We start from the raw sequence: 143,257 nt of genomic DNA on the forward strand, positions 1-143,257 counted from the left end.
GAATCTTTACACACGATGCTGTCATGTGTCAGATTGGAGTTTGGGTGAGATATTTCAGAAAGAAATCACCGGGGTGATATTACATACAACAGTCTCTAGACTGTTCTGCTTTCGAAAATGACTTGTTGACGAGTGAATCCAGAGACGGATGGCCAGACCGATTTGAGCTGACGAGAAGGCTACAGTACTGTAAGAAATTACAGACTGCCTCACAGCGTGTTACTGTGTTAGGATAAGCTTGTTCCTCAAAAAGGCATGATTATTAAAGGGACAGTTTATCTCAGTCTCAGAAATATGTGTATAATACCGGTTAAACAGTTATAGCATGGGAGTGGCAGTGGGACATCAAGAACCATCCCTGAACAGAGGGCTACGTGACCATAATTAGCATTCAGAAAGACTGTCTGTCTGTCTGTCTGGATAAACCCTATCACTTCACCATTGGGGGGACATACCTGTCACAACATCCGTACTGTGAGAACGGAAAGCGATCACATCAAATGCTATCCATAATTTACATTTGAAACTTCATTTACATTACATATGGAAACCTTGGTTTGAAACACAGTTTAAAATGTCTGTGCTGATATTATTCGGGGTTCACTTTGACTCCGACGAACAGGGGATTGCTTTGTGTACTTTGTCACCGCCATGCTGTGACATACTGCAAAGTTATTCTTCTTTGAGATTTTCGACGTCCTCTTCATTTTTTCTTACAGTACAGTAGTATAAGAAGTAAGGCTACAGTGGGCGCAGACTCGTCCAAACTGAACAGCTGGAATTTGTTATTGTTGTTGTTGTTGTTGTTGTTTTTAAAAAAAAAAAAAAAAAAAAAAAAACCTTGCCTGGTCTTTTTCCTTTTTTTTTTCTAGTAGCATTTTGTATGACCACAAACAGATTAACTAAAAATGCAGACATATGCTCTTGGTAAAGAGATAGAGGATGTCGATTACTTTTCTACAACAGCAGCTCTGACAATAGTGTGTTCATTGTAATACAGTAGTGCTCCTGTAGTAACTATAGTAACTTGTATGATGGATGCATCACATAACAGGGCAGTGGTGACTTGATGGTTAAGGCTCTGGGTTACTGATCGGAAGGTCGGGGGTTCAAGCCCCAGCGCTGCCAAGCTGGCACTGTTGGGCCCTTAAGCAAGGCCCTTAACTCTCTCTGCTCCAGGGGGCGCTGTATCATGGCTGACCCCAACCTCCTAACATGCTGGAATATGTGAAAAAATAAAAAGAATTTCACAGTGCTGTAATGTATATGTGACCAATAAAGACTCATTATCATAATAATCTAAGACAACCAATAAAAAGACTTATTATTTAAAAAAACTGCTATAACAGTGGATGAAGACCATGGTTTGGATGAAAGCTGCAGAATAATGATGCATTTAAACAATTCCATTTTATCTTTACAACCTTTTCTTCCGTTAGAAAGTGTGGATTTGTGTCTGCTGGTGACATGAAAAAAGTCCTGTCTCAATTCATTCGAGCCGAAGCTCTCCTGAAGGTGGTGGGGAAAAAAAGCGCAAAGAACAGCTCATTTAGCGCTGAGCTATGGCTTGGACCGTCCCACTTCTGTCTCATGGATGTGTCGTAAACACCGAGTCTGTTACCAAAAACTGTTTTAATGTTTCATTATTAACCAAGCAGTGAAAATTATTCTCAGTGAAGGTTTAAAGTGAGAATTTTCAAACATGGTATAAAAAAGATCTAGAGGTGATATTTGTTTAGACTGCTTGTGATTTCTGTAATTCAATATATATATATATTTATATATAAATACACACTCATTGTTTATTTTTATGATTTTGTCCCCACATTTTAGAATAATAATAAAGTCATCAAAACTCTGGAATAACAGATGGAACTATGGGAATTATGCTTTTTAAACAGTATTAAAGGAGTTCCCACCTACGCTGGACTCTTATCGGCTGCTTTTCAGAATATTTTCCTCCGAGTCGTCCGTTGAAATAAAGATTTTTTTGTAAATAAAATTGTAGTTTTCTAATGAAAGAAACGAATATGTTGGAACGATTATATTTTTGTCTACGACACTGATTTCAAACATTTAATCACACACCTTCAGATCAAAAGGTTTTTAACATCATGAGAAACGTTTCAGTCGAGTGTCCACAAACTGTTATATATATATATATATATATATATATATATATATATATATATATATATATATATATATATATATATATGAGAGAGAGAGAGAGAGAGAGACTCAGAGACTTCCTCAGTCAGCTAGACCTTTAATTATTCTCATATTTCATGGCGTTTTACAGTTACCCAGTGTTCTTCATGAACATATAGCGCTGGTTGATTTGTTTGCAAAATTCCATAATTGTGTGTGTGTGTGTGTGTGTGTGTAAATCCCCCATCCAGATGGATTTGGTTTTAAACCATGTTCAGTGGTAAGCAGAAGCCCATTTGTCATTGTTAGTCATTCTGTAGCAGCGCTGTCTCTTTTTATACACAGCATGATTCGAGAAATCTGCATTCTCATTTAGACTCATTACCCAGCTTTTCTTTTCTTTTCTCTTCAGTCTTTATATCGTAGCACATACAGGAGACTCAACACCAGGTGTTATGCCTTACGAGATGACAATGCTTTAAAAAAAAAACTTTAATAGAAGTTTTAAAACTGCGATTTAATGGAAATGCTATTACAGAATCACAGAAATTGAAAATGTATAAGTGAAGTGAAGATTACGCAGATCCTACAGTGTTCCAATAAATATACATGAATTTCTCAAACAGCTATAAGTGGTAAGTGCCCACTGAGAATAATTTTCACTGCTTTGCTTAATGAGGAAACATTAAAGCAGTTTTTGGTAGCAGAATCAGTGATTAGGAGGCAACTGTAAGTCCAGTCAGATGTGATGTGGGATGTTCAATCCATAGCTCAGCGCTAAATTAGCTGTTCTTTGAAGCAGAATTTGTTCTGACCTTTTCTCCACTACGTTCAGGAGACTTTCTGCTCGAGTAAATTGAGACGGGACTTTTTGCATGTTGCAGGCAGTCACAGATTCACATTTTCCAACAGAAGACCTCCTGTCTATGACTCCTTATCCAAATATATATTTTTACACTAAAAATGGTGTCGTTCAAATGCATCATTTTTCTGCAGCTTTCATCCAAACCAGGATTTGAAGATGCGCGGAAACTCTTTTCTTTATCCACTCGGCTATTTCTAGAAGATTATCACTTGGGAGTGTGCTGTTACAGGAAAACAATTCGTTGACAACGATTGTCAAGGATTAAATTTGTATTTTTTTTTTTAAACTGAGAATAACCTTTATAGGCTTAGGAAATAAAACGCATTTATGACAGTTCCAATGGAAATGCTTAAAATTACATGCTAATAGTGATAGAACAGAAATGAAATCTTACCTTATAAAGACAGATCTATTTAGAAATAAAGCATGATAATGATACTGGTGAATTCTGCTTCTCATCGTAGCAGCTGGTAGCCAATAAAATATGATTAAACAAAGTAAGGAAGGCATTTGTTTGACATTGACACTTTGTGAACATGAGTATTAAAAGATTACTGTGAAAATGTTATTTGACATGTATATAATCAGCTCTGGAGGGCATGGTGGCTTATCGGTTAGCACGTTCGCCTCACACCTAAAGGGGTTGGGGGTTTGAATCTTGTCTCCGCCCTGTGTGTGCGGAGTTTGCATGTTCTCCCTATGCTTTGGGGGTTTCCTCCGGGTACTCTGGTTTTCTCCCCCAGTCCAAAGGCATGCGATTTAGACTGATTGGCATTTCCAAATTGTCCGTAAGTGTGTGTGATTGTGCCCTGCGATGGATTAGCACCCCGTCCAGGATGTCCCCCGCCTTGTACCCCGAGTCCTCTGGGATAGGCTCCAGGCTCCCTGTGACCCTCTGTAGGATAAGCAGTACAGAACATGAATGCATGGATAATCAGCTGTGCTGTAGGTGTAGTATGTTAACCGCTCATGACTAAGCATTTAGAAATGGCATAAAGTGTTACAGGGTGGGGGTTGTTCAACCCCAAAACCCTCCCAGCTACACCTCACGCACCTCAACCCCAAACACCTCAAGGGCACCAATTGGGACAGGTATGGAGTGTCTGTATGTTTCTAATGACTCAGGACTCCTGAAGTTTAGTAAAAATGGCTACAACAAAAACGGTGTCTATAAAATGAATTCCTGCTGAAAAAATTAAACATCATCGAACATATCATTGTGGGCCTGATGAAACTTACGCAGGAAAATGAGAGAATACACGGATGTCCAAAGCTCTCTTCCCAATTACATCTAAAATTTCGGGTCCAGGGCAGACAGATATTTCTGTCAGAGATGACAAAATCAAGTGGGGACTTGCGAGGGATATAGTGCCACAGTGCTGGTGTAATGAGAGAACCATTTGTCTCTTTCTTGCATAAATTATACCAGACCTCTTGCATCTCAGTGTGTCAATATAATGTGTTTAATTTCGTTGCAGGAGATTGCTGCTAATCTTCTATAGGTACCTGCCTACAGTGGCCTGCATATAAAGAAACATTCTGCATGCAACATCCTTGATTGGGTTTAACCTTTTTACCATGACCCCGATACATATTTTGCAGTTCACATTATCTTTCAGCGCAGAGGTGAGAATGCAGCATCGGCGTGGAAATCCACATTTCTGTACTTTCTTTACGTTTTCTCATGTTGCTTCCGAAAGATTCAGGGCTGTTTACTGAATTGAGTTAAATGTGTGTAATGAGATTTTAATACGGAAGTTGTGGGCGCTCGTATTCAGATCTCAGCTGTAACTCTTACAGACTTGAGTGCTATTCAATTATCGGCTTGAGCATGTATTATGTCCAGCACAACTGTCTGAGAGTTTGTTCTAATCACAATATGTGACACTGAAAATGATATTTTGGGCTGTAAGTGTACTCAAACACGTTATGGAATGCCATTTGAAGCTAATATTAAATAAATAAGTATAACTTTATTCATTCATTAATAGTATTGTCCCTATATTGTCTGTGCATTGAGGACATCAGATGAGACAGCATCTTAATCAGAGACCATGCTTATCTTTAGGAGGACCAAATTATTTTATGGATAAAGTTCTGAATTAACTTAATTAACCCTCCTATTATGTTATGGGGGTCAATTTGACCCATGTCCACATTTGAGATGTCTGAAATATTGATTAATCTCAGGTCTTCTCTTTGAAAATTTTGGACTTTCTTCCTTTAGGGTCATGAACTTATATGCAAATATTTCTTCTTATGGCATGTGTCTGAATAATAAAGTCTTAGTAAAGCCATAATAAAGGTTTACTGTTTTAAGCTGCTTATTTTGCTGTTTTTGTGTGTATTTAAACTGTGGAAGTCATTTTGAACCATAATATAATCGATGTAACCTTTTTTTTCCAACATAATAAGAGGGTTAAAGTGAGCTGACCGCGTAGCAGATGAGTGCTTAGTCAGCTTTTCATTCAAACCATCAAACTTTGGCATTGTTTCATGAATTCGACAACTCAAAATATGATTTCATGACCTCGATTTAGCATCTTGTCGCTTCAAAAAGGTTTAAATTAACTGTCAGAACATACTTTTTTTTTAAAGATTTAATGTAAAATAACAGTGTCAAGTGGATTTTAAAAGCTGCTAAATAATAAGCATGGAAGGCATATTTATAAATTAAACCAAATTTGTAGTGTGATAAGTACTATTAGGACTATTCATATTGGCAATATAATAGACCCCTTATTTATTTCAATGCTCACCATCTTCTTATTCATACACTATACGGTCAAAAGTATGCGGACACATGACTATCACATGACCAATATGTCCTTGTTGAACATCCCATTTCAGATCTATTCTCCTTTGCTGTTATAATAACCTTCACTCTTCTGGGAAGGCTTTCCACTTGATTTTGGAGCTCTCAGTCTGCATTTTCTATCCCCTGTTTTTTTTTCTTCTGGCTTTTAGGGAAGTGCTGTGTTTACAGTTGGTGGTGTAGGTGCTATTGAAAAACCCCGTCTCGGATGTTTTTACTGAAGGAAAATCTGGCAACCTTTGAGCTTTGCTTAACTCGACTGTGATGAAGAACTTTCCCCATGTAAATACTGACAAAACTTTTAAACTTAAGTCACCATCTATGAATACGGTCCTCTGAGGTGTATCACTTCATTGTAACAATCACAATAATACATTCAGAGGGATATACACAAGTCAGCATAGATTAAAAAAAGACAACTTGTTAAAGCTAGGTCTAAGGGTATAGTAGTAGTCTAATCATCACTTACAACCTTAGTTATTTTCATGAAACCTGCTGAAATTGCATTTGTATTCAGATTGTAACAGTTTATAAATCTCAAAGAGCTCGCTTTCAAGTTTACTGAGAATAAACCAATACAGTCTTAAATTTTAAAAATAAATAAATAAATAAATAAAAAGGGCAATTCCACCACTCCGACCTACTGAGTATTGACATATTAAGTGTATAGTGGTAGGGAAGCCTGAGAAGTGCTCAGTGGGAGCACTGTGCAGAGGAGAAGAGAGGAAAGGTGGATAATCACGACAGCATGTGAGACGAATTACACGGGTTCTACAGTATGCTACTCTGAATTTTAATTTCACACCGCGCTGTAGGAGCACAGGATTGGAACTAGCATCTCACGCTGATGGCTTCACCACGAAGGTTCATGTTTCTTAATGTTTAATGCAATGATCCATATCTTCCCCGAATTTAACTTATCTGAAAGCTCAACTTACATGAAGGCTAATCCTCCTTCAACATGTAGCAATGATGCTCAGAGAAGCCACAATTCCACTGATACTGATTAACTGGCTATGAGATATTTGATCCTGTCTTTATTTCTATTATTATTATTATTATTATTATTATTATTATTATTCAGCCATCCACTCTGTGTACTGCTTATCCTACACAGGGTCAAGGGGAGCCTGGAGCCTATCCCAGTGGACTCGGGGCACATGGCAGGGGACATCCTGGATGAGGTGCCAACCCATCGCAGGGCACAATCACACACACATTCACACACTACGGACAATTTTAGACATGCCAATCAGCCTACAATGCATGTCTTTGTACTGGGGGAGGAACCCAGGGTACCCGGAGGAAACAACCGAAGCACAGGGAGAAAATGCAATGATCATGATGATGATGATGATGATGATGATGGTAATAATAATAATAATAATAATAATAATAATAGACACAACTCCACTTCATATGTTCATATTTTTAACTTATTTTTATTGTTTCTCTTTTAGTGAAAAATGGGTATTAAGAGATTATCCAACATTACTCCGTGAAAAGCAAAAGGTGTAGCAGCACAAAATTAAAGACTTCACCGCGAATGATCAGCAAGCCACCATGTTAATTATTCCATGCTCCAAAACTCCGGGACTAAACTGTGTGACGGGATAGAGTGACCTCCAACTCTTTCCACAACCAGACCTCATGCCAAATCCCAGGGAGAGCTAATAAACGAGAGTAATTCTGGGTCAATAAAATCAGAAGACGCTGAGCACTAACTCCACCAACTTCAACCATCTGTATCTCAATTCAAGTCGATTTTATTAGATTTTTTTAATAGAATATTTTAACAATCAGTGTTGTCACAAAGCAGCTTTACAGAACTCCAGATGTAGATTTAGACCTTAATGAACAAACCAGAAGTGTCAGTGAAATGGCTTCTGGGAAAATAATCAACTTTAGTGTGATAAATGCAAAGACATATGGGTCTGTGAGAGTTATTATAGATAGATACTGTAGACAGATAGATAGATAGATAGATAGATAGATAGACAGATAGACAGATAGATAGACAGATAGATAGATAGATAGATAGATAGATAGATTGATCCCCAAGGGGAAATTTAGAAATAATTTAACAGCATTAATGTACTGTACTTGTACTGAAACATAGTAAAACTTATATACTATGATTATATGATTGCCTCACCTGTTTCGCATCACCTTCTTATTTCAACTGGTCACATCGCTATTAGTCCTAAATTGCCCCTGTCCCAACTTTTTTGGAACGTGTTGCATGCATCAATTTCAAAATAAATGTTTATCTTCAAAAACAAACAAACAAAAAAAAAACTACACAGTTGATTAGGTAAAGCGTCAAATACCTTGTCTTTATACGTTTTCTGTTTAAATACAAGTCAAAGTACATTTACAAATCACTCCTCTATGTTTTTTATTAGCATTTTCCATGCTGTCCCAACATTTTCGGAATTGGGGTTGTAGAATGTTTTAGGACTTCCTGATTTTAGTGAGCTTTCATTCTTATTGTGTTATATTACTCCTGTCCCATGTTTATTACTGTTTTATTTAATACAGTGCCGGAGAAATTCAATCGTTTCAAGCTTTTGAACCGGATTTTAAAAAAACTTTTTTAAAAAAAGTTTTTCTTTTTTTCACTCTGAACCCCAACAATTGTGCTGCTCTCATAAAAATAAAAAAAAGAAAAAAGAAAAAGAAAAAAAAAAGGAACGATGCATCCTTCCGATAGTAAGGTGTGTGAATCATGAAGGAATACGGGACTTACTCTGAGCTTGTCTCTCTCTCACGTACACACACATATACACAGAGACACAATCACACACCGTCCATGTTTTATGAGCCAAACCTGAGATTTACTTGAATCCTGGCTTCTTCTTCTTCTTTTTTTTTGTTATGTAAAATAGAACCCTGAGGCTTGCATGCTTTATAACTTACTCTGGAAAAATGCCAGTGGGACAGATTGCATTCAGCCTGAGACGCAGAGACCATAAAGACACTGCATTTCTTCCTGACTGACAATTCTCTGGGAGAAGAGCAGAGTGGAAAAGAAGAGAGAGAGTTTGGCAGGAAGAGATTGACAGACAGACTGAGAGAAAGAGAAAGAGAGGGTGTGTGTGTGTGGGGGGGGGGGCAATATAACAAAAAATGTATATATATATATATATATATAGGAAAGTTCTCTGGTGAGAGGATTATGGGGTTCCAGTGAGGTCGTAAGAGAAGCTATGAACACTAACCCTGTTCCTGCTCCTACACAAACCTTTTATAGTTTTAAAATCAGAATATTTTGTTGCGTACTTCTGAGCTGCATAAATTTCCATCAGCTCTCACTGGTCAGAAGGTTATTGTGTAGTTTCTCCTGTAAGCATTATCAGTTCTCTCTTTCTGAAAGGCTTTAACGTTGTCAAAATATAATGTCTTTATCAAGAAGACATAGAAAGGGTGTATAACAATGTTCCCCGTAAGACCGAACCTACTCATGTCTGTCCTCTGTAGTGGACATTTTGATTTTGCATGTCCCCATGTACACAGGAAATGCTGGCAATTTCCTCTTCCTGTCTGTACAAAAAAGCTTCCGTTACACCAAAAGTTAAACAGTTAAATGTTGTCTATGTAATGCTATTTTTGCTACATGATATTTTCTTGTTTATTAGCATGTCAGGAACTAATATGTCTAATTGGCCTTTATAATGGACACCAAGATGATTGAATGTATTTTGTTTTCCACATTGCTGAAAGCTGAAAGTTTCCGAAGGACTTTGTGAGTTATAGAATAAACATTTATGTATAAATAAGTACATTTGTGCGTGGAGTGGAGTTTGGATGTTCTCTCTGTGCTTCAGGGGTTTCCTCTGGGTACTCTGGTTTCCTCCCCCAGTCCAAAGAGATGCGTTGTAGGCTGATTGCTATTTCAAAGTTGTTTGTAGTGTGTGAATGTGTGTGATTGTGCCCTGTGATGGGTTGGCACCTCGTCCAGGGTGTCCCCCGCCTTGTGCCCCGAGTTCCCTAGGATCGGTTCCAGGCTCCCTTTGACCCCGTGTAGGATAAGTGGTATGAATAATGGACGGATGGATAAAAATAAATAAGTAGATAGATAGATAAAAATAAAATGGTCAGGAATTTTGCCTAAAATGATGAAAAGTCAGATTGTTGTTTTTTACTGTCTTTCTGAAATGCAAATGTTTTTCTGTGTATAATATATTTTGACACCTCTACTTTAAAAACGCAAAACAATATTGAAATGCTTGTATTTCCTTACCTTAATGTTCTGCACTGATCAGGAGCAGTGGTGGCTTGACGGTTAAGGCTCTGGGTTACTGATCCCGGGGTTCAAGCCCAGCACTGAGGCTCTGGGTTACTGATCGAAAGGTCTGGGGGTTCAAGCCCCAGCACTGCCAGGCTCTGGGTTACTGATCAAAAGGTCTGGGGGTTCAAGCCCCAGCACTGCCAGGCTCTGGGTTACTGATCCCGGGGTTCAAACCCCAGCACTGCCAGGTTCTGGGTTACTGATCAAAAGGTCTGGGGGTTCAAGCCCCAGCACTGCCAGGCTCTGGGTTACTGATCAAAAGGTCTGGGGGTTCAAGCCCCAGCACTGCCAGGCTCTGGGTTACTGATCCCGGGGTTCAAGCCCCAGAACTGCCAGGCTCTGGGTTACTGATCGAAAGGTCTGGGGGTTGAAACCCCAGCACTGCCAGGCTCTGGGTTACTGATCAGAAGGTTCGGGCTCAAGCCCCAGAACTGCCAAGCTGCCACTGTTGGGACCTTGAGCAAGGCCTCTCTGCTCCAGGGGCACCATATCATGGCGGGGTATGCTAAGAAAAAAGAATTTCACTGTGCTGTAATGTATATGTGCCCAGTAAAGACTCATTATTATTATTATTATTCATCATTAGTTAAGAAAAGAACCAGTTTCACTAACACAACTAAAAACAATGCTTAAAGGTGTCTTAATTGCTAGCGTGCTACATAAACAAAGCTTTTCATGGTCACTATGTAAACCAGGGAACCATAAACAGAGCTAAATTAAATGTACCATGGCATCCCTGATTGATGAATACTAAGTAGGTTACTCATTTTGGTATCAGTATTGGTATCAGTACTGTTGACTAAGAGTACCAAAAAAGGTGTACTTATATTAAGTGTTTAAAAAAAAATGGTATCAATACATCCCTGTTTGAACACAAAAATATAAATTTTTTTTTCACTGGAAAATGCCCTACATGAGTTTTCTGATGTACTGCACATGGATAAATTTTGTAATGTGCTAGCGGAGCAGTTTTACTAGGAGCACACAAGCAGATTTCTGAACAGCGAATCAAAGCTGCAACTGAAAATCACCTAGATCACACACTGCTACTCTGAGAGCAATCAAAACCCTGACAGCATCACATGAGGTTCAGGACTTCCAAAAACGTGCAGCAATTACAAATGACAAAGTATTAATCGGAAAGATTCAAGATCAGTCTCAAACAGTTTCTTTTAAAAAAAAAAAAAAAAAGTTGGTGAGCATTTAAGAACTGCTGCTTGGTTTGCATCATTAGGCTGCTGTGCCGACGTTATGGCTTTATTAATGAGCTCCTGTGCCAAGTGTTTTGGTTTTAATGAGCTGCTGGGCCTTTATTCTGAGACATGTTATAATATTGACTGCTGGATGTGTGTGTGTGTGTGTGTGTGTGTGTGTGTGTGTGTGTGCGTGTGTGTGTGATGCTGCTTAGCCTATTTGCCACACTGGGTTTCCGAGAGCTCTGAGCACTGAAGTGCTGAGGTGAGAAATGATTTCCCATGTGTAAGATATACAGGGCTGCTGCAGATGTTTGTTTCACCATATGCACTTAACTGTAGGTTGTATGTAACTGAATGGGTGATTTCATTTAAACGTTTGTTTGTTCATGCATTTTGCAAACCAGAGACTCCTATCTCTATAAAAGCTTGGAGGCCAGCCCTTTACATTGAAGGTGCAGTATGTAATGTTTAGAAGTGTTTATAATGCTGTAACAATCATGCCATTTCAAATATTAATTAATTCATTCATTCATTTATCTTCAGCAAGCTCTTTATCCTGTTCAGGGTTGTGATGGACCTGGAGCCTATCTTGGGAATAGGTGGGAATACACACATACATTAATACACTCATTCGCACCTAAGGGTATATATTGTATTTATATACTGTATTTATATACAGTATATACTCACAACACATCTACTAATTGTCAGTTATTACAACACCGGCGGAATTTCTTAACATAATGAATTACATCAGTTCAATGCAATAGTCCTGTTAATTAAGCTAAAACTAGCGTTACATTTATGGCATTTGGCAGACGCTCTTAGCCAGGCCGACTTACAATTATCTCATTTATACAACTGAGCAGTTGAGGATTAAGGGCCTTGCCCAAGGGCCCAACAGTGGTAGCTTGGCAGAGCTGGGGCTTGAACTCCTGCCCTTCTGATCAGTAACCCAGAGCCTTTAACCATTGAGCCACCACTCCATCACAGCTGTGATTTGGCTGTACGCACGCAGCCGCAGGGTGAATGCAGTAGCTAATCCCATCCGTGCCCATATTCAGTATAACTGCCTGAATGTGCGTGTGATATTACGTTTATGCAACCGTTCTATAAACAAGAAATGAATATAGAGAAAGTGACACAATATTGCCAAATGTTCTGTTTATTCTTTCTCCGCTAGCAGAAATAGGTCCCAAAGACGTTACACTCGCTTTATAGCATGTTGGCTAGCTATAATCTACTGATTTGTACATTCGTGTTCGTCTGACGAGCTTTCCTGTTGTAAGTCAAAAGTTTTCCATGTCCGCTGAGGACGCTAACGCTACTGTAGGACTTGGAACTTTACACACAAAGATACACACAGTGAAATGTAACTGTGGAAGCAGGGGTGTGGTAGAAACACTGGTTTGTGAATGGAGGGCGGAGACGGAAAGAGAGTGAGTGGTAAGGATTACACACATGTGTGGAACTTTGCTAATGAATGTTGTGTTTCAGTGAGCGGTAGCAAGATACGTATGGGATAGACGAGATCTGAGAGAGAGAGATAAAGCTGAGCTGTGCAGAGCGGTGTGTGTGTGTGTGCTGTTTGATTCAAATACCACCAGTGAAAAGCGAGTAAAATAGTCACGTCCAATAACGAGCCTTTTTTTTTAGGTTGTCCCAAGCCTGCCTCCCATTTCCTCATTTCCTCATTACAGTCTCCGTGTGTTTCTAGGAAATATAGGCCCTCTTCGAACGCCGTTCAACCAATCAAATTAGTGGACAGGAACTAACTGTTAGTGTATAATGTAGCCTGAACACATTACATGAGTTAGTACTGTTGCTCATGGTTGTAAATTTCACACAAGCCAGATCTCACCCACACAATCTCATTAGCTGAACTGTGAATTTTGCATCAGACAGTGGTGTTAAGAAAAATAAGTAAGAGAAGTGCAGTACGTTTCAAGTGGAAAGCCTCTTTTCTGACTTACTGTAGTGCCTGTGTTTCAGCAGGAGGTGAGAGACATGTGGAGGCACAAAAATAGAAAGAGGAAACTAAAGGGAGAGACAAAATAGGCAGAAATCACACTCTCCTTTGTAAACAAGACTGGGAGATGTGGTCACTGATAAATAAATCATAGATTTAAAAAAAAAAAAAAGTGGCAACTGGCATGAAAGGTTAGTATTTGTTTAAATCAGTCATTATTTTTGTGCATCTGCATTTGTTCGAAATACGGCGAAATCACAGAAAGAAGAAGAGAAGCGGACTTGAAGTGGAGAGAGGTTTTTCATTATTTTACAGCAGGAGATGAAAGAGAGAAGAGGAGAGAGAAAATACTGAGAGAGATATAAAGGGAGATAAAAAAAGGAGAGAGAGAGAGAAGCAATAGATATAAAGGGAGACAGAAGAAAAGAAAGAAACAGACAGAGAGAACAAATCACAGAATGAAACTAGGACTGTGTGTGTGTGTGTGTGTGTGTGTGTGTGTGTGTGTGTGTGTGGTTTAGCTAGCTCCGGAAGGTTCTGAGGAAAACAAACCCATGAGAATTACAGGTAGCTTTAACTAATGTCTTATTTTGCCCCAGTTTATTTGGTATATTTAATAATAATAATAATAATAATAATAATAATAATAATAATAATAATAATGTTTAACATAGATAACATTGTGAACATTGTTTTTCACTTGAATTTTGTTAGCTGCTATATCACATTAAAGCTGAAAAAGATATGACACCAAGTCCTGCAATTTTAACAGGGGTGTGTAACTTTTTTTTTTTTTTATATCCACAGTATGGTGCATCTGAAAACAGGATTTTGTCACCAGTCCCAGGGACCAGACCTGAAAAATTAATACCTACTCTCTATGAGAGCTTTACAAGCACTTTGTTGCACAGTTCACAGTCCTGTGCTGATAAATTGTGTTAATTTAAAAAAAAAAAAAAAGAAAAGAAAAGATTTTGCAGTAATTCTCAGATTGCAGATATAATAATAAACTCTCTGTAGATGTCCAGTTTATGCTGTAGAGGTCAGGAATGCAGGCCATTACGTCACTTTGTACTGTTTCCATCTGTACTTTCTGCCCTGAGGTCTTGTGTTAAGGGGAAATGAACTTCATTCACAGGGGCAGTGGTGGCTTGATGGTTAAGGCTCTGGGTTACTGATCAGAAGGTCGGGGTTTCAGGCCCCAGTGCTGCCAAGCTGCCACTGTTGAGCCCTTGAGCAAGGCCCTTAACGCTCTATCATGTATCATGGCTGACCCTGTGCTCTGACCCCAACCTCCTAACATGCTGGGGTATGCGAAGAAAAGAATTTCACTGTGCTGTAATGTATATGTGACAAATAAACACTCATTATTATCATTATTTAGAAATGACATGAAAAATGAACCTCTACCTTCAGGGCAATAACAAATGACACCTTAAGGCCGGTGTGTGAAACAACGTTATACAACGGCTCTGGTCTGCTAATTTGATTGGACGAGCAGTGTTGCAAGAGTGCTTATATTTAGTGTAACCACACTGGGACATTTCACTCTATGTATCACTCCGCTCGTCTGTGTTCCCCACATAAAATTAGACTCTCTAGTTTGAAATAGTTACTACAATAGAGTTAGAGACATCATCAGCGGATGTGGCAAACGATAGTTTTCAGGAATCTAACTTTTGACGTACAAGGTGAAAGCTCATCAGATGAAGATGCAGGACAGGATGCGGATTTAACGGGAACGTTCCAATCAATGTTAGCTAGCTGTGAGTATCAGTGAGTGTGGCTTCTTCGGATCTATTTCCGCTAGCAGAGCAACAATAAACAAAACGTTGTTTGGCCATATTGTGTATGAAATGTCAGTTACTTGTTGATGTCGCTTACTTGTGACATGTTTGTATGTCTCCAATAAATTAACAATTGTAATTGTTGTCAAACTGTGGTAGTGAGATGGAGGTTATGTATACAGAACAAGCCACACATGACCCAGTCCACATGACCCAGCTGAATTATCTTGTTCATTGTAGATTGGATTGGAGACTAATTTCAGCCCTGGTAGCGCAACAAGACCTCTGATACCTCTGAGATGTAAAGCAATGCTGACGATGCACGCTGTTCACACGTACACTGGCCAGAAGCTCAAAGAGAGGCTGAAAATGGGGGGGGGGGGGGGGGGGGGGGGGGGGGGGACACAAATCAGTGCCTCAATTCAAAACAGCATGTATCAGGAAAACGCTGGAAGAGAATGAAAATGGAATCAATAAAGGCATCTCTGTATCTGTAAAAGTCCAACAGTGCACACACACAGCTCATTTTGTTATCGGTGGATTACTAGGAAACTTTATCACATACATTTCTTTTGGTACTGTGGGTTCCTCAATCACGCTCTATCTTACTCACACTTCAGATACATCTGTGCCTGTCAATCACATTGAAGGAGGTGTGGTCTCTACGTCTGCCAGTTCCAGTGAAGGAGGTGTGGTCTCTGTAGTGTCAGTCCCAGTAAAAATGGTGTGGCTTCTCTAGTGTCAGTCCCAGTGAAGGAGGTGTGGTCTCTGTAGTGTCAGTCCCAGTGAAAGAGGTGTGGTCTCTGTAGTGTCAGTCCCAGTGAAGGAGGTGTGGTCTCTGTAGTGTCAATCAGAGTGAAGGAGGCATGGTCTCTGTAGTGTCAGTCCCAGTGAAGGAGGTGTGGTCTCTGTAGCATCTGTCATAGTTAAGGAGGCATGGCCTCTGTAGTGTCAGTCCTAGTAAAAAAGGTGTGGCCTCTCTAGTGTCAGTACTAATGAATAAGGCGTGGCCTCCGTGTCTGTCAGCTCCAGTAAAGGAGGCATTGATCCCATAAAAAGACACATAAATTCATACTTATTTCGAGTAATTCTGTAGTCCTGTTTCTTAGCTGCCAAGATTTAAACATCTGTTAAATGTCCAGTTTATGACACCTAATGGAGATGATAACCAAAGAATTGTTTTTATGCTGTGTAAGAGAATTAGCCATTCAGTTCCTCTCCTTCCATCCAGAAACATCCACTGGAACAACAAACATAAACATTCTCACCTTCTTATCTGGAAATCTTACTTCAGCACACAGAAAGTCACAGATTACAAGGGAAAGATTTTTTCTTTTATTTTTTTCATAGATTTATTTACTCCAAACCAGATGGCAAGCTGATTTGGTTTTATCTCCCAAAACAAACTGCCTTGTCCCAGATCTGTGGTGTCGGCTAAAGCCTTAACAGTGACTCAGAGCAGGAAATTAAAAAAGCTCCCGATAATTTAAAATGACAGAAAGTGATTACTGTGTTATTGAAGAAGCACCCAAGAAAAGAACATCTGCTTCTGACACATGTGGAAAGAAAAGAGAATGAAGATTATGAATACTGGAAAAAAAAAAATCTTTTAAATACGATAATAATAAATTTAGTGGTTATTTTCCTTCCTTTCTTCATAAGCTGTAAGGTCTAAAAAGTGGTTTAATATTTGTACGTTTTTGACAGATAAATGTTCACATATTTTGGGCATAAACCAAACCACATTGCAGACTAGACTTGATTAGATTACATTAGATTAGATTAGATTCAACTGTATTGTCATTAAGCAGAGTACACGTACAGAGATAATGAAATGTAGTTAGCATCTAACAAGAAGTGCAAGAATATAGCGATATATATACAGTACATGCAGAAAGTGCAGGAGTAAGTATTGCAGCGTAAGTGCAATACAAGTAATATGTACAGTGGAGTTACAAAAATACAGTATCAGTGAATATATTAAAATATAGACAGTAGGGATTGCAGATGAGAGCTATGTACAGTATGAACATCAACGCATGTACAGTTGGATGATATATGTACAGAACATAGTTAAACAGTGAGGTTGTTCAGATAATGCAAATATGAATAGTGCAAGTAACATGTTATATATACAGAACATTGTTAAATATGTTATATATACAGAACATGTTATATGTTATATGTTATAAATACAGAACATTGTTAAATAGTGTGAATGTCCAGATAAGGCAAATATGAATAGTGCAAGTAACTATCTAATAAATAACTGTCCAATAAAGTACTGAGCAGTGCATTATAATGCAAGGTGAGGAATTTTAGAGTGGAAGGTTTGAGTTTACAGGGTCACAGCCTTGGGGAAGAAGCTCTTCCTTAGCCTACTTGTGCGGGAATGTAGACTCCTGTAGCACCTGCCAGAAGGGAGGTGGGTGAAAAGTCCATTGCAAGGGTGGGAGGCATCCTTAATGATGTTTTTTGCCCGTCTCTTGCGGTAGATGTTATCAATGGTGGGTAGCTGGGCGCTAGTTATTTGTTGGGCAGTTTTAACTATCCACTGGAGTGCTTTGCGGTCAGAAGCGGAGCAATTGCCATACCAGACTGAGATGCAGTTAGTGAGTATGCTCTCAATGGTACAGCAATAGAAGTCCACCAGGATCCTAGGACACAGGTGTGCTTTCTTGAGGCTCCTTAGGAAGTAAAGCCTTTTTGACTATGGTGGAGGTGTTAAGGGACCAGGTGAAATCATCTGAGATGTGGATGCCAAGGAACTTGAAACCAGGCACACGCTCCACCACAGCTCCGTTGATGTAGATGGGGGTGAGTGCTTGGCTTCCAGTCCGCCTGAAGTCCACGATGATCTCTTTCATCTTCTTGATGTTAAGTTCCAGGTTATTTGTGGCACACCACCTGGCCAAGTGCTGAACCGTATCTCTATAGGCCGTCTCATTGTTGTCCTTGATCAGGCCTATCACCATGGTGTCATCTGCGAACTTGATTATGGAGTTGGAGCCATAAAAAGTAACGCAGTCATGGGTGAACAGGGAGTACAGAAGCGGGATCAGCACGCAGCCTTGTGGCACGCTGGTGTTCAGGGTGATGATGGAGGAGTAGAGGTTGTCTAATTTAACAGACTGGGGCTTGTTAGTTAGAAAGTCCAGAGTCCAGTTGCAGACTGAAGTGCTGATACCAAGCTGTCTGAGCTTGGAGATCAACTTAGAGGGGATCTGTACAGTACAGTGTTAAATGCTGAACTGAAGTCAATGAACAACATTCTGACGTATGAGTTTCGACTGTCTAGATGGGTCAAAGCAGAGTGGAGTGCCTCTGTTGACCTATTGCAGCGATGGGCAAACTGATGTGGAGCCAATGTGGCAGGGAGACAGGATTTTAAGTGTTATTGGACCAGTTTCTCAAAGCATTTTGCAATGATGGGGGTGAGTGCAACCGGATGGAAGTCATTGAGGGCCAAGGCAGTGGAGTACTTTGGTACTGGCACAAAGGTGACAGTCTTCAAACTGGTGGGGACCGTTGCCTGAGCCAGGGACAGATTGAAAATGTCCGTAGAGACCCCAGCTAGCTGCACCGCACAGACTCTGAGCACTCGTCCAGGTTTTCCATCCAAGCCGGCTGCCTTCTGTGCATTCACCTTGCTCAGAGTAGAGCAAACATCTGTGATGGAGAGTGTGAGAGGCTGATCATCTGGTGGGAGAACCACTTTGAGGGGGGTCTCCTTGTTGTCTCTGTCGAAGTGAGCATAGAAGTGGTTGAGCTCGTCAGGGAGGCAGACAGAGTTCGCGGGAGGCACCATGCTGGGTGTTTTGAAGTCCGTCAGGGTCTGTATGCCTTGACACATATGCCGGGGAGCCGAGGCGTTGAAGAGCTCTTCAATCCTCAGTTTGTATGTATGTTTGGCCTGGCAGAGTCCCCTCCTCAGATTGGTCCTGGCAGAGCTGTAAGCCTCCCAATCTCCAGACCTGAAGGCTACATTTCTGGCTTTGAGCAGGAGGTGAACTGCTCTATTCAACCAGGGCTTCTGATTGGGGTAAATTTTTATTTTTTTGTGTGTTGTAACTCTGCCCACACACTCGTTGATGTGCTCCAGGACAGAGTTGATGTAAGTATCAGTGTTAATCTGTGTGTTTGTGGTGGCCTGGGCAGCAAACATGTTCCAGTCTGTATGTTGGAACTGGTGCTGTAGAGTGGATACAGCACCTTCCAGCCAGATCTTAATGGTCCTCATTGTGGGTTTCACACATTTGAGGACCTGGGTGTACTTGGGGAGCAGGAACAAAGAAAGATGGTCCAACTGCCCTAGGTGGGGGATGGATGTGACTTTGTAGGCATCAGTCACGCTTGTGTATACATGGTCCAATGTTTTATGCCTTCTTGTGGAACAGGCGACGTTCTGATGAAATTTCAGGAGAACAGATTTTAAGGTGCAGTGATTAAAGTCCCCAGTGACAATGAAGGCCCCATCCGGGTGCAAGGTTTGTAGCTTGCTAATAGTAGCCCAAAGTTCTTTCATGGCCACTTTTGCATTAGCATCCGGCGGAGCTTAGACTGCTGCAGCAATGATGCACGTAAACTCACGTGGTAGGTAGAATGGCCTGCATTTAATAATCAGGAACTCCAAATTAACAGAGCAGTGGGTACTAACAGTGACAGAGTCTGTGCACCATGTTTTGTTTACATAAATGCCTACTCCACTGCCCTTGCTTTTACCTGATGTAGCTGCCACTCTATCAGCCGTGAAGATAGAGTGCCCATCCAAGTCCACCATGCTGTTTGGCACATCGTTGTGTAGCCATGTTTCTGTGAAGAACATGAGATTACAGTCCATAAGCCATCTCTGTGCAAGGGTCCAGATCTTTAATTCGTCCAGTTTGTTCGTCAGAGACTGTACATTGGCGAGGAAAATGCTCAGAAGAGCTGGGCAATGTGGGTTTAGCGTTAGCTTAGCACGCAGCCCTCCGCACTTCCCCCACCTTTGTTTATGGTCTTTACGCCACTGACGTGCACTTCCGGCCGGTATGAGTGAAATGCTAGACCACGGTGTTCTCTGTAGGTCCAGAGGGAGATCACCAAAATCAAAAGGATAGTCAAAAGTTATGTTGGAACACCGATAGTTGATGTCCAAAAGTGTCTGTCTGTTGTAAATGTAGTTCGCAGAATTGAAACTAGCGAGCATGTGAGTAATAACCAGGTAAATTATCACCATTATCTGAAATCTGGTAAGACCATGAGCCTCGTGTTGTGTACGTGCCACCATCTTGTCAATAATCTTGATCCCTCAATACAAAGTCAACCAAATAATTAGTCATTTACTCATGAGAAATGATAACAAAACAAAATCACTTACACAATTTGTAACAAGCAAAGTCAATTTAATTAATTCAATTTAATTCAATTTCATACAACTGAAGTCATGAGAAAACCTATAACAGCTAGCGCAACTGTATCCCAAATCTTCTAAGCTTCAGGAGCGATCTTAGATTTCAACTTCATCACGGCAGACATACTGAACTGTATGAACAGCATGTGATCATTAATATTCAACAGAAGTCATCTTTTACTAGCTATATCTTTATCCAGTCTGATGGGATGTTAACCTTCTGTTCTTTCTAATTCTGTGCTACTTCACAAGGATTTTAGTAGAAGCTAAAGATGGCACCTCCACATTAGTAGTAATTTTGCTTTCAAAATGAGGCTTTTGTCAGCAGGAAACCACTTTTCTAGATTTCCAGCTCATTAATATGCAACACTAACTTCATTCATAGTCAGTCACACATCGAGAGCTTGTGTCTAGGGACAGATGGTGAAGTTAATGAAATTTTAAAGAAGGCATTAAAATTCCATATCACAAATAGAAGGATGTAAGAAACTCTTTGCTCTTTGAGGTGCATGTACGTGATGTTCGCATGAAATTAACATAAATGGATGATTCATATAGTGTAATAACATATATATAGTCAGTACAAAAAAACATTTTAGATTCCCAAACATTAGTTTTCTAGCACAAAATTAAATGTTAAAGAAAAATGTTTGTATGTCAGTAAAGAAAGCAGCATATTACATACTGTATGAGACCACTTTTCAGACAAAAAACACAATGAAGGCTGTTGGGTTTTGCTGCAAAATTAAAAAGCGAATGTGACAGTCAAAGTCTCCAGAAGAACCGTGTCTGGTTCTGCAAGATGCTCAATAAAACTCACAGCTCATTTCCTTATAAAACTGCAAAAATTTTACTCGAGACTACTATTTTAATTTTTATGTCACACCACATATTGACTTTGTTTCATTTACTACTGTTTACTGCATTTTATGGTATTTTTTTTTAATGTAGAAACATTTGAAGTCATCTTTGCTCTACAGCATTTCTTTGCATGTGCCTAAGACTATTGCACAGTACTGTGTGTGTGTATATATGTCCGACCCAATTTATTACAAGAAATTTAAACAAGTTAGAGAAATTCAGATTTTATACAAAATACGACAGTCTCTTCCATTACCCTTGTAGCCCAACCTTAACCATCTGTAGCTTTACACAAGAGTCCTGGTAATTCAACAAATGTGCTCAATACAATCATAGGACCAGGCTGCTATTTTTCAAGATATACATGCCCCAAGTGTCCCAAGATTTTCCAGTGCAACAACCCCATGTTTTAATCAGCACTTCAGTTTCCAGTGCATGTTCATTAGTGTATAATTGGAAAAAAAAGTACTATTTTATTAATAAACTAACAACATGTAATCATGAGACCTTGATTAGGATTCACTGTCGTTTACTATGAGAAAGGCTGAAGTTAAACATTCAGTGAGTTTATATTCAGATAGTTGCACAGGAGATGGGCATGCTGGTTGGAGTTTGACCAAAACAGAGGCTCAATTCTAACATCAAACACTGAACACCTATGTGAGATTTTGGAGTTGTGTGTTAGAAAGCACTCTTCACCACCATTATCAAAACACCAACAGAGTGAATGGACAGTGTTCATCACTCCAATACAGTTCCAGATTAATACAATATGTGCCAAGAGGCATTGAAGCTGTTCTAGTGGCTTGTGTTGGCCCTTACTAACACACTTTATGGGTTTTTTGTTTTGTTTTGTTTTTTGTCACCCATCATGGACTAAAGATCCTGAACCTGGGAAATGAACATGTATACTGTACATTCATATATAAACAGGTCCTCCAAAAGTTCAGATCCTGGGACAGCAACCAGAGCAGCATCACCATACTCATCAATCCAACCCAAAAGTTTTATCTCTACAACTACGTATATGCATTGGAATTTCATTCATGAGTTTACCACACAGACTGCTACCACATCAGCCAATCGTTGTCCATATTCATTTATAAAATTCTTTATCATCTTCACCCTTCCTCTTAACTTCTTAGGAATTCCTTTGTAAAAAGTTCCTCTTGGATGTTATGAATAGATTATAAGATGTGCGTACGTGTCCTGTTGCACAATGCAATGAAAACTCCCACACGACGTTAATAGTGTGATTAAGGTGTGTACATGTCTATAATGTACTTCGATAAAGCGACTAAAACAGTAATACTCCACATGTCTTAATTCGATTTGTGTTTACTACGAGTATGACTTTAGTCGGATTAAAGTGTAAGAAATCACTGTTTACATGGTAGTTTCTTAATCAGAATATTGTCTTAATCAGGTTAATATCAGATTATTGTTGTCCATGTAAACATATTGACTGTTACATGTCTCCCATATCTTACACATAGCACCACTATATTAGTTATTCCATCAAATGTATTTTCATCACATTTTGTTGCAATTCTTTTCATCCATTCATTCATTCATACACTGATCTTCAGTAAATGCTTTATCCTGATCAGGATAGCCATGGATCCAGAGCCATATGGAAACACTAGGCACAAGGTGGGAGACTACACCGTGGATGGGATGCCAGTTCATCACAGGGCACCATTCAAACAGGAGCAAGCCATTCCACCATTCCGCCATGTTTTTGGACAGTGAGAGTAACCCAGAGAAACCAGAGGAAACCCATGTGAACACAGGGAGATCATGCAAAACTCGGCACTGACAGTAACCTGAGATCAAATTCGAACTCCAGACCCTGGAGCTGTGAGGCATCAATTTCATTTTCCTTAAACAATTTTACTCACAACATAAAAACACATAATATTTTTTTTTCTGTTAATGAATAATGAATAGAATGATTAACTGACAAATAAAAGACTATCATTTGTTTAAACATGTGAAAAACATCTGCCCCATGGCATTTACTCACTCTATCTGGAATAAAGAAAGGAAAAGCTTATCTTTTGATCTGTTCCCATTTCCCTAAAGAAGAAAAAAAATGTTTGAACATGAAACAGATGATGGTGGGTTTATTCTCAGTATCGGGGGAGCGTAATCACAGAGAGACACTTGAGGGTCTCTTTATCTGATCAAAATGAAAGAATGGATTTTAGACAGGTTTTTGAAAAGGGTGAAAGTTCAAACAAAGTGGATTTCATGACATTTACCAAGTAGATCTGACACTGCCCAAGATGAAGGGTCTGAAACATTGTGCAGATTGTGTCACCTGAACTGAACACAGTAGAGGGACAAGATAATACTTCGACTATTTCAAACACCAACCTACAGCTTTATCGTAGTGAACTGTTACAGGACTGAGACCCGAGCGACTGCTAATAATATTTATAATTAATTAATCAGGCTCGTATAGCCGGAATTGCTCGTGAAGCCTCGTATTGTGTCAGAGACAACAGAGAAGCTCAGGTTCTAGCTTTTGCCTTTCAGAGCGGATTTAAAGTTGATGTGTCCAGCAGCCGTGAGCAAATCTTCATCAGTTTGGCAGACTCGTGAGAAGAGGTTAATGAGGATAGCAGCCTCCTGTGTATCAGAACAGTGTTTGAATATAAAGTAGCAGTGTAACACAATCCAGCTGTCTGCATCTGTTTATTGCTGTAAATATGCATATCTGTCATTTGTTTACTTGACACTACCACTATGCCACCAGAAACACCTGGAGAAAAAAACTCCAGAGGTAGAAAAGTTACTAATGATGAAGAACTGTGGTCTTTCTGTGTCCCATGAGCTGTTAGACTGCATTCGTGGTGCCTTGTATGAGGTAATTTGCATGGTTATAATGACGTCCTTTCCCAAAGTGGGGAAAAAAACATGGACGCATGTTTTTCGTTTGCGTTGTCAAAGCGTGTAAAACTCACAAAAAGCTACTTTAAGCACATTTTTACGGTTACAAGCCTGAGTGGCTATTGGTTCTGTTCTAGTGAAATTTCAAACATTCATGCAACATTTTGGACTGAAACTGCAGCGCAGCAACAACAGCAGACAACTGCGAGTAGCTTAGCACCAAGCCAGGCAGCAGACAATAGCAAGTCACATTAGCAACAAGCTATCCAGGATGCTCTAATGTTGATGTTGAGTAATGTCAAATCAACATGGCCGCTCACATGGTGAACAGTGTAAAGTTCCCCTTCACTACTTTTAAATTAGTTTATAGCAGTATTAGCTTTAGATCCCAGACATAGTACTTGGTTAAATCTATAACATTTACCATACTAACCGATGTTTTAAAAAGGTAATCATCAACATTAGCTTTATGGGTTATGACTACCTTCTCAAAAGGTTTTCTCCCCAGTCCAAAGGCATGTTTTGTCGGCTGATTGTCCAATGACATGTGTGATGGGTTGGCACCTGGTCCAGGGTGTGTGTCCCCTTGTGCCACAAGTTCCCTGGGATAAGCTCCAGGCTCCCCACAACCCATCTAGTTGATGATCAAGATGGCAGAATATCAAGCATGTCAAATTGTTTGTCTGTGAAGTGTTCTGTGATATCACACACACAAACACAGTGAGAGAGAGAGAGAGAGAGAGAGAGAGAGAGATGGTGGTGGTGGTGGTGGTGAATATAAGAAAATTGATGGAATTAGAAAGAAACAATATTAGTGCCCTCGCACGTGACCGGTATATGAAGCTTGTGTAACACCATGCCTGCCGTGATCAGGTGACGTAGCAATTAAGCCCGCCACGTGATATATAAACAGCACCTGTGAACTGCGCTGTCAGCCTTATTATCTTCAGCGAAACTGCATGTCGGTCATTTGTGTAACGCTCGCAAAAAGATGCTTCATTTTCTTTCTATCTTTAAAAAAATGAAATAAAAATCCCTTTAAAAAAAAGAGAAGAAAAAAGACACACACAAACTTTCTGTGGAAAGTGTTCAGAGGTGGAGCATGCCAGGGCAGCCCTCGAGGGGTCTGACGGTGTGCATTGTGAGCGCCTTACAGTTAGGCAGCTCTGCTCATGACTCGCTCTCTTCTCGGACAGAAGGGAGATGGGTTTCAGAGCCTCGCAGATCCTGGGGATCTCGTATTGATCTGGAAGAGGAACCGGAGACGAGCACTGCTCTATCTCTTGCTCTGTCTTCTGAGTCCAGCTCTCCATCAGACGTTGAAGCTCGTGTCACGACGACTCCTTCCAGTATGGAAAGCCAAAACACCCTCTATGACTCTGAGCCAGTAGGGGGTGCCATTGCACCAAAAACAGAGAGCAGCTCTCAAGCATATAAAGAGCTGCTTGAAGTGATTACTAGGGCAGTAGAAAAACTAAATCTGGACTTGGCCTGGGGAAGAGGAAGTGGCTCATTGCAGGCTGCATGAGTGCTTCCTCCCCAGTGAAAATAAATCTCCCTCACAATGCAGAAAAGAAGTTTTTTTTCCAGAAGTGTATGATGAAATATCATGCTTCTGGGGAAAACCATACACTAGCCATATTTACAGTTGCAGCCTGCTAATAAACCTGATCTGAGAATGACCATAAAGGCCAAGCAGGCAAGGAAGGAGCAGTCCTGATGGGCCACGGAGAGATGTCTCAGGGGACATGAGTTTGTTAGGGCAGATACTGTACTACTGCTACTGTAGCTACTGTACTATACAGTGCTACTGTAGCTACTGTACTGTACAGCTACTGTAGGGTCTCCCCTAACCAAGGTCGTCCCAAGTTTTCAGTTTTCTCTGGTCAGCAAGCTGTCACAGGGCAATGAAAATCTGATGCTTTGCTTCCAACACAATGTGGAAAAGTTAACGTCGCTAAAAGACCATCTGGCAGCGTGGAAACTGCTGCTAAATGTGTCTCCATGGGTTCTGTCTACCATAGAAAAGGGTTCCCGGGTCTAGTTCAGAGCTCGACCCCCCAGTTCAGAGGTGTGCTCACCACAGTAGTCATCACAGAACAGAGCCCGACGTTAGTGCAGAAAGTAAGATCTCTTGAAGAAAGGGGCTATATAGCATGTATCCCGTTCCCTGGGGGGGATGGGGGGGGATTTTAGATCTGTGTCATCTGAACCATACTCTTCAGACATACAGGTTCAAGATGCTGATGCTCAAACTTATCATGCCACAGATTCAGTTCGAGGACTGGTTTGTGATGATAGGTCTAAAAGACGCATATTTCCACATAGGAATATCGCCCAGTCACAGGAAGTTCCTGAGGTTCGTGTTTGGAGGTAACGCGTACCAATATCGGGTTCTTCCCTTCAGGCTAGCTTTATCCCCTTGCACCTTCACAAAGTGCATGGATGCTGCTCTGGCTCCCTTGCGACTCCAGGGCATCCATATACTAAACTACCTGGATGGACTGGTTAATTCTAGCATGATCCAGGGAACGGAACTGCCACTTCAACATCAAGATGTTGTTCTCGCCCACATGAGGAGCTTGGGGTTCAGGTTGAACCTTAAGAAAAGTATGCTTTCTCCAGTGCAGAGGACAAGTTTTCTAGGGCTTATACGGGATTCTTCTACAATGAGGGCGTTTCTATCCCCAACACACGTAGGGTCAATTCTCTCAACATTCAGCAAGATAAAGCTGGGTCTGGGCATCCCCTCCAGTCTCTAAGAGAGATTGTTGGGCCTTATGGCAGCAGCAGCCAATGTCATACCGTTGGGCCTATTGTACGTGACCATTTCAGTGGTGGCTGAAAAGTCGGGGGTTTCGTCCAAGGATGAAATCTCTGAGAAAAATTAGTTGCACCTGGCTGAATAGGGGGTGTGAACGTAACCCTCCCTGTTGGTTGATATATGAGACCACTGCTGTGTTGTCTGTCACAACTAACACGTGGTGACCTCTTAATTGAGGAAGAAAGACCTTCAGTGCTAGAAATATGGGCCGCATCTCTAGGCGATTTATATGCCACTCCAGATGAGGGCTACTCCAAAGACTGTAAGCTGGACAGCCATCTAAGACTGCGCCCCAGCCCATGAGGGAGGCGTCTGTCATAACCGTTTTTTGCAATAAGGAGACGCCCCTAGAGTGTGACCCGAGTCTAGAAACCGGGGACACCTCCAAATTCTCCAAACACGTAAGCATCGCCGCATGACACTGATTCTTCTGAAGTGCACGGAAGGAGCCTCCCCATACGGCGCAATTGAAGTATCCGACAACCCACATCGTCACAGTGCCTGGCGCACCCTGGGCAACGTTCAGTATCATACTGCTGAGCGGCCAATCCTTCCACCACGATGGTTCCACCAGTAATATGCGACACCAAACGGCACTTGTCAGAGCCAGCCCTGACCATCATCTCTATTAACATAGAGGGTTTCTCAGAAGACAAAGCGCTACTCCTTTCGGAAATGTGCCACGAAACGCAATATAATATCCTATGCATCCAAGAGACGCATTGTGACTCTGGCCAAACTAGGCCGCAGATACCCGGACTGACATTAGTAGTGGAAATTCCGCACCCAAAAACATGGAAGTGTGATCTACACCAAACCGGACATTACAGTTTCATCTTCTTCTTGTGCTCATCGGGACACTGTGGAGCTTATCACTGTGGACGTCGGTACCTGCACAATTTCATCCATCTACAAACCACCTGTCCAACCTTTCATATCCTGGGACATCAGCGATTCGGATGACCAACGGATTAGAATGATTGTTGGAGACTTCAATCAAGCCACAACACGATGTGGGGCAACCAACCCACCAACTCTGACAGTGAAGTGGTTGAAGCATGGGCGGAGGCCAACGGCCTCACTCTCCTCCACAACCTGAAGCTACCTGCATCCTTCAACAGCAGATGATGGCGGCGCGGCTACAACCCTGACCTCATCTTCGTCAGCGAGAACATCAGCCCACAGTGCTCGAAGTCCGTCTGCAAACCCACCCCGAAAACACAGCACAGGCCCATCATGTGTTGGGTGCAAGCTGTAGTACAACCCATTAAGGTTCCCTTCTGGCTGCGGATCAACTTTGGTAAAGCAGACTGGACTCGATTCGCAGAGGGTATCGATGAGAATCTCTGTACTCTTTCATCTGTGGCATCGATGATGACGCTCCGAACGTGTCATGTCAAACCATACTGAGAGGCTGCCGCACATACCAAGTCCCTAATCTTAACACAGATGCATCAGGACTTCTTAAAACGTACGAGGCTTTGTACGAGAGTCACCCCTTCTCTGAGGAAACCATACAGACCGGTGCCGAGCTGATGCAAGAGCTGTCCACGAGCTGTAGGAAAAAATGGGAAGACACAGTCGCGAACATCGACATGACACACAACAGCAAAAAAGCCTGGTCCACCCTCCATAGGCTAATGGGTGACCCCCCCCAGGCTCGAGTGTCTTGCAGTGACCCTTGGGCTTGGATCTTTTTGTACACGCTGTACCCTCGGTATGACGGAGTGGCTATTTTCGTTCCCACAGCATTGAGCTAATGCAACATGGAGTTCCCTTTGAAAGGGAACATCTTGGTTACGCATGTAACATTGATCCTTGAGAAGGGAATGAGACGTTGTGTAGAGACGTTTTCTTTTTCCTCTCCTTTCCTATTTATTTTACTTCATGCGTTTTTATTCATTGTTCTCCCTCTCTTTAAGAAGTGGCTCTAGTAGTCCTTAAAAAATGTTTATATATTTTTAAGATTTTATATATTGCTAACATTTTCAGAGTTGGTAATTTAGGTCCACAAGCTGTATCCAAAAAATATAGCTCACTTTGTATTCAGAGTTGAGTTACGCAGCTGCATCAGTCAATTTTCAGATTAATAAAATTACCCGTGTGAAGTTCACACACGCCGGGGTTGTCTGATTCTCCAGAAGCGCCCTGGGGGGGGCAGCTGGGGGGGGAGTAAATGTGGACTGAATACAGTGGGAGGGTTAAAAACAGAAAGTGAGAAAGAACACACACACAGAGAGAGAGAGAGAGAGAGAGAGAGAGAGAGAGAGAGAGAGAGAGAGAGAGAGAGAGGAATCTTTTGGTCAAATGGTCAAATAGGTAGCAGATTTTAATCAGCGGTAAGAGAAGCCTCAAATTCAGCCTCTATGATGAAACATTTGGGTAATACACAGACACAGACACAGACACACACACACACACATACACACATAAGTATCCTCTGCAGCTGTCTGCCTTAAGCCCCATACATACAGTAAGAAATTGGTGGGTCTGTGTGGGCTGAGTATCGGTTGGCCAAATGCATATTCTGGGCTCTCCTCTGGACACTATAGCTAGTCTGACCTTTCGCTCAGACCCAGTGCACTAAATAATGTGCTTACCCCCATTCTTCTCAGTCCTTAGTGTACTTTTCACTTCACTATTTCTTAGACTCCCACCATTCGTCTGTCGGTAAAATACTAAATAAAAAATGCTTGAGAAGAAAATACTAACCAAACTAACCTAAACCTAAACCATCCCCCTTGCCTGAATTAAGAAGGGAAACAGGAGTAGGAATAAATGAATATCTATTGCACTTTACAGGGGGGACTCTAAACCGGGAGCCAGAAGGTAGGATCTGAAACTCAGAGTGAAGGGGATGGGTACTGATTAGGATAGATTCAGCTTTCCGCACTGTGTGTTGTACAGATCAGTGAGATTCCTTTGCTGGACACCTAGGATTTTACTGCTGACCTTCACTATTTTGGACAGAGCAGTTTTTGCCTTGACACTGAGATTTCCATACCAGCATATTACAGAAAATGTTAATACAGACTCAATGTAAGATTTCCAAAAAAACAAAAAAAAAAAAACAAAGAAGAACCATTAAGGTCTTATCAACATGAAATACCTCTTAACATACCTCTGTAATTGATATTAAAATTCAGCACACCAGGGTGTGTGTGATATCAGCATGTCACGTACAGCCTTGGAAACACACCTCTCCAACCATGACGGATCTCCATCTCTGATGTCTAAATGAGGCTGTGTGTTGGCACAATCTGTACACATGCTGGTGCCAGAGGGCCTGACAAGCATTTTAATGCCACATTTCATCCACAGAGCAGATAAAGAAGTGGAGTCGAGACCTCGGTCCTTTCTAAAATGGGTCCTGTTCTCTTGATGGGATTGTCCACTTGTTCACTGCCTGCGGGAACTCGGAGAGAAATGAGCTACAGCCTGGGGCCATGAACTCTTTCCCTCATGCACTTCTTCTCTCGTTGCTATGTTCTCTCATCTGTTTTTCCATGCCTTTTATCCCCTTGAGGGACAGAGCCATGTCTCAAATGGCCCTTCTGAAATGTGAGATGGGGCAGAGGCGAATGTCCAGTCATGGACCTCATTTCAGTCCTATCTGCTAGTATCATCATGAAGTCCACACACCAAATCCAAAACATGTTCCCCTTTGTCTTCTTTGCCCTTCATCCCACGTTTCACAGGCAGACAGGCAGAGGTTAGGGCAGTCATGTGTGGTGATAGACCTTCGCTTATTGCTAGCAATAGCAGCTTGAGGAATAGCTAGACAACACAAACTTGTAATCCATAGAAATTCTAACAATTAAGAGCGATTTAGTTGGATTACATAATAATGAAAAGAATTGCAGCAAAAATCTGCTCAGAAAATGTTGATTAATTTTTAATGCACTCGTTCTAATATTTTATCATTTCTATAGTAACAGCTCATTCATGGGGACTTGTGTGTCAAACGCTCATCGTAACTTAAGCCTTACAACAGATTTAAAAAATGTGATATTTAATAAAGAATAATGTATAATGGTTGATGAGGTCGAGTTTCCTGTAAGGAGACGTTTATTTAACATTTATGGAGTTCTCCAGCGTCAGTGATCTGGAATAGTTTTCTGAAGTCTTCAGGACAGAGGAGTTTGCACTTTCCAGTTTCTTGGTAACATGACAGTTTAGGGTTTTTTCATCATATTCATTTCAAGAAAGAGGAAAAAAAGTGATGACCATGAGGGAACGATTGTTTATAGCTAATATAAAGTATATGATAATAGGAGATAGCTAATTGATGTTAAAAAAAAAAAAATTAATCCCAGATGTTTAATGTGGTCTCAGATTTTGGAGCCCACTGCATATATTCTTTCACAAAGGAGACAGTGGAGAGATTGGGTTGTAGAGATTGGGTTAAGCAGCGTTCATTGACATCAACGTTCATTTCTAATTTCTGCAGTTAGAGAGTGGATTGATCTCTGTCGCGGGAGAAGATGCTGGTCAGGCGTTTGCGGAAACTCCTGAAGCGCCTGGAGGCCTTTGAATCACGGCGTGAAGCTGGAAAATATAAGATGAAGCCGAGTTATAGCAAAACGACAAAACTGCTTTTTTAGATCGTTATCAGATCATTAAATGAAGGATTGGAATGGATCTTGTGAGAAAATAACATCTGATGAATAAAACCACGTGTCGCACGTGAAGAAAAAATGAATCATGCCGAAACAACACGTGAAAATACAACAACATGCCCTACATGTGAAAAAGGTGTTTAAACTACACGTGAATGAATTATGAAGTTATTATTTATGTGTGAATTTCATGCGACTTTTCTATAAAAGAAGTCATCAGGTATAAAGGAGGTCACTGAGGATTAGGAAAAATTTCAGTTCAGTGTTATTTTAAAGACTTACTCTTGGGAAGGTCTTCCTCGGTGGAACTGGTGGGCTGCTCACTGACTTTCAGAATATCTGCATCTACATCCGCACCATATTCTGCATCTGCACCATATTCTGCATCTGCACCATTGTTCTCTTTCTAGAAAAGATTTATCAAGATAAAAGGAGAAATCAAAAAACAGGAACTGGCCTCTGCAGTGATAAATGAACTGAGAAACCTAAATTATCAATGTTAGTTTATAATGTTACAATATTACTTTTTCATATTAAAAGACACAAATCCTTCATACCATAAAGCCACGGTTTATGGGTGAGTTTTTATCCGGAATAATGTCAAACCCATGTCTCTCCTCCTCCTTGACGGATGCAGGTGCTGGATCTGCAGAGCCGCGATGACTTAATGTCCCTGCTGTCTCACAAAGGGAATCTGCTTGCTCACCTACAGTGTCCTTTTCTCTTTTGAACAAAAACTCGTTTCCATCCATTATTACATGAGCACTGCCATTGTAGGTGTTATGAATCGGAATAACATCATCATCTTTCTCAGGACTTTCTTCAAGCAAAGGCGATGGGCGGCCAGCTGGTCTGTCCAAGATGTTTTTTTCTGCTTCATGTTCTGCACCTGAGCCTGAAATGACTTCAGAAGTACTGCATGAAGCACCTTCATCAGACCATGGCAGAGGTGGACGTTTAGAGCACCTGACGGACCTCTCTGCAAAAATGTAAAGTAGCTCGGAATAGCAGGGGATGTAATTTACGGTGTTGACCTCAGTCCCTGCAGCCTCAAGAAGGGAATCTTCATGTTCTGCACCTGAGCCTGAAATGACTTCAGAAGTACTGCATGAAGCACCTTCATCAGACCATGGCAGATGTGTATGTTTAGGGCTGGGCTTTAGCACATAGTCGTGCGAGCACCTGACGGACTCCTCCGCAAAAATGTAAAGTAGCTCGGAATAGCAAGGGATGTAATTTATGGTGTTGACCTCAGTCCCTGCAGTCTCAAGAAGGGAATCTGAGGAACAGATACTGCAACAACATCCTGCTCTGTTTGATTTGGGGAGACATTCAGCTGTTAGATTTGTTAAGTGCTCATATAACGCGCCTATTGGTTTATCCACATGTTCTGGGACTGCTTTTTCCAATAGAATGTCTGTAACTGCCACAGCGGCTTCGTCGAGGATAACGTCAGACCTGCTTGTGAAAAAGCTACTATCCTCAGATGCCGTTTCTGCATTTGAAACACTATATTTTTTTCCTTTATACCGTGGCTTTTGATAGAAGCTGGACTTGGCCTGCTGCTCCTCATCCAAATATAATTTTTCAAGCTGCCACATGACCTCCTCAGTGCAGCTGTCAACATCAGCCAGCAGTTTGGAAGGTTCCTCCTGATCATCAGGCACTGCTGGTGCTGCATCCTGCAGATCTGAGCAAGGCTTTTTGGAGGAGATCAAGGTCCCACTTCGACATGCATGATCATCTTTTTCCTCAGCAGCATTGACTAAACCATTGACCACTATTTCAGTAATATCCTTGGCCTCAGAAGACGTCACTATGTTGGGGTCCAAACCTGTCTGAGATAAAATATGTGAAAAAATTTTCACCAGCATATCACTCATATCCCGTGTAGCCTTGTTTTGGAGCTTCGCTGAATCGTCAGTTTCAGGCTTAACATCAAATTCATGAAAGATGTTTTTGAGTGATGTGTTTATCTCATCGGCTATGGCCTTTGACGTTTGCCCTGATGCGATCCTCCGGATTGTCTCCTGCATTGCACCTTTGATTTTAGTGATGGTTGTTTCAAAGGAGTTACATACCAAATCAGAGCCATCGTCTGTGATATGAATTGGAACGACACGATCATCTTTTACTGACTCTGCAGAGCAATTTGGTTTCTCAGGACTTTCCATAAACATACTGAAAAATTGCTTCAGCTTATACTTCACCTTAATGAAAAGAATCAAAGGAGAGAAGAAGCTCAGTGGCGTTTGGGAAGATGAGCCCCTTCTCAAAGCTAGCTGAGCACTTGCAAACTTCTGCAGTGTGTTGCTAACAGATCTCGAAATCTCAGAAGAGATGTCTTTGAGATGACCTTCTGAGAAACCTTCTGTTGGCATCAATGAAGGACAGGACTCCAGCTTCTGTAAGATGATCTCACTTACACGATGGGATAACTTGGTCTGAAATGGGGCTGATGTCAGGATATCGATATCTGTGAACGAAATCGGGTCTGTCAGTTCATTCCTGTACAAATGAACGGCTTGATTAATAACCTCTTCTGTGCACAGGTCAATAACCTGCTCGTCCTCCTCCCAGTCAATCTCTTCTGGACTAAATTTAGAAAGAAATTCTTGGAGATGACTGCGCACTGTTTTTAAGGTGGTACGTGCACTCTTCAACGATTCTTCTTTTCCAATATCAACAGCATCACCCACAAAACCAGCAAGAGCATCCAAGCTATTTGTCGCATCTCCCACTATGGATTGCATCAACTCATAAAACTGGTCCAAAATCATAACTACTGATCTGCCAGAATCCATAGCGGCATGTTTTAATGAAAATTGACTTCTAAAAGGCCCAGAGTCATATGACGTGCCTATTGGTTTATCCACATGTTCTGGGACTGCCTTTTCCAATAGAATGTCTGTAACTGCCATAGCGGCTTCGTTGAGGATAACGTCAGACCTGCTTGTGAAAAAGCTACTATCCTCAGATGCCGTCTCTGCATTTGAAACACTATATTTTTTTCCTTCATACCGTGGCTTTTGATAGAAGCTGGACTTGGCCTGCTGCTTCTCATCCAAATATAATTTTTCAAGCTGCCACATAACCTCCTCAGTGCAGCTGTCAACATCAGCCAGCTGTTTGGAAGGTTCCTCCTGATCATCAGGTACTGCTGTTGCACGATTTTTCACCAGCGTATCACTCACATCCCATGTAGCCTTGTTTTGGAGCTGCACTGAATCGTCAGTTTCAGGCTTAACATCAGATTCAGGAGAGATATTTTTGAGGGAAGTGTTTAAGTCATCAGCCACGGTCTTTAACGCTTGCACTGCAGCTTTCATTTTAGTGATGCCTGTTTCAACTGAGTTATATTTCAAATCAGAGGAGTCTTCTGGTAAACTGGGAATGAGAGAAAATTGATGCAAAATCATCCATCGAAATAAAAGGTACCACAATATTTATGGCAATAAAATAGAAGTATTTCTTAGACAATCACTTCAATTTTAGTCACTTAAACAGCAGAGTAAAGTTCATCACTGAATATTAACAGTGGACACTGACACTTGACTGTTAGAGTTCAAAGTTGTGGGTGTTTATACACAGGTTGTTATACGGTACATGGGTTTACCTTTGACCTGAGCAGATCAGTGTTGCAGAACGGCTCCTTGATTCACATTCATCCTTTTCCTTCAGCTTAGCTTCTGCACGGAGAACCGATTCAATCCCGAAACGTTCGATGAGATCCGGCAGCATCTTCCCAATGACGGACTCCGACACAGACATCACGATTTCGGTACAGATAGATGCAAACTTCAGTTTCGTGTGCTGTTTAAACAACACAGAAACAAAGAAAACAGCTTAGGAATACTAACCCACTGAGGCCATGTTCTTTATTTAACAAGTAAAAACTGTAACTGTCGGCAGGTTTCTGTTTTTTACGAGAAATGATCAAATCAGGACACGTTAGCTTCTTACCTGATTCGTCATGTCCTCAGTCAAAGTCGTCCATTCCCTTAAAAAGAATTCACAAAGTTAATGATTTATTCATTGTCTATTAATGTGTAAAAGAATTTTTTTTAAATTATGTAAGTTAGACATAAAAATTAGGAGGAAAAAAACATCAACCTACTCATCACTCAGATGAAGAACGGTGTCCAAAATGTCCCTAAAGGTCATCAGGCCCTGACAGCTCAGGAAGGCTGGAAAGGAAGATTCACGTGTTCCAGACTGATCCATTTCCTTCTTATCGCTAATCTGTTGAGAACAAAATAAGTTCAAATCAGTTTAGCTGGAGCAGTTTTAGTAGCTCGGTAACCAATGTACAATAATGTAAGTGGTTCAGTGGCGGCTTTGTTTAAGTGTCAAGAATTAGAATTTAGAACCAACTCCTGCTGTGATGTCACAGAAGCGCCCAGCAACATCAGAAATATTCCGTGCAGGAAAACAACAACAACAACATTTCCATTAAAGATGATAAAGGCACTGATTGAGGTACTGAGAGGTTAAATCCACATGGTGAATTTCTGCTTTTGTAGAGAATTTCGTGAGACACATACTGGAATATCAGAAAAAGGGCTTTTTAAATAGTTATTCAACATCTATTACCGAAAATCCTTCAGGAAATAAAGTCTACTCTTTTAAAAGATGTCCTTCCTAGTCACACAACTGGAAGCACAAACCTTTTAAACAAAATAGTTTTAAAAAATAAATAAAAAGACTTACCTAGAAAGACAACTTAGAATGACTTCAGCGTACCAAGGACTTTGACATAGTGGCGTAAACAATCCACGAACGCCTCCATGTTTATCTAACATTAACATTATCACATGGCTAAAACACTATCAGATGACCAGCATGCACTTCTATACATTTTAACTCTATGGGTTGTGTAAATTGGGACGTCTAATGTTAAAACCGTGCAACTGCATTAGACATAATTAACAGTAATTAATACATAATTAATAGTCAACCAGGACACAGTTAGAAAGTAGCAAATATTTCCTCATCATTTTGTTGAAATTTGATTCTGAAATCCCAGAGTTGACATGTCAGTATATGTTATTGGCAGAAAAATTTTTTTGTTTTTATTCATAATCCAGCCACAGGGACTTCTGATGGATTTCACACATATAGCACACATAAGATTTTAATAAATGCAAATTCATAATAATAATAGGTCACACGAGCATATATACAAAATATACAGTCGTGGGAAAAAGAAAGTACACCCTCCTTCAATTCTATGTGTTAATTATGTGTTCCTCACCAACTTCTGTAAACAAACAAATAACCTCAAGTGACAACAACAACAAAAAACAATAGATTTCAATATGTTGTAGGTTTTTCCCCCAAAAAAAGTAAACCAACATTCAGAAACCAGGTGGGGAAAAATAAGTACACTCTTCCTATTTTCACAACCATTAATGATAATTAGAGAGTCTTTATTAGCCACAGTGAAATTCTTTTCTTTGCATATGCCAGCATGTCAGGAAGCTGGGGACAGAGCGCAGGGTCAGCCATGATACAGATAACAGAAAGGGCTAAGGGCCTTGCTTAAGAGCCCAACAGTGGCAGTTTGACAGCACTGGGGCTTGAACCCCTGACCTTCTGATCAGTAACCCAGAGCCTTAACTGTCAAGCCACCACTGCCCTTAGCTGTTAGCAGCCAGGTGTTACTAATGAAATGTAGAAGATTTCTACATTTCTATATCTCTCACACACACATACGTGTGGCCACTGACTGCTACCCCGCTGTGGTATAAACGGCTGTGAATAAAACAGTCAGTGGACGACTGTTGGCCATTGCAGCTCATTAAACACACACACACACACACACAAACAGCAGGAGGACAGGAGCAGGAGTCTTTTCCTGAAGAAAAATTACTTTTAGTACTAGTTTACACTAGTGTGTTTTGTGTTTCCGCTGTGTTTCAGAAACGATCTCCGTTCACACTACACGACCGAAAACGCATGTCACATGACCATTCATGCGCATCGGGCATGTGCATACGAGTGTAAACAGGAAGTTGGTTGCTAGTCCAAACTGGCGTTCCATGTTGGGCTTTGTTTGTTGAGATTTGTTGCCGATTGCTCTAATCATAGCTTGCCTCTTGCGCTTGTAGGCAGCTGCAGTATTATAAAACACAGAATTTAACTGCACAATGGCTGCTAAGAATGATAACAAACCCAGCAAAGCTTGCGGTCCAGTCTCCATGTTGTTGTGTATATGATTAAAGTAGCGTTATGGTTATATGTTAGGGATTTGACGAATCAGGAACGGATATGCAATGATCCAGAAGACCCAATCAGGGGGCGAATGTGGGCGAAGCCACGCCTTCACTTTCAAAAGTCTTTGTTTTGGTCTGTTTACACTGAAACGACAGCCCAGTTTATTTGTCTGCCTGTCTCTCACATAATAAACCTCTTATCTGCATTTGCATCCGTCCTCAACTGCATTATGTGACTCGCAGACACATCCGATCTCTCTCGCGCACTTACGGACACACTCGGCCTCTCTCTCTCTCCCCATTCGCTTCACTTTTGTCCAGTTTGGCACCACATAGTCATTGGGGAAATAATCAACTTATTGGTAGTGTGCCAGCCAGTATCCAGTCACCTCGCCTCTTGTACAGTATTTTCCATTTAGTTATAATTTGTCATGTAATTAAACGTAATGGAGATTAGGATGGATGCAAATGCAGATAAGAGCTTTTATTAAAGAGAGGGAGGCAGACAAATCCAAAACGTGAAACAAAAGCGTGGGCGGAAACAGGCAATGGGTCAGGTGATCTGCAAACGGGCATTAAACAGGCAAGGCAAAAGCATGTAACGAGAAACAAGATCAAAGACTATCACAAAAAACGAGGAACAGGGCACAAGCGCTTGATACGGTGATAACACTCAATACTTCGCAAAGTGCAGACACGAGGGGTTTAAATGACAAACAAGAGTGAACACAAAACAGCTGAGATTAATGATGACACACATGGGGAAACAAGCAATGACAAGCATGAACATACCATGTTTTTATCATTTATCTTATGACTATTTTATTCATATTTATCATCTCAACATCAGCAAAATGGTAATTAGAGCACAAAGATCCCTAAAGCACTGTTGAAGTGGGTGGAGTGAGGTTTTTATAACATATTACGGCATTTAACAGACACTCTTATCCAGAGCGACTTTTCTACAACCCAGCAATTGAGGGTTAAAGAACTTGCTCAAGGGCCCAGCAGTGACCGTGTATACTAATGACATGGTAATAACATAGTAATAATATCCCAGAACGGCATATACCATAATAACATGGTAATAACACATGATGCTGGGATTTTAATTCAAGACCTTCCAATCAGACGTCCCATGTCTTAACCACTGAACTACAACCACCACTTACCAAACAAGCCATACCCATGGTCTTAGCACTTAATGTGTATAAAAATGAAACTCACTAACTTTGTATTAGATTCCTTTCTTTCTGTATGCCTGATTTTGTGTTTCACTCACTTTTCCTTCATCACACATCATCCTCCTCGCACAACACAAATCACTCCAGCAATGTTGAGAAAGACTGGACTACACTGCGCTCAGGAGGTGAAGTGAGGAAATTGCAGGTTGTTAGGGTTGTATTAGACTAATTTAAAAATCGTAAAATATGAGGGGTCACACTGAAAACCAGCACACCTGAAAGAGTTAATAAAACAAGTGTCATTCTGGATCTAACAAATTTCTAAAAACTATAGTTTAAGAACTAATAACTGCTGAATATTGTTTAATCACAGACTGAAACTTAACAGCAAATTAGCTCCATTGTTTAGAACAAATTTTTTTTAAAAAGGAGTTAATGAGACTTCACCACTGACTTCTGGGGCTTTATCAAGTTCTGCAAGCTCATGGAGAACCTTTTAAACCCCTCCAATAGCTAGACACTTTTTAGTCCAGAAATTGAAAACAGACCTGCACACATCTTTGTGCCGTTTCATTTCATCTTGGGAGAATATACATGTTTTTTAATTTGGCCATCGGTAAGAACAGACCGTCTGCTCAGGAAGCCTCTCATATCTAAATAAAACACCAACACACTGTAGTTTCTATAAACATTTATTAGATTAGCCGGGTGGACAGCTCAGACCAGAACACCGTACTGTTTCAGTACGTCCGTGTACTTCGCGATCTTGCTCTCTACGTTCTTCTCTGCCTGCTTGGTCAGCTTGATCTGCACTTTCTTCTTCTTGTAGTACATCTTGGCCTTCTCTTTGCGGCGCTCCTCGAGCGTGCCTGTGATGGCCTGGTACTTCCAGCCGACCTCGTGAGCCAGGCGTCCGAGCAGGGCAAACTGAGTGTGTGTGAGAGAGAGAAAAAAACATATCAGGAGATATTCATACCATTTCCTTCATCATGTTGTTTAAGGTTGCTCGTCTCAGATGGAAGTGCATGTGAAGTATTCTCATGGTAATTAAACTCAAACACTTCTGTGGAACAAAACATCACTGACAAGCAATTACACACACGCTTTATAAATAAGCCTCATGTGGCTTGTGGCCTTGAAACCACCAACACACTTGTGTGCAAAATTTCTGGAGTTTTTTTTTTTGTTTGTTTTTTTTTTTTTTAAGTTTTAAAGAAAATGGCCAGGGCTATAGCTCTCTTATGTACTAGGCTTTGTATCAGCAAAGCAAGCTGATCGTATTAGCTACGTACTCTCAGCAAAGGCACCAGCGATATTCCCAATATGTCATTTTTCTTCTTAACTTCTTTATACATAATCAGGAGGTTGCATAATACAATTGACAAGATGAACCCCCTGTTCTAAGTTCTTCCTTTTTTTTTATGGGAATTACCTGGAGGTAGGAATTAAAGCTGTGTGCGAACATACACCCCACACACAATAAGATTGTGGTCCGAGGAATCATTCCAACAAATTTTTATTAGTTATTCTTTTTTTTTTTGCTTGCCTCTAAAATCTATGTGGCAAGTTATCTTAATATAAATTACACACATGGAGAAAATGAACGGTCACCCATCACTTGGTTCTTTTTTTTTTTATTTAAATTCACAACTCATTATGCAAATTACCCAGTCGTTTTCTCATTGTTAAAAATAAATAAGAATTTTTTTTTTAAATTACGTTTAAGGCTCGGAGCGCTGAAATGATTTCGTACAACTTAATCTTTGAGAAGTCTGTTAACTCGACAGTATGAGGGTGTGTCGAACGAGAGAAACAGGACATTAAAACTGTAGTTGTAAAAGAGAAAAGTAAAAAATTACTAGTCCATCGCTCTCTAAACCCCTTTCTACCGCTACCGTAAATCTGACGCACTTATGACAGCCGTTCGCTATAAACAATACAAAAAAAAACCCTCACCAGAGTATTTTTATTTTTCTATCAATAAAACCCACACGTGTTTTGATTCTCATGCCGATTTGACAGATATGATTCCTAGTCACGCTGAACAGTAAAAGTAAAGAAAATTAAAAATGCGCCTTGAGCGGTCCTACCTTGCGAGTCGGCTTCAAGCGCACAATTTTCAACGCTGCTGGCACCACCACACGCTTCCTCTGCAGGAAAAAAAACAAACAAACGAATTTAAAATAAATAAAACCCTTACTAGGTCTAACACAATGACCCAACGTGTCTCAGTTAGATGTAATGTTCTCAGAGGAAACTCAAACAATGTAGGTAAAGAAATTAGCATCACAGACATGTTTGCATTAACAGCGAGTTCGGGGTGAAGAGCAGCATTACCTTGTCATAAGGAGGAGGAATACCGTCAAACACCTTCAGCCTCTCCAGTGCAGCCTGCCCACGCTTGGTTTTGTGGGGAAGCATACCTGTAAGATAAATAAAAACACAACTTTAAAGGTTAAAGTTCTGAACACACACCAAAAAAAAAAAAAAACCCCTGAAAAGATCAGCGTTTCGAGTCTGGTCGAACTCAGTAGTCAGATCCGTGAATTTGTCTCATCAAAAGACTCAGATTCGGGATAAAAAGGTGTTCATCACTGTTCGCCAGGTAGCCGTATTAACAAATAAACGAATATACAAGACGTATGAACGCTCACCTCTGACTGTCCTCCAGAAGATCCTGCTGGGAGCTCTGAAGTGGTACGGACCGCGGGACGGGTTCGTGTTCATCCTTTTACGCAGGAAAGCCAAATACTTCACTACAAACATAAGACATCAGGAGTGACGTTCAGGCCCATAACATTACAAGCACAATGTATACCCGTGTGTATGTGTCCAGAAGTAATTTCCTTTCACAGCTGATTAACTAGGGTCCTAGGTTTCCCTAGAAGTTGTGTTCCAAGAAACCCCCCAATCAACAATAATCCTCTTTAATACACTGCGATAACCAGAGGAATCTTCTCAACACTTAAAACTGATTGTTCCTTTGCATTCTGAAGTTTAAAGAAACAAGGGAATCCTTTCTTCTTTAAAATTCAAGTTCACTTACGTTTGTTACGGTAGAAGTTTCCGGAGATGTTGATGCCTTCACATCTCACGACAACGACTTTGTGGCCTGTAACAGATATTAACAGAGAGAAAAAAGATAACTTACTAGTTAAATGGCAGAATGATATCGGTAACTTGACTGCAATATGCCTTACCATTGAATTAATTTAAGGCTACGTTCACATTAAGTCGAAGGGAGACAAATCCAGTTCTGTCTTAATTTAACAACTGATTCCTCCTCACAAAAGAACGTGTGGATACAAAAATCTCATCTTTGCCAATCAGACCCGAGCCACTTTTGTATGCACACTACCGGTCAAAAGTTTGTGGACGCTCGACTGACATGTTTCTCATGATCTTGAAAACCTTTTGATCTGAAGGTGTATGATTGAAGGTTTGAAATCAGTGTTGACAAAAATAAGTGTCCCAAAATATTCATTTCTTTCATTAGAAAACATTTTATTTACAGAAAAAAAAAATCTCTTTTTTTAACGTTCGACTCTAAGGGAAATATTCTGAAAAGCAGCCGATAAGAGTCCATCGTAGGTGTGAACTCCTTTAATACCATTTAAAAAGCATCTCAGGGAAATTCCTCAAGAAATCAGATGAGAAAACGCCAAGAATACATTTCTGGAAATTCTAGGTGAAAAGCGAGTCTACTTTGAAGATTCCAAAATACTAAATTATTTTGATTTATTTTGGATTTCTTTATCACAACATAATTCCCATAGCACCATGTGTGTTACTCTAAAGTTTTGATAACTATTATTCTAAAATGTAGAAAAAATAATACCGAATGAGTGTGCCTAAACTTTTGAACAGTAGTGCAAGTCCTAGACCTGATGCACATCAGATAAGTGGCAAAAAGAGTCCGAAAACAACCAAAGACCACCACAGTGGTGATTATATTCCGTGAAAGGATTTGGAAACAAGCCATCTACTCCATGTCCGGCGATATTTGATTTAAGCAAAACTCGTATCGAACCTCCCAGAGCCGAGTAGTGCTCGAAATAGCTAAAAACAGCTAAAGCCAAGTTCAAGGCAGATATTGGGGGAGGAGGGCACAAATTCAAACCTTGTAATGTGATCATAGCCTTAAAACCTACAAATAAAATAAAAAAGGACTGATATTTACATGTCCATTCATCCCAACACTTACAATCTCACGTGGAAAGTCTGGGGTTAATCAGGATGATCACACAATGTTTAACACTATCAGTAACAATTAAACACTTCCTAGACCGTCTCAGATGGTAGTGCATGAGGTTTTCTCACAGTAGTTAAACTCAAGCAATGTAGGTAATCAGACATCACTGACGGTCAGTTTGACAAATTAAAATAAATAAACAAATCCTGCAAACGTGTCTTACCGAGCAGCACTTGCTTGGCCACGATAGCGGAAAGGCGACCGAGGAGATGGCCTCGGCCATCAATCACCAGAACCTGAACACACAAAGAACACAAGTTAGTAGGAAGCAACGACATCTTAAAGTACACACTGATCAAGCTCTTAACATTAACTAGTATCTCAACAAATAAGTAAGCATGATCATAATCATGACTACGGGAACACACACACAAGGTTACCTAATTAAGTTAAATGAACAGCAGAAGGGATATCCAAGCATGGTATTAAGCTGGACAAGAACACTCTAGGTGGTAAGACAAAAAAAATCTCAGGATCTTAAAATAATAAGCAACTACCTATGTAGAAAGATTAATCCCTCAAAATAAGCGTGATCAGTCATTACTACATAGGTTCACAGGCGAGTCATTCATAATAGACTGAGTAAACAAACGCACAAGATTAATTCAGCCTCAATCTTTAGTTCAAAAAAAATTTATAAACAAACCTAGACACTTTTAAGACTGGTGATTAAACGTGGACTGTGTCAGGACGCTACCGCATGGATGCTGGCCTGCTCGGGTTAGCTAGCACACCGAGCCCAGGTCCACTTCTGTACAAAAACTCTCTCCTACGTGCGATTTAACAGCGTGTACACTTTCAAATCCCGAGTTTAACTCATTTACTAAACACAACTGGAGCTCCAAGTCAAGAACAAACCATGAGGACGGACATCTTAAAACGAGTTTCCCCATGCACGAGGAAAACTAGCTAGTAATCTAGTACTGTTAGCATCGTGCTAATAACGAACATAGCGGAAAAGCCATATTAAAGCTTTGCTTTAAAACCGTATTTTCGTGCAAATTTCCCACTCAGACACTTTAGAGATACGATAACGTGTTTAATATTCTATTCGCGGCTCTTAAGGGATGTTTAAAGAAAGTATTTTTAGCCACTTTTCACAGCGCGGAGACACGCACCTTATGGAACCGGTCCGCCATGATGTGGAAAAGAAAGACACACGGGTTGACCCGCGGTAAAAGGCAGGGGCGTGGGCGTGGCAAGAGCGAATGAGGAAGTGACGGATTTGGAAAAGCAGGAAGTGAATTCTTTCGTTCAAAATTTTGCATGGTATAATTTTAATCACATACACACAAAAAACAAATTATGTTTAAAAAGGAAGTGTGTTAATGATTTTTTTGTATATTTAATTAATTAATTTTTAAAAAATGATAAATAAAATAAATACGGTCAAATTATAAGTTGTTGCTTTTTTTTGCATATGATCTTTAAAGTATTCCTACTTGTTAATGGCTTCAAAATAAGACCGTCTTTCACAAATAAGACATTTTTATGCCTTCTTTTTCATTTTTCCCTTAAGTATTTGAAACAGTCTTTTGTTCAGGTAGGGGATTGTAGTACAATCACAGTATTAAAAACTACACTTCCCATGAAAGCGCGCTCTCGAGCCTCTTGACTTGCTAACCACTAAATTAGCGCTTCGGTAGAAACAGCAGTTTGGTTCACTTTTTAGTCAGCATGGTTCGTTTTTTAATTAGCTAGATATTAAAAATGAGTATTTCGAGGACAGTGACACCAAATTTGCTGTTTATTAAACTCGTTACAGTTATCCTTAGCTTAGCTAGTTAGGTAGCTAGGTTTTGTACAGCCAGAATACCCGGATGAGAAGATGTGTTCTGATTCGTCGAGACATTTGCGTTTGTTTTAAGCGTTTACTTGGCGATAGTGGCCTGCTGGCTTTACATCTTCACTTGACAATATATGCTCAAGCACATTCCGTGGATAAATATACACCCACTGAGCACTTTATCACTATACTTTAACGCTATACTAATACCGGGTAGGGCCTCTCTTTGCTCTCAAAACAGCCTCAATACTTCATGGTATTGATTCAATTCCACAAGATGTTGGAAACATTGCTTTGAGATTCTGGTCCATGTTGACATGATCGCATTACATAATTCATACAGATCGTTCAGGTGCACTTTCATGCTGCAAATCTCCCGTTCTACCACATCCCAAAGTTGTACTATGGGATTCAGATCCAGTGACTGGGAAGGCTGCTGAAGAACACTGAACTCATTGTCATGTTCATGAAACCAGTTTGAGACGACTCTTGCTTGGTGACATGGTGTGTTATCATGAAGAAGCTGGGTAAATTGTACCCATGATGGGATGCACATGGTCAGCAACAATATTCAAATACACTGTGGCATTCAAGCGATGATCGATTGGTATTAACAGGTCCAAAGTGTGCCAAGAAAACATTCCCCACACCATTACACCACCTCCACCAGCCTGGACTGTTGACACAAATTCTGACCCTACCATCTGTGTGCCTCTGCAGAAATTGAGATTCATTAGTCCTGGCTATGCTTTTCCAGTCTTCCCCTAAACAGTTTTTATGAGTCTGTACCCACTGCAGCCTCAGCTTTCTTTTCTTGGCTGACAGAAGTGGAAACCAGTCCAGCCCTTCTCTAATGACACCTCTCAGCAACAAGGTAATTCCGTCTGCAGAACTACCCCTCTCTGGATGTTTTTTTCTTTAATGCGCCATTCTGAATCAACTCTAGAGAGTGTTGTGTGTGAAAATCCCAGATCATCAGCAGTTATGGAAATACTCAAATCAGTCTGTCTCAAACCAACAATTATGCTACAGTCAAAAACACAGAGGTCACATTTTTCCCCATTCTGATGTCTGATGTGAACACTACCCCAAGCTGCTGGCCCGTATCGGCATTATTTTATGCACTGCGCTTCTGCCATAAGATTAGATAATTGCATGAATGAGTAGGTGTACAGGTGCTCCTAATAAAGTGCTCGTGAGTGTATATGTGTATATAACATTATATTATGAGGCTTTAAAGACAGCTAAAACAAATTCTTTCAAGAAGACTATATGAACATCTTGGTGAATCAGTTTGCCTTCTTTTATTCTATTTTAACAATCATGCATAACTAATAAAACTTACAAAAACCCATCAAACTTGTAACACTGTTAGTTGAAAGAGCTGGCAAAGAGCTCTTATAATCGTACTCCTTTGCACTAGTCTCCATCATGCTTTTTTAATTGGCGAATTTTGCCCTCGTGGCGACTGATCTCTTCTTGAATACGCTCGATCTCCTTCTGGTGGTGATTGATTTCTTCCTGATGGTGTTGTCTCAGAGCAGCTATCTGTTCCTGCTCCTTCTTCCTACAACAAGCGAGAATGCAGACATGAATTCAGCTCAGAATAGTCTTTACAAAATCAATCCTGGATGCCAATGAAGATCACGTTAACGATGAAAGATTAATAGGGACAATGTTTAAGGTGGATCATTTGTGAAACTATGCAGTGTAGCACTGATGGTGTGGTATTTGAACAAAATAGCTTATTTTAGTATAGCAGTATTTGGTTTTTCATGGAACTTATGACTGTGTGTATTTGTCTGGGTTTTTTTTTTAAATATCATCTGAGCTATCATAGGGACAATCACTCTTTCCTTCTGTAAGTGTATCTCAAGTCTTGTTCAGTACATAGAAGCAGAAAATCACTGCAGATCAGTGCAACCTGCACTCACTTGAAGTACATCTCTTCCTCGACAGCCTGCCTCTTTCCAAACGCTCCTCCTGCCTCCCTGATTGCGCCGCCTCCTCCTCCTCCCTTCCCTGCGCCTTTCCCAAGCTCTCCCAGCTTTCACATGTTATGGGGAAAAAACAAAACAAAACAAAAAAACCAAAAACAAATCACAGACACTGTGGAAGCACATCAATATAAACCCGTGATTTACAATATAACCGGAACTACCGTCAGAGACGCTGTTACAGAATTCCACAGCGCTGTTGAATTCTCGATTCTGATTGGTCAGAAGGTGTTGATTCATTCCTTACAACAGCGGCTCACTAATTCTTGTAGGACTTGTGTGGCACACGGAGTAAAACAAAACAAACTTATTATTTAGCAAAGAAAATTATTGACATGGTGAAGCTTTCTATGAGGAGATTTTCGTTTAACATTTATGGAAGGAGTCTCCAGTGTCAGCTCAGCACAGTGTTACAGTGATGTAAATTTCCCACCATGGAAAAGTCTTCAAGGCAGTAGCTTCTGCATTGCAGTTTCTTTGTCTTATTAACTATTTAATAGGACGGCTGTTTACAACTGATATTATGTAAGCAAACTAACATGTCAAAGTGCAATATTTTCATATAACAGCACAGTCTGTTATTTTATTATTCCACTTATACCATAGCGATTTACCAATGATTAATGATTACATGGCGGTAGGGTGGGGAAACAGTGGCCTACTGGTCAGCACGTTTGCCTCATACCCCTGGCTTGGGGGCTCGATTCCCGCGTTCATTGTGTGTGTGCGGAGCTTGAATGTTCTCCCTGTGCATCAGGGGTTTCCTCCCCCAGTCCAAAGACATGCGTTATAGGCTGATCGACATCTCTAAATTGTCCATAGTGTGTGCAAGTGTGCCCTGCGGTGGGTTGGCACCCTGTCCTGTGTAGTCCCCCGCTCTGTGCCCCGAGTCCCCTGGGATAGACACCAGGCACCCCGCGACTCTGTGTAGGATAAGTGGTATGGAAGCCTAGACGTATAAAACGTTGCACATTTTGACGGTTTATAGTTAGATTTAATGTTATGGAACATCCGAGAGACAAGTTCCTTGTCTCACTTGTATGATAGCCGTGATAAACAGTCATTCTTCACCAGCCTTCCTCTCGCTCTCTCAGAATTCAAACGTGCTGGGGTAAACAGTTATCAACATGGCCAGTCATTCATTAATAATTTAAAAACTGTAACACTTCAGGACGTGCTGTTATAGGAAAATAATCCACATGGGCTAGTGGAGTTTCTGTTATCACGCTGAATTTGATTGTTTTCCTATTCATAGTTATCAGTCCCGTGACCGGCAAGGACACCTGGAAGGCAAAACATCGTTCCAAAAGGTTTGTTTTCAGCCTCATAAGAGTTAACGACAGATGTTGGAAGGGCGAGAGGTTTGTACCAGTCTGCAGAAATGACAAAAACGTTAAAACTACTTGTAACTTGGAATACGTGGGGATTTCAGTCATCTTCACCTTTTCTTCAAAAGCCCGTTCATCAAATATTCCTGATATAATTATGTCCTTCAGCCTATAATTTTCCTCTCGGAGGTCATTACATTCCTTTTCTAATCTCGTAAACTTTTCCATGCATGGTTTGTTGTCACACTGTTGTTCCTTCTCAGCAGGTGGCGCAAGTGCAGCATGTGACACAATTGATGACAATTTTAGGAGGACATCCATTGCATCTTGCTGGTTTTTCCTCTTGTTCTGCAATCTGCTGCGCTGCTTCTATCGTTCCATGTCTTTCTCCCTTTTTCTCTTCCTGGTGGATTTTGTGTGCGAGAAGATGGACGGAACCCAGTCAGGGGACAACGGGTCATCAGATTTGGCACCTATAATGATACAAGAGGATTTATGTCCAGCACATGCCAACAAGTTAGAAGTAACGTTAGTAACGTTTGTGACGTCATTCCTGCAGACTAGTAAAACCCTCTCTTAGATAACTTATTATTTAGCTAGCGTTAGTTAACGGTCAACGTAACCGTTTCCCGACTCAGGAAACAGCTACGCTAACTAGCGCAAGTCGTCTGAACGATTGTATAAAGATGTAATTACTAACAATACAACAATTAAAAATACTCAGGGTGGGCTGCACCAATAAGGATTAAGCTTAAATCTAGATTAAATCAAGGTTTATCTAAGAATTCTGTTGCACCATTCTTGTTTAAACCTTGTTTAAAATTAAGCAGGCTTACATTTAATGACGTGTGACGTTAATCGAATTATGTTCTATAACATGTAAACCAGGAACATAAAAGGAATATTCTAAAAGCACCTTAATCAGAATATTGTCTTATTCAGAATAAGGTCAATAATTAGATTACTGCTGTCCATGTAAACATAGTCACTGAATCTATTTCTTCAGTAGGGGCACCACCACCGGTGAGATGTGTCCCTTCCATACTGTGCTGCATCATTTCTCACGTTCAGGTTTTTTTTTTCCCAGCAAGCTTGAAGACTATTAACAACTTGCTTGTGTAATCCCAGCAGTAGCACTGAAATCAGCAGTTAGCTGGACCAGGGATCTTTTTTTTTTTTAAATTGTCATGTTATCTGTCCTTTTGTCTTCGTTTTTTTCTTCCATATTGCTCCATTAATTGAGTATACATATACATACATACACACACATATACATACATATTTTCATGGTTTGTCAAATTTGAGCTTCTAATAGGCTGCGCAAGTTTCTCAGCATGTATCGGTTATACATTTATGGCATTTGGCAGATGCCCTTATACAGAGCAACTTACATTTATCTCATTTATACAACTGAGCAGTTGAGGGTTAAGAGAATTGCCCAAGGGCCCAACAGCAGTAGCTTGGCAGAGCTGGGGCTTGAACTCCTGACCTTCTGATCAGTAACCCAGAGCCTTTTAACCACTGAGCCAGTTTAAATTTTTTTTTTTTATTCAAAAATATTAAATTCCTTTACGTGCATGAGCCCTTTGTAGTGACTCAGGCAGAAGTGAAAGAGTTACATTGTTGCTGTTTAGTTACGAAATCCGCACACGCTGCCGCAATGTTTTCATGTTCCTGCTTGATCAGTAAACGGTCTCTCTACGTAGCGTTTTTATAAAGACAGCCGACATTTTACAAGTCAGGAGCTACTTATGTCAAAGAGAGTTGGAGAGAGACAGAGAATATATTTATTTATATATATATATATATATATATATATATATATACATATATATATATATACATACATATATACACACACACACACACACACACACACACATATACACATCTATATATATATATATATATATATATATATATATATATATATATATATATATATATATATCTATATATATATATATATATATATATATATATATAGATAGATAGATAGATAGATAGAGAGAGAGAGAGAGAAAGCGTTAGAGAGAGAAAGAGACAGTTAGAGAGAGAGAGAGAGAGAGAAAGCGTTAGAGAGAGAAAGACAGTTAGAGAGAGAGAGAGAGAGACAGAGAGAGAGAGAGAGAGAAAGAGTTAGAGAAAGAAAGAGAGAGAGAAAGAAAGAGAGTTAGAGAGAGCGTTAGAGAGAGCGTTAGAGAGAGAGATAGAATTTCTGGTGGTCAATAAATAAAGAAGGAAATGGAATATTAGGTTAATATTGTTGCAGTCAATGGCGTGAGTCAATGATGGAGGAGAAAATGAATAGTAAAAGCAGGTTAGAATTCTAATCCCCGATTTGTTCATCCGAGTTTAAAATCAAGTGGTGCAACACAACTCGGTTTTAAAATAAAGCCCAGATCGACAAATCCTAATAAACTGGCTCTAAACTGTGCTTAACTGAATCCTTATTGGTGCAGTCCACCCTCAGTGTTTACTTGAGCTTACCTGTGATGAAATGTTCGCTGCAAAGACGCGTGGACTTTGATGGTCGCCATTTTTTATCCTCGCCAGGGACGGAGACACGTCCAGTGGCACAAATCCACAATCTCCTCCTCTCTGGGTTTTCTTTCTCGGACGGGATTCTGTAAAAGCACAACCCAGGCTTGCTTCCTCGTCGGTCAGTGCATATGACTGAACAACAAGTATCCGGCATTTTGGCTAAACAAATCTGGTAAAAATATAATTATAATAATAATAATAATAATAATAATAATAATAATAATAATAATGATGATGATGATGATGATGATAACTGGCGTGCGGAAGAAAGCAGCGTTTTGCCCTCCAGGTGGGCGTTCCTATAACGATGTGACGTCACGTGTCCCCACTTAAGCAACACCGTCCGACCAATCAGAATCGAGATTTCAGCAGCCGTACCCATAGCAGGGGGCGTGGCTGCAAAACAGCCCTCACCTCTAGTAACTCTGACATTGAGCGCACAAGTGTTCATTTATCAAATCAGCGCTAGCAGGTTATTATTATTATTATTATTATTTTAAAACATTTTGAAAATGTAGTGTTTTAACGCAGGGAGAAACCGCATGAGATAAATAAAAATAAAAATAAAAATAAAAAATACTGAAAGAGGTGTCAAGTGCGCACTGAGAAAAATGACCGTGCATACAAGACGTATACAATTTCACGAAAACGAATCAAAATGCTTACCTGTTCAGACGACATCCTGATGTTTGTGCTAAAGATGTTCCTCAGGCTCGGCTTGAAAAACCTCCACATTATAAATACGCCCTGACAAGTTCGCGCTCGCGCCCGTGTATATGTGTGTGCGCGCGCGTGTGCGTAAGTGTACACAAACTGGGAGAAACCATTCCACAGACCGCAGAGGGGGAGGGGGAGTGGGAGAGAGTGGTGCTGGTGTCTTCTCCGGTCGTACGTCATGAGCTGAATCAGACCATTTGAGCGATTTATTCATGTTTTGATTTACTGTGCCTGTTAATAATCGTTTGAACGAACAGACGGGTTTGATATGTATTGTATGGAGTTTTTTTAAAAAAATGGTATGGCCAAGTAAATTACTGGCATAAAGTTGGCTTGACGTTGGACGTTCGATATTGGCAGATATGTGGAAATTAAGGGACCGTCCCTAAAGTTACTACGACATCTATTTTTTTGAAGAAAACCATTCAATCCAGTACAGGTCATTTTGACCCCCTTTATGGATTCGTGAAGGTTTTTTTGGTTCATGCATTGTAGGGTTAAATATCAAAAATCTAAAAGGTGTGTGTCATACCTGACACCTAGTCGAACACTTTACAGTTGGTTTTGAGACTGTACATCACTCCCTTCAAATGCTATTGAGCTTTAAATAATGGTATATATTGTGTATGGGCCCATTCTGCAGTGAAATACATGGCAAGATTTATATATGATTTAATAGTTGATTTTATTAAATATCAAAAATCTAAGAGGTGTGCATTATAGCTGACACCTAGATGAACACTTTACAGTTGGTTATATGACTGTAAGTCATTCCCTTCAAATGCTGTTGAAGTTAGAAACGTGTATAACAATGTCGTATGTAACTTTAGAGACGGTCCCTTAATTTCCGCATATCCGCGAATATCGAACGCCCAATGTCAAGCCAACTTTATGCCAGTACCGCAATTGCACCGAAATGTGTCACGAGACGTGTTGAAACAGCAGTGCAACAGCACAGATATGCAGTACAAATCATATATATGATAATGCCCTTAAATGTGAAATTGGTCAATTTTTAAACATTTAATAGGTCATATACAATGTCTGTTATATTAAATGTATTTAGTAAATATTAGATGGGTTGCAAAGGAAGTTTTGGGGGACAAATTGTCACTATTAATTGAGAGGGAAGTCACAAACATGTTTCGTGTCATTGATCATCTTTTTGAGAAATAAAAAACAACTTTGCTGTCAAAGTGTCTATATAAGTATATAAGTCGATGGATGTACTCATGATGATCCTTTTATCCCAGTTAGGGTGAGGCAGGATGGGAAGGGATGGGACACCAGTCTGTCACAGGGCACTGTGCACACACGGACCCTGGAGCTGTGAGGCGGCAATGATACCCACTGTACCACCATGCTGCTTCTGGCTGTAATAGTTTTTTATAATATATCAATCTACCTTCTAAATAACAAAATCACATTACCATGCAGCCGATCCTGTCAAGTTGCCTCGTATGTACACACACACACACACACACACACACACACACACACACACACACAGAGAGAGAGCTGTGTCACCATTCACGAGCAAATACAGCTCAGATCTTGAATAGAGGATGAATTTTAATTCAATTGAACTGCAAGAGTAACATTGCCTACATAAAATAAATAAATAAATAAATAAATAAATAAATAAATAAAGCAAACCCAGCAGAATATATGCTCATATATATATAAATATGTGAGTCGGCTCAAAGATCTAACTGGTTTGCAAATGACACACATGGTTTCCTGGAAAGGACCATACACAGCACAGGTATTTATTCAGTTCAATTCGATTCGATTTTATTCGTATAGTGCTTTTAACAATGGACGTTGTCTCAAAGCAGCTTTACAGAAACATATAAACACAGGATAGAGATTTTAAGCGTGTGAATTTATCCCTATTGAGCGAGCCGGTGGTGGCGGTGGTGAGGAAAAACTCCCTAAGATGATATGAGTAAGAAACCTTGAGAGGAACCGGACTCAGAAGGGAACCCGTCCTCATCTGGGTAACGACGGATAGTGTGAACGTAAAAGAAAGTTCATTATGGTTTTTATATGTATGAAGTCTGTTTGTTGAACTAGTCCACTGTTCACTAAAGGAGACCTGAGTGCAAAACTGTATGTGGTAACTGCATTCCTAACTGTCCATGTGAAATTGAGGTCCAAAACCATTCCCATGGTACTTCCAGTAGCACCATCCTCAGCAATCTCCAGACTGCACTGCTTGGGGCTGTCCTCAGCAGCAGAATGTAGCCTCCAGTTGATGAGAACACCAACCAGAGGTAGGGCATCAGGATGGATCAGGCAGGTCCGGAGAGCAGAAAGGGTCAGGATCACTGAAGTCTCAGGAGTATATTGTGTAGCTCGACAGAAGGAGAGAGCAAGAGGGAGGTAAAGAGAGGGAGAGATTGTTAGGTATGCTTACTGTCCCATAAATGGATAAGACAGTGTATTAGTTGCATTAAAAAAAAGTCTATTCATGGAAAGCTTGAGTAAACAAATATGTTTTCAGCCTGCACTTAAACACACCTGATGCCTGATATTGATGCACTTGTGCAGACCAAAAGATGCCAAGTTTCAGGAGCATAGTAGTCTAGACATGACTAATTCCTTTAACATGCTGCTTCGGCACTGATTGCACTTAAAGAATACAGTTCTGTGAAAATGAATCCTTGCTGTAGTAATAGTTAAAAATGTGCAATTTAATGTTTCACAGCTTCACTACAAAAGAGTCTGGTTTGGTGGAATCCTATTGTTCATGCAATGCCATAAATTTTAAAGTACATTAATATATTTTTTAGTTCCAAACACCTGTGACTTAAAGAATTTTTTTGCATTTGTACAAACAATATAACCAGTTATGATGCACACATGTAAATGATAATCAGAAGCAAATTGCACGTTTGTCTTAAGAAATCTGATGTTGTTTGTGATATGCTTTGTAAAAAGGATATTTCATTAAATGTGAAGCTTTTCCTAATGTACTTGTACTTCTTTGCACGAAAACAAAGGGAAAAACATGGACTTATTGTTATTTATAGGTAGTTATGCTATGATTTTACTGGCCCGGCCCACTTGACATCTAATTAGGCTGTATGTGACCCCTGAACTAAAATGAGTTCGACACCCCTGATCTATAGTATCAAAAGCTGCACTAAGGTCAAATAACACAAGCAAGGAGACACAACCCTGATCAGAGGTCAGTAGTAGGTCATTTACTACTTTAACTAACGCTGTGTCTGTGCTATGATGAGGTCTAAATCCTGACTGATACATTTCATGAATGTTATTCCTATGCAAGTACGAGCATAGCTGCTGTGCTACAACCTTTTCTAATCTCTTGGAGATGAAGGGGAGGTTTGATATAGGTCTATGGCAGGACAGTTGATAGGGTTCGAGGTCAGTTTTTTTAATCAGGGGTTTAATAACCGCTAGTTTAAATGATTTAGGTACATATCCAGTGCTAAGGGAAGAATTGATTAATTTTAGAAGGGGTTTGATTACTTCCAGAATAATCTGATTGAAGAAACATGTAGGTAAGGGATCTAATATACAAGTTGATGATTTTGATGAAGAAATTAATGAAATTAGTTCAGTCTCTCTAAGGGGAGTCAAACCTTCTAATCATTGATCTGATATTGCTGTATTATTATCCAGAGGGTTAGTTATAAAAACCGTCTGGTTTTAAATAAATAGTCTGAATTTCATTATATAATGACTGTGCATGTTTCTGTGGTGGATTTATTCCTAGTTCATTTTGCTACTGTGCTGAAAAGAAATCTAGGATTGTTGTTTTTGTTATCTTCTATTAAGATGGAGAGATTGACCGATCTAGCAGCGCTGATATAGAGATTTTCTATAGTTCTCTCCTTCCGTGCTGTTTGAAATGCTACCAATTTAGGTCGACGCGATTTACGTTCTAATTGTCCAGCGGTCTGCTTTAAGGTGCGCGTGTGATCGTTCTACCAGGGTGCTAGCTTTTTCTGACTAATTATTTTCCTTTTAAGTGGAGCTACCTTTATCTAGCATGTAACAGAACTTTGACTCTAAGCATTCAGTCGCCTGATCCAAAGTTCTTTGGGATCAGACGGTGATCCGATTATAGTTGATAATTCTGGGTGGTTATTGATGAAACTCTGTGCAGTAGCTGACGTGAATGTACGTCTGACGCGGTAGCGTGGCAGGGTGCGATTATGACGATCAGTACGCAATTTAAATGAGACGAGGTAACGATCCGATATAGCTTCAGACTACGGAAGTGTAACTATACAGATGCATCTCAAAAAACTCGAATATTGTGGAAAATATTCCATATAAAACGTCAGGCTGCTGTTGGTGGTGTGGAGAAGGTTTTCTTGGTAAACTTGGTAATTTACCATAAACTTAATACCGACAGCATTGTTGGAACGTCACAGGCACAGTGAGTATTGTTGCTGACCACGTACATCCCTATTACCAATCTCACATCGGCTACGTCCAGCGCTTCCATGGTCTCCCTAGTCACCAAATCTGAATCCAATAGAGCGCTTTAAGGCTTGTGGTACAAAATCTTCATCTTACGTGATGTAATCATATCAAAACGGACCAGAACCTTGCAGATTCAAAGCCACAAAGAGCTGAGGTTTCTCCGAGAGTAAAACCGGTCCTACCCAGTATTAGTTTGGTGTGTTGGACACTTTGGCTCTAGGGTTCACATAGAAAATGTGTAGAAGAACAGTTCATTTCAGTAGAACTAATAACAGCAGGAAGACACCATGGCAAATTTGCTGAGTGAAGATTTTTTTATTCATGAGACTGTACGTTCACAAACATCACATCAAACACGGCAAACGATGATTTCCAAAGCGAGCTTTGCTTACAGGGTGGCCAAATCTGAAATCGCTTTGACATAGGGAAAACACAATACATAGTGCACTATATAGAGTATATACGGAACTCCTGAGATGCGCAAATCAATTGTTATCTTAATCCTGTGCTTAATCCTCGATTATGGCTTCGTCCCGCTCTTCTAATCCTTTCTGATTTCTTTATCCCGACACGTTCTGTTCTTTACGCGGGGAAGGAGTGGATTCTTAATTCTAGCATGCAAACCATAATCCACTGCAATGAAAGCCTTTTCTCAAGGCGGTGTCTGTGACGTGACACCGAAATACATTTAGAAACTATGGCTGGTTGAGGACAAGCAACGAGGCGTCCCTGTAAAGTTAACGCTTTGGGTTTCATCTAATGAAGACATGAAGGAGGAAAAAAAATAAAAGGGATTGGATAAGGTCATCGGGTCCCCCTCCGTCACATACACTCCTGCACACTCAGCCATACACTAGAGGCACTCAAATTAAAAAGAAACTAAACTGTAAAAAAAAAAAATTTCAACAGATTTCTACTACTACTGTCAACAGTTCTTAAATGTAGTTTTTTTTTTTTTTTTTTTTTTTTTTAAGTTGCCCTGAATTTAAAAGAAAAAAAAAAAAGAAAAAAAAAATTAAACACTGGAATTTACACATATGGTCAAGATAATTTTTTTCTAAAAGAAAAAAAGCAAATGACCCAGATTACTCTAGTGAAATAATTTTTACAAGAACCAGGCCAGGCATTATTGTAAGGTGGTGTTCCTCATTGCTGACAAGGTTAAATGAGGTGTTTTACCTCATGCTGTCTCTCTCCTGGGCAAAATCAAGGCTACAAAATTGAGGAAAATATAATTAATGTTTGGATGTAAACAAGTCCAATTAAAGGCAACTCATTAAAACAGGTACAAAATTTGTGAAACAAACCCTCAAAATTAAGGGAATACAAGACAAATATTAAGAGAGAGAGAGAGAGACTTTTTTCCTTTCTTCAGACAGCCACAAGTGACCACCTGAGGCCCTTCCTGTGAGGGGCGGATGATGAATGTGGCGCCCCCTGGTGGAACTGTCAGTCTTGCTTCTTCGTGTCCTTGATGGCCCTGAGTCGCTCCAGCAGTGGAGGGTGGGAATAGTGCCACATTGAGAAGAGCCAATCGGCCACGGGAAAGCCCAGGTTGTCTTTGTTTAGCTTGATGAGAGCCGAGCAGAGCTCAGTCGATCGGCCCATGGCTCGTGCGAACGCGTCTGCCTGGAACTCGAACCTGCGACTCAGCACAGTCAGGCAGAACGTCAGGAGCTGGAGAAGTGAAATATAATTGAGGAAAAGGGAAAGAGTGAAAACTTATGTCCGGTTATTCAGTCTGAAGGTGCTCAACTGTCCAAAATCCTGCACAGCTCTCAGTATTTCATACAAAAATGATAATTACACTACCCCCCCCCCCTTTAAGGAGGACTTTTATTAAAATGAAATAAACAACAACATAATACGCAATAAGCTACTAATAAATACGTAAGAAATAAAACGTGCGCTTTTATAAGAAAATAACTCGACGATAACGTGGTATTACTTGACGTGGCCTGACATTAACAGCATGGCTACAAATGTTTTATTCCTCTTATACCACAAATATCTGTGAATTATTACAATTATTTTGTTATTGCTGTTATTCGAAATAGCATGAAGTACATAAATGTGGTTCTTCTATATACAGCACACACGATCATAAACCACACAAATTTACCGACCAATTAATACACTAGTTGTGGCCCAATCACAAAAATGCTCAGACACATTCGGTGCACACACACACACACACACTGTAGACAGAACAGAACGAATCACTATACCTCGTTGTAGGGGGAAAAGATGAACTGGAAGATGATCAGCAGCCCAATGAGAGTCGGCTGGTTATCGTGGAAGCCGAAGGCCATGAAGAGCTCTTGCCGTCCAATCAGAACGGCGAACAGGAAAAAGCAGAGGAACGAATTCACCTGTGGAGGGAAACGGAGAAATAAACTCCAGACGGAAGATGGTTTATTCAGGATATACTCGAACTAGTTCCAAGGCTCAGTCTGTGTCTTGAATGCTAACGTTTCTTTGTCTAGCTGCTAACGTCTAGCCGCAGTGTCTGTTTCAAGCAGAAAAGGGAAATGAAGCATTAGAATAACTTAGCCAGATGTTTGCAAGGGAGGATGTGATCAGTGAACGTTATTGTACGAGTTTGCATCGTTATTATTACTTAGCATGAATTATTTTCACCATTCCAACCACAGGGTGGACTGAAGAAGAGACGTGAGCTCAGTTCAACGCTAGTTTAAAATCTCTGAACGTAATGGCTAGCTCACCTGGCTAATAATGATGTGCTTCACCGTGTGGCCCAGTTTCCAGTGTCCCAATTCGTGGCCGAGAACCGCCAGAACCTCTGGGTTACTGCAGCCTTGCTTCTTGTGCTAGAAAGTTTCAAAATAAAAAAAATAAAAAAATCACCTTTTTATGGAGTTTAATGTAGTATCATGCTTCTATAGAAATAACCAGCTATTTTAACTTAAATCATAGCATAATAAACAGTAGATCATACAGCCAGCCATTGACTTATCCAACACCAACTGGCCCTGTGTGGCAAAAGTAATTGCCCATTTACTTACTCGAGCAACCAGAAGCTGCTGGTATAGTAAATGAATCCAGTCATAGAAAAGCCCTCCTGACCAATCAGATCCAAGGATTCAACAGTGCTACGGTACAAATTATTTAGTTTATTCTTAATCGGTTAATCAGACCGGGATCTGTTAAATCAGTTCATGGGTACTGACCTTAGGTTGGAGCTTGGTCTCGTCTCCCGTCTCCTCGTTCTTGTCCGGTTCGCTGGCGGACTCTCCGTCGTTTTTCTTGTTCAGAGGCGAGTAATCTTCCAGCAGCGTGTCGAACAGCACAATGCGCTTGTTCTTGAAGAAACCGTAGAAGTAAGCGTTGCTGTGCGAGGATCTTTTAGAGCCTGGGAAGTGATGGTGGAAGACAAAATGGGACACGGTATCCAAAGATATCCAAATTTAAGAGCATTAAAAAAAAAAAAAAATTTAAATAAACTGCCTAAAGGAAATGCTGGATCATGTTTTATTTAAGATGATGATTTAATAAACAAATAAACAAACAAAGGTTCTCACATAGGCAAAGACGATAACTGCATAATACAGCACTAAATAGTAACACATCACGTTTTGTCTAAAATCTAACCGCCGTTGAGTAAAAACGCAGAGTGCTGATCGGTCCCAAACAACAAGTTTTCCACTGTACGTTTTAATATTCATGGCTGCGTAACGATTTCACAGTTCCAACGTGTTCTAGTACCTTCTACGACATAGATCTTGGTGAGCGGGAAGTCGATGGACTTGGCCATGCTTTCGATGTCAGTCTTCAGTTCTCCTTCTGGCAGCGGGGTGAACTTATCAAACAGCGGGGCGATGTAGTCGGCGTAGATGGTGACCAGAACCTGCGCGTTGTAGAGGGAGGAGGAGGAGGGGGAAAAAAAAATGACTGTCTGATCAGCATGTGTGTTTTAAGGCTGTTTTCACACGTTTAGTTTTTTCAACTGCCAAAACATGTTTACGTGCAATCCTGTGACGAGCGGACACTTTTATAAAGCTCCACCGTCACAGTGAAACTTTTCATAAAAGCAACGAAAGATATCTGGCGCTTTCTGGGGGATGAATAGCGAAAAGTGTGTGTTTGGGGGGGGTTGGGGGGGCGCTAAATAAGATAGTTATTATGTCTCCCAAAAGACAAAATACTAACAATTTACACCGATCATCCTGTTCAAAAATTTACCCTCCCCCGGCTCTTAATGCATCGTGTTGCCTTCATGAGCATCAGTGACAAAAAACAGTCGTGGATCATCCAGGTAACAACACAGAGTATTACAAATAAAGCATGTGTAAACATTTGAACGGGGTAATTTTTTTATAAATTCAGCCATTATCTTGTCTTGACTATATGTAAACATCTGTTGTGTAAGTGAAATAGCTTATTCAGGACAGGACTAAATAAAAAAAAAAACAACATGGGATTTTTATGATCCGTCTTTTTTTTTTTTCTTAACAGCATTAAGATTTAGCAGATTCTACAAGGGGTATGCGAACTTTTAGGCACAACTGTATTTAGGAATGGCAACTTAGGCATGCTTACAACAACCACGTATACAGGAATATTCCAGTTCCTGTACGCATATAAACGTCGTATTCCGAATACGGCTGCAACCCGAATACAGACCTTACACGCAATTTGATGTGCATGTAAACGTAGCCAGTATTCCACTACCGCAATAGTAAAGAATAACCAATTAAATTCATGATAGGACAGTGGTGGCTCAGCATTTAAGGCTCTGAATTCAGATTCTGGTAAAACCACGGTCTGAACTTTCAGCAGTACTCTTAGTCATTTTATGCCTTCGGAGCCTAGGCTAGTCGGCGAACTAACTAGCCTAGCATGCTCGCTAAATCAGATTTATGATGATCAATAATGTAGATGAAATAAAGATCGGTGTCACTCTGGTGATGAGGAGCTCATTTGCTTTTGTTGTAGCTTTTAGAGGCAGAAAATCACAAGATCTTGAGCTGCTAGTTTGACTTGACGGTATGTTCTCACAGTTAAAGTGGAACATCACACTAAGCGGGGGGGGGGACAAAACAGAGAGACATTTATATTTAGTTATACTGCAATGAAAAATATCATTTCAATTCAACATTTATTAACACAACTCTGCTCCCCATCTGTGACTTCTACAGGAAGCAAAAAAAAAGTGCTTGACGTTATTTGGCGCTTTTCGGACAGGTTTTGGAAGCTGCGCCGTGAGCCAAAAAAAAAGGTTTTGGAACCTGACTATGTTCCGGCCACCTTGCAGACACTTACTGTAGACCAAAAATAAATAAATAAATAAATAAATAAAGAAAGAAAGAAAGAAAGAAAGTAAAAGAGGAGTGAAAGCAGCCTTAATCTTCTTCTGCTCAGCTCTGCTCCAAGTTGCTTTGGATTTGTGTGGGGGGGGGGGTTATTTTTTTTTAATTAATAAATGGAAAATAAAATGCAAACAAACGCCAACGATTCATTGAAATCGCCTCAAGTAACCCCATTCAGCACAAATAACTGGGTTTAATTCTATCTGTTTCTACAATAATCGTGACGGCCACTAACCAGAGAGACGACGAGTGTGAAGAGCCAGGCGTAGATGAAGAAATAATCCCCGCCGATCTTTATGATGTACAGGAGCAGAGAGGTGACGGGCAGCAGAATGCACTGAGTCACCGCAAACTTCTTCAGAGCATCTTTCAGGAAGAAGCCTAACGTCTGAGGAGAAACAACAATGTAAAATAATGTGTTTATAGTCTATAGCTAATGTAATGTAAGAATTGCATAACTAACTTTAAATGCAACTAAAAAACAGATCAAATGCATGAAATGTTGCTCTTTTTAATGAATAAACAAGGTATCTGTTGGAATATTTCTGTGGTATAAAAGCAATAAAACACATCACATTTTGCTCCATAGTTCCAGCTTTTTTTTTCTCTATTAATCATCACACTGTAAAGCGTTCACCCCCGTCTGGTAATACAAGCCTGTAGTACCAGAATAATCGAATAAACGTTCTGATATTTTTCCTCACCTGCTGGTTAAAGCCATGCTTCTCCTCGATGACGAACGTGCTGTAGAGACTCCACGGCAGTCCCATGATGGCACTGAACAACGTTGCCAGCATCAGGAAAACCAACGACTGGGAGATCTGCAGCAGCCATTACATTACAAGTGCATAGGTTATATGTATATATATATAAAAATAAAAAAAATAAAAAGCCCAGTTTCACTACACTAGTGCTCAGGATTCGAGGGGGAAGTTTATTTCTAGATTTCACTGACGATTTGATCGATGCTAGTATAAAGTGAAACCTGATGAGCTCAGACGCACCTCGTACTCCGGGCCGAGGCCGAAGTGACCGGTCAGGCTTCCCGAGATCTTCCAGAGGAATGGGATGCCTCCAAACAGCAGGATGAGCTGGAGAGGAAAAAAACAACATAACCCATCCGAATCAAAACCTACTCCTGATACTGAACATATTCTACCTGCTCTATCACAGTCCTCAGACCAGACCACACGTTCCCCTGCTCTAGTACGCCTCATTCAACGCACAAAGAAGTGACCTAGGACAAATTATTCGTAAACATGGAATTAGCTTCCACTGTTATGCTGATGATACACAGTTGTATGTTTCAGCGAAGCCAGAGGACAGACAGAAGCTTAGTAAAGTTGAGGATTGTGTAAAGGACATTAGACGTTGGATGTTAACTAACTTCCTTTTACTTAATTCTGATAAAACAGAAATACTTTTATTAGGCCCACGTGTAGCTAGAAGTAATCTTTCTGATCACATGGTTACTCTGGATGGTCTTTCTGTTTCATCATGTACAGCAGTCAAAGAGCTTGGAGTGATTATTGACTCCAGCCTATCATTTGATGCTCATGTAGATAATATTACTAGGATAGCTTTCTTTCATCTCAGAAATAAGAAACATATTGTCACTACGTGATGCGGAAATACTAGTTCATGCTTTCGTCACCTCTAGATTAGATTACTGTAATGCCTTACTGTCTGGATGTTCCAGTAGGAATATAAATAAACTCCAGTTAGTCCAGAATGCAGCTGCTAGAGTCCTAACTAGAACTAGAAGATACGACCATATCACACCAATATTATCAGTACTGCATTGGCTCCCAGTGGAATCTCGCATTAACTATAAAATACTTTTATTAACCTATAAAGCACTAAACGGTCTTGCGCCACAATATCTAAGCGACCTTTTGGTTTTATATGATCCACCACGCCTACTTAGATCAAAAGATGCAGGCTATTTGATGGTACCTCGAATAGTGAAGGCTACAGCAGGGGGAAGAGCCTTCGCTTATAGAGCCCCACAGTTATGGAACAGTCTTCCTATTAGTGTTCGGGACTCAGACACAGTCTCAGTGTTTAAGTCTAGGCTTAAAACGTATTTGTTTACTCAAGCCTACCCTGACTAGATTCTGTTCTACTACTTCGCAGTCATAATAATCTTTTTTCTCCCTCTCTCCTTTTGCCGAGCCCCACACGAATTTATGGAGATACTAGAGATCCAGATCCTTTCTGCCTCTGGATGGAGCTCAAATCTTCTCTAATTCCAGACTGCTGAGACTACGGCTGCTCCTAAGGCCATACAGACTTCATATAAATCCATAATGAACTTTTTCACACTATCTGTTGTTACCCAGATGAGGATGGGTTCCCTTCTGAGTCGGGTTCCTCTCAAGGTTTCTTCCTCTTAAAACATCTTAGGGAGTTTTTCCTTGCCACCATCACCACTCAGTGGCTTGCTCAGTTGGGATAAATTCACACCTTTAATATCTGTATACCATGTTGATATTTCTGTAAAGCTGCTTTGAGACAATGTCTATTGTAAAAAGCGCTATACAAATAAAATTGAATTGAATTGAATTGAATTGAATAATAAGCTGGATTAAGTGTTCTGTAGCAGGAAACATCCAGAACATTATTCTCAAAACCGTGCACGAGCTTAAATTAAAACTCAAATAAATTAAAGCGCACCTATTATGGATTTGAAACGTGCCTAATTTTGTTTTAAAGCTCTCATACGATAGATTTACACGCATCCGAGATGAAAAAACACTTTAACGTGCTCGTAATTTAAACTGCAGCATTACATTTTCTCCCTCAGTGTCACAAACGATTCGTTAAATGATTCGTTCTAAATGATTCATTCTAAACTCCTCCTTTCAGAGCATACTCTGCTCTGATTGGTCAGATGTCCCAGTCTGTCGTGATTGGTCTACCGCTGTCAGCGAGCAGCCGATGAAGACCAGAGGCGGGGCTTTTTTGTTACAAACCTACGTAGGTTAGTACAGGAAGTAAAGTCTGGAACCACTAATGACTCGATTCAGCTGTTCAGAATCAGTTCCTTCTTTCGGGAGTCGATAACTCTGTTGTGCGCTTTGATTTTTGAAACTTTGCAGACTTTTTACATTCACAAACGGCTATATAACACACTACATGAAAAGGAATATTTGAAAAACCATAATAGGTGCAAGTTAAACAATAAGCAGTGCCCAACAGCACAGCTTTCTTTCTTTTTAGTTTTTTTTTTACATTATATCCGTCAGAACTAATTAACCCACTCTCTCATACATCATTCAGTCCATACTGGATTTCGCTGAGTTTTTTTTTCCCCCACCCAGAATGTCGCCACAAAAAATGCTTGTTTTTGCTATAGTTTTTTTCCTCTAAAACTTCTGATGTAACTTGCAGAGTTTTGTTGTGCGTATTTTTGCTCTTTCGCAGTGATGTTTGTTGGTAAATGAGACCTTTAAGCTGTGTTCATGTTCGATGCACATGAATCGAAGAGGGCTTTGGCTGAATGCGCGTCGCAATAACGTCACACGCCGCGTCTCGGCCCGAATCCGCCGAACATCTGCAGTCGTTTTTGAAAAATCGCAAGCTCCTCTGAATACTGCGGACTTTGCTCAATCGCAAAATCCTGGAGGGACAGATTAATGTTTCTGTAGTGACAACGTACACGACGACTTGTATTGCAGACGCTCTACAGAAACAGATTAAGAACCATCTTGTTATTTATTCAACAAAGAAAGAAACCCTTGATATGGTGAAGCTTTCTGGGAGGAGACTTTTTTGGGATTAAGGATTTATGGAAGGAGTCTCCAGTGTCAGCACGTTGTAGCGGGGCAGTGGTAGCTCAGCGGTTTAGATGTTGGACCTCTGACTGGAAGATTGTGAGTTTAAACCCCTCCCAAGTGTTTTATTCCTTCTATATTACTTTATATTTTTCTTCTCTATTTGGCGTGCTTTATTAATCATCTATTCATGCATCTGTGTAACTGATCACAGTATGGTTTTCTTCTCCAGATCATGCAGACTCGACGAACTAGTCACCTTATTACTGAAAGATAAAACTCTACCCACTCGGTGCATGGTGTTTAGCGCTCACACTCACCGTTCCCTCGGTCTCAGAGTAAAGTCCGGACCAGAACCCGAAGTTGCTCTTGTCCAGCTGGTAGAGGCGCGACTTCTCGAACGTCTCAGCGTCCATAATCTTCCCCAGCTCAGTGGGCACATGCGTGGCGGAGCTGTAGATCTTCCTCTGAGACAGTGAAACATAAATGTGAGCTATACACAGCTGAAAGAGTACTGCAGAATCACAACAATCTGTAAAAATGCAGCTGTGGCATTTGTACTACAAGCAGTGACCTGCAAAACAAGCGGCATCAACAAGATCCCAGACACATTAGTGGAACGATATGATATGATATGGAAATGGACTGGGAGGGAGCCTGGCTCAGGGATCTCAGGGCATGAGGCAAGGGAAATCCACAATCGCACACACGTCGGACAATTTGAAATGCCAATCAGCCTACAACACATTTAGTCTTTAGACTGGAGCACGGAGAGAACATGCAACTCCACGTACACAGGGCGGAGGAACAGTTCGAACCCCCAACCCTTTAGATCCAAGGCAAACATGCTACCACTAGCCGTTACATAGTAACCCATAACAGGAACTAACCTGATTCGTGGATGTTCTACAACATCAAATGTAACTATAAATGGATAAAAAAAAAAAAATGATGAAGCGATGAACGCTGTAAATAAATTTTACATCCTGTCGTTGACAAATTGCCATGGTACAAGAGGAATAGCACAGCTGGATGTGCTGTTTTAGGAAAATAATCAACTTCAGAGTGGAAAACCGAGGATATTTCCACTCTTTATATCTGGAACTAAAGGGTTATAGTTGGAATATTATTACATAATGCAAAAAAATAAATCTTCACACAAGTTAAAGTACATAACAAGCTCTACATGTATTTAAATATGATTTTTTTCCCCCCCAGCCATTTTATATGAGAGTCCATGCGTTAATAACAGATAGATAAGTTTACCTGTCTGTATGAGAGGTAGGCCTCCCAAAGATAAACCGTCCATGAGAACACCAGGACGGCGTGAAATATTTTATCCTCAGGAGGCAGGTCGAGGATTTCTTTCAACATTTTTCCCCCACCGTTTATTATTATTAGTTTTTGTATCAGTGACACAGCTGGACGGTGATATAGCGTTACCGCGGCTAGTCAAGGAAACGGTAGCTAGCTCTGCCTCGCTAAGTGAAGCTATAACCTGTGTCAGCTCCAGTGACTGCACCGCTCCACTCAGCAGCACTTACAAGTGGAAACACTTATGAAAAATGTAATTCAAGTGATTTTTTTAAAGGTCCTGAAATTCACGGACAATATCAAGTCATGCTCGTGTTGCTATTTCCCAGTTCCATTCATATGAAATGTAGTGAGCAACCCAAAAATTGCGTTCGGGTGGAAACAAGAACACGTGGGTTTTTTTTTTGTTCCGCCTTGTCTTCTGTACATTTGATGACGTTTTGGAATAAAAAATAAATACATAAATAAATAGATTATGATGATGATGATGATAATAATAATAATAATAATGTTTATACGTTTGTCTAACCCAGATTCATACATCAAGCTGTAGAAAGCTTTCTTTCCTGCACCATCTTTTTTTTTTTTTCTTCTAAATTCCTCTCCTACCTACCAGTTAGGTATAGTTCTTCCCATCCCTTTCTTCACTGCATTTTATACAGTGTACAACCGTAAGATGACATGTTCAACAGTATCTGCTACCCTACATGTAACGCATCCGCCATCAGGTGTAAATTTGAATTAATTAATAATATCCATCCATCCATCCATCCATCTTCTATACCGCTTATCCTTTTCAGGGTCACGGGGAAACCTGGAGCCTATCCCAGGGAGTATGGGGCACAAGGTGGGGTACACCCTGGATAGGGTGCCAATCCATCGCAAGGCGAAATCACATACACATTTACACACTCATTCATACACTACGGACACTTTGGACACGCCAATCCGCCTACCATGCATGTCTTTGGACTGGGGGAGGAAACCGGAGTACCTGGAGGAAACCCCGGCAGCACGGGGAGAACATGCAAACTCCGCACACACAGGGCCACGGTGGGAATCGAACCCTCGACCCTGGAGGTGTGAGGCGAACGTGCTAACCACTAAGCCACCGTGCGCCCCATAATAATAATAATAATAATAATAATAATAATAATAATAATAATAATAATAATAATAATAATAATAATAATAATAATAATAATAATAATAATGATGAGGCTTAATTAGTCACATATACATTACAGCACAGTGAAATTCTTTTTTCTTCACATATCCCAGCATGTTAGGAGGTTGGGGTCAGAGCGCAGGGTCAGCCATGATACAGCGCCCCTGGAGCAGAGAGGGTCCTACAGTGGCAGTTTGAACCCCCGACTTTCCAATCAGTAACACAGAGCCTTAACTGTCAAGCCACCACTGCCCCCCTGATTTAAGTCTGGTATGTCCCCATAAGTTATCTGGTGAGAAGATTAATGCTCCATCATCCATATTAAAATATCTCCATTTACACTATTTGGTCAAACGTTTGAAGACACATGAACATCACACCCATATGTGCTTTTTGAACATCCCATTCTAGATTTATTCCCCTTTTCCCGCTATAATAACCTGCACTCTTCTGGGAAGGCTTTCTACTAGATTTCAGAGCGTGGCTGTGGGGATTCGTATTCATTCAGTCACGAGAGCATTACTGAGGCCAGGTAGCATCATTCCAGTTCATCCCAAAAGTGCTCAGTGGGGTTGAGGTCAGGGCTCTGTGCAGGACACTCGAGTTCTTCACCCCAAACTTGACAAACCATGTCTTCATGGAGCTCACTTTGTGTACAGGGGTATTGTCATGCTGGAACAGGTTTGGGCCTCTCAGTTCCAGTGAAGGAAAACTGTAAAGCTACAGCATACAAAGAAGTTCTATACAGTTGTGTGCTTCAAACTTTGAAACAACAGTTTGGGGAGAAATCACGTATGAGTGGAATGGTCCGGTGTCCACATATTTTTGGCCAAATAGTGTATCTTGTACATATGGCAAGAAGTTTTACCATTTTGCCATTTTATGTGACATTTCTCCATAATCACTGAGTAGATAATAGATTTACTTTCTCCCTAACCCAGTTGTATTATTACAGCCACCTCTGTTCTCTGTATAGCAGTGTTTGCCGGTTTGTCTGCCATTTTGTTGCCCTTAAAACGCTATGAGCTGGCACCTAGCAGAAATCAAATGTTATTGCCATTGTTTGTATGTTCATCACAAGTGATTGGACATCAGTTATTAGATGGTGGTATCTTTAGTGATACCAAGCTACTTAGTGCTGATGCTGAATCCGAGCATATAAATACTCTATTCGGCCTAAACTCTTCTAATTATCTAAAGATAATTGCTATTACTTTACCTGAATAGGCTGACAAGTTATTTGTTATTCTTTTTTGAAAGACAGATTTTAAAGTTCGGTATGTATATTCCTGTGCACGTATATCCTGCATTGCAGGCTTTGGCTCTGTCAGTTTATATTTCTAAAAATGCATGTACAGTCTTTGATCCCTTAAACATGCTTTTCTATGTATCCATTCCTCTTTCTTTTGCAGTATGTTTAGATCTACTGTGGGTTGTGGAAGTAGGCATGGTGGTATGTCTCCTGCTGTACTGTCAGTTTCAGAGTTCCTGTTCAATAGCTCACTTTCCATTGCCAGATCTTTAACTACCCAGCCTAAGCCCTTCTCTTTTTTGACTATTCCCAACAGTCCTCAAGTACTTCCACAGCATCTCAACTTTAGTTGGTCCCATATAGACCATGATATACCAATGATAATGGCATTTCAGCAGCATCTACTAAAATGCTCTTACGGGAGTTGTTTTAAATGCACCTGAACACAGCCTTAGCTCCTTATATTGCAACCAGTCTGGTCAGATCAGAGATGTTTTCGCTGCATCGTCACGTTAAATAGGACAGGGCTGATAACGAAAAGTTAGAGAATTGTATCAAACTGCCTTCTCTCCACATTAGATGCTTTTTCAAGGTCAACATGCACTACCACCACGTTCTTCTTCATCACTAGGGCTTTTCTGTGTCATCGCTTGCTTTCAACACAGCATCATGGATAGATCTTTCTTTCTTTCTTTCTGTCTGTCTGTCTGTCTGTCTGTCTCTCTAGAAGTCACTCTGGCAATCAGTAAACAACCCTTCCTGCTCCAGGAACTAAGATAATCATCTGACTATCATTTTTTTCCCCTAACAGTTTACCCAAGTTAGAGGTCAGAACTATTAATCTATACCTTAATGCTAACGTTAAAGTCTATACCAGGTTTTGGAACTAGTTATACTATTACAGACTTCTTTCTCTCAGCTGGAACTACTCCCTCAGCCCAGACTTTATCAAACAACTCACATATATACAGTAGACAAAAGAGCGGCATCAGGCAGATGTTTAAATATGTGACATATTCGATCTTGTCCTGGAGCTGTGTTTTAGTTCAGACAGTGTAAATTATACCTCTTTTCTTTATTGGGTGTCCACACCATTTCATTCTGCTTTGTGTATTTGCTCAAACATAACTCCTAGTACATTCGCCTGCTCTGTATCAGATACTGCTACTGTTTCAAGTTCAAGTGGCTTTATTGTCATTTCAACCATACACAGCTGGTACAGTACACAGTGAACTGAAACAACGTTCCTCCAGGACCACGGTGCTACATAAAACAACACACTAACTACATGAGACGACACGGAACTAAATAAGACCTACACGTTTTTACATAAAGTGCACGTATAAATGTGTGCTAGCAACATAAGACAGTACAGTAACTACTAAACAGGACAATAGGCAGAGTAAGTGACAGTGTAGTGCCGACCAGTACACAGTTCTAATATCGAAGTGTCCGATATAACAGGTAGTGCAAATGATAGGTGCAAAAGAGTAACAATATAATTTAAAATGCTTTGAATGTAAACCTAACATGCTATGACATAGTATTCAGCAGATTAGATTATACCAAATATGGACATAGCAGTTACTTCAGGTAAAGTGTGTAATAGTGACAATAAATTAAATATGGTATTTTTTTTTTATAAATACAGTAGCAGCAAAAATGCAATAGAGTCAATGCAGGAATGTATTTTCTCCCACTTTCAGCAATAGGGTGATGTACATGTGTCTTTCTTCTTCCTCCAGTTCGCTTTAGCACATTCCATATTGTACTAATGTCTGTATCGCTGCTCAGACACAAGCTGCTTAATTATATATCTACCTCTTGCTCTTTGTTTTTTTAATATGGAATTGTGTTTTATTTGTCATATCTCATTTAAGATCTCTAACTGATCTATTTTGCTCCCTGATTGTGTCTGCACATTTTTCTTTGTGTTTTTAAAAGATGCTTTTTGATGCATCAATCACGCATGTTGCTTAAGGAGATGCCAATTCCTCAACAGAACCCTGCTGCTCGACCCTGTGTACAGTAGCTCAGCACTGTTCTGCAAATACCTTCCAAATTCTCCAAATATATGTTCTCTTTCTTGTTATGTGTTGGGTTATATGCCAAATGTACATGTAAGCGGATAATGATCACTTCGTACAGTAGTGTTAGTCTTTACATACCATTCTCAAGCTCCAGTCATTATTTAAGAAACTTAAGTCAGGTCTAATCTTGATGTTGTGACCTTCATCACATCCTCATGTCCTCATTCCTCGTCCCAGATTTAGACATAGCAGTAACAGTTCTTCTACAATACGCCCATTTGTGTCAGTGTTTGAGCTATCCCATAAGATATTGTGTGCATTAAAGGTGCATTAGATACAATTAGGGTTTTTTTTTCCTCTCCAGGATTAGGTCTCTAAGAGTTAGGTGGGTTTGACATTTGAATGATTCAAATGATGTTCACGAAGCTCTGTCTCCAGGGTCTAAGCTACATATATAAGATACGTTTAAATTAATCTGGATAAATTTGAAAACGCTTTTTTTTTCTCTCTATGTTTTGGCCTTCCGTCCACACTGAGCTGGCGTTTTTGTCCAACGAAAGCTGAGCTTTTATTTTAAAAACGCTCTCCCAAGTCTATAAATTTGAAAACTGCATTTTTGCGTTGTAATGCGGATTCAGAAAACGGACATATGATTACTAGTCATATTTTTAGTCAGGCGATGCAATCGTGTGACCCATTCGACTCAAAACAAACAAGACGGTTGACGATGTTCCACAGCAGTTGTTGTGCCTACTATCCAGTTTGATAGCATTGTTAAAGATTGTCACTTTGTACAACCTTTATACAGCGTTTTTTTATAAACGCCTGATGGAAATGGCTTCCTACGTTTTTTTCGCACACGAAGTATAGGGATGTAAGCGTTTTCAGATGTTTCAGGAGCAATTCTTGGAAAACATTAGAAAAAGCCAGTGTAGACAGAGAACGTTCTAAAATTAAAATGCAGTTTTCAGATCTATCCGGATTAATGTGGACATAGCCTTAGGTGGCACATACAGCGTCGATAAAATGACTGACAGGTAACACATCCGAACGCAAACAAGCATTCCGGACTGGAAATCAGTTTTCCAAATGGGTTTTCTCAGTGACTAAATAAACTTTTGCTAAGGTGATGGCTTAATGCATGCTTTATTAAAAAAAAACAAAAAAACAACAACAAAAAACAACCTTTTCATCATGTTCTACGTATCTTCCAGGTTATTTGTACCTTCGTAAGTAAGCAACAAAAAAATTGCCTATTGCACCTTTAAAGTCACCACACCAGATTTCCTTGACTTTCAAATCCATTTATATATAGTTGAAGACAAGAGGTATGGAAATGAAGCAGTTTATAGGAATACTGCCTTCCTGACTGTAAACATCAACAACTGCACATTCATCTTCCACTTGTACTTACGATTATCTATATGCTAAGGTTTATTTTATAAATATGGCAACACACGTGTCAGCTCCTAGTCCATGTTTCTCCAGAGACAGTGCAAGAGGTTTGTATGAAAGATAAAAAAAACTCTTAGCTGGAGGAAGATTTCAAAAGAGATATAATTTCATTTAAATGCACCCAATTTGATGGTTCTTGACCAAAGCAGTTACAAAAACCATCAAACCAAACAACAGTTAAAAGCTTTTTATTTAATTTGATAGGTTTATAAGCTTAAATACAAATACCAATTTTCTTCCACAAGGGTAAAAGAGAAACAGAACTGCTCCCCTTCCTGTAAAAAGTTTACTCTAACATATTAACATATATCTCCAAACCTTGCAAACGTTTCATTAACAAATCTTCTTCTTTTTGTTTTAATGGCGGTTGGCAAACCAGTTAAAGGTGCGTTACCGCCACCTACTGGGCTGGAGTGTGGGCAGTAGATCGGCAGAAAAAATAAAATAAAATAAAATGAAATAAATAAATAAATAAATAAATAAATAATACAAAAACAATACTATATAAATAAAATAAAATATTCATTAACAAATCCACCAACAGAGCCTTCATAACTCCCGTAATGCCACACAGACCCGCCCCTTTCCCGCGATTTCAGCCAATAACATTGCAGTCCAGGGTAATTGCGTACTCTGATTGGCTCACGGCTAGTGGAGCGCTACATTCAAAATCAGCTAACTGTTCGCTGTGGTTTGTTTCTGATCAGTGGAGAGAGTGGGTTTTGAGAGTCAGGAAGTGTTTTTATCCGCGAAGGAGTTCTTTAAAGGAAACATATTTAACTCTTCTTTAACCTCACCCCGTGTGAGACACCAGCGAGGAGCCATTGTTGGGTAAGTTAGGAGCTAATTTTAATAGCTAACTTCTATCTCGGCCATTTAAAAATAAGCCGTAGTGACTTAATGGGCGCATTAACCGGTTAGCTTTATTCATATATAAATATAATAGGTTATTTGTGTGACGTTAATTGGTTAATTAATTAGTTAAAAGTTTTCCCCTATTATTTCCTTAAGTGTAATTATTTGTGTAGTAATCAGGTTATTTCGATAACGCAAGCTAGCCAGGTCATTAAGGAGCAGCGGTGGAGTAGGTAACGTTAGTTAGCGTAACTAGCGCAAGTTCCCTGTCTAACGTAAAGACTCGGTTTTTATTTTATTTCAATTGTGACAGCAGGACTTTTAGTGAAGGGAAATCTCCGAGCTGGATCAATCCAGAAGACGCTCTCTGGCCATGTCTAATCTAATACCGACGACCAAAAAAGACGAAAAGGGCCGAAACATCCAAGTGGTTGTGAGATGCAGGTACACACTTACGCATTTTACGCAGTTCTGTTTACGCTTTTTCCGTTACTGTTTAGGATCATTACACAAGTGTTACTGGCTACTGAGCATGATGATTGTGGATATTTATTGTAAATGTTTCTTTTGTCCATGATTAGAATGAATATTTATTGTGAATATTTATTCAGAATATTTGTTGTGAAGGGTTTTTGTAGGTATTTATTGTGAGTTTATTGTGGATATTTATTGTTAATGTTTCTGTTGTCCATGACTATAATTAATTTGTTGTAGGTTTATTGTGAATGTTTCTATTTATTGTGAAGGGTTTTTGTGAAATAATAATAATAATAATAATAATAATAATATTATTATTATTATTTTTTTTTTTTTTTTTTTTTTGGACTAGGTATTTATTGAGGAGGTTTGTTGTGGATAGATTGAAATTTTTTGGTGAATATTTGTGAATATTTACTGTGGAGGTTTATTGTGAATTGTCATTAATTAATAGTATTAACACAATAAATATTATTGTGGATATTTATTGAGAATGCTTGCTGTGAATATTTGTTGTGAAGGGCTTTTGTGAAGTTTTTGTGTGAATATTTATCAAGAATATTTGTTGTGAAGGTTTATTGTGAATATTTTATTTGAAGGATTTTTGTAGGTATTTATTGAGGTGGGCTGTCGAGATTATTTTTTATTTATTTATTTTTTTCAAATTTGAATATAGTTTTGAGAATGTTTACTAGGAAGGTTTATTGTGCATGTTTGTTTATCGTGGGTATTAAATGATTTGGATATTTGTGAATATTTGAGGATGATTGTTGTGAATAATTAAGGATATTTACTGTAAGATTTGTTGTTGATATGCCCATGTTTATAACCGATATTGATTGTGAATGCTGTCCAGGCCTTTCAATGCAGTGGAGCGGAAGTCTAACGCGTACGGAGTGGTGGACTGTGACTCAAACAGGAAAGAGGTGACGGTCCGTACCGGGAGCGCCAATGACAAGACCGGCAGGAAAATGTACACCTTTGACATGGTGTGTGGTTTTATTTATTTATTTATTTTTTGTAGCGGATTTCTACCTCACTTATTTATTTTTTAAATCATATGTACGGCACTGATGCAAGGCTGCTGAAAAAATCCACTTTTACATGCATCCTAATGATCTGTTAATCTGACTGACAGCTTAAAGAGTTCACATATACACCTAGATCCGAATAGAGTAATTCCTATCCGATTGAACAAGATGTGTTACTGTCCTTTTTAATAATCTGATAATGGAGAAGTAAGTCATGTAAACATTTTGTGTGGCATTACTTTCACTGTCAGGATTTGTGGATATATGTATATAATAATAATAATAATAATAATAATAATAATAATAATAATAATAATAATAATAATAATAATAATAATAATAATCTGAATTCATTCACTCTGGTTTCAGATTCACAATGAGCTGTTTATATGTATCCTAAACTGGGCACTCTGTGCACAATCTCTATTTATACACGTTATGCGAGGTTTAGTCTCGGTTACTATAACCACGAGAACGACTACAAACCCCCTGGTATTTAAATTAAAAAATGTATTCCTTTTTTTTCTTTTCTTATATTAAGCGCTGAATTTTAACTGAAATCAGGACGCATCCTGCTTCTGCGTCTTGGTTAGATGACCATAACTCCTTCTATCCAACTTCCCAAGTATTTTTAAATAAAATCTGTAACACGAAGACTGTTTTTTGCAGAAGGCGCTCATCTTGAGTTTGACCCAAACACACACGCACAGATTCTGATAGTGAAAATAATCACACGAAGGTTTGCATGACTATATTATTTACTGTATGATTTTTACATGTTAAGGTTTATATTTTAGGTTATTAAAAGGATTACCCTACCTCATTTTAGTTAGTCCTTATTTTGGTGTTAAAAGAAAGTGAATTGTACGTGCATGATCTACTTTCTACTAGAACGATCTTGTATTGAGTGAATTTTGTATATAAAGCAGCTATGGGATTACAGCAAATACAACGAAACCATTTAACTCTCCTGCTCAGTACATTAGGTGTGATGGAGAAGGAAAGTTGTAATGCACATCGCAAACGTATACTGTAACGTGGCGGGGTTAATTTTGACCCTGTCTCGCCCGTGTGCAGGTGTTCGGTCCGTCTGCAAAGCAGATAGACGTGTACAGGAGTGTGGTGTACCCCATATTGGATGAAGTCATTATGGGATATAACTGCACCATCTTTGCGTGAGTGAAACTTCAAACCATAATATCTGTCAGAAAACCTACTTTTCATATTTAAGCACTGTTTTGAAGCTTTTTTTTTTTAAAAAACAAACTTTTTATTTGTTTTTTTTTATTTTATAAAGCTATGGGCAAACGGGCACAGGGAAAACCTTTACGATGGAGGGCGAGAGGTCACCTAATGAGGAATTCACCTGGGAGGAGGTAAAATGAGGCTTTTGTTGAAGAAGCAGTGAAAATGAATTAACTTGATAATGATGATGACGCATTATGCTTTTTGTCTTCCAGGATCCTCTGGCTGGCGTCATCCCTCGTACTCTTCACCAGATCTTCGAGAAGCTGACCAGTAACGGCACGGAGTTCTCAGTGAAGGTTTCCCTGCTGGAGATCTATAATGAAGAGCTGTTTGACCTGCTCAGCCCCTCAGCGGATGTCAGCGAGAGGCTGCAGCTGTTTGACGACCCCAGGAACAAGGTCCGTAACGAGACCGGTATTGATCAAAGATGTATGATTGTATACGTTCGAGTTTAAGCCTAGATGCTATTCCTTTCGTTATGTCTGACTTTCTTCTCTTGCGCTCTCTCTCCATCAGAGAGGTGTTATTGTTAAGGGACTGGAGGAGATAACTGTACATAACAAGAATGAGGTCTATCAGATCCTTGAGAGAGGAGCAGCGAAGAGGAAGACTGCATCCACATTGATGAACGCGTACTCCAGGTAAGAAAAACGAGCTGCATCAGCTATTATTATTATTATTATTATTATTATTATTATTATTATTATTATTATTATTTTGGTGGTATGGAGATGATTGGAAATTCTGGGAGGCTTTGGTTTCTTAGGGTGTCTATTTATTTATTTATTTATTTATTTATTTATTTATTTATTTATTTATTTATTTATTTATTTTAATTTAAAATGTATTTTTAACAGAGATAGTTTTGTTAAAATGAGGCATTATGTGTGTGAAGTATAGCGATTCTCTCATTGTGCCCTTTTGACCTTTCCCTCCAGTCGTTCCCACTCCGTGTTCTCCGTCACCATTCACATGAAGGAGATGACGATGGAAGGAGAGGAGCTGGTGAAGATCGGAAAACTGAACCTGGTGAGGCTTGCTGTGTATTCTCGATAACTAACAAACATCCCAAATCATCACTGTTTTATATCGAGAGTAAAGCGCACCTTTTGAGGACAAATGCCTTGCTGTCTGTATTAGTGTATATATGTATCTCGTTGTAAAGTAAATCACATTAAAGAAGCACATCTCTTTCGCGTAGGTGGATCTTGCGGGCAGCGAGAACATCGGCCGTTCCGGAGCAGTAGACAAGCGTGCACGTGAGGCAGGAAACATCAACCAGTCACTGCTGACACTGGGCCGCGTGATCACGGCTCTGGTAGAACGCGGGCCTCACGTGCCCTACCGCGAGTCCAAACTCACCCGTATCCTCCAGGACTCGCTGGGTGGACGCACCAAGACCTCAATCATTGCCACTGTCTCTCCAGCTTCAAACAACTTGGAGGTGAGGTTCACTTCCTGGTGCTCAGACATGCTGCTATATGAACACACATTTTTTTTTTTTCTTTAAGTTCCTATGTTATATATGGAATAAAACACTAGGGGACGTGCTGTTATAGGAAAATAATTAACGATATTTAAATAATTAACAACGGAGTGATGTGAAGCGGCCCACTGCAAAGCGTAGCTTACTGTTACCATCCTGAACTTAATTACTTTCTTATACAGCATGTACCAAAATGTCTTATTCCCCTTGTACTTCAGAAATTGGCCAATGCAACTTATTTATTTGTTTATTTATAATTAAAGAATGGCACATGGTGCGCTTAATCCGTTTATAGTTGTAGTTTATTTTGTGGTGCATCCACAGAACATGTTCCTGTTGCACTTTTTATATCTACAAACTGTTGTTGTTCACTTTCAGTAAAGTATTAGAGCGAGCACATTAATATAAATCTGTCGTTTGCTGCCGTATTATTATTATTATTATTATTATTATTATTATACTGCCGTTATAGAAAATGAGTCGATCGCTCATGACCAATCAGAATTTAGATTTCAACAACACTGTGTTTGTATAAAGAATAGAAATCAATATTTCAGCCCATCACGTTTGGCTGTTTTTGGAAAAATTCGATTGATTTTAATAGGTTTTCCTAAAGGGTTTGTTTTTATTATTATTTTTTATATTGGTGGAAAATGTTTGACGAAGATTTGTAAGATTCCAACCAGTCATATAGAAGTCGAAGGTCTTCTAAGCTTTTCAGCGAGCCTGAATGCCAGATCGCTTGCTTGTAACTGATCCTGAATGTTTTCTTGCTTGCCGAACGCAGGAGACTCTGAGTACACTGGATTACGCAAACAGGGCGAAGAGCATCATGAACAAGCCTGAAGTGAACCAGAAACTCACCAAGAGAACCCTAATCAAGGCAAGTCCTTTCATAAATGTCTGCTTTTTCGTGTCTCTCTTCACCATGGAAGGGAACCGAGGTTAATGTGAGTGCTCACACAGTAGATATTTAGATAATAAATAAGCCTATTGAAAAATGCTGCATTTGTGGTTTAATACAAGTTTTTTTTTTTTTCTCTGTGTACTTGAGATGTGATCAAGGGTTTAATGAAGTGTTTTTTTTTTTTTTTTTTTAATCCAGGAATACACTGAGGAGATTGAGCGTTTGAAGCGGGACTTGGCCGCCACCCGTGAGAAGCACGGCGTGTATCTCTCGGCTGAGAACTACGAGTGAGTTCAGTTTTCTGAATGCAATGGATCAGGAACTCGATGCCTTCGTCCCCAAATTCTGCTAGTACTCCTAGAATCCTTTTAAAGTGCACCTGTTATGGTTTTTCAAATATTCCCTTTCATGTAGTGTTAAAGAGCTGTTTGTGAATGTAAAAACCTCTGCAAAGTCTCAAAAATCAAAGTGCGCGACAAACGGAGTTATTGACTCCCAAAAGATGGAACCGATTCTGAACAGCTGAATCGAGTCGTTAGTGATTCCAGACTTTACTTCCTGTACTAACCTACGTAGGTTTGTAACAAAAAGCCCCACTTCTGGTGTTCATCAGCTGCTCGCTGACAGCGGTAGACCACGACAGACTGGGACATCTGACCAATCAGAGCAGAGTATGCTCTGAAAGGAGGAGTTTAGAATGAATCCTTTAGAACGAATCATTTAACGATTTGTTTGACACTGGGGGGAGGTAACGCTGCAGTTTAAATTACGAGAACTTTAAAGTGTTTTTTTTTTATGTTGGATGCGTTTAAATTTTTTTAATGAGACCTTTAAAACAAAATTAGGCACGTTTCAAAACCATAATAGGTGCTTTTTAAAGTACAGTGTACATAAGGATGTTTGGACTCTCAGCAACATGGAGTAAATCTCCTAATATTCACTCACTAACAAGACCAACGCATTTTTCATTCAGCATTCACACTTTATTTATTTTGTTAGAATGAATTTGAATGCTATTATAAATCTTATTCCTCGTGGCCTCGTTTTGTCATCTTGTTAAAATTTAATGCAATCCAAACTTCCTCTGCTGGTGTATCGAACACTGAACTTCAGCTGAGTGGTGTTGTTGTTTTGTGTGTTGTAGGAGTATGAACAGTAAACTGATGAGTCAGGAAGAACAGATCATCGAATACACAGAGAGGATTGCGGCGGCAGAGGAGGAACTCAAGCGGGTGAGACGTTCAAACTTCTGCTTTTTTTTGAATGATGGTCATGCGCACGTTTTTGGCGGGCCACTTTCAGCAAGTTAACGGCTGTGCGGTTTTATTTATTTATTTAAATAATCATTTGAATGTCTTGTTGTAGGTTCAACATAACTTTACCCATAATGTCTTGAAGGCCTGGATTTTCAAGATGCAATTTAAACACAATCAGAAAATTTACTCTGTTTAGATGAAAACATGAATGCGCCGTGTTCATTGGGACATGTAGTGTATGTTTCTAGAGCAGTGGTTCTCAAACGGCCCCCCTTGTGTAGGGTGCATCCCTTAGAGTCGTAATTTTCGCAGTTTCGTTTTTTTTCCACACGAAGATCTTCTGTATTAACTTTCTCAGCTAAGTGACTACGTCCTCTGTCTAAAAACGTATCCATTTTAAATAGTCTTAGGTTTTATCAGCGTGTGGCTAACCGTGCACTAATATCGCAATGGATGTCACTGTTTAGTGTGTCTTATTGTGCTGTGTATAACTGATTTAATTTATTAATATTCTAATTTTTATGTACAACATAGTTCAAATTTTGACAATCCCGACTTACATACAGGTAAAATGAATAAAAACAAAAAAAAGTTCTAGAATTTCTATGTGGCGCCATCTGGTGGCCACCAGTTGGAGAGCCACTGTTCTAGAGAGCATTTCACTGGATTAACTGTTGGATTAAAATAGAAACATAAAAAAAAAACCTTCCCCCCCCCCAAAAAAAAAAATTAAATGTAGACCGGTTTATTCGTATGTAATGTATAATGCTAAAAGACTTTATAAAAATCTCTAAGATTCTTATTTTGGAGACTTGCAAATAACTGCAGTGGCAGCCATCCGGAAGTCAGAATTAGTTTTGAAGCAGTTGAATGGTCTTCCTCTAGAGAAAACATTTATTACGAGAGCGTAAAGCGTTTAAATGTCTACCCTAGGTGATGGAGCTGTTCACGGACAGTAAACAGAAGCTGGAACAGTACAGCGAGGACCTGCAGGACAAGGGCCAGCAACTGGAGGAGGCTCACAAGGACCTGCAGGAGACCAAGCAGAAGCTCACGCAGGAGGTGTTCATCACCACGCAGCTGCAGACCACCGAGAGCCAGCTGTACAACGCTGCAGGACAGGTGCGACACCGTCAACACGATCCTAGCGAGTAAAGAGTTTTTCTTGTACGAGACGTCGCATGACGATGACCGATCGAATGTTCTGTAGCTGCTGAGTACGGCGGAGGTGAGCACGTCGGACGTGGGAGGCCTCCACGCTAAACTGCAGCGGGTGCAGGCCGTGGAGCAGCACAACGCCGCAGCGCAGGGTAACTTCGCCCAGAGCATGGAGCAGAACTGCAGCAGCATGCAAAGCGCACTGCAGGAGCACAACCTCAAACACGCTGCCATGCTAGATCACTACCGCCATTCCACGGGTGAGTATATCACACTCCTGGGGTTGAATAGAGGGTGCTGTTTGGAATCTCCAAAGAGCATACAAGGTACGCAAGACTATGCAAAATCGCACGATTAACAAAACGTTCAAAGTACAGTTCCATTTTAAACATGCCTGATGCTTTTAAATAAAGCCTGTTGGATTAAAATTGGTGCTCGACAGGTTGAGGAATCACAATGATCTTGTGTGTGTTTAGCGGAGCTGCTGGGAGGAACGGGACGTGTGTTTGAGGAGGCTGTGGGCTCCGTCCTGCGTTCCTACGGTGCTGTCCGGGAGGCGGTGGAGGAAGGAGTGGACGGCTGTAAGGCCAAGCTGCTGCAGCAGGAAGAGCTCACAAAAGAGAGCCGAGACGCCATGCTTCAAATGCTGGTGAGGATTTCCCAGGACGTGCCTGGAATCGGTCAGGATTTAGGTTGATGAAAAGGATTGTGGGTTAAAATCCCAAGGACTGTAAGAGAGCTGTTCTATGTGTAGCGGTTTTTTAAACTGGATTTAGAATTGGTACAAAAACAACCTGATTTTTATTTTTCTTTACCCCACAGGAGGAGCATAAGCTTCATCTAGAAGACGTTCTAATTGCAAAAGCGATGCCCGCTATCGGATCAATTATGGCTGTAAATGAAGGCTTGAAACAGACGCTGCAGAGATATAACGTGCTGGACGGACAGGTGCGTGTTCAAAACTTGCGTTCCTCGGTCATTACTTGAGAAATGGGATAAAAGCAGTACTGTAACAAATCCTCTGCAATTTAGTTTACTTTAATTAGACATGTGGATGAAACCAGTGTTCTCATTCTCCATTCTGATTGGTCAGAAGGTGCTGATTTTGTGTGGGAGTGAGGGGGTTTATATTAATGTAGTCCTTCTAATGATGTCGTTTCTATAGCAACCACTCAAACAGGGGCGTGTATAAAAGCGTTAATCTAAGCCGAGTTAAAAAAAACCCCAAAAGTTATTTAAATCGTTGATATGAAGATGTTAATTTAACACTTTATAGAAGGGGTCTCCAGTGTCGCCATGTTGTAGCGGTCAGTAGGTTTTCCGCCACAGGATGTTTGCGGTTTCTCGGTCACATTACATGCTGCGTTTAAATTTTATTTATTTATGGTCTTAACCCTGTGAGAAACCATCTTGATTCAATCAAAACTCGAAGAAATTTTTAACAGTTAAACCTAATGCAATTTTAGAGGTTTCAGGAAAAGTAGATTTTAAAAACCTTTTTATATAGAGTCCCTTAGACATTTCTCGCCATGAAAATATCTATAGAAGCAGGCATGGTGGTATATTATTACATTACGTTATATATGGGGGGGGACTTATCCAAAACCCACTTTGCATCGGGCTGCTTAACATCACCCAATTGGGGTTTTTTTTTTTCTTTTCCCTCCCCCTATTCTAGCACAACCCACAGTGTCTTATTACATATTCAACACACACCGCTGTATGCCAATCACTTCAAATTATTCACGTCATATCACTGCACCCTGTCCACATCCTATTCACGAGGAGGCTATGGGGTTTTTATTTATTTTTATTTAAATTGTTTAATTTTTCTTCAATTCTCTTAACCTGTTCTTCACTTGAGGAATTTAGGAATGTGTTTTCGGTATGTTCTGTTCTAGGCTGTAATTTTTTTTTTAAATGAAGGTATTACTGGGTAAGTAACTTTTTGCTATAGTCACAAGCGACAACACCTTTTATTTATTTATTTATTTATTTATTTATTTATTTTTTATTTAAGTACGAGTATGAGCCCGATATCTATCTTAAATGACGTACACAAGTGTCATGGTGGTGATCTTCCTTCCTTTTCCTCGCTCAGATGGTGGGGATGAAGGCAGAGATGACTGCATTTTTCAGTGGCCACATGGCGGCGCTGGCGAGCATGAGGGAAACTGCTGTGCAGGGCTTCACGTCCCTCCAGGCTGAACACCACAAACTGAAAGGGCAGATGGACCAGGCCAACCGCCAACACAAAACGGTACGTCTGTTCAGTCTCCGTTAACTCGTACACGCCTCCGTGTGGCGTCCAGCATGACGAATCATCTCTATAACTATCCAACATGCACGAAGCAACACAAGCCAAATCAAACGAAATGTATAAAAAGAGCAGTGTGCAATATTAAAATGAATGAATAACAGCGGTAGTATGCTGTTCTGTTCATTACGGATTGTGACTGTCGGGTTCTCTCTGTGTGTTGCAGCGTGTAGCACAGCTCCTTCAGTGTGTCCAGGATCAGATGAACCTCCTGGCCCTGGACACACAGTCTGACTTTAAGGAGCTTCAGGAGGCATCCGATGCTCAGGGAGCTCTTCTGGAGACTCTGAAAAACACAGTGCAGAGGTGAGGAAGGAGCGCTGGGGTTAACGGTCACTGTAAAGGCTGGTTATGCTGAATAGTGGAGTAAAATCCAACTGAATTCCACTGAAGGTGGACATGACACGTGACCATTTCAACACGCTGTCTTTTTAATCATTCTTTTTATTCTTAACTTGTCTTTATTTGTAGTTTGGGCAAACGTGCAAAAAGGTGATGTAAAAGTTAAGGAGTTTCTTCTTTTGCTTAGCCAATGCACCGAGGCCGAACAGGAGAGCTTGTCAGTCGGCGCTCGTCTGAGTTCCTGTACAGATGGAGTGATGAAGGAGATGAGTGGAGTGGCGGAGGAGGGACGTGTGGCGTTGGAGGAGGGTGCCGGTTACTGCAGCCTCCTGCAGAGCTCTCTGGAATCATTGGCTGAGTCGAGCCTCCAGTGGTGTCACGCGGCCAGAGACCTGACCGAGAGACGTGCCAAGGAACAGCTGACCCTCGCCGAGGAGAACAAGGCCACAGTGCACGAGCTTCTGAAGGTGAGACCGTCATCGAACGGCTGATGGGAAGCGAGCTGTGCGTGTCCTTCTTGGCGACACGTGTGCCCGTGTATGCGTTTCGTCTCTACGACGAATGAGCTCACTTCATCACGAGTTTGGACACTCTACAGAAATGTTTCTCGTGATCTTAATCTTTTGATCTGAAGGTGTATGGTTAAATGTGTGAAATCAGTGTTGTAGACAAAAAATATAATCGTGCCGACGTATTCGTTTCTTTCATTAGAACACTAACATTTTTATTTACAGAAAAATAAACTCTGAGGGGAAATATTCCGAAAAGCAGGCGATAAGAGTCCGGCGTAGGTGGGAACTCCCTTTAATACTGTTTAAAAAGCATTGAGGAAATTCCTCAAGAAATCGGATGGAAAAAATGCCAAGAATACATTTCGGGAAATTCTAGGTGAAAAGCGCGTCTACTTTGAAGATGCTAAAGTATTAAGTTATTCTTGATTTATTTTGGATTTTTTATCACAACGTAATTCCCGTAGTTCCATTTGTGTTACTCCAGAGTTGATGACTTTTTTTTCCCCCCCCACATTTTAGAATAATAATGAAGAATGGGTGTCTAAACTTTTGACTGGTAGTGTGCATACATTAACATGTGAAGACACAGGAATGTTCACTGTTTATCTAATGCTTAAGAACACTGTAGAAAGCTACACAGACGGGACTTGCTATTCAAATCACCGAGGTGCTCATGCAAGTGTATTTTGCTGAGTGACTTTGCATAAACAAGTGAAAGTTAGTGAAAAACACAATGTGTAACCAGGACAGTGTAAAAGTCCGATTTTAAAAACGGACCATTATTCTCCTGCAGTACGTTTCTGTTTAAAATGAAACCACGGGGTAGTAACAGTATTCTAAGTAAATAGTAAATCTCTGTAACCCCTGTTCTTCTGCTTTGTGTGCATGCAGCGTGTAGAGGAGCGAGGTCAGGCTGCGGTAGAGGAGTGCCGAACTCGCCTCGCTCCAGTGCAGCAGGAAATGGAAGTGCTCCTGAAGGGAGTGGAGGTGCAGACGGGTGAAGACCAGGCTGTACTGCAGCAGCACAGAGAAGAACTCTCGACCCTCGCCGCACAGGCCCTAGATACGGTCAACCACTTCCTCAGTAATGAACTCCAACAGGATCTGCCTACCGGTGAGACACCAGGAGACGTTTTAGTAGGAAATCGACCTCCTTTTTATTTTATTTTATTTTAGTCTGTATTGGGTTTTTCATGCTCTGGTGATTAAAAAAAAAGTTTATTTAATTGTAAAAAATTATTTATATATTTATTTATTTATATGCTCTTTGCAAACAAACCAGACAGTTTTGAAGTTGTTGGCCCAAACTGACTGTCAGAAGTCATAAAACAAAAAGATTAAAAAAAAAAAAATTTTAAATCACTAAGTGTTTTTACAACGAAAATGAACAAATGGTTATATTTCGGCTTTATACAGGGTACTAGCTTCATGGCTTCCCTCTGTTTGTTGTGCAGACATTGTAGCCATTATAGGAGCGAATGCATTTGGTTTGATCCACATTGTGATGTTTGTGTGTGTGTGTGTGTAGGTACCACGCCGAAGCGTAAGGAGTACATGTACCCACGTGTGCTGGTGCCATTGAGGAGCAGAACAGAGCTGGAGGAGGAGTTTAGGGCTCAGCAGGAGGAGCTAATGAGTGTGCTGGGTCAGTGCGAAGTCCTCATGGAGGGAGAGGAGGAGGAGAAACCTGTGGACCAGGTATAACCCTCACAGTATATTTTTATATATATATATATATATATATATATATATATTTTTTTTTTTTCTATACATGATGCATGGAAATAAAACAAATCGGCACATTCTAGGAATGTTTGTTTTTTGTATGAGGCTGAATGTTGCCTGTGGAATATATTAATTTTTTATTTATTTATTTTTTTTTTAAAAGAAATTATACATCTATAATCTGTCTATGTATAGGACTCTCTGGAGGATGACGTTTGCAGCTCAAGTGACAGCAACTCGACCCAGCAGTCTATGTCGGATGAGAATCTGATGTGCTACGAGGAGGGAAGGGTTCCCTTCTTTAAGGTAACGTTATCATTCAGACATGCGTGACTAGAGAAGGTACCTTCCAAAAAAGCAAAAAGAAGTTTTCAAATGTAAAGACTTTTCCCAGTGTAGTCCTGCACAACGTGCACTTGATTTTAGGATTGGCTTCATTTAGTCTGAAGTACACTATAGGACCAAAAGTTTGAGGATACTTGACAATCACACCCATACGTGCTTGTTGAACGTCTCGTTACGGATTTATTCCCCCTCTTTTGCTGTTTATAATAAGCTCCACTCTTCTGGGAAGGCTTTCCACTAGATTTTGGAGCATGGCTGTGGGGATATGTGTTCATTCAGCTACATTAGTGTGAGGTCAGGTGCTGATGTTTGTTGAGGACATCTTTGGTGTTACAGTTCATTCCAGAGGTGATCAGTGGGGTTGAGGACAGGGCTCTGTGCAGGAGACTCGAGTACTTCCAGTCAAACCTTGGCAAAACATGTCTTCATGGAGCTTGCTTTGTGCACAGGGGCATTATCATGCTGGAACAGGTTTGGAGCCTCTTAGTTCTTAGGAAATTGTAAATCTACAGCATGGAGACATTTTATACAATTGTGCTTCCCAATTTGTGGGAACAGTTTGAGGAAGAACTGCACACGAGTGTGATGGTCAGGTGTCCACATACTTTTGCCCATATAGTGTGTGTTCAGCTGCTTTCATTCCCATTACCCTGACTAGTCGACATCCACACATGAGTGACTAGTTATTGTATTAGTCAAACAGTTGATGCAAACCCTTGGTATATCCACACTGTAATTATAATCAGGATGTAGTTTGGGACACAGCCCAAGTTCCCTTGCATTTTAGAACTTGACTCACTTCTATAGTACCTTAAGCTAAGTGAACTTGATTTGATTACAACGTTTGCTCTTCATTCCTCTACTACAGAAAAAGTCCAAAAAAGAAAACTTCAGCAGCAAGTCCCTGAACCGCTCAAAAGTAGCTGAAAACGAGACCTCGGTGACGCCACCTCGATCCAGATTACCGCTCAGGACCCAAAATCAGTGATGACTCCATTTCCTTTTCTTTACCCACTTACCTGTAGAGACGTTTAAATACTTCTATTGCATCCTTATTTCAATCCATCTTTATTTTTCGACATGTATTTAAATATTTTTTAATACGTTTGTATGTCTTTATCCTCAGTCACTGTTTTAAATGTTGAGTGTTAAGTTCAAGGTGTTGTGTACCGTTCATTTGTTTGGTTTTTTTTTTTTCTTCTCTCCACTTTGAAATGGGTATTTGTGTTCGTATTGTCATCTTCAATTTTTGAAAGTTAAGTACGCTGATTTAAGGGCTGTTTTTAAAATATAATGGCTGACTTTAAACTAATAAAGCATAAGCTTCTCAAGACTGATGGTATAATAAATAATACTACAGTTGTTTTAATAAAAGTGCTTTTATTCAATAATGTCGTCATCATCATCTATAAACACTTTCAAGGCATATGGTTGACTTGGACCCTGATTTTAATATATTTTTAAATATACAAGAAATCTCTTGGATGGTTTGTTTTTGTTTTTTGAAGGAGGGGGAAAAATCCAGTAAACAAAGGGTTAAAAAAAGGTGGATTTCACTCAAAGCTTCCTGCAGCGGGATTTCAATTGTAAAGGTTCCACCAATCAAATTTGAGCACCGAATCACGTGGTACACGTCAACGTGTAAACGTGACGTGATTGCCTGGTTATAAAATGATGTTTACATCCTCCCCGCATGCCCTACTTTAGAGGGTGAAATGCTACGCATCTGCGCCCTACCAAGTGTCCTAGATTAAGTAATTTAATGCGTTTGGGATGCGGGCGTAGAAATTTCGCCCTCCGTGGCCACAGCATCAGGAAGCATGATTGTTTTACATGTTTTAAGCAGAGATTTAGTTAGTTTTAAACCCGTGTGATATGTTCTGTCGCGAAACATTTCTGAGCAATGGATTTGGAAGAAGCTTTTCAACTGGTCGGAGAGTTTGGAGGACACCAGAAACGGATGGTTGCTGTGTTGACACTGATGCAGGTAATGTTAAGGTTACCTAGCTAGCGTCATGGTTAGCAACGCTTATAAATATGTACTGTATGTACAGGTGCAGCTCAAAAAAGTTCATTTTCCCCTGTAATTTAATTTAAAAAAAGTAGAACCTTCGTATATTATAGATTCATGACACGTAAAGTGAAATATTTCAAGCCTTTTTTTTGTTTGTTTTAAATCTTGATTATGACTTACAGCTCATAGAAATAATAATAATAATAATAATAATAATAATAATAATAATAAAAAATCCAGGTTTTCAGAATATTAGAAGAAAGAATTTATAATGCAGAAAGGTGATTTTTGATTTCCATGAGCTGCAAGCTGTAATAATCAAGATGAAAAGGAAAAGGAAAAAAAAAATCTGCTTGAAATATTTCACTTTATGTGTAAGGAATCTAGAATATGAGTTCAACTTTTTAAATTAAATTACATGGAGAGAGAGAGAGAGAAAAAAAAGAACTTTCCCACCATATTCAAATTTTTTGAGATGCACCTGTATAAGTATACAAGTTTGAGCTAGAGCAAGTGCTAGGTTTATTAATGTACAGTGTCGGGTTAATTATTGTTTATAATGTACAGGACGAGGTGAAGTCACCCACAGTCAAATCTCCTTTCTGGCACAAGGTGTTATTTGCATGTAAAAATGTCACCGTTTCAGGTTAAAGCTGCGGTAGGAAAATAATCAGTGACATCTAGTGGAGACAAGGGTGTAACCATGGTATGGACTTTGGGGGGGGGGGGTCCAAGCCATTAGATATCGTAACATGCATCGAACGACGGAAGAAAGTGCTCTCGTTTATCTTACAGATCTACATGGCGTGCCAGTGCATGTTCATCGTTCTTGTCGGTGCTGTTCCCGAGTACCAGATCGAGGTCGTCACGCAGAGCGGAGGAGATGTCACACAAACCATTACGTTCAAGGAAGACGTCAGCTCCATCGTGACGGAGGTGAGAGAACGTTGATTTTAAGCAGGAAGAAGACAATAACCAGTTGTAGAATATAACGAGATATGATTGTGGACGGAATTAGGGAGAGAGATCGGAAGGGGGGCACAAATTGTTTTCAAGAAAAAAAACCACAGACAGGGCATCATGTGGGTACTCAGTGTATTTTATTGCTTTTCAAATAGAATGTGTATAAATGAAAAACCCCGCGTTCCCTCTCCCTCCCTCCCTCCCTCCCTGTATTTTCTTTTTGCTGGGAAGAGGCGGAGCTTATCCTGCCTTTTATCTAGACCAGTGTTGCCAACTTAGCGACTTTTCAGACCCCTTTAGCAACTTTTTAGACCCCCAACCCCCCAAAAAAAGGACCAAGCGACAAATCTGGCGACTTTTTGGACAAACCTTAGCGACTTACGAAATGTCCCCAGTACTGTCCTGCAAGCGCGAGGTCTTTCTTTCCCGCTGCACTCACACCTCTCTCTGCGTCTGCTCTGTTCAGTGAGGGGCCGAGAGCCGGAGATTTAACAATGTCATGGATAACGAGACGCGCCCTTCCTCCCAATTTACATCATTCACATGCGAATGTTTTTAGAACGCAAGACGAATGTAATGCAACATGTTTTACATGTAAAATAGTCCGCGTTATTACAGCCTAGTTCTCTCGTTCAAAGTAGTTCTAGTGTTCAGAAACATTTTATATATCATTCATGTTCCATATCTGTCCGTTATATAGTTTAATAAAAGTCATAAAAGTTATGAAAAGTAATTAAAAAAATTACAAAAGCAAAAAATTCTATCTATCGATACAGATTATAGATTAGGTTATATATGGATAGATTTTATATAGAATAGATAATCATTATACCTGGTCTCCTCCAATATGTGGGGGGGTGCCACATGATAGGGGAGGCTTGGGGGCGGGGCTTTAGTTACAAAAGGTTGAGAAGCTCTGTGTTACGGCATGAACAGCTGAAACATTTCATAGTCATTTGGACAACTTGTCATACGGTAAATTGATTAATTTGTTACTAACATCACGCACCCCAGTGTTTTATTCGTTTTATACCACAACGAATTGACGAAGCTTTTTAAGAACTTTTTTTTATTCATTTGAGAATGGCTCATTGTCATTTTTCCTCCATTCATTGAAGTTACTGCTTCACTTCTGACTGTCACGAAGCGCCCTCACACTGGAGACTCCTTCCAAAAACGTTAAATAAACGTCGCCTTAAAGAAAAGTTCACCATGTCTACAAAAAAAAAAAAACGGTTGTACTTTGTTTCTATAGAAACAGTAGCGTATTATTCCAAGTGCATTAATAGAAACATGCGAATTCCATTTGCACTACTGTCAGAGCTGCTGTTCTAGAAAATGAATCAAGACCTTCTGACCAATCAGATAGAAGAAGTCAGTAGCACCGTGGTCGAAGCTTTGGTCGTTATAGAGGGCAACTTTCTGGCTTTGTGTATAATGATGAATAATTCTGACTCTTAACAGTTAGTCTTAATGGAGAGATTGTGCATGCATCACTGGCTCGGTGTGTGTTTTGTGTGTGTTCTGCAGTGGAACCTGGTCAAGCAGGAGGCGTACAAAGTGAGCCTGGCAGGATCGCTGTTTTTTGTCGGCGTGCTCGTGGGGAACGTGCTGTTCGGACCGCTGTCTGATAAAATCGGCAGGAGACCCATCTTCCTCATCAGTACTGACGCTTCTCTGTTTGATGCGTAAAAATGGATGCCAGGACACGTCTTTAGGAACAGCCGTGTATATAAATTATTATACAGTTGAGTCAGGCTGCGTCACGCCGCCCGGTTGTTGATCGTTTACCAACAACTGCGATAGTTATATTCCTAATGAACAGTCATGGGAAAAGGAAAGTACACCCTCCTTCAGTCTTATGGGTTTATTTTTTATTTACCAGGGCTTAAATAATAATTGTGTGGTACAAATAATTTCAGGTGATGATAAAATAACCACAACAGATTTCAATATGTAGTCATTTTTTCCCCAAAAAAGTTCACCAACATTCAGAATGCGTCATGAGAAACCTGGTACATTGTTGTGTGTGTGTGTGTGTGTGTGTGTGTGTGTGTGTGTGTGTGTGTGTGTGTGTATTACTAGAGTACGTTGATAGTATTTGACCTTCAGATGCCTGTTTTCATGTACTGATTTTACCATCTCTCTCTGTCTGTCTCTCTCTCCGTCTCTCTCTCACTCTTTCTCTCTGTCTCTCTCCCTCACTTATTTCTCTGTCTCTCTCTCACTCTCTTTCTCTGTCTCTCTCTCTCACTCTCTTTCTCTCTGTCTTTCTCTCTCTCACTTTCTTTCTCTGTCTCTCTCTTTCTCACTCTCTTTCTCTCTGTATCTCTTTTTCTCTCTCTCTCTCTCTCTCTCTCTCTCTCTCTCTCAGGTATGTTCTTCGAAATGCTGTTCGCCTACGGCAGCGCGCTGGCCCCCAGTTACGAGCTCTTCGCTCTGTCGCGGCTAATGGTGGGGATGATGAACGGGGGGATGGCGCTCGTCTGCTTCATCCTCTCGCAGGAGTACGTGGGTAAAGCCTACTGGGCTCTGACAGGTAGCGCCATCTGGTGGCGAAACTAAATTTCACAGCGCAACAATCTGTACAGTGAGATTAACATTCAGTCGACATTCCACAACATGTAGCTATAGAGACTTTTCAGTGAACGCACGCCAATCCGTACAGGATTTCGTGGAGTTTTTTATTGTGGTTGTTGCAGCCAAAAATGCTCGATTTTGCTGCAGTTTTTAAAACATTTGTGTTGTTTTTGTGTTTTTTTTTCCCGGAAAACTACTCGAATCAGCGAAATGGCAAACGCACGTAATTGCTTTGCACGGCCTTTCTCAGCGGCGTTTGTTGGTAAACGAGACGTTTTAGCTGTACTCATGTTCGACGCACGTGAATCGAAGAGTTGTGATGATGTCACATGACGCGTCTCGACCCAAACCTGTGGGAAAATCTGCAGTAATTTTTAAAAATTTGCTCGCTTTTGCATTCGTTTCTGTGATTGTAAAATCCTGGAGGGACTGACAGGCAAATGGCTTCAGGATTCCAGGATACTACACTGTGTAGTACTAGAGAGCCATAATACTCCTAGGACCTTGTATAAGTATTCACCCCCCTTGAGCTTTTCCCCTGTTTTGTAGTGTTACAACCTGGAACTGAAATGGGATTATATAATTGGGATTATATTTCACGACAAAAAAAAAAAGGACATAATATTGAGGTGGGGGGAAATATAGTTATAGTATAGTTTGCAAAATGATTTGAAATAAATTGAATGGGAAATGTCCAGTTAAGCCAATTTCAGTTCCAGGTTTGTGGAAAAGTTTAAGGGAACGAATACTTATGCAAGGGTTTGCATGCGTGCATGTGTGTGTGTGTGTGTGTGTGTGTGTGTTACAGGCACGATAACCAACATGACCTTTGCAGTGGGTATCGCTCTGTTCGCTCTTCTCGGCTACTACATCAGGTCCTGGAGAAACCTGGCTATGGCTGCTAACTGCCCCGGTGTGCTACTCTTCCTCTTCTGCATGTACGTGTGAATATCTGAATTACGGCCGTGACGGCAGTCTACCACCGTCACGGTGTTCCATGGCGAAGAACATTACAATAGTTCAACATTATTTTATTTTTTTTGCTAGAGGATATAAGGATATAACGAGTAAACATTATTTCAAGAGGCAGTGCATTCTGCAAAATATATACCACGTTGGTTTCGGGGAAATTTAGTTTTAAACAACTGAGGACCCACAGAGAAGTCACGAAAATAGGAACGACACAGGAAATGTGGAAAAGAAATTAGATTTTGGGAGCAGGCAGTTTTATTTTGTGCCAATTTAGAACTTTTTACCCCCACATTTTTACCACCCAGATGCTTTCTACGCAGTGTGCTCTCTTCAGCCTTGTGTTGCTGCATTTAAAGTGTTTTAAACTCTCCTGAATTTGAAAATATAACCAGAGAGCTCGAGAAGTCTTCCTATTTTCTTATATGTATTGCAGAGTATATATACATTAGTGTGTGTGTGTGTATATATATGTATATGCATGTTCAAAATGCGTTAAACTCATACTTTAAAAAAGTTCTTTAAAAAAAGAACTGGATTTGTGAATTTTTGTGTGTGTGTTGATGATAGTATTCTCTCCAAGAAAAAAGAGTATTCTCATAATAAATATAATAAAGGTAAATTAAAATAGATCAATTAGAATGCCACAAAAAAATCTATAAAAATATAAATGAAGTAATAAACAAAATAATTTCTATTTTAACGAAATGGTATTAAGAAAAAAAGTCTTGTTTAACTCTGGGATTGTGTGTGTGTGTGTTTGTTCTAAAATATATATTCTCCCAGTAAATGATGAAGCATAATAAATGCTAAGTAAATTAGATAACTTTAAAATAATTAAACATTAAAATAATAATAATATTAAAAAAAGAAATAATAAAAGAAAATGTTGCTGTTTAACTCTGGAAGTGTGTGTGTGTGTGTATGTGTTACTGACAGCCTGCTGCCTGAGTCTCCACGCTGGCTGTACTCTCAGGGCCGGACGGTGCAAGCGGAGAAAGTGCTGCAGGATTTTGCTCAGCGGAACGGAAAGGGAAGCGTGACTCTGAAGCTGCAGAAAACTCCGGGCATGACGTGCGCAGAGACGTCCAATGCAGGACTGCTGCAGCTGGTCAGACACCGCGTGCTGCGCTGCAGGACTATCGTCCTCATGTATGTCTGGTGAGTATGAGTGATTAAGACACACCTCATATGACCTGATACTCTACATCACTCCGTTGAGTTTCTAAGGGGGCAGCTGATTGTCTTGTGTCATAAACAACAAAGGTTTAAAGTGATATACAGTGTATATCGCAGCTTTGAAGAGATCTGGCTGTGGACGGTAATGTCTATATGTGTATGTGGTGTGTGTATACGTGTGTGGCAGGTATGCGTGCAGTCTGGTGTATTATGGACTGACGATGAACGCAAGTGATGATAAAGGCAGTGTTTACCTCACCGTAGCCATGTACGGCCTGGTGGAGCTGCCAGCCTACCCACTGTGCATATACTTCATCAATAAGCCCTGGTACTCACACACACACACACACACACACACACGCACACTCACACTGCACGTGTGATTTTGACAAGACATGACCTGTTAATATAGTATTTTTTTGTCTTTAATATTTTAAATATCGCACAATAGGATCTAGTTACTGAACAGTATTTTCTATATGATCACTCCAACGCATTGTGATGCTGTTTAAATGATCTTACTGATATTTTTTTTAAATTCTTGCACTCTCTCTCTCTCTCTCTCTCTCTCTCTCTCTCTCTCTCTCTCTCTCTCAGGTCAGGGAGACGAAACTCGTTAGCCAGTTTTCTTATCCTTGCCGGTCTGTGCTGTCTCCTCTCAGTCCTGGTCCCTGTTCATCCTGGTGAGGAGATAATTCTGCATTTTATTATAAATGAAATGACATAATTCTGCTCGTATATTAACAGACGCCTGGTGCAATCGAAGCGGAAGTATAGTATTATACTTCAGAATTAAACTCGGTCCTTCTTCTACGCCCATAAATAAAAAGAAGAACAATGACTGCGTTTACACGGACAGCAGCTATCTAATTATGGACCTCATTCTGAATAAGACAATATTCTGATTAAGGTGTTTACATGAGTCGCTTTTAGAATATTCCTTTCGTGTTCCTGTTTTACGTGTTATAGAACATAGATAGATTAATGTCACACGTCATTACGTCACCGCGCCACGCCGTCTGACGTTCCCTCCAGAATTTCACGCATCGACATACAGTTGGTCTTCGTTATGGTACCGTATACAGTTTTGGGTGTTTTTTATTTTTAATTTTACGAAAGCTTCAAGTGCGGTTCATTATTTGTCGTGCTGTACGTGCAAATAGACGACTGCTTGAAGCCGTGGGCTGCGTCCCAAACCGCGTACTTACCTACGGCGTTAATAGTGTGATTAAGGTGTGTACATGTCTGTAACGCACGTCAATAATGTGACTAAAACAGGAACAGGAACAGGAACACGTCTTAATTCCATTTGTGTTTACTTCGAGTATGACTTTAATCAGATTAAGGTCATCAGTAATCTCTGTTTACATGCTAGTTTCTTAATCAGAGTATCCTCTTAATCAAGTTAATATCGGTTTATCGTTCTCCACATAAACGTACTGTATGACTGGGGTTGGGAACTTGTAACGTTAGTAATAACAGGAACGAACTTGTTTTGTGGATGTTTAAGAAGATGAACTAAGTGACTAACTTTGAACTAATCTGTTAAAAATTACGATGTGACAATGAAAAAAAATTAAATAATAATTAAATTGCCTTAAACTGACGTAAAGGCTGATATCCTGTAACGTACGTTGTAGTGGTGGGAAGTTCGGATCATTTTACTGACTCGAAACTTTTAATCTCATTCAGCAAAATGAACCAATCTTTTTTCGTTATTTCGTTCATTTCAGTAGAATATGATTCAAATCTCTCTTTCTGTCTCACTCTCACTCTCACTCTCTGTCTCTCACTCTCTCTCTCTCTCTCACTGTCTCTCATTTTCTCTCATTTTCTCTGTGTGTGTGTGTGTCTGTGTGTGTGTGTCTCTGTGTGTGAGAGACAACTCGTTGTTCCCGAGTCATAGTAAAGATTCGTTCAAAATGAACGAATCAGTCATGAATGACACATTACTAGTACTTTGGCTAGTATTAACAGCAAACTCGGGTCTTTATACTTCTCTTCACAAAGCTCTGCTCTCTCACTGTACTCACTGTACTATCACTTTCATCCTCTTTCACTTCCAAACACAGTTTATGCCCAAGTCTCACCCTTGCATATTAATCTCACCCATATGCTGTGAATAAGTGAGTGAATAATCTCACCCATATGCTGTAGTTTTGTAGGTATGAACTGCTGCTGTAATCGTAACAACTGTCCTGTGCTCATCCCAGGACTCTTATTCATACTGTGCTCATGCTGAACATCATTCCAGCACACTCAGTACTCTACGTCTTTTCAGTGTCACCCAGAAGAAGTTCCCTTATAAGACTGATTCCTCTCATGTAGTCTCCGGAAGGTTTCTATTTTTCCACTGTTGCCTCTAGCTTGTTCATTGTGGATCTAAATCTACATCCAAATGTATGTAAAGTTGCTTTGTGATAATGTCTGTTGTTAAAAGCACTATACATATAAACTGAAACTGAACTGAAGCCTCACTGCAGTATTTTTGGGATGAACAGCGATCCATGGATAGAATCTCTTCACAGGCATGAAGGGCCTTTCTTTTATATGTGTCTAATTAGCGCCATCTGCTGTTGGAAATGCAGCCATGAATACAAGATGACCCTACATTTTTAGATGGAATTGCTGATAAAAAAAAGAAGAGATTCCCATTAAAAAATATATATATATTATAAGGCCAAAAACTGAATCCATGTTTGTGTTGGTCTTTTAAAACCAACCAGACTCCGACAATGCGATTTAGGAACATGTGTTAAATGAAATAAACTGGTAGTATAATTCGGGGGAAAAAAAATCAGCTTAATGAAGATGTATTTAGATTTTGATAACATATGAGAATTCGCTAACAGTGGGTTCTCTCTCTCTGTGTCTCCATCTCTGATTCTCTCTCAATCTGTCTCTCTTCCTCTCCTCCCCTGTCTCTCTGTCACGCTTTCTCTTGCTCTCTCTTTGTGTTTCTCCATCGATTCCCCCCCGCTCTCTCTTTCCCCCTCTGACTGTCTCTGTTTCTCTACTTCACTCTCGGTCTCTCCTCACTCTGTCACACCTTCTTGGTTTTCTCTCTCTATGTCTCTTTCCCTCTGACTTTCTGTCTCTGCCACTTTCTCTCTCTCTCTCACGCTGTCTCTTGCTGTCTTCCTGTCTCTGTATTTCACTCTCTGTCTCTGTCTTTCTTTTTGCCTGTCTCTCTCTCTCTCTCTCTCTCGAAGGTTCTGTGGTCAATGGCAGCTCTTTTGCTCTTTTGGGAAAGCTGATGGTCAGTGCTGCCTTCAACATCGTCTATGTGTACACATCAGAACTTTACCCCACTGTTATCAGGTACACACACACACACACACACACAATCTAGTTCGCTCATTACTACAGTGGAATGTTAGACTAGACACATTGTAATTCATACATAATACATTTTATAAATTATAGTAATTGGATCATTATCATTGTTAAGTTTAGTTTTGTTTTTTTTGTGTTCTTTACTATGTTGTTTACCTGAACTGGGCCCTTTATCATGAGTAGTAGTCGGACTATGAAATGTAAGATTTGGAATGTTTGTCCAGTGTTCATCACTAATTGTGTGTGTGTGTGTGATTTAGGAACGCAGGGCTGGGTGTGTGCTCCATGTCTTGTAGGGTTGGAGGCATTTTAGCTCCTTTTATACCCAATATGGTGAGTACTGTATTTTACACAGTGTATTTTACTGATGCGATTTTTACACTAATCATATACTGTGAGCATTTACATATAGCGTTTATACAAATATTTATATTTCTATAAAATCATACAGTACTATATGTATTCGTTTTCTTTTTTTTTTTAAATGGATTTACTCACCAGTCACTTTAATAGGAACAGCTTTATACCTGCTCGTTCATCCTATCATGTGACAGCAAGGCAATGCATAAAATCCTGAAGATACAGGTGAAGAGCTTCACTTTACCATCCACATCAAACATCTTTTTCCGATCTGCAACCGTCTGACCTACTGTAGCGTCAGAGTCATGTTCTTGGCTGACGGGAGAGGAACCCAACGTGTTCTTCTGTTGTAGCCCGTCCTCCGTGTCCATCATGTGCATTCCGTGATGCTTTTCTGCTCACCACAGCTGTAAAGAGTGCTTATTTACCTTAGTTACCGTAGCATTCCTGTCACCTCAGACAAGTCTGGCCATTCTCCTCTGACCTTTCTCATCAGCAAAGGTGTTTCTGCCTGCAAAACCGCTGCTTGCTGGATGCTTTTGGATTTTTTTTGCACCAGTCTCTCTTGTCATGTCACGGCTGAAAATCACTGAGAGTTCACTGTGATTATTAACTGAAGCTCCTGACCTGCATCTGCATGACTGTGTGCACTGCGCTGCTACCACAAGATTGGTTGATTGGGTAATTGAATGAATAAGCAGGTATACAGGTATTCCTGATAAACTGGCTGGTGAGTGCATTTAGCCGTATGGACCTGGATTCGTTCATTTCTATACACAGATCTTTGTTTTTAACATACCATACCTTATTTTTAGCGATGCATTAGATAGTGATGACATATCGGTTGTGTTTGGTTCAGAAAGTGCTGCATGCGTCCATGCCGTTCATGGTGTTCTGCCTGACCGGCGTGTCGGCCGGAGCCATGGGACTCGTCCTCCCAGAAACACTCAACAAGCCAGTGGCCGAGACGCTGGAGGAACTCTCCTCCCCCGCTTACCAGCGAATCCTCGACACACAGGTAACAGTGGCTCCGCCCACACCAGGCTTGACGATCGTGTTATTCAGCACTGCGGGTGCTGTAATGTGGATTGTTGTGTGTTTTGCACAGGTTCATCTGCTGGCGGATGAGCACTTGTCGAAACGTAGAGGATCCGAAAGCGAATGATACACACTCGTGCACGGACAAACGCAACAAAGGCCTCTCATTCGTGTACATCATGCCAAATCGACTCATACTGTGCCAACCTGACTCACAAAAACAATGTGTGTGCCTTCTATGAACGTAACACTGAAGGGATCATCAAAACTGTGGGAACGAGTGGAACTGCGCTTCAGATGAGGACATGACCAAATGCTGACTCAATAATCCTTCATTCCGTCTCACAAACATGCCGTTATTTCTGCTGCTAATCTGATACCTAATCTGATACCTGTGCATCGGAGACATCGCTGGCTCACTGTTATTTCACACTTTACACACTTTAATTTATGTGACGGACGTGCGTCAGAAAACACTACCACGTTAATGCTACATGGTACCTGTAAGTGTAACATACAATTGTGGAGTATTTATAAACGGACGGATGTAGAGATATGTACGTCTACTGTATAGCTGTATACGTGACATTTATCTTGCGGTTTTATCTGGATCGGGAGGGGGATAATTTCGAATAAAAAAACAATTGGCAAATGAAAAGAGAATTGATTTTTAAAAAGAAATACCGGTAAGCGATTTTGGTAACGACTTGCCTGCTAAAGAATACGCATTCACATAAGACACGCTAAAGATGCCAGTGTAACACAGGTGAGCGAATTGAGGTAAACTATGTAAAGTGGAAACGACAGATCTATTAGCATGTAGATAAAACTGTGGCTGTGTTTAAAATGGGGTGCACGTATAGTGCATGAGTACTCATACTTGCAGCAAGTAGCATTTAGTATGCACAGAGATATAATGTGATGTATAATATATAAGCTCATTTAACTGAGCTTGAGTTGAAGGGTGTGGTGTTCCTCATAGGAGTAAAATTGGGTTGGGGTGGCACTCAAATATTTATATTTCTTAAAATATTGATGATGATAATTACATTTCTCTAAATTGTTAAGTCAGGGGTGACACAGTGGTTCAGCTGTTACCTCAGACCCCCAGGGTCCCTGGTTTGATCAGTTTTGCTGTCTGTGTAGTGCTTCACATGTTCTCCTTGAGTTCTCTGGTGGTCTTTCCACTTCCTGGAAACATGTCAGTAGATAGATTGGCTATGCTGGATTGCCCCTAGGTGTGAATAAGTGTGTAAATGCGTGTGTGTGTGCATGATGCCCTGTGAAGGATTGGCGTCCCACCCGCTGTGAATTCTCCGGATCCACCAGGACCCTGACCAGGAAAAAAAGGTGCTTGCTAGAGACGAGTGAGCGAACGAATGTTCAGTCAGTATGAATGATCTGCTTAATTGTATTTTCAGTTTTACAGCTGCACGTATACAAAGATCAGTCTATGTACTGTATATATGTGGCATTCTGAGAAAACTCATCTTGGGGTGCATGGTGGCTTAGTGGTTAGCATGTTCGCCTCACGCCTCCAGGGTCTGGGGTTCGATTCCTGCCGGGACCATGTGTGTGCGGAGTTTGCATGTTCTTCCCGTGCTGTGGGGGTTTCCTCCAGGTACTCAGGTTTCCTCCTCCAGGTACTCAGGTTTCCTCCCCCAGTCCAAAGACATGCATGGTAGGCAGATTGGCGTGTCTAAAGTGTCTGTAGTGTATGAATGGGTGTGTGAGTGTGGTGTGTGAGTGTGTATGTAAGTGTGCCCTGTGATGGACTGGCACCCTGTCCAGGGTGTACCTTGCCTTGTGCCCGATGCTCCCTGGGATTGACTCCAGGTTCCCCGTGACCCTGAAGAAGGAGTAAGCGGTAGAAGACGGATGGGTGGATGGACCTCACCTTTAAGAAAACATAAATGTAGTTTAACAAAAGGCCATTGTTTGGGCTACATTCCAACCTTGCCTTGGCTTTCTTCCAACGATCATGTTGTGTAAGGAGCCAGTTTAACAAGTGCGTTAGTAAAAACAGCCTGTCTATCTAAGCCTTTTCAGTTCAGTCTGCAATCAGATACCTGCTTTAAAAATATCCATGATGCTCCTGAGTCTGAATGAAATCGTTAAATGTAATTTCCTTGCTTTTTCTGCGGGGGTGATATAATTGACCCCAAGAGCACCAACATGAGCATCCCCACATTCAATGCAGATTAGACTGTGAAATACACCCTGAAGGCCAGTAGCAAGACGGCAGTGGAGATGTTCAGAAGGGATGATCCAAAATATGTTAAGGTGGATAAAACTCTGTGCCAAAACATTAAATCTGCAGGAGCAACAGACAATGCCAGACGCCAAAGCAGTATAATGGAAGGCAGGGGGAGGTCTGAGGAGTATGGTTACTGGTCATCTAGTAGTGCTGCAGAGAGCAAGAGGGTTGCCTTGGAGGAAGAAAAGCAGGAAAGGCTGAGACATGCAGCAAAACAAAGGAAGCAGGCCCTTGAAATTCTGGAGGCTAAACGACAGAAGAACTAGGGTTTAACTTACAAGGTGGACTTTTGGGTACAAAGTATGCCATATCGATGCATTTCTAAACAGTGTGATCTTCAGATTTGAATGTTAATGAAGCTACTATAAGCTGATTTCCAACATACTCTTATCTTGTTGTTATCTTCTTGTTATCTTGTTGATGTATTCAGCTCCCATCTCAATTGAATCCTTCTTTGTGTTTACTGTACAGTTGTTTTGCCTTACATAAAACATATAAAACTTTTTTTTTTTTTTTTTTTACCCCTTACCTGTTACAATTAGCTTTCAATCAGATGCAAATATACTTAAAAGTAACAAGAAATGAGCATGTAAAGCAAATATCTTTCAAAAATATCCGTGTGGAGCATGCCCCGGACCCCGCTAGTCATGTAACCATCTAATCATGTAGTCAGTAATGTTACTTTTTCACACACACAAACACGAACAAAGACAACACACACATCGTCCACTCTTGAGGATGAGACAAATCTCCACTGCATTTGTATTCAATATCTTGTGGGAATAAATTTAAGACACTGGAAAACACGAGGGTAACAGAGTATGTAGTTTATCGAGAATCACTATCATACACATATTCTGGGGAGGGAATATGTCTTGTAGGAGAATAATTTGTAAGTGAAAGGTCATATGATGTGTTTGTAGCAACGCTACTATCATCATCAGAGGAAAGAATAAATGGGCCCTCCACAGAAGTTATGGGAAGAAGTTGAGCTTCAGTTTGAGTGGAAGCATGAACATAGGTCACCGATAGAATGATACGATAAGCGGGAGAATAAGGAAACCCGGTGGGTACAGGTGAGGAGTAGAGATGTTCCAGCAGAGCTGTAACATCGATGGCCAAATAAGCCAGCTGATGACATATATATTCACCCAGGCCTGTTTGATTGAGCAGCCGAGAGAGAGAAAATCCAGCTGCAGCTGGGCGTTGATCAGCTGGACAGAGATCAGAGAGAAAGGACGAAAATGAAATAAAACAGTAGTGGTAACACTTAAAAAATATTCATATAAATACATGTACAAGCACATGCAAAGAATGTAAAAAAAAATAAAAATTGCACTTTCACCTCTACTCTGTGCACTTTGCTTCTTCTGGAACTCAATTAATGGATCTTGTATGGTAGCACTACTTGTATTGTTCTCTGCTTGATATATCGCTTTGCTTGTATTTTTCTTACTTGTAAGTTGCTTTGGATAAAAGCGTCTGCTAAGTGAATAAATGTAAATGTACATGTAATGAATGTAGGAAACAGGTATCAATACATGACATGGAAAAAGCATAAAATTGAAAAACACACTCATACGATGTTTTGAGAAATACACACACACCCACACACTCAAAAATGTTCAAGAGAAACACACACACACACACACATACTTACAGAATGTCTAAGAAGCACCAAAAAACATATAAACGTACTTAGAATTAGAGAAGAAATATGTGTAACATTAAGCAATGATAAAAATATATCTTACCCATAACAAAGAAGTGATGAAAATATCCAGTGTTCACGACAACGGGCGATGAGATGCGCACAGCTTGATTACCAGAAATGGGAATGGCAGTAAGGGCATTGGAAAATGTTTAAAATACCCTAAATGAAAACATGAAGATAAGGGTATATCCAATGGCTGAAAATGTGTTTTAAGGGGATTTCAGAATGTGAAAAGCTTGTTGTCATATATCAAGGAGGTAACTCTGGACTTCATTTCCCATCAGCCACTGCACTGTACTACATGTCACATGAGCACCTGCACCTGAATCACGTTTCTGATAACGAGCACATACAGTATCTCACAAAAGTGAGTACACCCCTCACATTTTTGTAAATATTTGATTACATCTTTTAATGTGACAACACTGAAGAAATGACACTTTTCTACAGTGTAAAGTAGTGAGTGTACAGCTTGTGTAACAGTGTAAATTTGCTGTCCCCTCAAAATAACACACAGCCATTAATGTCTAAACTGCTGGCAACAAAATTGAGTACACCCCTAAGTGAAAATGTCCAAATTGGGCCAAAAGTGTCAATATTTTGTGTGGCCACCATTATTTTCCTGCACTGCCTTAACCCTCTTGGGCATGGAGTTCACCAGAGCTTCACAGGTTGCCAGTGGAGTCCTGTTCCACTCCTCCATGAAGACATCACGGAGCTGGTGGATGTTAGACCTTGTGCTCCTCCACCTTCCGTTTGAGTATACCCCACAGATGCTCAATAGGGTTTAATCCATCACCTTCACCATCAGCTTCTTTAGCAAGGCAGTGGTCATCCTGGAGGTGTGTTTGGGGTCGTTATCATGCTGGAATACTGCATACAGATCATGCTCTGCTTCAGTATGTCACAGTACATGTTGGCATTCATGGTTCTCTCAATGAACTGTAGCTCACCAGTGCCGGCAGCACTCATGCAGCCCCAGACTATGACACTCCCACCACCATGCTTGACTGTAGGCAGGACACACTTGTCTTTGTATTCTTCACCTGGTTGCCGCCACACGCGCTTGAAACCATCTGAACCAAATAAGTTTATCTTGGTCTCATCAGACCACAGGACATGGTTCCAGTAATCCATGTCCTTTGTCTGCTTGTCTTCAGCAAACTGTTTGTGGGCTTTCTTGTGCATCATCTTTAGAAGAGGCTTCCTTCTGGGATGACAGCCATGCAGACCAAAATCTGGAAATAGCTTTTATTGCTTTCTTCACTAATGTTTTGTTTTTCTTATTGAATCCCTACTCAAATTTACTAACATTTTAGAAGATGCACATTTAAAAACTTTCATACTGTCACAAGAGCTATATAGAAAAGAAACACACACAAATAAATAAAAGCAAAAATACTGTGTGTTCCATCACCATCCTCTCTTTTATTTCTCTCTCCGGATGTTAATAAGATGGTTTGAATCCTGAAAACTAGATTCAATAATTCGAGTATTTGTTTCCTCTGAACTGGATTATGGATATTTTTGGGTTTAGTAAAGTTCAGTAGTATCAGTAGTATCCGCTGGTTTCTGCAATTCAGACCACGTTCTTTTTCAAAAATCCATCATTCAAATTCTTTTTGTGGTGTGGTGAACTGGAAATTTCCCTGAAGCTTAGAACAAGACTCTTTTTTTATTTAATCATATTGTTTATTTGTGTTTTTTTTTTGGGGGGGGGGGGGGGGGGGACTGCATACTGAAACACTCTATTGTGTTTTTTTGGTGTTGTTGTCGCCTAAGGTTATTTGTTTGTTTAAAGAAGTTGGTGAGGAACACAAAATTAAAACATAGAATTGAAGGAGGGTGTACTTTCTTTTTGCCATGACCGTATATTTTGTATATATGCTTGTGTGACCTATTTCTTTCTAGATAAGTCTTTTTATTTATTATTTTATTTGTTTATTTAAAAAAAATGTTTAGAAGGTCTGTGCTTCCAGTTGTGTAACTAGGAAGGACATCTTTTAAAAGATTAGACTTTATTTCCTGAAGTATTTTAGGTAGTAGATGTTGAATAACTATTTAAAAAGCTCTTTTCTGATATTCCAGTATGTGTCCCACGAAATTCTCTACAAAAGCAGAAATTCACCATGTGGATTTAACATCTCAGTAACTCAATCAGTGCCTTCATCATCTTTAATGGAAATGTTGTTGTTGTTTTCCTGCATGGAATATTTCTGATGTTGCTGGGTGCCTTGGTAACATCACAGCAGGAGTTGGTTCTAAATTCTAATTCTAGACACTTAAACACAGCCGCCACTGAACCACTTACATTATTGTACATTGGTTACCGAGCTACTAAAACTGTGCCACCTAAACTGATTTGAACTTATTTTGTTCTCAACAGATTAGCGATAAGAAGAAAATGTATCGGTCTGGAACACGTGAATCTTCCTTTCCAGCCTTCCAGAGCCATCAGGGCCTGATGACCTTTAGGGACATTTTGGACACCATTCTTCATCTGAGTAATGAGTAGGTTGATGTTTTTTTCCTCCTAATTTTTATGCCTAACTTCGATAAATATGTTTTTTATTATTATTTTACACATTAATAAACAATTAATAAATCATTAACTTTGTGAATTCTTTTTAAGGGAATGGACGACTTTGACTGAGGACATGACGCATCAGGTAAGAAGCTAACATGTCCTGAGTTTATCATTTCTCATATAAAACAGAAACCTGCCGACAGTTACAGTTTTTACTTATTAAATGAAGAACATGGCCTCAGTGGGTTAGTATTCCTAACCTGTTTTCTTTGTTTCTGTGTTGTTTAAACAGTACACGAAACTGAAGTTTGCATCTATCTGTACCGAAATCGTGATGTCTGTGTCGGAGTCCGTCATTAGGAAGATGATGCCGGATCTCATTGAACGTTTCGGGATTGAATCGGTTCTCCGTGCAGAAGCTAAGCTGAAAGAAAAGGATGAATGTGAATCAAGGAGCCGTTCTGCAACACCGAGCTGCTCAGGTCAAAGGTAAACCCATGTACTGTTTAACAACCTGTGTATAAACACCCACAACTTTGAACTCTATTTAACAGTCAAGTGTCAGTGTCCACTGTTAATATTCAGTGATGAAATTTACTCTACTATTTAAGTGACTAAAATTTAATTGATTGTCTAAGAAATACTTTTATTTTATTGCCATAAATATTGTGGTGAGAATATCTTTTTTTTCGATGGATGATTTTGCATCAATTTTCTCTCATTCCCAGTTTACCAGAAGACTCCTCTGATTTGAAATGTAACTCAGCTGAAACAAGCATCACTAAAATGAAAGTTGCAGTGCAAGCGTTAAAGACCGTGGCTGATGAGTTAAAGAAATCCCTCAAAAACATCTCTCCTGAATCTGATGTTAAGCCTGAAACTGACGATTCAGTGCAGCTCCAAAACAAGGCTACATGGGATGTGAATGATACGCTGGTGAAAAATCTTGCACATATTTTATCTCCGACAAGTTTGGACCCCAATGTAGTGATGTCTTCTGAGGCCAAGGATATTATTGAAATAGTGGTCAAGCTCCAAAACAAGGCTACACGGGCTGTGAGTGATATGCTGATGAAAAATTTTTCACATCTTTTATATCAGACAATTTTGGACCCCAATGTAGTGACGTCTTCTGAGGCCAAGGATATGACTGAAATAGTAGTCAAGCTCCAAAACAAGGCTACACGGGATGAGCGTGATATGCTGGTGAAAAATATTTCACATCTTTTATATCAGACAAGTTTAGTCAGTGCTGCCGAGGAAAAAGATGATCATGCATGTCCAAGTGGTACCTTGATCTCCTCCAAAAAGCCTTGCTCAGGTCTGCAGGATGCAGCAACAGCAGTGCCTGATGATCAGGAGGAACCTTCCAAATTGCAGGCTGATGTTGACAGCTGCACTGAGAAGGTCATGTGGCAGGTTGAAAATTTATATTTGCATGAGGAGAAGCTGGCCAAGTCCAGCTTCTATCAAAAGCCACGGTATAAAGGAAAAATGTACATTGATTCAAATGCAGAAATGGCATCTGGGGATAGCTTTTTCGGAAGCAGGTCTGATGTACTCCTTGATGAAGCCGCTGTGGCAGTTAAAAATATTCTAATGGAAAAGGCAGTCCCAGAACATGTGGATAAACCAATAGGCACGTTATATGAGTCTGGGCCTTTTAGAAGCCAATTTGCATTAAAACGTGCCGCTGTGGATTCTGGCAGATCAGTGGTTATGATTTTGGACAAGTTTTATAAGTTGATGCAATCCATAGCGGGAGATGCGACATATAGCTCAGATGCTCTTCTTGGCTTTGTAGGTGACGCTGTTGTTATCGGAAAAGAAGAACCATTGAAGAGTGCACGTACCACCTTAAAAACAGTGCGCAGTCATCTCCTAGAATTTCTTTCTAAATTTAGTCCAGAAGAGATTGACTGGGAGGAGGACGAGCAGGTTATTGACCTGTGCACAGAAGAGGTTATTAATCAAGCCGTTCATTTATACAGGAATGAACTGGCAGACCCGGGTTCATTCACAGTTATCGATATCCTGACATCAACCCCATTTCAGACCAAGTTATCCCAGCGTGTAAGTGAGATCATCTTACAGAAGCTGGAGTCCTGTCCTTCATTGATGCCAACAAAAGGTTTCTCAGAAGGTCATCTCAAAGACATCTCTTCTGAGATTTCGAGATCTGTTAGCAACACACTGCAGAAGTTTGCACGTGCTCAGCTAGCTTTGAGAAGTGGCTCATCTTCCCAAACTCCACTGAGCTTCTTCTCTCCTTTGTTTCTGTTCATTGAGGTGAAGAATAAGCTGAAGAAATCTTCCAGTCCTGAGAAACCAAATTGCTCAGCAGAGTCAGAAAAAGATGAACGTGTCGTTCCGATTCATATCACAGACGATGGCTCTGATTTGGTACGTATCTCCTTTGAAACAGCCATCAGTAAAATTAAAGGTGCAATGCAGGAGGCAATCCGGAGGGTTGCATCAGGGCAAAAGTCAAAGACCATGGCTGATGAGATAAACATCTCTCCTGAATCTGATGTTAAGCCTAAAACTGATGATTCAGTGCAGCTCCAAAACAAGGCTACATGGGATGTGAGTGGTACACTGGACAAAAATTTTTCACATATTTTATCTCAGACAAGTTTGGATCCCAATGTAGTGACGTCTTTTGAGGCCAAGGATATTATTGAAAAAGTGGTCAATGGTTTAGTCAGTGCTGCTGAGGAAAAAGATGATCATGCATGTCGAAGTGGCACCTTGATCTCTTCCAAAAAGCCTTGCTCAGGTCTGCAGGATACAGCACCAGCAGTGCCTGATGATCAGGAGGAACCTTCCAAACTGCTATCTGATGTTGATAGCTGCCCTGAGGAGGTCATGTGGCTTGAAAAATTATATTTGGATGAGGAGCAGCAGGCCAAGTCCAGCTTCTATCAAAAGCTACGGTATAAAGGAAAAAAATATAGTGTTTCAAATGCAGAAACGGCATCTGAGGATAGTACCTTTTTCACAATCAGGTCTGACGTTTTCCTCGACGAAGCCGCTGTGACAGTTACAGACATTCTAATGGAAAAAGCAGTCTCAGAACATGTGGATAAACCAATACGAAATGGAGGAAAACGGAGGAAGAATCTTTTATAACATGATAGAATTCAAAGAAATGTTTCACACCGTAGTAGATGGATACAAAGTGGTATGGCAGCCAACAGGACAAATGGGCATGTGCCTAATACACGAAAAATATCTGTTTTACAGCCTACAGTAATGCTGGAGGTCTTAAGGGCCGATGGGGGAGTCAGAATGGAACTTATCCCCAGAGGCTGGTGTCCCGAGGGAATCTTGAGGAACTGGGGACCGCCAAGGGGTATTACCTGCTGCTGGCTCCATGTTAATTACTTACGCTCATTGCCCAAGGATTCTTAATGCTTCCAAACACAATTTATGCACAGATTAGGCCCCTTAAATTCACATGTTTTGAACAGGGACCCAGAATGGTGGAAGTGTAGCCTGATTCCTAAAATTTACAATTGTCAATGGCATTTTCAAATTCTAGCCGAATTCGAGCTAGGCGTCCAAATATGGTGCAATGATTACCTCCCATTCATTCTACCTTTCCCAGCTTCTGTGGGGATAGTAGATAATGATACTTGGAACTGTAGGGCTGAGACTCCAGGAGAGGGTATTGTAGGAGATTTAGATCTCAGGATTATGTAGCCTCAACCCTACCGTTATTTCTTGCTTAAATACAAGCTGATGTATTATATTGTGTGATTATGATTAAACTGTGTTATGATTAAACTATGTAAAGAACCTCAACCTTGACAGCCCGGGGGAAACACAACCGCGTCAGGAGAAAAAAAGGGCCAAGAAAAAGAAAGGGCTCAAGCCGTTCCCCAGGTACCTAGCAACGAAGACGGACTGGAAAATCTTCTGGTTCGGATGTCGCTAAGAAAGCTGTTCCTGATGTTCTGCTCCTCCAGCAAGACCTGCGAGATTTACAACTCGACACTCTGGATGTGAAGAGAACTGAAAAGCTGATATTAAAACATGAACGTTTAGAGAAAGAATGTGATAACATATTATGTGTTTTGAATCAAATGAGAGCTGAAGCTGAGAGATTGAAGGATCATGCTAGATACAGGAGAGCCGAAGGCATTAGGCAACTAAATCAGAGATATGGGCAATTTTACACAGAAGAAATAAAAAGAGCCGCTCGTGATTGTAATACAGAACCCAGACCATCTGCCTTTACTAAACACGTAATGAATTAGAAGTGGTGCCTAGAAATAAAACTGAAACGGACCAAGTAAAAGCATACATCCTGTTTTCTGCATACAGCTTCAAAGTTAGAGCTCTATACCACAATCTCCAGTCCATTGTGTCTCTCTGTTAAGCCCAAATAAGGGCATGCATCATGTTTCTCTACAAGTAACTTCAAAGCCAGAACATGTAACCCCATTCTGTGACCTTAAAGAAGGCATGGTGGTTTTGTGTGGTAGCCTGGACCCTAGCGCACAGGACCACACTCAAAAAATGTATAAATATCTAGGAAAGGCAAGTGTTTAGTTGCCATTTCCTTGGGTGAAGACATACTCGTTTTCATTTCTTCTAAAAAGAAAACCATTTTCAGACTCTGCGTAGTCTACGGTTCTTTATTTTTCTTTATATTCTGAGTTAAGATATTTGTAATCCTTTTGTTCTTTAATAAACCGAAGTCCATATAAAGGACGATTCATATACCTTACTTTAAGAGTGAATTCCTTTGTTACCAACTTCAGAGAAAGAGAAAGGACTTCAAGGGTTCTCAAGCCCAGCGGCACGAAGACTCCACCTCCTGGGAAGTTAAGAGGAAATAATTCTGCAAGCTCTATCAGTTGTATGACAGACTAGTGGGTAGAGGTCTAAAAACTCATCACACGTCTCAGTGTGATTTATTTATTCTCTTATACTATATCAATTTGCCATTGTTTAATGTTGCGGGACGTCCACAAAATTAGCTATCTCCTATTATCATTTACTTTATAGCAGTTATAAACAATCGTTCCCTCACCATCGTCTCTTTTTTCCTCTCTCTTGAAATTAATACGATGAAAAAAACCCAATGTGTCATGTTACCAAGAAACCGGGAAGCACAAACTCCTCAGTATACATTATTATTTATTAAATATCACATTTTTAAAAATCTGTTGTAAGGCTTAAGTTATGATGAGCATTTGACACACAAGTCCCCATAAAATTTAACTGAATCAATCACTGATATTAGGTTCTGTCTCACATTCACTTATCATCTCTGATCCAACAATACGTCCTTCAGTTCCATCCAAAAGTCCCTCTCCTCGTGATAAGAAAGATTCTTATCTTAAGAGAACGTTTCTTCTCTTCTCTCTCTAGCGTTCGACTCAGCAGATCGCCATCACCTGAACTTTCCAACGAATAAAAAAAAAACAGACCTATTAAAAAAAAAAAAGGCCATAAATTGCAACACAATGTGTTGCTCTATGCCACAATCACATGTTCAACTCTCTTTCAGGTAAGTAATTCTCTTATATCACAATCAACACTGACATTAATCAATTATCCGTTTTATTCTCATGCACTTTTTATCCAGTATTTTCTATATCTTTTCCCTCAGTAGATTACAGTATTGTTGAAGTGTTGGTGTTTAAGTGTGAGTGTTTTAGTGCTTAAGTGTTTAAGTATTAGCTCTCTGTTCTTACCTTTTGACCACAAAGCTGATATTCTAACAGCGCGGAGTGAAATCTCTATAAAACACTATTGGGTACTTTTGCTTTTAATAAGGAGGATTTTATACACTTTGATGTTGTATTTTTACTGTTGATTATGATTGTTACCCGCACCCAATTGTTAAGCCATTCATTTGTACAGGAATGAACTGACAGACCCGAGTTCATTCACAGTTATTGATATTCTGACATCAGCCAAATTTCAGACCAAGTTATCCCATCGTGTAAGTGAGATCATCTTACAGAAACTGGAGTCCTGTCCTTCATTGATGCCAACAAAAGGTTTCTCAGAAGGTCATCTCAAAGACATCTCTTCTGAGAATTCGAGATCTGTTAGCAGCACCTTGCAGAAGTTTGCACGTGCTCAGCTAGCTTTGAGAAAGGGCTCATCTTCACAAACTCCACTGAGCTTCTCTCCTTTGTTTCTGTTCATTAAAGTGAAGAATAAGCTGAAGAAATCTTTCAGTTCATTTATGCAATGTACTGAAAAACCAAGTTGCTCAGCACAGTCAGAAAAAGATGAACTTGATGGCTCTGATTTGGTACGTAACTCTTTGAAACAGCCAGCACTAAAATCAAAGGTGCAACGCAGGAGGCAATCTGGAGGGTTGCATCAGGGCAAAAGTCAAAGACCGTGGCTGATGAGATAAACACATCACTCAAAAACATCAGTATGTTTATGGAATGTCCTGAGAAACCAAATTGCTCTGCAGAGTCAGAAAAAGATGACGATGATTGTGTCATTCCGATTCATATCACAGACGATGGCCACATTCCTGAAATAACATGAAAATGAGCCTTCGTTCAAAAGAGAAAAGGACATGATATGTAACAAATTACGCATCTTAACAAATCTAACAGCTAAATGTCTCCTCAAATCAAACAGAGCAGGAAGTTGTGACAGGATCTGTTCCTCAGATTCCCTTCTTGAGACTGCAAGGACTGAGGTCAACACCATAAATTCCATCCCCTGCTATTCCGAGCTACTTTACACTTTTTCAGAGGAGTCCACCAAGTGCTTGCACAACTATGTGCTAAAGCCTAGCCCTAGATGTCCACATCTGCCATTGTCTAATCAAGGTGCTTCATGCAGTACTCCTGAAGTCATGTCAGCCTCAGGTGCAGAACATGAAGCAGAAAAAAACATCTTGGACAGACCAGCTGAAAAGGACACTGTACGTGAGCAAGCAGATTCCCTTCGTAAGACAGCAGGGACTATAAGTCACGGCGGCTCTGCAGATCCAGCACCTGCATCCATCGAGAAGGAGGAGAGACGTAGGTTTGACAATATTCCGGAGAAAAACCCACCCATAAACTGCTGTGGCTTTAAGATATGAAGGATTTGTGTCTTTTAGTATGAAAAAGTAATTTTATAACATTATAAACTAACGTTGATAATTTAGGTTTCTCAGTTTATTTATCACTGCAGAGGCCAGTTTCCGTTTTTTGATTTCTCCTTTTATCTTGATAAATCTTTTCTAGAAGTAAACAATGGGAGTGCAGATATTCTGAAATTCAGTGAGCAGCCCACCAGTTCCACCGAGGAAGACCTTCCCAAGAGTAAGTCTTTAAAATAACATTGAACTGAATTTTTTCCTAATCCTCAGTGACCGCCTTTATACCTGATGACTTCTTTTATAGAAAAGTTGTATGAAATTCACACATAAATAATAACTTCACAATTCATTCATGTGTAGTTTAAACACGTTTTTCACATGTAGGGCATGTTGTTGTATTTTCACGTGTTGTTTCGGCATGGTTAATTTTTCCGATCCCTCATTCAATGATCTGATAATGATCTAAAAAAGCAGTTTTTGTTGTTTTGCTATAACTCTGCTTCATTTTATATTTTAGAGCTTCACACGGTGAATCAATATTTCGAGCTTACATTTAATTGTTTATGATAGACTTCCTGATTAAAGTTTAAACAAAAAAAGATTGGTATCTGGATCGGTATTGGCTGTAAAAATCCTGATCGGATCATCAGTAATGAACACCATTAAACTAAAGCACTTCCCATCTGATGGGTAAATGAATTCACCCAATCACATCCTATATGAGATTATTCAGATACATACACAATATACACAGAGCGGTTCGAGAACTGACTCCAACCCAGACCTATGACAGTGGAAAATGTCTAATAGTGCAGCTTTAAATAATTTAAGAGGAGCAGACACTGAACTTCAAACACTGAACATTGATGTTTATTGTATTTGTTTACAAGGTGGAACAGGTTAACAGTTGTTTTTTTGCATACAGTCTGTAAAATTAACTGAAAATATTAAATTTAGTTTATCAGAAGGTAAATTAATGTGTCATGTCTTGCACAAGGTTCATAAATTCTGTCATAATTGACCAACTCAAGTTTTCTCATGCCTACTTGTGTGATATAGTGTGGCATGAGTAAACTTATTAAATGTGAAAGTGCAATAAATATATGTTGTCACTAAATTCAATTAACAATCATGATAAATAATCGAGATCTCAATATTGATCAAAAATAATCGGGATGATCATTTTGGCCATAATCGTGCAGCCCTACGTTGATGTCAATGAACATTGCTTATGATGTGTGTGATATTGCCTGTCAGACTGAATGAATCTTCATCCAATCCACAAAGAGAAGGTCTGGTGAATTTATTTTCAAGAAAGACATTTTAGTCAGTGTAGGATAGTTTGGAGAGAGTGATTATGAAAAATACGAATATAATTTTGAAAAAAACAAACATTTTAAAGTAGTTTTCAATGCTACAATAAAAAAAAAAAGCAAGCAGTCATTTTTACACATTCATGTACAGCGGATCCAGTTTATGAACAATGCATTTGAGTATAGGGGATTATGCTACACTTGGGAAAATAAGTACGTGTCAATTTTTTTCAGTAAATATATTTCCTATGAGGCTATTCACATAAAATTTTCACCAGACATCAGTATTAACTCATGAAATCCGGAAATATATAGATTTCACAACATTAAAGTCCATAAATGAAGTTGTGTGTAATAAAGTGGAATGACACGGGGAAAAAAGTATTGAACAAGCTAGCTGATATTTATTTAATATTTAGTGGAGAAGCCTTTGTTTGTAATGACCGCTTCAAGACACTCCCTGTATGAAGAAATTAATCAGCTGCAGTATTCAGGTGTTGTTTTGGCTCGTTCTTCTAAACATATTGTCTTTAAAACTTGTTCAACTGGATTCAAGTCAGGTGATGGACTGGGCCATTCTAACACCTTGATTTGAAAGCCTTTTTTTTAGACCATCAATTTACTAACCCAGCTGATATTAATTTGCACAGATGGGGGTATAATTACTTACGGATTTCATCTGGTTCCTTGCCTTACCTTGTCTTGGAGAACTGCTTTTTCTTAGCCTGTTCAATACTTTTTTCCCTGTGTCATTCCACTTTATTACACATAACTTTATTTATAGACTTTAATGCTGTGAGTTCTTGAGTTAATACTGATGTCTGGTGAAAATTTCATGTGAATAACCTCATTGGAAATATATTTACTGAAATAAATGTTGACGCTTTCAATACTTATTTTCCCCCCACTGTATATGAATAACACAAGAACACATAAGGCTTCTCTTGGTGCTACACACTTTTCAAATTCCACTGTTCCGCCCTCATGTTGAATCAGTATGACTCACATCCAAACTGAATGAATGACATATTATGTTTGTTTATTGTTCAAGTCCCAGTTCGATCACATTGTTCACAATGTCCTAACACACCCTCAGCTTGTAACTCACAAAGCAGGGAAATACTGCTTGCATATTTAGTACTAGATGAATTATTCTCAGCAAAAAAAGAAATGTCCCTTTTTCAGGAGACTGTATTTTAAAGATAATTTTGTAAAATACAAATAAGCTTTACAGGTCTTTATCGGAAAGTGTTTAAACAATGTTTTTCATGCTTGTTCAATGAACCGTAAATAATTATTGCACATGCACCTGTGGAACAGTCCTTAAGACAGTTTACAGGCGGGAGGCGATTAAGGTCACAGTTACAATAATTTAGGACACTAAAGAGACCTTTCTACTGACTCTAGAAGAAAGAGCCTAGGGTGCCTGCTCACCTGAATGAACATGCCATAGGCCTGCTGCAGTGAGGCATGAGGACTGCAAATGTGGCCAGAACAATAAACTGCAATGTCTATAATGTAAGATGTCTAAGAGGGTGCTACAGGGAGACAAGAAGGACAGCTGATCGTCATCACAGTGGAAAAAGACATGTAACCGTGTGTCCCTCCAGACGTGTTCAAGAACTTGCAAATGCCTTGGTGGAAGAGGGGGGGAACATCTCACAGCAAGAACTGACAAATCTGGTGCAGTCCATGAGGATGAGATGAACTGTAGTACTTAAAGCAGCTGGAGGTTACACCACATACTGACTGTCACTTTTAATATCGACCCCCCCCCCCCCCCCTTTGTTCAGGGACTCATTATTCCATTTCTGTTCCATTATTCAAATATCTGTGAAACTTGTTCAGTTTATGTCTCAGTCTTTTATGTTAATACAAATATTTACGCATGTTAAGAAATTTGCTGGAAATAAAAGCAGTTGAACGTGAGAGGACGTTTCTTTTTTTTTGCTGAGTATAGTTTAAGCCATGCTTTACTTACATAAAATGGAACAAGAAACTTTCTTTTTTTTAGAGCAGTGCAAAATTTTCAGTCTTTTCCACTCTTGCATTACTGCCATGTGATTGGCAGATTGAATAAGTGCATGAATGAGCAGGTGTACAGGTAATCTAAGTGACTATTCAAATGGCCATGGGGTGTATACTGTTCGCATTTGCAAAACCTGCTCTACATGTTTGCTAAGTGGTCTACTTTTATTACCATAGGTAGTATTTTAATGTTTTATGACACATGAACTATGAAAATGCCTATGGGCTATTATGTGACTCACAGAGACATGAATAAAAAACGCCTCCTTAAACATAATTATAGACTGCTATTGACTTCTACGTGCAAGAGTAATCTACCTCTAAGAGTTTCCTTGATACGCACTCATTATAAGACTATGCATGGCTTATAAAGCTTTTACAAAAGCATGTATAACTTATATAGGATGCTTGCCATTATAATTTAGATGTAAAATGTAGGTGTGCAATGTGGTACATTTATGTATAATTTATTGCATATATACACTATGTAAGAATAAGGCTGGCTTTTGATGTTCTGTGTAATATTTTCCACATTTACAGAGAATATTATTGTTCATATTTCATACTTCATATTTCTAACATTAATTTCGTTTGTATATGTATATCATTTTTATGAGTAAGTATTATCACAGAGCGGCTTTACAAAATCTGGATGTAAATTTTTATCTTTAATGAGCAAACCAGAGGTGACAGTGGCACCAAAAACAAAACATGAGACCTGTGGTAGAAACCTTGAGATGAACCAGATTCAAAAGAGAACCTATCCTCTTCTGGGTGATACCAGATAGTGGGGTTATACATCATTATGCTTCTACAACTGTACACTATAAAGGTATTGTGTTTGAAAGGATGTTCTGTATAAGCATATTGTGAATAAGAGTCCTGAAATGCACACAAGGGAGTTTTTAAGATTACAACAGCTGTTCTTTAAATATAAATCTACAGGATCTACAGTGAGATTATTTACTGAAGCAAGGGTGAGACTTGGGCATAACCTTTTTTTTAAAAAAAACAAAAAACAAAAAAACAGCTACAGCAATGGTCAAGACCAGAAAGAAACAGCAAGGCTAACATTGCTCCAAGAAATGACAATCAAAAGATAGCAAAGATTGCAATAAACACAAAGGATATCTATGATAAATTTTACTAATGGGGAACCTCAGTGCCAAGATTGGCACAGATAATAAAGTATATAAAGGAGTAATGTAACGGCATGTTCTTAGAGAGAGGAATGAGAGCCAAGAACAGGTGTGTTTTTTTTTTTGACAATTTCACTTTCACAACTGCACACTGGTGCTTGAAGGCAACATATTTCCATATCATTCCAAATTTCCATATGAAGATCACCTGGGTCTCATCTGATCAATGAAGTGCCTGCCCTAATGGAATAACAGCAAAATCTGGACTGAAACTGTCCAGTGTACCATTTAAGTTTAAACTGTCCAAAGTTGTGCCATGGAGATACTTTTATTTACATTCAGATGCTGAATTAGAGGCTTTATGGTAATACTTCCTATAGTCCCTCCAGGGAAATCTGTAGAGGCCAAGTTGTGCCAGTTCTGCTCAGGTATTGTTATGTCTTAGGCGACATGCCTTCAGAATGACAGTTTGCCCAGCCCCACCTTGGTGCAACATCAAGCAGTGAAGCAAATAGTCTGTTCAGCTCTCTGGGATCCTGGCAAGGGCGGTTGTAGCCTCCATGGAGATAAGCCAGCGGTAGGAGTGATGTACAACCTGACCATGGAGGGAAAACCAGTCTGTGGGCTGGTTGATTTAGGTAGTGGTTGATAGTGGGTACATCCTGCTATCGTGCCCCCAGTCTAGACTACAGTGACCCTACGTTTGGAGTGTATGCACCACTTTTGTTCAGATGCCCATGCCCATATATCAGGCCTGTTGTGGTGGGGGTGAAAAATTCCAACCAAACTGCACTAAGAAGTCTAGTGCCTGGGGCTGTTTTACCTACAGTGGCGTTAGTGAGCTTGTGTTCACTGATGATATCATGATGGTATCATAAACACAGAAGCGTACAGAGGCATTTTGGATATAAACTTACAGAAATCAAAGAAATTATTCGAGTGAATATGCTCCAGAACTCTGACCTAAACCCTATAGAGAAAAATGTTTTGCTTGAAAAGTGTGTTTGGGGTATATATATATATATATATACCTATTTGAAAGTTAAAAAATGCTGCGAGGTGCCACCTCATAGGTGTTTGCATGTTTTCGATTCAATTTGCCATTCTAGTATTTCCTGAGTAGTTTCATTGTACTACTTGGTCCATTTATCCACCCTTTATCTTGCACAAAAACAAATCTGTAAATGACATGGGTTTCTTTTAAAAAGATGAGGGTGAGGCAGAGAAAAGAGTACAATGAGAAACAGGTTCACAACAACCTATTGTAAACATACCTACATATGCAAAAAGGTACAATTATAAAACAGTTCAAACACTCTAATTACCCCATCTTCATTATACTAACCTACATTAAATACATTGCCACTCTTGGTTCATGATTGCAGTAACATTTATCTGTTACAATTAAGTGTTGATGTTGTTGTTTTTTTGCCATATCATGCCAGTGTTATGAGAACTCATGTGAGGATATGACCTCACCAAGAGATTGAGTATAGAGTGAGAACAGAAGAAGACTAAGTACTGAGCCTTGTGGGACACCAGTGGTGAGCCTGCGGGGAGCAGATGTGGATCCTCTCCTCATCACCTGGTACAAGCGAACTTCCAGGTAGGAAGCAAACCACAGCCATGCTGCACCATGAATTCCGATACTCGTGAGAGTGGACAAGAGAGTCTCGTGGTTGACTGTGTCAAACGCTGCTGAAAGGTCAAGGAGTATGAGCACTGATGACAGTTTGGCTGATCTAGTAGCATGTAGCTTCTCAGTGACAGCCAAAAGGGAAGTTTCTGTGGAATGTGCCGCTTTGAAACCACACTGGTTAGGAACCACACTGGTTAGTGTTCTATGTGAGGTATAGAGACTGTTGATTGTAGACAGTGCATTCAAGTATTTTAGAAAGAAAAGAGAGAAGTGATACTGGACGATAGTTGCCGATGTCACAGGGATCCAGAGTGGGTTTCTTCAGGATGGGAATAACCCTTGCTCTCTTCAATTCATTTGGTACATGACCAGATGATATGGAACCACTGATGATAGTCGTGATGAAGGAGAGGTCTTGTGAGATGGTCTGAAGCATTGTGGTAGGGATTGGATACAATGGGCAGCTGGTAGGATTGCAGGACAAGATGAGCTGCAGGATCTCTTCTGTTGCTAGATTAGAAAAATGTGCCAGTGAAGGAGAAGGAGAATCCTTCTTAAATCATTATGATTCTTTATTGGCATAATGCCAAAAAGTAACATGAACAGATCTTACCTCAGATGTTTTTTTTCACTTGCAAAACCTGCTCTGCACATCTGCAGAATCAAAAGTTCTGGTGAAATCTCAGGGCGTAGAACATTCTACTGAGTATAAATACTGACCACAAGCAGCAGTAACAACAGAACAGACACCAACATCAGCAAGAGAACTCATCTTTTAATAGACTAAATGTGGTGAGTAATGACAAAACTTTACAATTTTCTGCACTTAAATTTTTTACCTTTAAGCCTCCATGATACTTTGCTTTTTACACAATATGCAAGCCAAAAATGCAGTGGGATGTATATTTGTGTTTTCTATGCATATTTCTTATGGCACAGCACTTGTGGAAAGTTGCAAGTATAATGTAAATCTTCAAGGGTTTCACAGGTAAAGCATGGCAAAATCAAATTTTTATGTTTATAATGTTGTGAAATATATTAATTAGAAAAAAATGTGTCTATCTTTTTTTTTTTTACAGTACTAAGTGCAGATATTGATGATCTTAATAGTGCAGTCACTGCTAATCCTCATTTCACTACTTTAAGAACAATCAGAGAAACAAACAAAATATAAATAAACAGTTGTGATCATAAATTTACATACACTTAGCAGAATCTGCAAAATGTGAATAATAAAAAAAATAATAAGAGAGATCATAAAAATTGCATTTTGTTTTTTTTAAAATACTGCCAATAAGCTATTTTACATAACATATGTTTAGATATAGTCCACCAGACACAATAATAACTGAATTTACTCAAATGAACCAGTTCAAAAGTTTACATACCCTTTATTCTTAATACTGTGTTGTTACCTGGATGATCAACAGCTGTTTTTTTATGTTTTATGAGAGTTGTTCATGAGTCCCTTGTTTGTCCTGAGCAGTTAAACTGCCTACTGTTCTTCAGAAAAATCCTCCAGGTCCTGCACATTCTTTGCTTTTCCAACATCATCTTCACATTTGAGCCCTTTCCAACAGCAGCTATATGATGTTCAGATCAATCTTTTCAGTCTGAGGACAATTGAGGGAGACTCGTACACAACTATTACAAAGGTGCAAACATTCACTGATGCTCCAAAAGGCAACACGACACATTAAGGGGGGGGGGGGGGGTGGTAAACTTTTGAACAGGATGATCGGTGTAAACTGTTATTATTTTGTCTTCTGGAAAACATGTAAATATCTTATGTAGCTTCTGATGGGCAGTACTACATGAACAAAAACATCTTTAAACGAAATAATTTGCACCAATCATCCTATTCAAATCTTGATCTGGCTCTTGATGTAAACAGATGGCTAGTTCTGATTGGTAAGTTGGTAGGCCTGGCATCACCTCTAAAAAATATAGTCCTGCCCAACTCCAATCAGCCAGAAGAAATTCAGAAGTTCAGAAATCTCTAACCTGAAAATAAACATTGTTCTTTCTTTTGTCAAAAGTAATCCACTGAAGCAACAGCTAATAGTAAAAAGCTAATTATTAAAACAAGTTGAGAGGGCATTTAAAGGTATTTATTAAATTGCTATAGTGTTCCTCTCTATGTCTAACTCTGTGAAACTACCGAATAGTCTCAACGTCTCAAAAAAAACAGACTGTCATATCAAAGCAAACCAGTGACTTCATTTCCCAGAATTCACCACGAACTACAAACATGGCCGACGAAGAGTACAACTCCCAAACGCACACATAAACACGTTCACCATCGCCTGAATTCTAATTAGAGACACCTACTGCCAATTGCACCTTCACCCACACCACTCCTTTATAGAGACAATGTCTTTGTGAAGTATACGCTCAGTTGACTTGCTCTCTGTCGGTACCAAGCCTTGATATCGTGCTTGTTTTTCTGGTTTTGACTTTGCTGTATGCCTAACCTTGTTGTGACTGCCTGATTGACGGACCTCTGCCTGTTTACATTTTTGGATTTTGCATTAACCTTTGGACTTGTTGTTTTTGGCATTAAACTACGTAACCTGCACTTGCTTCTGTCTTCACCTCCTTTACGTGACACAGACCCACAATGGTCATTAATATTTATTAGTTATGTATGTTCTGAAATATGACTGTGTGTAACTATAATTCTCAATATAAAAAATAGCTCAAAATACAAAAAGACACTTCACAATAATACCTCTTTAAATATTTTTTTTTTTTTTTTTTTTTTTTTTTTACAAGGTTAAAGAGAAATAGGACTCAATGCCATGATGTGTTAATGGGGATGCCTCTGCCACCAGGTCTAGTCCTTTTTGTTAATAACTAGTATGCTAGAAATACTGTTACAATATTCTTCAAACAGGAAGGAAATCATTGAAGAAAACCTATTTCAGATAATTGACCTTGCTGTGACCTTGCCTATGTTTGGATCAATTCCAAAATCTAATCAGTTCATCTGCTGGTTAAAATAATAATTACACATGTACTCTACAAACATTCAACCACTCATTCTTGAGATATCATGCTAATGAGAATCTCAACAAATGCACTGACAGATGGATGGACAGTCAGACTTATCGAGGACAAAAATTGGCCTTGGGCCTTGAGTTCCTAAGTGTGAATGTGTAAGTAGCATCTCTGTATGACATGAAAGAAGAAGGAATCTATTGAAGAAAAACTATTGGAGACATTTAACCTTGGTGTGACCTTGGATCAATTCCAAACTCGAATCAGTTTGTTACATTGATAATTCCACATAAATTCTACAAACATTTAACCACTTCTTCTTGAGATATTGCGTGAAAGAAAACCTTGGCTGGACAGACATACCGAATCATGTTCTTTTCTTTTGCCCCACAGGTGTTTCTAAAAATCTGTATGGGCAGCTTGAATATAACAACCTAATGCTGAAGAAAGATGGCTTCTAACAGAAAGGTCATTAAAGGTAGGAACTATGTGTTATCATTATTTACATTATACACTATACTATATACATTATGTTATTTACATTCACATATTTATGCACATGTATCGAGGTATGTATGTGTCATAACATTTGCAGTTTCAACTTAATTATAAGATTAACAGTAATTAATTAAGCATGACTTTATTTTATGTATAATAATAGACTGTGGATCAGGATCAGGATCAGCACAGAGGGACTCAAGCCAGCTTAGAGGTGAGTTGAAGTTAATAACACTATGGCATAACAGAGGGAAATCAGAATTCATTTCAGTTTAAATTTGGTGAATGATGATTAGGACATTAGGATGGTTGGGTTGGGGGGTTGGGTAGGGTGGTGTGTTGGGTCTGTGTGTATTTATGCGGACGGGGGTGGTGGGAAGTGTGGGAGGGATTTGTGTTACCTGATCTACCTCCAAATGTTTTTTATGCACATTTGTGACTATTTATATACTTAGTATTCAAATAAAACATGTCTTTATTTTCAGATGCACTTTTTTCATTTTTGAAAACACTGGGACTTGAAAAGTACTACCCAAACAAGCTGAACCTCAGGTCTTTACTGGAAATCAACAGTGGGACAGTGTCCAATGAAGAGATCAACTCACTGCAAGCAATACCATTTGCCTTTCTAAGAAAGTTACTGATGGTTAATTCGAAATCAAGATCCTTACAATCTGTACTTTGTGAAAAAGATGAAACAGATGACTTGTTTAGTGATGAGGACAATGATGGTAGTTTTAACCTTCTAGATCTTCACACTGCCCTCTTTTTCTGTGCAGATAGTTTTCTCCAGCAAGAAATGGCACTTAAAATGTCAATGTGCCAGTTTGCAGCACCATTTTTGTTGCCTCAAGGAGTACATAATCAAAGCACTCTTATGTTATGGGCTCTTAGATGTATCTTAAAAGAATGGCGTCCCCATTCAATGTCAGAATCAAAAGGCTTTGTTGGAGACAGTGTTGTTCATGCAAAAATTCCCTTGATATCATTTGTGAGGTTAAGTAACTGCAGCTTGTCCAAGTCGCAGGTTTTGAACCAAGTGCTCAACAATTCAGAGCAGCACCATGACTTCTTTTCTCATAGAGAAATGATCGGAGGATCTGCTCCCAGGGTAATCGCTAATGGCATGGTTGAAATATGCTGGAATCTGCCATGTGGAAATGATAACATCGATGTCTTTCCTGAGGCAGTGGCTATCGCTAATTTAAGAGGAGATGCTGGTTCTTTTGAAACACAATTCCGTTTCCTTACTCAGGTGTCCACAGCTGTCTTTGTGTTCCTGGACAGTGTTGATGAAAACGAGCAAGGGTTGTTTGCCTCTTTACAAGGAATGAAGTCTAAAATATTTCTCGTGGTCAACTCTCAGAGAAATACGAACCAGAATGTGAAGTCGTCTATTGAGGCAGTAATTGATACTCTGCATCTGGGAAGAGACCACATAATTAAGAAAAGCCAAAAAGTGAATTTGGCTACTTTCGCAAAAATGATCAATTCTTCCATTAAGACTGTTCTAAGTGAATCTCATGAATCATTTAGTATTGAGTCCATGAAGAAGACTGCTCAGGAATTAGGTCTTGCCATTGATGAGATTCAAATGAAAGCTTGTGTATCAGCAGAAGCAAGTGCAGAGAAAGTCATGAAAACTATTGGAGTTCGTGAAATAACGGACTATAAAAAGACACAGCTGCCACTGCAAGGTGAAAATTGGAAAAGACTGGCTAAAATAGAAAAAGAGCAATGCAGATTACACAATTCAGGAGAATTGAGCTTGGAGAAATACAAGGTTCAACTTCTAAAAGAAAAGGAGGAAATTTGGAACAAACAAAGTCAGTACAAAATGACAAAAACAATGGAGATCTTCATAGAGTCTTTGTTAAGATCTGATAACACTGAGCGAACATTCTTTCTGAAATGGATGGGACTAAAGTTGGACATGCGATCACGCAAACACGTGTTAAGCCTTCGACGCAAATACAGAGAGTGTGAACAAAAGAAAGACAGAGACAACATTGTCAAATTAGACCAGGAGCTTCTTGATTGTTCTCTTGGCATAGAGCACTACATGAGAGAAATGGGACAAATCTATGAGGCTGCTTCATTTGGTACAAACAAAATATCTGACAGAATAAGCAGTCTCCCTACTCTGGCTGCCAACCTGCTTCTAGCTGGGTTTCCTCTTGAACTACTTGATGGAGATGCATCAAATATCCCAGAGAAATGGGTGAGTGATGTTCTCATGGAGCTTCACAGGATGGTTGGCCAGAAGAGCCGTTTGCTGGTTATCACTGTGTTAGGGGTTCAGAGTACGGGTAAATCAACACTACTCAACACTATGTTTGGAGTTCAGTTTGCAGTGGGCAGTGGTCGATGCACACGTGGAGCATACATGATTTTCCTTCCTGTGGGTAAAGACTTGAAGGAAGAGTTACTTTGTGACTTTGTCCTTCTGATTGATACAGAGGGTTTGAAATCACCAGCACTGGCACAACTGGATGACAGTTATGAACATGACAATGAGTTGGCCACATTTGTGATTGGTCTTAGTGATGTAACCATCATCAATATAGCAATGGAGAATTCCACAGAGATGAAGGACGTCTTACAGATAGCAGTCCATGCTTTTTTACGGATGAAGGAAGTTGGTAAAAAAACAGTTTGTCATTTTGTTCACCAAAATGTTGCTGGTGTATCTGCATATAACAAAAACCTGACTGAACGAAAACAGCTCTTGGACCAACTGAATGAGATGACAACGATTGCAGCTACGATGGAAAAGAAACCTAAAATAAAAAAATTCACAGATGTCTTGGATTATGATGTGGAAAAGAACAACTGGTATATACCAGGCCTATGGCATGGAACACCACCAATGGCACCAGTTAATACAGGCTACAGTGTGGCTGTACTTGAGTTTAAGAAATCCCTCCTGGGGATCCTTAAAGCTAGAAAGGATGAAGAGCCCTCTCAGATCCCAGAGTTCCTGCAGTGGATGAGTAGCTTGTGGAAAGCAGTGAAGTTTGAGAACTTCATCTTTAGTTTCAGAAACACTCTTGTGGCCCAAGCCTATGACAACCTTTGCAAAGAGTGTTCTGAATGGGAATGGTCTTTCAGAAGACGTATTCATTCTTGGCTTTCAACTGAAATAGTTCAACTATCTAACACTGAAACAAGTGTTAACAATGAGGTTGTTGAGCAACTCAAACAGAAAGCTCAAAAAGAAATAAAAAAGGAAACAGATGAAATGACTGAAAAACTAAAAAACTACTACAAAAAGAAAGACCGCCATGTGTACTTGGTGGAAAAGTACAAAACAGATTTCGCTAATAACATCAAAGGTCTAGAGATTGAAATGAAAGATGAAGTGAGACAAAAAATAGATGCTGCTCTTGAGATGAGAAGTAACAAGAAGAAAGTAGAAGACATTCACAGAAAGCCAACTGCAATGATTGAGTGCCAAGTCCTTAAACTCCTGAAAATTTACAAACACTGTAGCGATGAGGTGTCTGACAAAGAGCTCACAGCTGAGTTTGAGAGAATGTGGAAAAGAGAGGTGGTAAACATCACTGGTCTAAAAGAAAGGGATGTTCCTGATGATGTTTTGAAGCAACTGCGAGCAAGTTTAGCCAATCGCAATGTCATGGAGGATTTGCACAAAGTTCATGATTTGACACAGTATGGGCAAGGAGAATTCCAGATCAAAGACAAGCATGTAAAATGGGAAAAGAAAATACAAAGTTTCTTCACACAGCGTAGTGCAAAGCAAGATTTAGAGATTACTGCAAATGCCGTAATTAAGTGCTGCGATAAAATCATTCAGCAGCATGTGCAAGAAAAATGTGACTACCAAAACACATTTACAAAAGATGTGCTAGAGGAAATTGATAAACAGCTCCAACAGGCAGGTTCAAAAATCAATACCAAATTTGAACTTGACCTTAAATTGCACATTTGTGGCATTGCCTCTCAGAAATTCCTTGAGATGCACAGGAAATTCCTCACTGAGCAAGATCCCTTTAAGCATTTGCAGAAATTTAAGAGTCAGTATCTCTCTGATTTCATTGATTTGTACAGAAAAAGGGACCAGTGCCATAGGAAAGCACGAGACTTCACTCAGCTCTGTCTCAAGCCAGCAGTGACCGAGTACATCGACCAGTCCCTCGGACCTGAGATTGTTGATGCAGTTCTTCTAAACAACCCAACTGAGTACAGTTCTCGAGTGATGTTTCAGTACACAATTCAAAAGGAGCTACTGGAAAAATCAAACTTTGATGATTTTAAAAAGTACATCTTGCAGTATGATGCTTATGTTAAAGATTGGATATACAATCATATCGTAAATTGCTTTTCCAAAGACATATCTCTAAAAAATTTAAAAATGAAGAAGTTGGACATCATAATGAAGAAGATCATGAAAGCAATGGAAGTCTCTAAGCTTGAAGACAATGGCTCTCCTTTGCCTGATAATGCAGGAGGTACAGCACGGTTGATCCAGAACTTTTGCAAATCTATGAACTGTGTCATCTCGATATCCATGAACACAGTGGAAGGGGTCCTCTTTCAGAATACCAGCTGTTGTGCTCCATTCACCAAAAGTCTCTATGAATGTATAGATGACATGAAACTACAGCTAACAGATGAAATCTCCAGGTCAACTGATATAAAAGAGACACTAAACAATGTGTCTGTGAAGCCCCAAAATGAGCTCTTTAAGAGGGTGTTTGGATGTGGTAGAAAGTGTCCCTTTTGCAAAACACCATGTGAGGCAGGAGGAAGAAAACATCAGCAACACCATGCAGGTCTACATAGACCAAAAGGACTTGGTGGTTTTGTGTATGCACAAAATAATACTCTCTGTGAAGAGATTTGTACATCTAGTGTACATGGGAATGGATCGTTTCGAAGTTATGAAACAAATTTCCAACCTCATCCCTTCAAAGACTACAAGAAGTACTACCCAGACTGGCATATTGCACCTGACATGTCTATGAAGGCCTCCGATTACTGGAAGTATGTGATGGTGACATTTAATGACAAATTTGCTGAAAGTTATAAAGCAGAGCCGGCTGTGTATCCAGAAGAATGGAAGAAAATCACTAAAGAGCAGGCTCTTCTCAATCTGAAGCATAACTTCAATATTAAATGAGACAGAAATGCCAAAATATCGCAGCAAAATACTGCCATTTGTGTTGAGAACATAAAGTCACACTATACAATACGATTAATAAAACATTCACAGTTCCATCACTCGTTTATTGCTCAGGTGTGCTAGTTATCTTTTTGTTATACTGAAAATTCAGCTCATCCTTACTTACTTTATCTAAATTATGTGGTATCCGTCTTACTAAAAGTTTTGTTGTGGATTGCTCTGAGAATTAAATGGTTTCTAATAAACATTATATCTGTATGTCTACAATTATAATACATCAGAAATAAAATTAAGATTCTACAATAAGGTTGAAAATTAAAATGAAACATTTTTATGCTTTCTGTATTACATATTTCTGTATTTGTGATGTTAATTCAAATGATCACATTTAATCACTTTGTTACAGCTTTGTTACAAATCTTACAATCATGTTTATTAATTACTTTCCAAAATTCAAATCATTGCATTATTTAGAATAGATTGTATGAATGTTTGAGTATATTAATAAAGTAACTACATAAACATACATAAATATATGAATCTGCAAAGCAAAATGGCTTGGAATGTCAAGTGTGATTACAGTGTGCTTTAAATGAATAAAAATGTAATAAAGTAAGAATCTGTCATATTTTTCAGATTTCTATGATATTTCTATTATATTGATTTCATACACAATTCAGTATATGTGCATTTAGAATGTAATCTTCGAAGCTTAATGTCTTATAATGAACAGCATTAATTTACATAAACTCTTAATGGATGAAAAATAATAGTTTATGAAGTAGAAGTATTAGGAGACCTAAAAAAAAATGTTACATAACATATGTTTAAAACAAAATTGCTGCCTTGCTCTGCCTCCCTATAATGCAATTCACCTGGTCTATTTCATCAGTTTGTGTGTACAGTATATTCCATGTGTTCCTTATTGGCACAGCCTGGCATGTTTATTCCTTGCATTAAAACATATTAAAACATTTTACATTTCTTTGGTTATAAGAACCTCCTTAACACATGCCAGTAGATTGGTCTCATGAAACCAAATCATGAGTGTCATGACACAGCAAACCAGTGACTACATTTCCCATCCTGCACTGCAGCCAACAAACATGGCCACCATGGACTACACTTCCCACACACACACACACCTTCACCTTCTCCTGAATGCTAATCACACACACACCTGTTGCCAATCTCACACTCACTCACTCCACGCTATAAAAGAGACTTTTTTCTTTGCGTGGTATTGAGTGTATTCTCGTTACCAAGCAGTTGTTCCTTGTTTCTTGGTTTGATTCATTTTTATTGACTTTGTTTCTTGTTTCTCGTTTTGAATTCTAGCCTTGTCCAGTTTAGGCCTGTTTGTAGATCGCTTGACCCATTGCCTGTTTTGACCACGCTCTTGTATCTTGATTTGGACTTGTCTGCCTATATCTCCTATAATAAAACTCTTATCTGCATTTTGCATCCGTCCTCAACCTCCTTATGTGACAATGAGACTAAATCACGTCTCATGAAAGAGTGTGTGGACTGTTATCCAATCCAGTGTACTGCCTCCCAGTGTTCCCGGGATATGCTCTGGATCCCTCTCAACACGGACCAGGATAAAGTGCCGAATAAAGATGAATAATAAATGAAATTGAAAATATATAAATATAATCAAAGTTTTACATTTTACTAATGCAACAGATTTTAGTGACGTGACACTTACAGAACTTACAGATACAAGATACAAGAAGTAAATTTGAAATGATCTAATTTTTCTGATTCTTTAAAGAACATAAATTATTTCTGTTTACCTTTCAAATTGTGAGCATTAAGAAAATCAACTGAAAAGCAAATCTCAACGTGACACATGAAGCACACAGAAAGAACCCAGGTGGCTTTTTTTTCTAAAGTGGACATGTCAAAAGTTGAAAAGTTCAGTACACTGATAAAATCATGATAAAACTCATGCAGACACGTAGAGCAAACTTTAAAGAACAGCGTGTGACGTCATTTGGTCATGCTCATTTTTTGGCAGCATTATATACTACAATTGCAAAAAAATCATGACAAGTGTTATAGTACTGTGAAAAATCACAATAAAACATGTAGAACATGTTTTTAAAATGAAGATTGTATTTGCATTCCCAAGTACGTGACACTTTCCTGGGTTGGGTCAGGAATGAAGAGACAGGAGGCAGGCTTCAGACAACTCAAATAGTTGATAAATAGATAAATCAGTAGATCAAATAGATAAATTCTTTATCTCTTTCTTTTCCTTTTGCTCTCTCTCCCATGGCTCTTGATTTTACAGGATGAAATTAGTCTCAAAATGATTAACAAATGCATACACATTTATCCATGAAGTTGAGAAATGTTGCAAATGCATCTTACTATCCACAAACAAATGCTTTTAATTTGTGTCTGCGAAATTCAGAATTAAATCCATCCAGAGCAGGACAACGCCAAACCACATTCTGCCCAGATTACAAGCGCATGGTTACGTAAGCAGAGTGCGGCTGCTAGCATGGCCTGCCTGCAGTCCTGACCTGTCTCCGATTGAGAATGTGTGGCGCGTTATGAAGTGCAAAATAAAGCAACAAAGGCCCGTATAGTTACATAGCTGAAGAAATGCATAATGGATGAATGGGGGAAAATTCCACTTGCTAAACTTAACCAAATGGTGTTACAAACAAATTATATAAATAAATAAAATGCAATGAAAATATGTATTAAGAAGTAAGGTAAAGAAAAATAAGTTACAAAGAAATTACAAAATTAAAATGACATGAATTGTTAACTAAATTTCCAAATATAAAATAAATACATTAATTTTAATTAATGGATTGCAATGCACTTCACACATGAACTTATTTTTTAATGCAAAGTCATCAATAAGTGTTATCTAATTTAGTTAACTTCTATAGTTTTCACAACACAAGGGGCCCCTGTAACTGCCTGACACATAAACCTTTCGCCAAATGATGGTAATGTGTGCTTTTTGCATATCTAGTTTAAACCTCATGGGGCTCCCTTGTGGTCATCATGTATTATTGGATATTAACAGTGACGTATGTGGGCTGTTATTGCAGAACTATCCACAGATAGAGTGATTACATGCTTAATTAAAATGAAATGAAGCAGGGAAAGCATATTTTTCCATTACCGTGCAATAACTCACTAGTCAGGCTGTGAAGGATTATAAATCTTTCCAGTATAAGATTGTAGAAGAGTAGAGTTAAACAGTATTAAGTGTGTTGAATTTGAGCAGATTGTGAATAAGAGTCCAGGCATGAGCACAGAACAGTCTTACAGATTACAGCAGCAGCTTTAATGTACAAATCTACAGTATAGTTTTCTCCAGCAAGAAATGGTACTTAAAATGTCTATGTGCCAGTTTACAGTACCATTTTTGTTACCACAAGGAATACATAATAAGTGCACACTTACAGTATATTATGGGCGCTTTGAGGTGTCCTGAAAGTCCCCATTCAATGTCAGAATCTAAAGGGCTTGCTGAAGACAGTGTAGTTCATGCTAAATTTCCCTTGATATCATTTGTGAGGCTAAGCAACTGCAGCTTGTTCAAGTCACAGGTTTTGAACCAAGTGCTCAACGGGTCACAGCAGCACCATGTTTTTGTTTCAAATCGAGAAATAATTGGAGGAGCCACTCCAAGGATAATTGCTAATGACATTGTTGAAATATGCTGGAATCTGCCATGTGAAAAGAATAGTCTCGATGTATTTCCTGAGCCAGTGGCAGCACTCATACGTCTATTTCCCAAAGACAACCTCTGGATATGACGCTGAGCACGTGCACTCAACTTCTTTGGTGGACCATGGCGAGGCCTGTTCTGAGTGGAACCTGTCCTGTTAAACCGCTGTATGGTCTTGGCCACCGTGCTGCAGCTCAGTGTCAGGGTCTTGGCAATCTTCTTATAGCCTAGGCCATCTTTATGTAGAGCAACAATTCTTTTTTTCAGATACGCAGAGAGTTCTTTGCCATGAGGTGCCGTGTTGAACTTCCAGTGACCAGTATGAGGGAGTGTGAGAGCGATGCCACCAAAATTAACACACCTGCTCCCCTTTCTTCACCTGAGACCTTGTAACACTAACAAGTCACATGATACCGGGGAGGGAAAATGGCTAATTGGGCCCAATTTGGACATTTTCACTTAGGGGTGTACTCACTTTTGTTGCCAGCGGTTTAGACATTAATGGCTGTGTGTTGAGTTATTTTGAGGGGACAGCAAATTTACATTGTTACACAAGCTGTACACTCACTACTTTACATTGTAGCAAAGTGTCATTTCTTCAGTGTTGTCACATGAAAAGATATAATCAAATATTTACAAAAATGTGAGGGGTGTACTCACTTTTGTGAGATACTATATATATATATATATATATATATATATATATATATATATATATATATATATATATATATATATATATATATGTATGTGTGTGGTGTGTGTGTGTGTGTATGTGTGTGTGTTTGTGTGTGTGTGTGTGTGTGTGTGTATACACGTGGTATTTCTGGTATATATTAATAAACCTCCTGCATATGGATTCTCATACATGTGATTGTGTGTCGGGGGGGGGGGGGGATTGGGTGTGCCTTGTGATGGACTGCTATCCAATCCAATGTTTTGCCTCCCGGCGTTCCCGGGATAGGCTCTGGATTCATCTCAACACGGCCCAGGATAAAGTGCTGAATAAATAAATAAAGAAAAAAAATATTGAAAATGTGTAAATATAATTACATGAATTACAATAATTACATGAATCTAAAGTTTTACATTTTACTACTGCAATATATTTTAGGGACGTGAGACTTACTGAACTTACAGATACAATATACAAGAGGTAAAGCTTGAAATGTTCTCATGTTTCTGATGCTTTAAAGAACAAAAATATTCATGTTCATCTTTCAAACTGCGAGGCATAAGAGAAGCAACTGAAAAGCAAATGTTAACGCGAAACATGAAGCACACAGAAAGAACCCAGGTGGCTTTTTTTCTTTCTAAAGCTGGCATGTCAAGCTGAACGGTTCAGTACAGTGATGAAATCACGATAAAACATGTAGAACATCTTTTGAAAATGAAGATGGTATTTGCACATGTGACACTTTCCTGGGTTGGGTCAGGAATGAGGAGACAGGAGGCAGGCTTCAGACATCTCAAATAGATTCTTTATCTCTTTCTTTTTCTTTTGCTCTCTCTACCCATGGCTCTCGTCTCTTACGGGATGAAATGAGTCTCAAATGCATGCACATTTATCCATGAACTTGATAAATGTTGCAAATGCATCTTACTATCCACAAACAAATGTCTTATAATTTGTGTCTGAAAAATTCTTAATTAAATCCATCCAAAACAGGACAACGCCAAACCTCATTCTGCCCGGATTACAAGCGCATGGTTGCGTAAACAGAGAGTGCGGGTGCTAGCTTGGCCTGCCTCCAGTCCTGACCTGTCTCCAATTGAGAACGCGTGGTGCGTTATGAAGCACAAAATAAGGAAACAAAGGCCCTGTACAGTTGTGTAGCTGAAGAAATGTATAATGGATGAATGGGGGGAAAATTCAGCTTGCTAAACTTAACCAACTGGTGTCTTCACTCAGCGTCCAAACGCTTAATAAGTGTTACTAAAAGAAAAGGTGATGTTACACAGCGGTAAACAGTCGACTGTCCCAACTTTTTTGGACTGTGTTACAGTCTTCATATTTGATATGAGGGTATATTTTCAAAAATAAAAAAATTCACAAAGTAAAACATCAAATAATGTGTTTTCAATATAGTACAGGGTGAATTGAATTTCACATGACTCATGACTCACATGACAGCATTTTCCATACTGTCCCAACATTTGAATTCACAAATATGTCTCCATTTGTACAAATTGTTGCATATTCATTTAATTCTGAATTTCACAGACAAATTATAAGGCATTTGTTTGTGGATAGTAAGATGCATTTGCAACATTTATCACGTTCATGGATAAATGTGCATGCATTTGTTAATCATTTTGAGACTAACTCCATCCCATAGTCTCTCCTGTCTATATCCGTGCTGTCGTTCACTGAAACACAGCACGTTCATTTGCCAAATTCTGCACTTACCACTCACTTTCTTTGACCCCATCCTTCATTCACAATGAACACACTGCAGCACCATGCCCCTGCTTCCACAGCATGTTACTTGCATCAGCACTTAAAAAAAAAATCTTTGATCAGGAACACATGATATGGTAGTGTTATTTTCTTATCCTTTTATTTGTGTTAAAGTTTTGAAGCGTAATTAAATGAAACAGTGTAATGTGCGATTAATCAGATTTGCATTGCCACTCCAGAGAAATTCAGCATGTTCCATTCCACTCATATTTATTATGTCAGTAGTCATAGAAATAATTTTAGTAATATAAAGTAATTATAATATTAGTGTCTAAGACTGGACAGATCCCCACTGTGTACCTGGCCCAGAACCACCCATGCCCATAAAACTGAAAATCAGTGAGACTTCACGGGTGTTTCGCATGTGGCTTTACTAAATGTATTCAAGTGTATATTGACTATGTTATTTAAAAATTTTTTATTTTTACTAAGTATGCTATGAATACATTTAGGACAGTGTACTCAAAGACTACATTCTACATGACCCTGAATTAAACATGCACATTTGGTTGGTGTCATGATTCCCCCTTGAAGCAGCGTGCTCTAAGCGCGAATGCGCGAGCGCCTGCTTTTCCGTTGTTGACCGTAGTGACATCTGGACACGTGTGTTTTGTTTATGTTTCTGTCACGTCTCCTCCCTGTTCTGTCATTGGCTGGGATTTCACGTGTGTCTGTATTGCTCTCAGCTGCTAGCGGTTTAGACGCTGATTATGTCCGCATATATACCGCGCGCCTCCCAGCACACAACGCGGAAGATTATCATAGAGGTGGTCGTGGTCGTGGTCGTGGTCGGTTATCCGCTTCCAGTTCCTCGTCATAGTTCGTTTCTCGTTTTGTTTATCGACCCTGTTTTCCGTGACCACGACCTAGATTCCAGCCTTGCCCCGTGTATGCCTGTTTGCCAATCGCCTGACCTCTTGCATGTTTGTGGATTACGTTTTGGATTTGTCTGCCTGTCTCTCTTTCAAATAAACAACTGTTCATACTGCACTTGCATCCGTCCTATCTCTGCTCCGTCACGATTCGTGACAGTTAGTGATAAGACTGTATTTGAAATCAGAAGTTTAACTTCACTGATATTATGAAATAGCTTCAAATTTAATATTAAACATCAAATATACTACATCACTGTTAAAGTCTCTCACTGGTCAGAATGTGTGGGTTCATTTTATATAACATCAATAAAGGTTTTTGTAGGGTTTATAATAACAAGTTTGTTCTATTTAATGTGCTATTGATTCTATAGTAGCAGCTAAATCTCAGGGATTTGTATGGTCTAATTTAATCCAAGGCTATTAATGAATGGATTAAAAATGTATGGTTACTTAACAAGCTAAAATGTGTAACTGGTGAAATGGTGATGTTTTCTGTAAGGGGAGGTTTGTTTAACATTTATGAAGGGAGTCTCCAGTGTCAGCACTTTGTAGCAGTTAATAGGTTTTCTGCCACATGAGCGTCTTCATGACAGAGGTGTTCACACTTTCAGGTTTCTTAGTTTCATGACATTTTGTCTTATAAACTTTCAAAAACAATATAAAAAACGATTCTGATAACAAATTGGGGAAAACAATATTGGGATGTTTGCGTGTCATTATGCGAAAGTTTCCAATGGAAAAAAAAACCTGTCAATTTTCATGAGAGAGAAATTAAAAAATGCTTAAAAAAAAAGAAAGAAAAAATGCTACAAATGTTTAGAGCAATTGTAAGAAGTATTGTAATTGTAACAGGGGTTCTGTTAAAATACACATGGGTGGCATGTTGGTGCACCAGGTAGTGTTGTCACCTCAACGCTCCAGGTTCCCTGGTTTGATCCAGGGTGTATTCTTGCCTGCCATCCAGGATAAGCTCTGGATCCACTTTAACCCTGACGAGGATCAAGTGCTTACTGAAGATGAATGAATGAATGAGGGTTTTGTCTTTGATTTGTACATTTGTAGTTGTAAAATAATTATATTTCATTATGTAAAGCAGGTTTTGAAAATAAAAACAGAAATCTGTAAAATTCCATGAGGTGGAATCTGGTCAGGTAACCTCTGGCAGCATTCTTTTGCAACTTTAAAAAACAATGAATCATTGTAAAGCGCTATTGTTTCTAAGAGTGAGGAGATGAGATAGTATACTCTGACTGAAGATGAAAATTTACCCGTACGGTCTGGACAGTCCACCCGTATTTTACCCGTACAGTTGGACATTCCATTAATGAACTGCATGAGCAGTTTGATCTGAAATGAGATGAACTTTATATTTTGTGAAACTGAAATATCCTGCTGCTGACAGGGTTCTTAAATATTAATAAAGTGATTCAAAATGCTTTGGTGTGATTTTTAGCTTCAGTTATTGATATTAAAAACAACAACAACAACAACAACAACAACAAAAACAAACAATAGATGTGACTGGGAAATCAATTTGCTGGTCCAAATACATTTTTAAATGATTTGGTCAAGTTGTAAACAGGTTGTAAATTATCATGGACATTGTGAGATTTAATTAAATCATTTGCTAGCCCTAAGCAAGAAGTTAAATCTCCAAACAAACAAATTATATAAATAAATAAAATGCAATGAAAATATGTATTAAGAAGTAAGGTAAAGAAAAATAAGTTACAAAGAAATTACAAAATTAAAATGACAGGAATTGTTAACTAGATTTCAAAATATAAAATAAATACAATAATATTAATTAATGGATTGCAATGCACTTCACACATAAACCTATTTTTTATGCAAAGTCATCAATAAGTGTTATCTAAGTTAGTTATGTAGACTGCAACTTCTATAGTTTTCACAACACAAGGGGCCCCTGTAACTGCCTGACACATAAACCTTTCCACCAAATGATGGTAATGTGTGCTTTTTGCATATCTAGTTTAAACCTCATGGGGCTCCCTTGTGGTCATCATGTATTATTGGATATTAACAGTGACGTATGTGGGCTGTTATTGCAGAACTATCCACAGATAGAGTGATTACATGCTTAATTAAAATGAAATGAAGCAGGGAAAGCATATTTTTCCATTACCGTGCAATAACTCACTAGTCAGGCTGTGAAGGATTATAAATCTTTCCAGTATAAGATTGTAGAAGAGTAGAGTTAAACAGTATTAAGTGTGTTGAATTTGAGCAGATTGTGAATAAGAGTCCAGGCATGAGCACAGAACAGTCTTACAGATTACAGCAGCAGCTTTAATGTACAAATCTACAATATAGTTTTCTCCAGCAAGAAATGGTACTTAAAATGTCTATGTGCCAGTTTACAGTACCATTTTTGTTACCACAAGGAATACATAATAAGTGCAGTCTTACAGTATATTATGGGCACTTTGAGGTGTCCTGAAAGTCCCCATTCAATGTCAGAATCTAAAGGGTTTGCTGAAGACAATGTAGTTCATGCTAAATTTCTTTTCACATCATTCTGAAAAGCCAAACAGTGAATTTGGCTACTGTCTCAATGATCAGTTCTGTCATAAAAATTGCTGGGTGAGGTCCAAAAAGCATATGAAATCAATTCTACGAAGACAATTGCTCAAGAATTTATTTCTTGGCACTGCTGAAAGTAAAAACAGAGCCTGTTGATCAGCAGATGAAACAGCAGAGGAAATCATGAAACGTATTGGAATTCGTCCTATAGTGGAATATAAAAAGACAATGATGACACTGCAAGGTGAAAACTTGAAGATTTGCTCAGATAGAAAAAGAGCAATGCCGATTACAACATGCAGGGGAACTGAGTTTATAGGAGTATAAGGGTCGACTTCAAAAAGAAAAGCATAAAATTAGAAGAAAGCAAAGCAAGTTCTGGTTACACTTTTTTTCTTAAATGGATGGGACTAAAGCTATACATGTGATCACACAAACACATGTCATACCTATGGCAAAAATACACACACACACACACACACACACTTACACATATACATACATACATACATATATATATATACACATATATATATGTATATATATATATATACACACACATATATATATATATATATATATATATATATATATGTATATATATATATATATATATATATATATATATATATACATATATATATATATATATATATATATATATATATATATATATATATGTGGTTAGGGTGTGCCTTGTGATGAACTGCTATCCAATCCAATGTATCCAATACGGTGTTCCCGGGATAGGCTCTGGATGCATCTCAACACGGCCCAGGATAAAGTGCTGAATAAAGATGAATAATAAATGAATTTGAAAATATGTAAATATTTTTTACATGTATTACAATAATTACATGAATTTAAAGTTTTACATTTTACTAATGCAATATATTTTAGGGATGTGAGACTTACTGAACTTACAGATACAATATACAAGAGGTAAAACTTGAAATGTTCTCATGTTTCTGATGCTTTAAAGAACAAAAATATTCTTGTTTATCTTTCAAACTGCGAGGCATAAGAGAAGCAACTGAAAAGCAAACGTTAACGCGAAACATGAAGCACACAGAAAGAACCCAGGTGGCTTTTTTCTTTCTAAAGCTGGCATGTCATTAGCTGAACGTTTCAGTACAGTGATAAAATCACGATAAAACATGTAGAACATCTTTTGAAAATGAAGATGGTATTTGCACATGTGACACTTTCCTGGGTTGGGTCAGGAATGAGGAGACAGGAGGCAGGCTTCAGACATCTCAAATAGATTCTTTATCTCTTTCTTTTTCTTTTGCTCTCTCTCTCATGGCTCTCGTCTCTTACGGGATGAAATGAGTCTCAAAATGATTAACAAATGCATGCACATTTATCCATGAACTTGATAAATGTTGCAAATGCATCTTACTATCCACAAAGAAATGCCTTATAATTTGTGTCTGCAAAATTCATAATTAAATCCATCCAGAGCAGGACAGTATTGAAAAGTATGGAAAATATTGGAGTTCGTCCTGGAATATAAAAAGACAAGGCTGTCACTGCAAGGTGAAAACTGGAAAAGATTTGCTCAGATAGAAAAACAGCAATGCCAATTACAACATTCAGGGGAACGTCAGGGTTACCCTGTTCCCTGAGAAGGGAATGAGACGTTGCATTTAGCATAACAGTATGGGAAGCGCCCTTGCACGCGTGACCGGTATCTGAAGCTTGTGTAAAATCATGCCTCTATTTGTAGGCCTGCCATGATCAGGTGACGTGGCAATTAAGCGCCTCATATATATATATATATATATATATATATATATATATATATATTATATGGCACCTGTGAACCACGCTATCAGCCTCTATTATCTGAAGCGAAGACGCAATTCACAGGCCTGCCCTGGTATAACAAAGTTATGCAACATCTTGTTCCATTCTCAGGGAACAGGGTTACATGCACATAACCCCAACGTTCCCTTTCAAAGGGAACTTCGACATTGCATTTAGCATAACAGTATGGGAACGGGAATATCCACTCCGTCATATCGAGGGTACTGCCTGTTCAAAAATACCCAAGCCCGAGGGTCACTGCAAGACACTCGAGCCTGGGGTGGAATGAATATCCAGGCTGTAATAACGAATGAATGAGTGTGGCGTAGACCATCCTGCAGCAGCACACACATCCTGCAAGGATATCCCTTTGGACAAAGCCTTCGAGGAGGCGACCACCCAAGTGGAATGAGCTGTTATGCCAAGACGCGTGGCAAGACCGTGCGCCTCCTAAGCCATAGAGATTGCTTCCACTATCCAATTAGAGGTGCGCTGCTTTGACACAGCATCACCTTTACTGTTGCCGCCAAAGCAGACCAGTAGCTGCTCCGACTTACGCCACTGGCCAGAGCGGTGGATGTAAGTACAGAGAGCCCTTACTGGACACAGCAGGTGCATCCTCTCTTGTTCTGGTGTGAGGAACGGAGGAGGGCAGAAAGCCTGCAACACCACAGGGTACGCAGCCGATGTAGGCACTTTAGGAATATAATCCGGCCTAGGATACAGGAAGGCCTTGGCTAATCCAGGGGCAAAGTCAAGGCAGGGAGGGGCAACAGAGAGAGCTTGTAGATCTCCCAATCGCTTGAGAGATGTCAGGGCCAGTAGAAGAGCTACCTTTAGAGTCAGAAGTTTCTCAGAGGCTGACTCTAAGGGCTCAAATGGGGCCCCTGACAGACCTTCCAAGACCACAGAAAGGTCCCAGGAAGGTATGCGTGGCCTGCAGATGGGCCTCAGCCGTCTGACACCACAGATGAACCTCGAAGTTAGAGGATGTTGCCCCACACAGGCTCCATCAACAGGAGTGTGGCTGGCCAAAACGGCGGCCACGTAAACCCTGATTGTAGAAGGAGCCAACCCTGCTGAGAAACATTCTTGTAAGAACTCCAGGACTGTAGCTATTGCGCAGTTCACTGGGTCTAGTTGACGTTCCTCACACCACAAGACAAAAAGCCGCCACTTGAGCGCATACAATTTCCTTGTGGATGGTGCTCTAGCGTTTAACCTGGTCTCTACAACCTCAGTATGTGCTGGTGACATTCAATAAGCAATTTGCTGAACGGTCTGAAGCAAATCTAGCTGTGTATCCAGGTGCATGGAATAAAATCACAAAGGAAAAGGCTCTTAGTAGTCTGAAATCGACCTTAAATATGAATATGAAACCTTAAATATGAATATGAAACCTTAAATATGAAAGTTTGTTTGTAGAGAGTCCAAACACATCAAATAGTGCTGAAAAAATTCATTGTTCCTAATTTGCCCCTTTGAATCCGTTTGGAAATTGAGTGGAGAAAAATGTGTCAGTTAAGTTTTGGTAATCATTATTACTAAAATATGGAATCAATCTTAATAGCGACGAGACTTACAGTCAATTAAATTTTGTGAAATAAAAATAGATTGTGTGTAATAACTCACAATAAATTAACAAAGCAATTAAATATAAAATAGAATAATGAGCATACATTTGATGGTTTGTATTGTATTTGAATGTATTTGTTATTTTACTGTCATAATTATATTTATTAATTACTTTGTTCCAAAATACATATTGGAACAGCAAGGCCAATTCTTTTGTTTTTGAGATTAAACTTTTATTTCCTGATATTTACATCTAAATGTGTTCAACAACTTAGAACATGACATTGCAGACCACTCAATTTTAGGTGAGCAAAAGTATAGGAACTGATAGCCTCAAAGTAAATGAAAGTAAATAATGCTTAATCTTTGGTTGCATAGCTCATTTGCAATAAATGCAGCAAGCAGGCTTGTACTGATGCTTCTTTCTGTTTTTGTTTGTTTTGGGGGATTTCTCTCAATTGGCTTAAGGTGTTATGATTGACTTGAACAGTCTAAAACCTTTGACTTTTTTCCCCTGATGTCCTTTGTTGTGTTAGCAGTGTGTTTTGGGTCATTGTCTTGATGCATGATGTTATTCCACTTAATTAGACTGAATGCATTTCTCTGTAAATTGGCAGACAATATGTTCCTGGAACATTCTGAATACATTCTGCTGCTACAATAATGAGTTGCATCATCAGTAAAGATTAGCAAAACTGTTCCAGAAGCAAAATTTTTCCTCACAGCTCTAAAAATTTCTTTCATCAAGTGCTGTTTTCCTCCCCCTTGGCCGACATCCCAAAACTGAGATCTAATAACAAGTTCATGTTCATGGCTATTTAGACAATTAAACACACGTATACATGATTGGAAATTTGAATAAATATAAAATATTGTCAAATATTAATATCTATAGTTCTTACTCTTTGCGTCTTCTGTGCTTCTTCAGAATTAACCATTAAACATGTTTAGAAATACCTGCAGATAGGTGAACAAAACATTATTATGAAAAACATTGAATGCTGACAGATGGCACCTCAGAGTTGCCAACTTTCGATTTCATTTTGCATTCCAGCAATTCCTGATCAGTTTCTACATGGAAACTTTTTACCCACCTTTGTTTTTCTTTAAGGATAAACCTGTAAATGACATGGGCGTAAGTTTGTTTTGAAAAGTGATGCGGACAAATATGAGGGTGCGGCAGAGCAATGAGCAAAATAAGAAACACGTGCACAACAGCCCTGTTGTAAGTATACCTACATACAGTATGCAGTAAGGTACAATCATAAAACATTTTTAAATAAATAAAGAGCTCCACTGACCCACACCTCCATTACATTAATCTACATTAAATGTATTATCACAATTCTTGATGGATTGTTTCAGCCAATATATATATATATATATATATATATATATATATATATATATATATATATATATATATATATATATATATATATATAATTGCAAACCAATATGCTCTTAAACACTGCTTTTATGTATTTAGTCCCTTCATACTTGAACCTGGTAGAATCACCTTTTGCTTAAATAACAGATGTAAGTATGTTGGGGTAAGTTCCAACAGGTTTTTCAGGTTGGTTGGATGTAGTTTGTTGGCTGCAATTTGCAAACACTGCCCCAGACTCTCAATGGGATTCAGATCTGGACTTCGGCTTGGCCAAAGTATATAATATTCATCTTTTTGTTTTTAAGCTCTCATACATTGCTTTGGGCTTGTGTTTGAGACCAATTTTCTTGCTGAAAGGTGACATTTCTGCTTTTCTTTAGCAGACTAAAGCAGGTTCACTTGTAATATTCCCCTGTTTTGTGCTCCATTCATCTCCCTTTAATTTTCACAAGAAGCCCAGAAAGACCACCAGCAGACTGGGCATTATAAAAGGGATTAAAATCGAGAATAAAACATGCAAGAAACAGCAGCAAGAATTGCTTTAAACATGAATAAGAATTACCAGGTACAACTAGAGCACAAACTATTAGTAGGATCAGTGAACATGGTTACAGTGGGAGAGTAATGTGGTAGAAACCATTCATCAGCCTCAGGAATAAACATGGGTGCAATTAGCAAAAGAAAGTTGCTGCACAGAAAGGCTTTTGAAGAAACTTTTGGAGAACTGTCTTACTTTCAGATGAATCCATATTTAACTTGCATGGATCTGATGGCAGAGTGTTTGTCTGGAGAAAGCCAGGAGAAACATTCCAACCAAACTGCACTAAAGGTACAGAAGTGTTTTTCTACAGTGGTGTTGGTGATCGTGTGTTCTTTGATTGCATCATGAACTCAGAAGTCTAAAAGCAGATATCTCATATTGAAGCTAAAGCCAGTTAACAATTAATATAGCCACTTTAAGATTGTCAGCAGGAGAGGTGCTTCAGGCAAAGAAATGACAATGATCCACACATGGAGGGAGTGGTAGACATGTTGTCCATACAAATGCAAAAAATTTTTGGTAACATTTTAGAATACTGATCAATCATTAATGATTAACTACACAGGAAGAAATGAAAAAAGCAATATTAACATTCTAGTAACTACTATTAACTAACTAGAAACTCCAACTAACGAATTAGTAAGTAATAGCGGACAGATGAATGCAGTAGTTCACTATTAGCTAATCAATAACTACTATTTCTTTCATGCCTCCCGGAGAACTACTAAGAAACTATATACAGTTTCATAATCAATACAGTTTTCTATATACAGTTTCCATGCAGACAATGTCTTTTTCAGAGAAGGCCTTGCATTTTTTAGCAAGACAATGCTAAAACACATACTGCATCTATTACAACAGCATAGCTTCGTAGTAAAAGAGTCCGGGTGCTGAACTGGCCTGCTGGCAGTTCAGACTTTTCACCAATTAAAAACAATTGGCGCATCATGAAACAAAAAATACGACACAGAAGACCTAGAACTGTTGAGTAGTATCGGTACGAATGGGACAACAGTATTCTCCCAAAACTCCAGCAACTGCTTTTCTCAGTTCCTAGACGTATACAGACTGCTGCTACACATTGGAAAACATGGCCCAGTCCCAACTTTTTTGAGATGTGTTGCTGCCATCAGATTCCAAATTACCTTATTTTTCCCGTAAAATGGTACATTTCTTCAGTTTAAACATCCATCCATTCATCCATCTTCTATACCGCTTATCGTTACTGGGTCACGTGTAACCTGGAGCCTATCCGAGGGAGTATCGGGCATAAGGCGGGGTACATGGCAGGGTGCCAATCTATCATAGTGCACCTCAGTTTAAACATTTGATATGTTTTCTATGTTCTATTGTGAATAAAATATGGGTTTATGAGATTTGCAAATCATTGCATTCTGTTTTTATTTGCATTTTACACAGCGTCCCAACTTTTTTGGAATCGGGGTTGTATATATTTA

General features: G+C 39.5%; 10 protein-coding genes, 1 long non-coding RNA gene and 4 other non-coding genes across 18 annotated transcripts in view; 4 read left to right on the forward strand and 11 right to left on the reverse strand.

Annotated features, from left to right (window-relative positions):
• Window positions 1–31,086: 31,086 nt before the first annotated feature.
• On the reverse strand, window positions 31,087–36,761 carry LOC128613161 (uncharacterized). The gene is made up of 6 exons (XM_053633766.1): window positions 35,783–36,761; window positions 35,629–35,665; window positions 35,282–35,478; window positions 32,223–35,052; window positions 31,948–32,071; window positions 31,087–31,594 (listed from the first exon to the last, which is right to left on the reverse strand). Exons 1-6 carry the CDS (start codon window positions 35,887–35,889, stop codon window positions 31,497–31,499), a joined length of 3,393 nt encoding a protein of 1,130 aa, XP_053489741.1. The 5' UTR covers window positions 35,890–36,761; the 3' UTR covers window positions 31,087–31,496.
• A 2,979-nt stretch (window positions 36,762–39,740) lies between these two features.
• Window positions 39,741–44,506, reverse strand: rpl13a (ribosomal protein L13a). The gene is made up of 7 exons (XM_053633520.1): window positions 44,435–44,506; window positions 43,480–43,552; window positions 42,111–42,176; window positions 41,719–41,820; window positions 41,402–41,487; window positions 41,155–41,214; window positions 39,741–39,991 (listed from the first exon to the last, which is right to left on the reverse strand). Exons 1-7 carry the CDS (start codon window positions 44,453–44,455, stop codon window positions 39,782–39,784), a joined length of 618 nt encoding a protein of 205 aa, XP_053489495.1. The 5' UTR covers window positions 44,456–44,506; the 3' UTR covers window positions 39,741–39,781.
• LOC128613242 (small nucleolar RNA Z195/SNORD33/SNORD32 family) lies at window positions 40,070–40,153 on the reverse strand. Its single transcript, XR_008386852.1, has one exon. It is a non-coding gene; the product is annotated as a small nucleolar RNA Z195/SNORD33/SNORD32 family (small nucleolar RNA).
• LOC128613244 (small nucleolar RNA SNORD34) lies at window positions 41,286–41,362 on the reverse strand. The gene has a single exon (XR_008386854.1). It is a non-coding gene; the product is annotated as a small nucleolar RNA SNORD34 (small nucleolar RNA).
• LOC128613245 (small nucleolar RNA SNORD50) lies at window positions 41,589–41,664 on the reverse strand. The gene has a single exon (XR_008386855.1). It is a non-coding gene; the product is annotated as a small nucleolar RNA SNORD50 (small nucleolar RNA).
• LOC128613243 (small nucleolar RNA Z195/SNORD33/SNORD32 family) lies at window positions 43,350–43,430 on the reverse strand. Its single transcript, XR_008386853.1, has one exon. It is a non-coding gene; the product is annotated as a small nucleolar RNA Z195/SNORD33/SNORD32 family (small nucleolar RNA).
• A 1,875-nt stretch (window positions 44,507–46,381) lies between the features above and the next one.
• atp5if1b (ATP synthase inhibitory factor subunit 1b) lies at window positions 46,382–51,792 on the reverse strand. The gene is made up of 3 exons (XM_053633588.1): window positions 51,638–51,792; window positions 47,037–47,149; window positions 46,382–46,669 (listed from the first exon to the last, which is right to left on the reverse strand). The coding sequence occupies exons 1-3, from the start codon at window positions 51,704–51,706 to the stop codon at window positions 46,522–46,524; spliced, it is 330 nt and encodes a 109-aa protein (XP_053489563.1). The 5' UTR covers window positions 51,707–51,792; the 3' UTR covers window positions 46,382–46,521.
• LOC128613044 (THAP domain-containing protein 11-like) lies at window positions 47,156–51,622 on the reverse strand. The gene is given in 3 exon segments (XM_053633586.1): window positions 47,156–47,373; window positions 48,542–48,900; window positions 50,918–51,622. Coding segments are annotated over 3 exon segments (582 nt in total). The 5' UTR covers window positions 51,126–51,622; the 3' UTR covers window positions 47,156–47,358.
• A 3,491-nt stretch (window positions 51,793–55,283) lies between the features above and the next one.
• zmpste24 (zinc metallopeptidase, STE24 homolog) lies at window positions 55,284–67,677 on the reverse strand. Its single transcript, XM_053633565.1, has 10 exons — window positions 66,522–67,677; window positions 65,576–65,722; window positions 62,484–62,570; window positions 62,184–62,300; window positions 61,715–61,867; window positions 59,876–60,017; window positions 59,341–59,522; window positions 58,876–58,980; window positions 58,378–58,521; window positions 55,284–57,826 (listed from the first exon to the last, which is right to left on the reverse strand). The coding sequence occupies exons 1-10, from the start codon at window positions 66,627–66,629 to the stop codon at window positions 57,599–57,601; spliced, it is 1,413 nt and encodes a 470-aa protein (XP_053489540.1). The 5' UTR covers window positions 66,630–67,677; the 3' UTR covers window positions 55,284–57,598.
• A 5,421-nt stretch (window positions 67,678–73,098) lies between these two features.
• On the forward strand, window positions 73,099–87,529 carry kif11 (kinesin family member 11). Of its 2 annotated transcripts, none has more exons than XM_053632707.1 (23): window positions 73,099–73,305; window positions 73,643–73,773; window positions 74,663–74,795; window positions 75,915–76,012; window positions 76,135–76,213; window positions 76,298–76,483; window positions 76,602–76,726; window positions 77,024–77,114; window positions 77,287–77,529; window positions 78,359–78,454; window positions 78,677–78,765; window positions 79,623–79,710; window positions 80,668–80,856; window positions 80,945–81,152; window positions 81,369–81,541; window positions 81,715–81,840; window positions 82,994–83,152; window positions 83,376–83,515; window positions 83,739–84,018; window positions 84,955–85,177; window positions 85,592–85,761; window positions 85,984–86,094; window positions 87,002–87,529. In XM_053632707.1, the coding sequence occupies exons 2-23, from the start codon at window positions 73,703–73,705 to the stop codon at window positions 87,119–87,121; spliced, it is 3,198 nt and encodes a 1,065-aa protein (XP_053488682.1). In that variant the 5' UTR covers window positions 73,099–73,305; window positions 73,643–73,702; the 3' UTR covers window positions 87,122–87,529. The 2 variants fall into 2 exon arrangements, with proteins under 2 accessions (XP_053488682.1, XP_053488683.1); XM_053632708.1 differs by having other exon boundaries at window positions 73,646–73,773.
• Window positions 87,530–87,932: 403 nt separating this feature from the next.
• slc22a15 (solute carrier family 22 member 15) lies at window positions 87,933–99,221 on the forward strand. The gene is made up of 12 exons (XM_053632710.1): window positions 87,933–88,120; window positions 88,943–89,083; window positions 90,641–90,773; window positions 91,485–91,649; window positions 92,499–92,628; window positions 93,599–93,820; window positions 94,026–94,166; window positions 94,436–94,521; window positions 97,051–97,159; window positions 97,435–97,507; window positions 98,394–98,552; window positions 98,643–99,221. Exons 1-12 carry the CDS (start codon window positions 88,037–88,039, stop codon window positions 98,697–98,699), a joined length of 1,500 nt encoding a protein of 499 aa, XP_053488685.1. The 5' UTR covers window positions 87,933–88,036; the 3' UTR covers window positions 98,700–99,221.
• LOC128612472 (uncharacterized) lies at window positions 95,286–97,349 on the reverse strand. The gene is made up of 3 exons (XR_008386755.1): window positions 96,689–97,349; window positions 96,317–96,466; window positions 95,286–96,226 (listed from the first exon to the last, which is right to left on the reverse strand). It is a non-coding gene; the product is annotated as an uncharacterized LOC128612472 (long non-coding RNA).
• Window positions 99,222–104,761: 5,540 nt separating the features above from the next.
• On the forward strand, window positions 104,762–109,805 carry LOC128612470 (uncharacterized). Its single transcript, XM_053632709.1, has 4 exons — window positions 104,762–105,054; window positions 105,176–105,212; window positions 105,363–105,559; window positions 105,799–109,805. Exons 1-4 carry the CDS (start codon window positions 104,948–104,950, stop codon window positions 108,200–108,202), a joined length of 2,745 nt encoding a protein of 914 aa, XP_053488684.1. The 5' UTR covers window positions 104,762–104,947; the 3' UTR covers window positions 108,203–109,805.
• Window positions 109,806–118,950: 9,145 nt separating this feature from the next.
• On the forward strand, window positions 118,951–127,763 carry LOC128613010 (up-regulator of cell proliferation-like). 2 transcript variants are annotated; one of them, XM_053633528.1, is made up of 4 exons: window positions 118,951–119,053; window positions 121,655–121,739; window positions 121,923–121,973; window positions 122,245–127,763. In XM_053633528.1, exons 2-4 carry the CDS (start codon window positions 121,712–121,714, stop codon window positions 126,900–126,902), a joined length of 4,737 nt encoding a protein of 1,578 aa, XP_053489503.1. In that variant the 5' UTR covers window positions 118,951–119,053; window positions 121,655–121,711; the 3' UTR covers window positions 126,903–127,763. The 2 variants fall into 2 exon arrangements, with proteins under 2 accessions (XP_053489503.1, XP_053489506.1); XM_053633531.1 differs by lacking the exon at window positions 118,951–119,053 and adding an exon at window positions 121,074–121,095.
• Window positions 127,764–143,118: 15,355 nt separating this feature from the next.
• LOC128612954 (up-regulator of cell proliferation-like) overlaps window positions 143,119–143,257 on the reverse strand; it is a 12,304-nt gene continuing 12,165 nt past the window's right edge. For both annotated transcript variants that reach the window (XM_053633444.1, XM_053633443.1), the window contains one exon: window positions 143,119–143,257. This exon is cut by the window's right edge and continues 5,500 nt beyond it. The gene's annotated coding sequence lies outside the window, so the exon portion shown is untranslated.

This window comes from Ictalurus furcatus, chromosome 9 (assembly GCF_023375685.1).
Source record: "Ictalurus furcatus strain D&B chromosome 9, Billie_1.0, whole genome shotgun sequence".
Lineage (NCBI taxonomy): Eukaryota > Metazoa > Chordata > Actinopteri > Siluriformes > Ictaluridae > Ictalurus > Ictalurus furcatus.

Excerpts from the sequence above, each read along its gene's own strand:
- LOC128613161 (XM_053633766.1), bottom strand. The coding sequence starts at position 35,889 with ATGGATCAGTCTGGAACACGTGAATCTTCCTTTCCAGCCTTCCTGAGC. Across the intron at positions 35,479-35,628 it reads CTGAGGACATGACGAATCAG|CACACGAAACTGAAGTTTGC; the intron begins GTAAGAAGCTAA and ends TTGTTTAAACAG. Across the intron at positions 32,072-32,222 it reads CCATAAACCGTGGCTTTATG|AAAGAGAACAATGGTGCAGA; the intron begins GTATGAAGGATT and ends AATCTTTTCTAG.
- rpl13a (XM_053633520.1), bottom strand. The coding sequence starts at position 44,455 with ATGGCGGACCGGTTCCATAAG. Across the intron at positions 42,177-43,479 it reads GGCCAAGCAAGTGCTGCTCG|GCCACAAAGTCGTTGTCGTG; the intron begins GTAAGACACGTT and ends TATCTGTTACAG. Across the intron at positions 39,992-41,154 it reads GCTTGAAGCCGACTCGCAAG|TTTGCCCTGCTCGGACGCCT; the intron begins GTAGGACCGCTC and ends ACACACACTCAG.
- atp5if1b (XM_053633588.1), bottom strand. The coding sequence starts at position 51,706 with ATGTGGAGGTTTTTCAAGCCGAGCCTGAGGAACATCTTTAGCACAAAC. Across the intron at positions 47,150-51,637 it reads TCAGGATGTCGTCTGAACAG|CTGGGAGAGCTTGGGAAAGG; the intron begins GTAAGCATTTTG and ends AACATGTGAAAG. Across the intron at positions 46,670-47,036 it reads GAGGAAGAGATGTACTTCAA|GAAGAAGGAGCAGGAACAGA; the intron begins GTGAGTGCAGGT and ends CGCTTGTTGTAG.
- zmpste24 (XM_053633565.1), bottom strand. The coding sequence starts at position 66,629 with ATGTTGAAAGAAATCCTCGACCTGCCTCCTGAGGATAAAATATTTCAC. Across the intron at positions 59,523-59,875 it reads CAAGATCTATGTCGTAGAAG|GCTCTAAAAGATCCTCGCAC; the intron begins GTACTAGAACAC and ends ATCACTTCCCAG. Across the intron at positions 58,522-58,875 it reads AGCACATCATTATTAGCCAG|GTGAATTCGTTCCTCTGCTT; the intron begins GTGAGCTAGCCA and ends TTCCCTCCACAG.
- kif11 (XM_053632707.1), top strand. The coding sequence starts at position 73,703 with ATGTCTAATCTAATACCGACGACCAAAAAAGACGAAAAGGGCCGAAAC. Across the intron at positions 74,796-75,914 it reads AAATGTACACCTTTGACATG|GTGTTCGGTCCGTCTGCAAA; the intron begins GTGTGTGGTTTT and ends GCCCGTGTGCAG. Across the intron at positions 80,857-80,944 it reads TGTACAACGCTGCAGGACAG|CTGCTGAGTACGGCGGAGGT; the intron begins GTGCGACACCGT and ends AATGTTCTGTAG.
- slc22a15 (XM_053632710.1), top strand. The coding sequence starts at position 88,037 with ATGGATTTGGAAGAAGCTTTTCAACTGGTCGGAGAGTTTGGAGGACAC. Across the intron at positions 94,522-97,050 it reads CCTGGTCCCTGTTCATCCTG|GTTCTGTGGTCAATGGCAGC; the intron begins GTGAGGAGATAA and ends TCTCTCTCGAAG. Across the intron at positions 98,553-98,642 it reads AGCGAATCCTCGACACACAG|GTTCATCTGCTGGCGGATGA; the intron begins GTAACAGTGGCT and ends TGTTTTGCACAG.
- LOC128612470 (XM_053632709.1), top strand. The coding sequence starts at position 104,948 with ATGTATCGGTCTGGAACACGTGAATCTTCCTTTCCAGCCTTCCAGAGC. Across the intron at positions 105,055-105,175 it reads ATTCTTCATCTGAGTAATGA|GGAATGGACGACTTTGACTG; the intron begins GTAGGTTGATGT and ends ATTCTTTTTAAG. Across the intron at positions 105,560-105,798 it reads CCGAGCTGCTCAGGTCAAAG|TTTACCAGAAGACTCCTCTG; the intron begins GTAAACCCATGT and ends TCTCATTCCCAG.
- LOC128613010 (XM_053633528.1), top strand. The coding sequence starts at position 121,712 with ATGGCTTCTAACAGAAAGGTCATTAAAG. Across the intron at positions 121,740-121,922 it reads TAACAGAAAGGTCATTAAAG|ACTGTGGATCAGGATCAGGA; the intron begins GTAGGAACTATG and ends GTATAATAATAG. Across the intron at positions 121,974-122,244 it reads GGACTCAAGCCAGCTTAGAG|ATGCACTTTTTTCATTTTTG; the intron begins GTGAGTTGAAGT and ends CTTTATTTTCAG.